We start from the raw sequence: 130,922 nt of genomic DNA, 5'->3' as shown, positions 1-130,922 counted from the left end.
GATGGGATGCCTAGTAATTGGCTCAGGCCTCGGAGAATTGCCTCTGCTGGGAATCCGACTCGCTCCTTCCACCGCAGCGATCGATGGACCGAACGGAGCCAGGAGATCCGGAGGCGCTTGAAGGCAGCGCCTACAGCCGGGTCTCGTCTTTATGTAGCCCTAGCCCTCTTCTCTCCCTACCCCCATCGCATCCCTCTTCTGCCTTCTCCCCCTCTCAACCCCAGCCCTCTTTCTGTCCCTCCTCTCTTCACCTCTCCCATTCCGGAGCCTTTTTCTTGGCTCTCCCTCCCGCGCTCCCCAACCCTAATCCGTCCTCAGTCCCTAGCCCTCCCCTTTCTTCTCCCTCGTGAGCCTAACTTTCTCTCCCAGTGCCTCGAAGCCCTGCATCTCCCGTCTCCTCGCCCTCTGCAGCCCCAGTCTTCTCCTTTCCACCATCCAGGCTCTTTTTTTTTTCTGTATTCATGCCTTCCTTCAGAGCCCCACCGTGTGCAGCGTGGAGCAGAAATGAGCTGCTCCGCCTGTCCTACAAGTTGGTTGTGGCCGGCCTGGGGGTGGGTGGGAGGAAGGATGTGAGTGAGCAACAAGGTGTAGAAAATGAAAAAAAGGAACAAGTTTTTAAACACACACCAGAACGTTAGAAAGGGCAGTTTGTTACCTTGTGAAATTTCACACACATTTGAAAACCAAATGATGCAGCGAGTTCAGTGTTTCAAATCCAATTCTTTCGGTTTTGTCTTTTTTTACTGGAGATTGGCATTGGTGCCATAGTGGATAGAGCTCCTGATCTGGAGGCAGGGACACTCATCTTCCGAGTTCAAATCTGGCCTCAGACACTTGCCAGCCGGATCACCCTGGGCAAATCCCATCACCTCCTTGCCTGAGCCACTGGAGAAGGAGATGGCCAGCCACTTCAGTGTCTTTGCCAAGAAACCCCCAAATGGGGTCACAATCAGTCAGACTCAACTGAATGACATAAAAAAGATGATTTCAGTGCTTTGTCAAATCAACAAACATTAAGCACCTACTGTGTGCTAGACTGGGATACAAAGAAAGTAAAGTCCTGGCTTTCCAGGCATTCACAATCTAATGGAGACAACCTGCAAGCAACTATATACAAATCAGCTACAAACAGAATAAGTGGGAGTTCGTCTCAGAGCAAAAGCTCTAGAAGTGAGGTGGAACGAGGAGAGCGAGGTCTTTGTTAGGACTTGGGGAAGCCAGGAGGCAGAGATGAGGAGGGAAATGCCCAAAGTCTGGAGATGGAGTGGCTTGTGTGAGGAACTTAAGGTACAAGAAGCCTGAAGATGTAAAAGAGGGCCAGATGATGGATTTCCTATAAGATCTGGGAGGCAATAAGGAACCTCAAGTTTATAAATGTAAAATTGAGATTTGAACTCTGGACTTCAATCCCCACAAGTCCTTGCTCCACTTCCCCAAAATGCTTTGTAATCTCACGGAATTCTGAGGTGGGCGAGATCAAGAAGGTACTTAAGCTGATTGCAAAGGCTTTTGAGTGCTCCTCTCTCTCTCTTGGACTTCCGTTTTAGAGCAGACGTGGCTCTTTCCATAATGTAGGTGAGGTCTTGTCTAGGCCTCTGGCCTAGGCACCTGTTTTTTCTTATCCTGTATTTTCTTTATTCCTTAACTTTAATAAACCTCTAAAAATATAATACTCCTTGCAGAGAGAAACTAATTTCTACCTGCCTCAGTCTCCCCTAAGTTTTAGTCTTTACATAACTAGAAGAGTAAGATGGTCAGACTCCATGGGCAACTGAGTAAAAATGAGCCAGGCTGGAAGAAGAATCCTGAAGCAAGGAGACCAAGTAGGAAGCTATTGCTATGGCCCAGGTATGAGGTGAGAAGAGTCTATACCAGGCTGCTGATACTGTCCAAGGAGAGAAAGGAGCATAGATGAGAGATGTTATAAAGGCAGAATTGACAGAACTTGGCAACAGATTGCATCTGGAGGGGATGAGAAAGTGAGGAGTTAAGGTTGTGAGCCTGGGTAATGGGGAGGATGGTGGGACCCACAACCCTAAAGGAAAAATTGGAAAGAAGAGAGTGTTTGTGGGGAGAGGGAAGATAATGGGCTCAGTTTTAGATATGTTGGAGGCAGCCAGGTAGCACAATGGCTAGAGTGCCAGGCTTGGAGTTGGGAGGACCTGTGTTCAAATCTGACCCCAGCACTTCCTAACTATATGGCAAAGATATGGGAGTAGTTTCCCATTTACTTCTCCAGTGGACTTAAGGCAAATGGAGATTGTGACTGTCAGATAATTTTAGGGTTGTGACTTTAAATCTAGATTTAAATGGTCGCCAAATAAAATTCCCAAGTCAGTCTGGAAATTTATGGTAATTTAATTAATATAGAGGGAAGGAATTTAAGGAGGAGGAAAGAGAATGTAGGATTTCTCCTACCTGGCCTGTGCCAGGGGGAGTTTTAAACTCCCCACCTCTAAGTTTCTGAAGAAGATTAGAGGCTTCTGAGAGGAAAAAGTTGGAAAGTAAAGGAGGAAAATTCAGCCAGAAACTCACCACCGAACCGCACCTTTGCTTGTAGCCACACTAAGATGCCGAAAAGCTCAGCATGGTAACTCTCCACCACCAATCAGGGAAAGAGAGAGTGTCCTTGAGGGATGAAAATCTCCTCCTCTAGGTTTTCACATTTACCAATAAAGGCTTTTCTCCAGGACTGCCCATACTTTTAGTTCTCACCTTCTTTGATTTGATTATATCTTTAGAGTTACTTAACACTTCTTTGTTAAGTTCACCTTTTGTGGGTTACTTGACCTTTTTGTGATTAATTTAACCTTTATAGTTACTTAACACCTTTTTGTATTAGATCTAAAAATAGATTTAGCTTAAAGTTCTAGCTGCACTATAAGGTGAGAATTAAGTACCTTCATTGCTCAATCAGGAGATTACAACTTTAACTTCCCCTAAAGTAGGGTCTAAGTAGAGTGGAGTAGTTTTTAAAGTTCACATGACTTGCCCAGAGGCACATAGGAAGTGTCTGAGGCTGTATTTGGACTCTGGTCTTCCTGATTTCAGGTACGGTTCTATCCAAAGAACCATTAAGCTGCTTTCAGGAGAGAAGTCAGGGCTGGATAAAAAGATATGAGAATTATATGCATAGATAGGATAATTTAATCTATGGGAACTGACGGATTCACCAGGCAAAGCGATTTAGAGGGAGAAGAGAAGGGTGCCCCAGACGGAGCCTTTGGGGGACAAGGGTTAGTGGTGTGTGACCTGAAGAAAGATGCAGAAAAGGAGACTAAGAAGTGGTCAGCTAGAGTCATGCCACAAAAACCTGGGAGAAGACAACATCAAAGAGAAAAGAATGATCTGCAATGCCAATGAATGAAGAGAAATAAAGGATAAAGGAGATCACTGATCATTTTAGAGAGCAGTGTCAATTGAATGATAAGGTCAGAAGCTAGACTGCAGAAAGATAAGAGAGTGAGAGGAAATGAAGTGGGGGTGCCTGTTTTACATTGCCTCCTTAAGTTTAGCCAGAAAAGAGAAGAAAGGGGAATAACAGATCAGGTGGAGGGTTTTTGAGGCTAGGAGCCATGGGTATATTTATAGGTAGCATGGAGGCAGAGATTGGAGATTAGGGAGAGAATAGAGATGGTAAAAGGAGCAATCTGTTGGAGGAGAGGATGGAATGGGAGAAGGTCTACCCCATCATATGAGAAGCTATCAAAGGAGAAGGCAAATAAGTGATAGGAGATGAGGAAGAGAGGAGCAGAAGGAGTTCATGGTGAATGACCTAAAAATAAATTTTAAACCCATATCTTCCATCTTAGAATCAATGCTGTGCATTGGTTACAAGGCAGAATAACAATAAGGGCGAAGCAAATGGGGTTAAGTGACTTGGCCAGGATCACACAGCTAGGAAGTATCTGAGGCCAAATTTGAATCCAAGAACTCCTGGCTCTTAATTCAATGAGTCACGAAGCTGTCCCACCCCCCAATAGCTACATTTTCATGGGATTTAACTTGTCAGATTGGGAGTTGGAATAAGGACCACCAGAGTAGGTTTGCTGGGAATGGGGAGGAGAAGGCATTTGAATATGAAGGTGATAGGAAAGGAAAATATATTAATAACAATTTAAAATAAACACTTCTTGGAGAAAAAAAAATTTAGACAAGACCTCTAAGGTTCTTTCTAGCTCCAATCTGTTTCTTCCTTCATGACATCTTTGTGGAATGTCCCCTTCCCCATTCACATGGTCCCCCCTCCTCAGGTCCTCATTACATGTTGCTTAGATGATTACAGCAGCCTTCTAAATGACCTCCCTGCCCCAGGTCTCCCCTCTGACCAGGCCATCCTGCACCCCACTGCCAGAGTGATTTAATGTAAAGTACAGATCTGACCCGGACCCAGTCCTCCTCAATACATTCCAGTAGCTTCCTGTTGCCTCCAGGATCAACAATAAAATCCTCTGTGTGGCTTTTAAAAGTCTTTTACAGCCTGGCCTCTTCCTCCCTTTCCAGGAGTCTTACACTCGCTCCCTTTCATGCACCGGACAGCCCCGTGACATTGGTCTCTGCTGTTCTTAGCACAAATCCTCCACCTCTACTTTCCTTGCCTTGGGGCTGGCTGCCTCCTGGAATGCTCCACCTCCTTACTTCTTCTTCCCACTTTCCCTGTCTTCCTACCAGACTCAGCTTCAGGGGCAGTTAGGTAGCACAGAGATAGAGCACCAGGGCTAGAGTTGGGAGGACCTGAGTTCAAAAGTGACCTCTGGTACTTCCTAATTATGTGACTCTGGGCAGGTCACTTAACCTTGATTGCCTAGAACTGATATTACAAAAGGGAAGGGTTTTAAAAAAAAACCTATGAACAGAAGGATTTCACTGAATCAAATAAATCACAGAATTTAAGAGTTGGATCTCGGTGACCAACTCATACAATAATAGTAGTTAGTTGCATTTATATAGTGCGTTAAGATGTGCAAAGCTCGAGGGGCAGCTGGGTAGCTCACTGGATTGAGAGCCAGGTCTAGAGATGGGAGGTCCTAGGTTCAAATCTGGCCTCAGACACTTCCCAGCCATGTGACCCTGGGTAAGTCACTTAACCTTTTTTGCCTAGCCCTTACCATTCTTCTGCCTTGGAACCAATACACAATATTGATTTCAAGACGGAAGGTAAGGGTTTTTAAAAAAAATTTGCAAAGCTTTTCACACGTAGTAACTCATTTGATCTTCATGATAATCCTGGCAGGTAGGTGCTATTATCTTCACTTTACAGACAAGGCAGCTGAAGCAAAGAGAAGTTAAATGACTTGCCCAGGGTCACACAGCTGGGAAGTATCTAAGGTGGGATTTGAACTGGGGTCTTCTTGACTTCTTTGATCTATCCATAGGGCCACCTATCTGTCATACATAAAGGAATACTCATGATAACATTTGATCACTGGTTGAAGACCTCCATGGAGAGGGCTCCACCATGTTTCCAGGCAATTGGGTAACTAATTTTTAGGAAATAGACAAAGGCACAGAGATGGAAGGAAGGTTGGAGAATGGTCCAGTTAGCCTAGAACCTAGCATAGGAGAAAAGGAGTTATATGAAATAAGAAAGGGCAGATAGTTTGGTGTCAAGTTGTAGGGGGAGTTCAGATGTTATTTAGTGGGTAATGGCCAGCCATTGAGAGTTTTTGAGTAGGAAAATGGCATGATGGTGATAATGTATTAGGGAAAAATATTTTCTTTTTGGCAATGATTTATAAATATTGTTATTCCCAATAGAATGGGAGCTTCTTGAGGGCAGGAACTTTAAAATTTTTGTCTCAGTGACTGGCACATAGTAATGGTTTAATAAATACTGATTGCTTGGTTGGGAAGTGAGGAGGCTGAAGGTGGGAAGACCAATCCAGAGGATAGAACAGCAGATCAATAAAGCAGTATGAGTGGAGATAAGGATGCAGTGAAACATCATAGATGGCAGATTTGACAAATCACTGGATGTGGGGTATAAGAGGGAAGGAATGATGACCCAAAGACCTTACAGTTATGTTTCTAGAAGCCTTGTAGGACACACATAACAGAAATCACTAGGCTGGGCTAGGATGGTTTTCCAAGCGGGGAAGATGAATCCAGTTTTTGCATGAACATGCATTTTGTCCTAGAGGCATTGAGTTCTTGGGGAGACCTCCAAAGTCCGACTCAGGCTGAAAATTTCTTCATAATAGCAGAAATGCTATTCCTCAAATACCCCTGGTCTGATGGTGTTTTGGTAAAGCCCCCTCAGACTACTCTCCACCCATCCAAAATTCATGAATTATCTTTTTAAATTTTAATTTAAAAATGTTTAAGAAGGGGGAAGCTAGTTAACTCAGTGGATAAGGAGCTAGGTCTGGAGATGGGAGGTCTTGGGTTCAAATTTGACCTTAGATACTTCCTACCTGTGTGACCCTGGGCAAGTCACTTCACCCTCATTGCCTGGCCCTTTCTGTTCTGCCTTAGAATGACTACATAGCATTGATTCTGAGGTGGAAGGTGAGGGTTTAAAAAACAAAATAGTCATTTAAGAGCCATCGCCTCGGTTCAAGTCTCACCTCTAATATTGCCTGTGTGACTCTGGGAAATTCATATAACTGTCAGGGCTGCCAGAGAAGGAGCCAGTTTCCTCCTCTGAGAATTCTCCATGCCATCACCGCTCTTATCTGTCCATTTAAATGGATGAAATCACTGCATCTTCAGGCTGGCTCTGGCCAATGAGAGAGCCATGTCACTGGGGATGAGGTTGTTGGAATTGGGCTTTTTGATGGCCGAACCCTGCTTCCAGGAGGCTCAGGGAAGGAGGGGTGCTATGGAAGGGACGTGGGTGGGCTTAGACGCCCCTATTAGCAGTCAGTTCTCCCTCCTCGCTCTATCCTCCAACCTCTCCCTCCCTCTGGGTTTCAGCTTCTCCGTTTGACAGCAGAATGTCCAATGGAGACTGTGGTTTCCCCTTGAGAGTCCAGCCAGCCCCGGGGAGGAGGGGGGCAGATGGAAGCCCAGAGAGCTCAGACACTGAACACATTTTCCAAATGTCACCAGACCCTGAGGCGGCTGGACTGTCAGCTGGCTGGGAGGGAACCATCTGGCCACTGGAGGGTGGTGGGAGTTGGGGGAGATGCCCGGAGTAGCTCAGAGCATGGATGGCCAGTGCCAGCAGAAGCCCGAGGAGGCTCTCTGCTTCACTAATCAGCTCTCGCCTCCCTCTCTCCCCTGGATGATATAGCCAGGCTTCTCTTCCTGCCTGTGCTTGGCGGCGTGACCTTGGGAGGATGTCGCCGGTCCTCTAAGCTGGCCCTCCCAGGGCTAAATTGTTTCTGCTCTCACCAGATGGATGAAAGCTCCCTGACCCAGAGGAGGTGGGGAGAGGACTCCTTAGTGGGGGTCACCCAAGGTTAAGGTTGAGCTATCCTACTCTGGCGAGGGGAGGCAAAGCCAAAAAACCAGACCAAAACAAGAGTTCCTGCCCTCAAGAAGTTTATATTCTTAAACTGGAAGGGACTCCCATTTATTTATTCATTCATTTTTAAAACCCTTACCTTCGCTCTCAGAATCAATACTAAGTGTGGGATGGTATGGGTTAGGCAATTGGGGTTAAGTGACTTGCCCAGGGTCACACAGCTAGGACCATTTGAACCCAGGACCTCCCATTTCCAGTTCTGGCTATGCCCACTGAGCCACCCAGCTGCTCCAGCCAACCACTCCAAAGATAAGGGAACCCAGAAAGGTTAGTGACTTGTCCAGGGTCATATATCTGATAAGTGTCTGAGGCAGGATTCTAACTCACCCCACGTGTAGCCCTCTGTCCAGTTGGTCACCTACAGGGCATGGAGGCATAAGCAAAGGCAGTAAAAGTCAGGAATGTTAGAGGAGGGATAAAACCTCTTCAACTGAAGGGATCTGCAAAGGATGCTCAGAAGATGCTGGGCCTGAGCCTTAAAGGAAGCTGAGGAATCTGAAAGGTAGAGGGGAGGAGAGGTACATCCCAGCCTTCAACTCAAATATCGCCTTGGCCAGGAAGCTTCCGAGGTCTCTCTTAGTCAGTAATCACACTCACACACTCACACACACACACATGCTCCCTGTTTGTGGCTCTCTTCTGTATTTAGACCATTGTGCATTAGAACTCATTCCTTGGGTGTGTTCAGTGAGAGCAGTGAGGTATAGTGGTTAGAGAGCTAGCTAGGAAGGCTTAGGTTTGAGGCTTGGATCTTGACTAAATCATTTCACTGAGGCACCAAGGTCGTCCACAGCATCCCTGGCCATCACCCATCGCCCTGACTTCTGTCTTGCCACTGATCTTCAGTGACTCTGCAAGAGAGAGGGGGCCAGAGTCTTTGTGCAACTCTGCCTCTCCTATATCCAGTTCATGTACAAGTCAAGCCAGCAAGGCATCACCCTGTCCAGTAATGGAGACAGTGCCTGGCCCAGAGTCTTGAGTTCAAATCCGGACTCAGACAACTATCAGCTGTATGACTCTCTCTGGGTACTCAACTCTGCATGCCTCGGTCTCCTCAACTAGAAAATGAGCTGGAGAAGGGATGGCGAACCACTCTGCACAGTCTCCCAGCGACTAAGGGTTTGAGACAAAATGGCAAACACCTCCTAAACTCCAAGTCCCCTCTTGTGCCCATGGTGCTCCCACCTCTCTACTCTCTAAGTTCCTGCTGTCTTTGCCAGATATTAAACCCCATGAATATGGGGGTGTCATCTCATTCAAATCAGGGCTTTTGATTGGTTTGCAAAAGACCCTCCTCTTTTCTGTGACAGTGTCAGGATAGGGATGGGAGGCTGGGTAAGTAAAGGAAGAAACTGATAATTGGAGAGAGACTGACAGAGGCAGAGAATTAGACACAAAGGAACATCATTTGGTTTTTTGAACCAAGAAGGAAGAAACAGGCATTTATTAAGCTCCTACTATGTGCCAGGAACATACACTCAATGCAGATATCTCATTTTATCTTCACAATGACCCTGGAATGTAGGTGCTATCATTATCCCCATTTTACAGTTGAGAAAACAGAGGCAGATGGAGGTTAAGTGGCTTTGCTCGGGCACACAGCTAGACTAGAACTCAGGTCTTCCTGACTCCAGGTCCGGTGCCTTTCAGGTGTCTAGAAAGACCTGTCTCAGACCCAGATGGCCCTAGAAAATGTTTGCGTTTATGGGCAAAAGAAGACCTTTTTTGAAGGACAGAAAGGAGGAGAGGTTCTGGGGAGAGAGATGGCAAAGAGGAAGCAGGGAGGAGAGAAAAGAGGAGGTTATGGCTGCTGGGCTAAGGAGCTCTAAACTCCTCTCCTCTAGCCTCTGTGCCAGCCCTTCCTCGCGCCTTGCCATTGAGGTGGAACCCTTTCTCGGTTAGGAATGCCCCTGCCGCCTCTTCTGCTTTCTGCTTTTTCATTGCGCTCATCCCCTTGCCCGAAAGGCCAGCAGCTGACTCCCCCGGGAGACTCCCTCCCTGATGCCCCGTTGTAGAGGAGAGCGGACTTCCCGCCTGTTCTAAGAACAGAACCCTGGCCGTGCCCAGCTGGCTGGCCGGCCCTGGCCAAATCCCTTCTCCTCTCTGGGTCTCAGTTTCCTTCTCTGTCAAGTGAAGGAGTCGGAGTAGAACCTCTCCAAGCTCCCTTCCTGGCCGAAAGATTTTACAGTGCTTGGCTTTTAGGTCAATTGGCTCCCCAGGCTCCCGGGAGGGAGGCGGATAGACGGGAGGAGGGGCTGCCTGGCTCGCTTGCTGCAGGAGATGGGGCTGGGAAAGGGCGGGGGGAGTAGAGGGCAGCCTCAGGCTCTGGTGACGACATTCCTGACTGCTTCCAGAGCCTGTCTCTTCCACTGACTCACCCAGGAACTTGCCCTTTCCCTTTTAAAGGGAACAACAGATGTAAAGGGCTCCCCAAACCTAAACGCTAGCTATTCTGCCATCACGCCACAACCGACCTTCCGTACGCCCCTATAAAACCCGCTTCCACTTCTCAGGGCCGCCTCCCGTTCCAAATTCAATGCCTGACGCGCCCCTCCTCCGGGAAGCCCCCCGGGATTGCTTGAATGGGGGACAGGGGTGTGTGTGTGTGTGTGTGTGTGTGTGTGTGTGTGTGTGTATGTGTGTGTGTACCTATCTGTGTCTATATACCAAACATGCGGCAAACGTCCATTGCAGAGGGAAGCTCTAATTAAAAGTAAAACAAAGTCACTGAAGTGAAAGACACAAATCTGTCACGTCTCGTTATGGAGGAAGCCCCTCGGAGGCAGGGTTCCGATGACTGACTTCCCACCTCAGGGAGCAGCTGCGGACGTCAGGACCTCTGGCGCCCGAGGCAGAAGCGAGCTGGCTCCGCTCCGCATCCCCCAAGAAGCCTGCTTTCGCCCAGTCCAGCAGTAGGCGGAGGGGGGAGGAGCCCACTTGCCCCGGGGCTAGCCCGGGCGGGGTGGGGGTGGGGCCGAATGCCGGTTTGGGGGGTCTGGACCCGGGAGAAGCTCCGCTGCGGCACGGAGCACGGCGACGCGGACGGAACTCACCGGAACCCTCCTTTCTCTAGAACCTGGGGAATAGCATCGCGTGGGAACAGCTTGGAGTCTGCTTCCGGCCACCTTGGGGGCTCTGCCCTTCCTGGGACGTCCGGGCTTCCTTCAAAGCACAGCTTGGTGCCAGCTTTTCCAGGAGTCCCTTCCTGGAGACCTCGGACCCCCCTCCCCGCCTTCCGGGTTAGGGGGGGCTCTTGCATTTACTCCAGATTACTTTGCATTTATATGAACTTGATGGTTTACCTGCCGGGTCCGAGTCATGGGGGCAGGTGGATCATCTGGTGCCATTCAGTCCTGTACAAGTCTAAGCGCCTAGAGGGCAGGGACTGCTTTGCTTTGTCTTTGAGGCTCCTGTGCCTAGCCTGGGACCTTGAACATTGGAGGATTTTTTTTAAACTCTCACTTTCCATTTGAGAATCAATATTGCGTAGCGGTTCCAAGGCGGAAGAGCGGTAAGGGCTAGGCAATGGGGGTGAAATGACTTGCCCAGGGTCTCACAGCTAGGTAAGATGCCTCTTGTCTTGATAAAAGGGTCCTCAGTTCCCATGCAAGCTCTTAGGCTGACAATACAGAGTACAAAACCGATTTTATTTAACCTGACCTCCACCCTCTCTCCCCTAGAGAACAAAGACTTGCCCTCAAGCCTCTGATAGTCAAAACAAATGGGGGGGAGGCAATGCTCCCTCCGTGAACCCCACCTTCCTGTGACACACACACACACACACACACACACATATATATATATATATATATATATATATATATATATATATATATATATATATACTGTCATCTCCAGACTACTCCTGTTGAGGCCCCTCTGCTAGAGGAAGGTGCTTGCTTGGGTTATTAGAGAATTGATGTGTCTCCCCAAACATGCTTATTTTTACTAGTTCTAGTACAAGCACCAGCAAGGTCCTGGTTTGCTCCTCCATATTGTGGAGCTCTCCCTTGCTGTTTCTTGCTTCATCCGAGAAGCCTGCTACTTGGTCCAGGAGTCCAGCATCCTCCCTCCAGGAGGCTTGGTCCAAGTAGCCAGCATAACTCAGGACCTCCATCACATCACTACCGTCGCTGGCCTTGCACCTGGCAGGTCCTCGATAAATGTTTGCTGACTGGCTGACTGTCCAGAAACTCCTTGCTGTGCCCCTGCTGATGCCATCTCCAAGGTCATAGGATTCCCTTTCCAAAGGAACTCTGAAGATGCCTAGTTTCCCCCTCTAGGGAACCAGGGTCATAGAGCTTCAGGGGCCCTTAGAGGCCATTTCATCCAACTCCCTCATTGGATGAATCAGTTTCTGAGACCCAGAGAATTGAGCAATTTGCTTAAGGTCACCTAGAGAGTGAGTACTAAGTAATGCAGGAATTTGAACCCAGACCCCAGGCCTCCAAGTCTATTGCTTTTTTAAAGTCTCTGTGAGTCTCTGGTTCTGTCTATCTTTTTATTTTTTAAGGCCAAGTCCACGGATATGTCACAGATGTGGAATAACAGGAACTCAATCAGCCACTTGCTAATCTGGTTAATAATGGATGTTTCTACTTTGTATAGAAGACATCCATCCGTGGCAAAACAAAATCTGTTAAGTATAATTCAAGGTAGGGTATGGTAAGGGCAGAGAAGAATCCAGAGCAACCTTTTTTTTTTACCCTCACCTTCTGTCTTGGAGTCAATACTGTGTATTGATTCCAAGGCAGAAGAGCAGAAAGGGCTGGGCAATGGGGGTCAAGCGACTTGCCCAGGGTCACACAGCTGGAAAGTGTCTGAGGGCAGATTTGAACCCAGGACCTCCCATCTCTAGGCCTGGCTCTCCAGCTGCCCCCCAGAGAACACTTTTAACTGGTGGAAAACTTCCTATTCCCATTCACCCTATATTGGGTGGATATTTTGTATCTCGTTATATGTGTCCCCTCCCCAAATATTGCAAATTCCTTAAGGAGAGGGATTGTTTAAGTTGGTCTGCAATTCCCCAGCACCTGGTAGGGGGGCCTGGTACAAAGCAGAGGTTCTTTGGTGCTTTTTGTTTGATCATAGGGGGGCTTCTTCAGGTCTTCACATCTTCCTGGCAACCTCTCCCTCTATATTACAGATAAGGGCACCCAAAGAGGAGAAGCCCAAGATCACACAGCAAATTAGTGATAATCCTAAAACTAGATTATTTTATAGGTAAAAGGGGTGAAGTGGCTTGCTCAGAGACACACAGCTAGGAAGTCCTTGAGGTCAAATTTGAACCCAGGACCTCCCATCTCTAGACCTGGCTCTCTAGCCACTGAACCACCTACCTGCCCTTCTTAGTATCAATTCTGATGGAGGAGGTGGCAATGGCTAGGTATAGGAGGGTAAGTGACTTGCCCAGGTCTTCTTAGTACTGGGCTCTTTACCCTCTAGAAGGCTGCCTTTCCTGGGTCTACTAAAGGGGATGGAGGTGGAATAGTCATTGTAATTGTACTGGGGAAGAAGGGGAGGAAGTAGGACCAAATTAGAATCCAGCACAGTGTTTGGTACATAGTGCTTTAAAATTATTTTATCCATCTCCTCAGAGGAACTACCTTTCCTTAGGAGGACACTTATAAAGGAAGGCTGACTACATCCTCAGCCAGTCCTGTCTTCTGGGAACCCAGGACTGGGATTGGACTGAAATGGACTCCTGGAGTTTTTATGCGGTCACTTCCTCAGAAACATCCTGTGTGTGTCCAGGAAAACTCTTCTGAGGGCAGAACTTTGGGGCTGAATCTACTGAGGAGCAAGTGGGTGGCATGGGGGCAATCTGTTAGAATTCAAGAAAAGAGTCATGTGGTTCAGGCTGAGACTTTATTCTTCACCAAACTAAGATAGCTGAGTTTTAAGTTATAAAATCAAAAAAGTCTCTACTGGAGAAAAGGAAGACAAAAGGATGACACTGTTCAGCCAGGGAGAACAGAACCCAACTCATCTCAATTCAAGACACTCAACATGACCTTGCCCCTATACCCAAGAAACCACACAAAATTTGGTTTTGAGACCCCTGACTGGGGGCTAGAAAAACCTAGATTTTTAGGGTCTTCTGGGAAGAAGTCTGGTCCTAAAGCTTGGTTGGAGAGGGAAATCCTTTCTTTGCTTGCTCTGAAACCCCAGTTGCATCACCTGAAAAGTGGGAAAGATAAGGAATAGTCTTTACCCTCGCCCAGTGGGTTTGGGGAGGCAAGGTGAATTAAGTCTTAGTGTGAATGTGCTTTGAGAGCTCTAGAAGGAAGGGAAGATCCTGGTGAGACTGGACAACATTTGGCAATGTACATGTGTGTATGTGACTCAGAGAAGGCTGAGGACGCCCAGTGAACTTCTGTGATGGGAGTCCTAACACACTTTTATGGGGCTCCCATTAGCTAACCATCCTTCCTGTTCCACAATAACATCAAACAAGAAAAACAGAGAGGCCAGGAAACCCTAGGCCAGTGATGGTGAACCTTTTAGAGACAGAGTTCTGGGCCTCACCCCCACTCCCTGAGACCAAGTGCAATGCCCCCAAGCTGGGTATGCCCCGCCTCCCCTTATTCCTAGGGAGAGGGAGGAAAAGTTCCCATTGGGCTGCTAGGAAGAGGAGGAGGAGGAGGAGGAAGGGTAGGTGAAATGAGGAATATCCTCAGTGAGTGTATAGAGGGGGAGGGGAGTGGCTTGAGCACTCCCCTCTCCTCCAACTCTGCCACCTGTACCCATCCATCTTACCCACTGTGCACTCCCATTGTGCTGCTGGGCAAAGGGGAGAGTGAAGTGAAAAAATGCCATCAGGCATGGTAGAAAGGGGGAGGGGGCCTCTCCATCTGAGTCCCTCTGCCTTTCTAGTAATGAACACTTGGGGTGGAGGGTGGGGAGGGAGGGTTGCCAAGTGTCCACAGAGAGCTCTGTGTGTGCCATCTTTGACACCTGTGCCATAGGCTCACCATCGCTGCCCTAGGCTAAGAAAAAGGAGCACATCAGCCCAGGACTTTCAAAGGGTTCAGACAGTAAACCTATCAAGTATTTCTGGGATTTATAGTGTAAAGTTCTTGACTCATTTGAGTGGTTCCTGTAAGGTGGGATTGGAGGTGGGAAGGAAGGCACACCAGCTGGTATGTGCCCTGAATGAAGGAGAATTTGGGGGACCTTGTTCAGAGAAGGGAGGGATCAGTACAGACTGGGACAGTCAGATCAAGCTTTCTAGAGGAAGGGAGACGTGAATTGGACCTTGAAGAATGGAGTAGAATCCCTCCTATTTTCAAGGCACAGAGCAAGGGGGATGAAATGTGCAGAGATGTGTAGCAATAACAGGGAAAGAACCCAGGGGTCCTGAATCCCAGACCAGGACCACTCCTCCCCCACTGTTCTTTTTGGCTCCATGCCCCAAGGTAGGAGTCTCTGTGCCAATGTTTGTCCTCCTGACGCGTACAGTGGCCTCTGAGTGCTCAGGTCTGTGGGTCAACATGATAATGTATGTCTTAGCCTCTGTGTATTAGGGTGTTGTATTTGGTTTTGTGCTTGGGGTTGTGTATTTAGATATGTGTCTGTATAGGTCAGTGGAGCTCTATGTTTGCAGATGTGCGTGTGTTTGAAGGATGGGTTGGGTGAAGTGCCAAGTATAGAGATACCAACTTCCTGTTCCCGCTCCTCAAATGTCAGCCCCATACCTGTCTGGGGAGGAGGGCTCTGCTGCCAGGGCAGTCCCATGCCCTAGATAAGGGTGGCAGGGGTGAGGGGGGCTGGGGACCAGAAGGCAGGCTCCGAGCTAGGATGGAGGAGGACCCTGGGGAAGTCAGGACTCAGAAACAGAATGTGGGTCACCAGGAGGGGAGCCCTCCCTGCACCCTAGGGGACTGAGACCGTTCTACAGCTACCTTCCCTGCCAGCTGGGTCTCCCATCATCCAGCCATCCCTGCCCTCTGCGCCCCATCCCCACACATCACACTGAGGCAGGGTAGGCCAGGCTGACAGCGCTGGGGGGCTGAGGAAGGGGATGAGGGTCACATGACATGGCACTTTTCAGCTGACTGCTTCAGTTCTCCCAGAGTAGCCTGTGCCTTGTCCTTGATGGAGCTGAGGTCCAGGTTGGGGATGCTGGCCAGCTGCCCAATGACCGAAGCCTTCTCCTCCTCCTCCTCATTGTCCTCTTCAATCATCTTGGCCAGCTCCTTGGGCAACTCCACATCCCCCCCAGCCATCTGGATCTGGTTGTCATCTGTCTCGTTCTGTTGGGAAGAGATGGGTGAGGAGGGGGCAGGGCCAAGGAGAAGGGGTTGGTGATGGAAGCAGGAACTCAAGAGGAGAGTCAATAGAACTCTGTGCCAGGAGCCAGGGGCCAGAGGCTGGGGATATTCTCCTGGTCTTGCCCTGGGTAAGAATTCTCTCCTTCACTCAAAACTCACCTCCAGTCCCACTTCTGAAGGCTCTGCTCACCACTCCAGCTCCTCCCCTCTCACCCCACCTCTGACTGCATTTCTAGAGGGTTTTAAAGTTTGTGAAGCATTTTACAAGTATTATCTTGTAGGCTTCTCACGACAATCTCGCGATAAAGTAAGCGTTTTGATTATTTCCCATTTTACAGACGACGAAACTGAGGAATACAAGAAGTTTTAAGTGACTTGCCCAGGTGCACATACCCCAGGTGTCTGGGGTAGGGCTTGAACTTAGTTCTTCCTGACTCCAGGTCCAACAATCTATCCCTCCTCTCCACTATCCGTCTACATGACAGCTGCCTTTGACACAATAAGTTGTAACCCCCTCCCCCACATTTGGCCCCTCTCATTCTGCTCTCCCAATGACCTTCTTCCCAACTTTGAATCTGATTTTCCAAATGAGATAGTAATTCCTTGAGGGCAGGGACTGTGCCAACTCATCCCATCTCCTCTAAAGAGTCAGTGCAGTGGGCAGCTGGGTGGCTCAGTGGAGTGAGAGCCAGGTCCGGAGATGAGAGGTCCTGGGTTCAAATGTGCCCTCATACACTTCCCAGCTGTGTGACCCTAGGCAAGTCACTTCACCCCCATTGCTTAGCCCTTATAACACTCTTCTGCCTTGGAACCAACACCTAGTATTGATTCTAAGATGGAAGGTAAGGGTTTAAAAGAAAAAGTCAGTGCAGAGCTGGGCACATAGCAGCTGCTAAGCAAATATTTTGCTGATTGATCCTACTTCAGTTTTCCTTTCTAGACAATGGGTATGCCACGATGGACTTACTTAGTACCTACTGACATTATTTTTTGTCTTAGTGCAAAGGGCCAGGCCAGATTAGAAGCAGACTCATTGAAAACTATGTACTGAGCCCTCCATGGAGCCCTTAGAACACACAGATATGTAGATCTCAAAGAACTTCACTTCCTTTTTCATGCTGAGGCTGGAAGGCTCTCAGACTAGTAGGACCAGGTAGAGGGAGCAGCAAGGGGGTGTGTATCCTCGAGGGACACCATGAAAAGAGCTGGGATCAGGATACCCGAGTTTGCTCTTTAAAGCTACAAGACCTTGGACAAATAATTTTCCCTGGCTGAGTTTTTGTTTGCTCACAATCAAGTCCTTTAAGCACTAATATTCTTTAAGATTTTGGGAAGGGCAGGAGATACAATTTCTTCCCCAATGGAAGGGGGGTAGAAGGGAACTGAGCTTCTGAATAATTGGGATCTGGCTTCCTGGGAATGATCTAGAATAAGAGATAGGATGAGGTGGATGAATGAATGGGATAAGCCAGGGAACAATCTCTGTCCATCAGAGGTTTTATTCTCCTTAAAATTCTTCATCCATTCAACAAATGTTAATGATGTCCTGCATGCCCAGCCCTGGACTATGCTGAGGAGGAGACAGGAGAAGGACAACAGGGTTGTTCACAGTCCTGAGAGAACTCATCGTTTCCAACTCCAGCTCTTCATTTTTAATGTGGGCAACCAGAGAATGACTTGGAGGGGAAGCCATCCCAGGAGGTACTCTAGTCAGTCTATGGACCTATGCCCCAACATCTATTCCAGGAGGGAGATTCAGAATAAAGGAGGAAGGGCAAGAAGAAGAGGGGAGGTGGGAGGTAGGCAGCTCACCTTGGGCAGACGGTACTTGTCTCGGAAGTGGCTGCGCAGGGTGGCTCTTTCTGCCTTCCTTTGTGTGAACTGGGCATCCCGTTCCATTCTGTAAATCAGAGGACCAGGAGTCAGATTGGGTGGGATTAATCAGGGGTTAGTTAGCCTCATGTGAAGGGTTGAAAGACTGGAAGATCTCAGAGGAGATTTACTCTGAAGGGCCATGGACTTCCTTTTCTCTACTATGGGGATTCTTGGGGTTTGTGAACATTAAAAAAATCACTTGATAACTATATTCCAATATTATTGGTTTCCTTGATAGTCTTACATAGTTTATTTTACATCTTTAAAACCATTATTCTGAGAAGAGGTCCACAGGTTTCACCAGATTACTCAAAAAGCTTAAAAGTTTCTGCTTTGCCAGATTTTAAGCTCCTTGAGGGCAGGAACTGCTTTATTTCAATTTTGCAGAACTCTTCCTCTGATGCCTTCTTTGGTTGGGAGGGGACCCTAGGCCCTCCAAAGTTATATTTCCAAAAGGAAAGCCTTCTTTGGGAATGGGTCTGGCAACAATACTGAGTCTGCTGTCTCAGGAACATCCTTGCTAACTATATTGTTCTTGTCTGTCATTTTCAGTCATGTTTGACTTTCCATGCCATCATTTGGAGTTTTCTTGGCAGAGATACAGGAAGGGTTTGCCATTTCCTTTTCCAGCTCATTTTACATATGAGGAGACTGAGGCAAATAAGGTTCAGTGGCTTGCCCAGGGTCACACAGCTAATAAGTAACTGAGGCCTCATTGGAACTTGGGAAATCCAGGCCTGGCGCTCTAGGTGCCCTTGCTAACTATGGAGAGGGTCGTTATCAATAGCTGGTCCACATGGTGATGAATTCTTTGGCCCCATAAAATCATGAAATGAAGGAAAATATAAAATGGCCTTTAATCTGGCCCAGATCTCATGGATGAAACAAAGCTAAAGGTTGCTAAGAATAATCATTTCTTTCTTGTTGTTCAGTCATTGTTCATTGTGTTCAAATCTTTATGACCCTGTTTGGGGTTTTCTTGGCAAAGATGCTAGAGTAGTTTGCCAGTTCCTTTCTCCAGCTCTTTTGACAGATGAGGAAACTGTGGCAAACAGGTTATGTTACTTGTTCAGGGTCACATAGCTAGTAAATGTCTGACACCACATTTGAACTCAGGAAGATGAGTCTTCCTGACTCCAGGCCTGGCACACCACCCACTGCACCACCTAATCATCTATAAATTGCTATTTAATTAGTAGTAGTTTTAATGTAGAGATTCTTAACCTAAGATGGGTGAATAAAAAAAAATTCTTTGACAACTATATTTCTATATTGTAGTTGATTTCCTTAATCCCTTGTGTTTTATTGTATATATTTCAAAATACTATGAGAAGAGGTTGATAGGCTTCACCAGATTGTAAAGGGGGTCGATGACATGATAAAGATTAAAAAAAACTTAGCCTAATGCAAGATATTGATCCCCAGATCAGCAAGTTGGTATAATGCTGGAGAGATTGAATACAGCCATGTTGATATGAAGAAGCCATAGTTTAAATGGAAGGACCAAAAGGAAGGTCTCCTCAGACTGGCAAATGAAAGGATTGGTTGCATTGTACACAAAAAAGGCAAGAAGAAACTCCATTTGGGCCATCTCTCTTTGTAGTATTCATGATGAACACAAGAAGAAAGACTGCCATGGAGATGATTATAGTTCGTGCACCAAAATCTGTTTTATAATGATGAAAAAGGAGAGGAATTTGTGAGATCTTCCAAACTAAACATATAACTTGATACTTCATGGCTTAAACAGGAAGATAGGGCAAAGGAGAGAATGACAAAAATGTACTGGAAAATATGGTTTGAGATTAAGAAGTGGAAGAGGTCCAAGGTCCATAGGCACAGATTATTCAAAAGCCTTGCAATTGCATCATTATTTCTTCAAGAAGCTTCTTAGGAGGTTCTGGGCATAAGAGGCAGCAAACAACATCACAAAAATGAAATAGACTCTATCTTAATGGGCAGAAAAGAGCTGGTTTCTGTTGTGAGAGTCATTTAATTATCAATTCTCGATGTGCAGTAAAACCAGTGGAACCAGAAAAGGTCAAAATCAACTCCAAATTAGAAGAAAAGCTAAATAGAAGAAGATGTTATGTACCATTATAATAGCTCCAACTAGATCTAGTTAAGCAAGCTGTTGACTCAGAAAATTGGGAAATAGATACAAAATAAAGGCATTGGCTGATTATCATAATTTCTTAGGGAAGTTTAACCAATACAATGTTAATAATGAAGAGGACAAAAGAACCCAGAAACTGCACCAGCCACATAATATTTGCCCTCCTTTAAATGGAGAAACATAGTAACCAACTGCAACACAAGTTTGGAATACAAACTCATTTGTAAAACACAAAAAAGGAGAGGGGTAAGAATGGAGAGAGAATACTGCTTCACAAAACAGCAAAAAAAAATAGTGGAAAAGAAAACAAATTTTCAGAAAATTTAGGAGACTTAACTGAGCTAGATAACACTGAGAATTTATAGATAAAACTAGACAACAAATAGATGTAAAGTGGAACAGATCTGCTGTTTTTACAGTAATATATTCTTATTAATGATAGCAGGACTTTCATATTTGAACTCCCTACACTGTGTGTAGTAAGTGAGGAAATGGAAATGATGAGATTGGGTAGAGCAGGTAGACCTGAACAAGTCTATCAAAAGAAGTCTATGTTGGAGGAGACACAATTTTAAAGATGCTTGAGAATAGGTTTTCAAGATGTCTCCAAGAAGGAAATATTTTTTTAAAAATGGAGAATATCACTCATAGCCATATTATCCCTTTAAAAGGTGATGATCTACTTTCTCATTCTTAGAAAATCTTTATTAGAAAGGTCTACACATGTCAAGGGTATGTTTAATGAAAATATAAGACAGGTTTCATACTTTTATAGAACATTTTGCATAGATTATATTTTCACAGTTACTCAGTTGACTAAGCATTTGACTTTTCAAACCAAGATGTGGTTTTAAAGTTTCTCCTTCCAAGATATGTTTCCCATGTATATGTTAAGGTCATCTAAGAATCCTTGATAGATGCAACTATAACTTTATTCAGTGATTTTCTAGTTATCAATAATATGTGAAGAATGTTAGCCAGAAAGGTACTTGCCAAAATTGTCTGCCATTGGCTTAGAAGATATTCTGTTGAGTCTGAATGGGAAAGGAATTCTCTGGAGATGGAGAGATTCTCTATAGATAGTGAGATCTCCAGATGCTCATGTTTATGGATGACATCTTGCTAATTGCATCAAGCCTCTGAAGACTTTTTTTTTAACCCTTTACCTTCTGTCTTAGAATCAATACTGGGTATTGGTTCTAAGGCAGAAGAGTGGTAAGGGCTGGGCAATGGGGGTTAAGTGACTGGCCCAGGGTCACACAGGTAGGAAGTGTCTGAGGCCAGACTTGAACCCAGGACCTCCCATCTCTAGGCCTGACTCCGAATCCACTGAGCTGCCTAGTTGCCCCCTGAAGGCAACTTTTTTAATGAGATCCATAGCTACTCAAAAGAGATCAACCTAGCAATTCACACAGGAAGAATCAAATGGATGAAGAATGATTATTATTGTCCAAATGATGACATGCAACTGGATGGTGAACCCATTGAGTTAGTCTGTTTGTCTGTCACGTATCTATGTATCTATCTATTTATATTGGAGAGGGACTTCCTTTGGAAAGGAATAATGAGCTGATTTCAAAAGTGAATAGGATTGAATTGGGAAATTACACAGTACTTTCCATGATCCCAAACTGATTTCTTCCAACAAAACTCACCTTTTTTTTTCCCAACATCAATCAATGTTCTCCCTGTGGTGCTACAAATTAGAGTGGAACATTATGATCTGTGATGAATCAAAATTGCAGGGGAACCAAAGGGTAATGGAAAGACATATGATGAGTGTAAATATGCTCTAGCTTATTGCTAATGATGACTCTCATGTAAATCAACAAATTAGAGTAAGGAAAAAACCCACTTGTCTTCAGAATCAAAAGACCTAGGATCAAATTCTGACCATGCCACTTTCTATCTGTGTGATTCTAGGCAAGTCACTTCATTTCGTTAGGCCTTTGCTTCCTCCTCTACAAAATGAACAGGCTGGATTAAATGAATGTCAAAGTCCCTTCCAGTTCTCAATCTAGAATTCTTTTATTCTATAAGTGATCTAAAAGATATGGGCAAGGATGCACATGATCACTAAAGGAGGGTGGCCATTCATGTCTAAGAAGTAAGGGATAACAGATGGGCATCCTGAGTAATGCACCAGCATCCACAAAACATGAAGAGATCTAGAGGAAGGCTCCAGCATTTTGGGGAGATCCTCTGTGGAGGGTGTTTGGAAGGACATGAATAAGAACAGCACAGGATGAGAAGGCTTGGATAGCTTGAAATCTGCACCAGTGCGGTATGTGCCCACACAGATGACATCATAGATCTATAGAAACGTGAAAATAGCCCCACTGGGTAGCACACCACACTTCACATAACAGGTGCTTAATAAATGTTTGTTGAATTCCATTGTGATGGCAGATGGGTGCAGAAGAAAAATTTCAGAATTTGGAGTCAGAGGAGCTGGGTTGTACCCTAGTAATTGGTAGTTTCCTTCCTCTCTGACCTTGGAAAAATCACTTTTTGCCTTCAAGCCTCAGTTTCCACATTTTTAAATGCAAGAACTAGACCAGAGGAGTCTCCTGAAGCCCTTCCAATCCTAAGTCTTGTAGTTCTATGAGTAGGTGAGCAAGAGGCTGGTTTACTAAAGAAGGTGAAAGGCATGTTTTTTAGGGCAAGTGAGAAGAGAGGGCTTACAGGGCAAGATTCTGTTATTTCTAGCCTTCTTCCCTTGGATGTCTCTCTCAGCTTCATCATGGTCATCATTCCCCTTTTCAGGGGAAGAAAGGTAGGTGTGTGTGTGTGTGTGTGTGTGTGTGTGTGTGTGTGTGTGTGTGTGTAACGGAGAAGCAAGGGAATGGTGCTTCTCCAGAAGCTTTTACCTCTCACTCCTCACCTCACTAGAAGCTCATACCACCTTTTCCCTACAAGGTCTTTTAGAGCATTAGCTAGGAACAAAAGTGTCTGTGCAACTCAGTCTTGTCTCTCTTCTGGTCCTTTTTGTGCCTGTCTGTCTAGTCTTTCCATCTCTGCTGGTCTGTGTGTGTGTGTGTGTGTGTGTGTGTGTGTGTGTGTGTGTGTGTGTGTGTGTAGATCTCTATCAGTCTCCATTGTCCCCAGTGCTCACCCAGGTCCTGAGCCCCCAGTTTCAGAGATCCTGCTGGGGCACCCAACCCACTAGGGGTAAGAATCGGATTAAAGGATTATGTGTTTCATCAGAAATACATTAGGGACCTCCTGGTTCCCCCTCCCCTCACATCCTTTGCTGGCTCCAGAGTTTTCCTTGATGCTTCCGCACACGCAAACTCTCAGTAGCCCAAATTCTCCAGTTCTTCCAAGAGGGGCTGAGGTTAGGGACAGGTTGGAACTGACTCCTGGAGTCTTGGGGTGACTCATATTGAGGGGGGGCACATTCCTTTCTGGAAACTCATTCCATCCTAGGGAATGGGGGAAAGGGATATATTCTTCCAATGGTGGTTGGGGTAGGAAGAGGGAGCTGCCCTGAAGGTAGGCAAGCCAGGCGTCCTGGGGAGGGGGAAGTGCTATGGACACACAGAAGGGAATAAAGCCCAGAAGGAGATTCCCCTACTCACTTCTCCTCCACCAGTTGCTTCTGATATTCCTCATACTCCTCCCGGGTCATGCCTTGAGCTTCAGCCGCCGATTTGTCCCCTTCACCCTTTTCATCGCCGCCCCCCAAACCCCCGGCGAGGCTCTTCAGCTGGCCTCCCACCATAGTTTTCACCATGAACGCCATAGCTCTCCCCTATCCAGGAATGGGTGACGGCAGGGAATCTTGGAGGAGAGAAGACTCCGGAGAAAGGAGAGATCGGTTCAACCCTCCAGCCCTCAGAGCGACTTTCTCCCGTTCTTGCTTATCAGGCTGTAGAGAGTTTCAGCACTATGTCCCCTGTGGACAGCTCCAACCCCGGGCTAGACGCGAGCCCCCAAGGTGGAGTTGGGCATCGCCTGCTACCGAGTTTGGCCGGCAGTGTCGGATTCAGCCCCTCCCTTCAGTCCTCAAACCTATCCCTCAGCCTTCTCCAGTTCTTTAAAGAGGGATGAGGGGGCGTTCACTGGACTGACGCGACCAGACCACATGTTCTCTTCCCCCGACACTACCCCTCCTTCATCAAGGGAGTTAAATGACAGCGGATTAAGGGCTGCGATGAGGTTTCGAATGGTCTAGTCGCCTGGAAGGAGAGTCTCTGACCTGAGGAAAGAACCCTAGATTTGGGATCGGGAACTGATTTAGAATCCTGGTTCAGCAACCAATGTGACTTTGGGCAATTATTTCACCTTTAAGGGACTCACATCTCTGCTATTGAGTAGGAGGGTTAATTCCCCCATTGACTATAGGGAGGGGTATGAGGGGAAGCAGAGAGAGGAAGGCAAGTGGAGCTGAGATAAGGGTCCTTTAGTTGAGATTTGCTTAGGTCAAAGTTCAGTCCAGAGCCTAGACTCTAACTCAGCTCAGAGTTTACAGCCCAGCCTAGAGGTCACCATCCAGTGCCCATTCCAGAGTCCAGCCTGAAATCCAGAATCCAAATCACAGAGCTCACAGATCAGACCAAAGGCCAACCTAGAGCTTCCAGCCAAGAACATAAGTTCAACCAATCAAGAGTCCACAGCCCAAATGCCATAAACTTTGAAACGTCAATTCAAATGATGCTAAGTTGTCTTGATTCCCTGGGTGGGTTAATGAGCTTCCCTCTCTTTCCCCAATATTGAAAACACTTTGTCTGCAGCTCTCACTCACTTATCATCCACTATATTGTATCATAGCTGTACATGTGCCATATGACTAGAAGCTTCACAAATGAGGACAAAGACTACATCTTATATAAACTTGAAAGTCTTCCTCCTTCTGCCTAGAACAGTGCTCTGCATACAGTAAATGCTTACTAAGGCTGTATTGAATCAAATGCCCAAGCAAGAGACCAGCCCATGGTCCTTATCCAAAAGCTAAAGCTTCACCCAGCCCAGTCTAGATAGGAGTCTTTCAGAAAATGCAATCAATGGGGGAAGGAACAGAGCTCACAGATCCAACCTAACCCAGCCCAGTGTTTGTTAACTCTGAAACTCTCTTCTCTCATTATCCCTAACCCTTTAGAAAACAGTGGTGATTGGCAGGAACCTCACAGGGTAGCAAAGAGAATATGAAACAGGATCAGTAACAAGAAGCATCATGAAGACCCAGTTGTCATCCTAGTCACCAACATGGTTCCCACCAGTCCACTTCTCCATCAGCTGCTCTACAAAGGGTTATTACTTTTGAGGACTCCACTTCCTCCTGATTATCCCAGATCTGCCCTTCCAGCCCTCTAGAACCCTACCAACATCTGGCTATAGAGATGATGGCATAGCAGGAAATAGGGATTGGACCATAAGGGATTATGGATAAACAGTGAAAAGGACTTTCTTCGAGGTCCCAAACACTAGAACCAGTCAGAGGAAAGTGGTCACTTTTTTATGTTAATATAGATTTAGGCATTTCCCTTTCTTCCTTCCTTCCTCCTCATTTTACAGATGAGGAAATTGAGGAAGTTGTCACTTGCCCAAAGTCAGCAAATAAATAGCAGAGACTGATTTAAATCCAGATCCTCTGGGGACAGACATCATGCTATTGTTACTATATAGTGCTGGGCTTTATTAGAAAGCTTAAGGATAATAAAAATTCTCTTTCTACCAGGATGTTTGTTTGGGATGGTCAATGTTGGTATCACACTGTAGCCTCAGGGTCACAACTCTCTCTTCTATTAACAGTTGATAAACTTTTCAAGAAATGCATTGTAGGAAGGGTTATTCCAGTCTTTCTTGTGAAGTGTTGGTTGTGACAAAACAAAAATGTATCAAGGCAGCTAGGTGGCTCAGTGGGTGGAGTGCCAGGTTTGGAGTCAGGAAACCCTGGGTTCAAATTTGACTTCAGACATCTCTCAGCTGTATGACCCTGGACAAGTCACTTAATGGTATTTGCCACCTTCTTGCCCTTCTGTTTTAGAATTGTTCTTGGGGCTGACAGTAAGGATTTTTTAAAAGTATCACCACACTTTTAAAAAAGCAAAAACGTATCAGATGTGTCTAAGATAATGGCTGTGCACTGATATTAGAAGGTGAATTGATAAAAAGACAAATATATTCCCAAGAGAAACATCCCAGGAATCAGGAAGTTAGGGTTCTAATCAAGTATTTCTATTTAGTCTATGCATGAGCTGGATAACCTTGACTGTGGATAAGTCACTTCTCCCTCTGGATCTCAAATATTCTCCAATAAAATGGGTGAAATAATCCCTTCCCTTTCTGTGTGTTGGGGTACAGTGGAGGTCAATTGAGACAAAAAAGGTTGGTAAGGCAGAAAGACTGTGGGAAAGACTGTTGCCTTGTGACCTTGCTTGTGACTTTGTGCATATTGCTCTTTATTTGAAGAGCTATATGTAGTGGAGAGATCTGGAGTCAGAGGACCTCAGTTCAAATCCCAGCCCTGTCACTTACTATTTATGTGACCATGAGCAAGACATTTATCTTTCGGAACATAGTTACCCAAACTATAAAATGAGAAGGTTGGATTAGATGACCCCAAGCTCCTTTCCAGCTCTCAATGATCTTATGTGATAGTCATATCAATATAGTCTTTGGACTTTGGTTTCCTCATCCATAAAATGGGATTAAAAATCTCTTTCCTGGGGGCAGCTGGGTGGCTCAGTAGATTGAGAGCCCGGCCTAGAGATGGGAGGTTCTGGGTTCAAATTTGGCCTTGGACACTTCCTAGCTGTGTGACCCTGAGCAAGTCACTTGACCCCCATTGCCTAGCCCTTACCATTCTTCTGCCTTAGAACCAGTATACAGTATTGATTCTAAGACAGAAGGTAAGGGTTTTTAAAAAAACCAAACCTCTTTCCTGGATACTGTTCAAGATTCCTTCAAAGATCAACTAAAATAAGGCATGTGAAAGTGTTTTGTAAATTTGAAGCCACAGTGCACAAACTGGCTACTCTTATTTATTATTCTTTAATGGGTTGGAGAAGACTCAGAGGACTGCAGCTCTGGTCTATGTCCTCTCCTGGGTTGGTCATTTCTGTTCATTTGGGAGGGTCATGACTTGCAGGAATTTCCTGGGTCCCCCCCTTAAGCAGAGCTGTCAATCCCGCCATTTCTCCATCCTTCCAAGGGTCTCGGGAGTCAAATGCACAGAACAGACTATTTTTCTGGAAAGTCATTCTCCCCCATCCCTCTCTGCCCATCTTTCTTATGGTTAATGGCCTCAGGGTCACAAATGGCAAGGCAGCAACTGAGAGATAGTGGCAGCCTTCAGGGATAATCAGACCTCAGCAAGGAAGATGTTATAGGAAAGAAGGGTGGTGGATGGAGGAGAGGCAAAGGAAGAAGAAAAAAACCCACCAGATGCTTTTAATGTAGCAGAGGGATCATCCTGAATTAGTCTTCCAAGGAAACATGCCCAGGAAGGAAACAATAAGGAGACAGAACATATTGAAAGGGAAAGCTCGAGTGTACCTAGCCAAATGGGAGACTTTTTTGCATGTTTGGCTAAAGTGGGGAGTTTAGGGGCATGTTCTTGGAGCGAGGTCCTGTCTTGGCACTCTCGTGATGCTCTCGAACAGTTCTTTGGAGCCAAGGGCCAAGGCAAGGGAACTCTTAGAGAAGCAGTCCCTGAGGCTCCTGTTTGCCTCCCACCTGTGAACAAGGAGGACACACAAAATGAGAAGTTACCCAGTGATCTCTAAGCTTTCCTCCGTCTGGATCTATGAAGCCACAGTCCATCCTCCACGTGGCACAGACATCCCTACCCCAGGGGACAATTCCAATTCCATTCCACTCTCCTATTCAGAAAGCTACAGCTACTTCTTATCATCTACCAGGCCAATCCACCCCACCCCCAAGAATGACATTCAAGGCCCTTGCCCAAGCTGACCCATCTTGTTTTTCACCCTAACATGCATTCTAGCATCACACTGTGGAAGGAACAGAGGGGCCTCACTTTCCTTGGTCCACAAAATGCTTAGCTCTTCTTCTGTGTCTTTGATTCTAGAATGCCTGGAATGCTGCCTTTTCTCAACCCTTTCAAATCCTACCCATATCTTTCAAGGCCCAGCTTATGTCCTACCCCCTCCATGATTTCCTCATTTTTATATCAATCTTTACAATTGACAAAAGAGCTTCCTTCACAACAACAGTATAAGGTAGGTAGTACAAATATTATTATTCCCATTGTACAGATGAGGAAACTGAGGTCCAGAGAGGTAAATCACTTACAAACTCATTCTTGCCCAAAGAATGCTCCCCAAATTGGGAGGAAGCCTATTCAGGATCAGCCTCTGAGAAGCTAGGTTCAGAGGAAGGAAATCTGAATGAAATGGAGACTGAAGACTGTGCCACTGGTTTAAGGAACTGGGGATGTTGAGCCTGGGGGCCAGAAGATTTAAGGGCTTCTTGAAGGAACAGATCTTTATCTGGTCTTGGAAGTTAATGAGATCTGGATTTGAATCCTTCCTCAGAGGCTTCCTAGATATACAACCCTTGACAAGCAACAGAACCTCACCAAGTCTGAGTTTTCTCATCATTAAGACGGGAGAAATAGTAGCACGTCCATCAGAGAGGGTGGCGACCACGAAAGAAGATTCTATATATCTCACTTTGCAAACCTTAAGGCACCATTTCCACATTAGCTATTAGTACTGTAGGCTCACTGATTTCAAATATTTGAGGGCTATCCTTCAGAAGAGAATTGTTTTTCCCAGCCCCAGAGGGCAAAGCTAGGTAGTGAGTGAAAGTGGCAGAGAAGCAGATTTCAGCTCTTTAGAAGGTGATCCTTTCAAGTGGTTAGAGCTGTAGCTAGGTCTCACTTCATGGGAATGCTGACATATATTTGTGCTCACATATATTTGAATTCTCGCTATTTGAAGTAAGAAATCTGGAAAATAATGGGCATTAGTCTTGGTCCAGTGGAAATATAGCAGTACTCATTTGAATAATATGAACACTTCTTGGGCATTCCTTATTTGACCTACAAGGGTCGAAGATGTATCCTAAGCCAAAATGGGTGGGTAATAGAGTTCTTTGTTACTAGAATTGTGGTTGGGGTTTTTAAATCCTTACCTTCTGTCTTGGTATCAATTCTAAGTCAGAAGGGAGGCAAGGGCTAGGCAATTGGGGTTAAGTGACCTGTCCAGGGTCACACAGCCAGGAAATGTCTCAGTCACTAGGGTTTTCAAGTGAAGATGTGATGACTGCATGCCTGGGGGATTTAGGAGGGGAGATACCTGCTTCAGTTGTGAGTTGGTGAGAACTCCAAGGTCCTTTTCAATTCTGAGAATCTGGATTCTATGAACCTATTTGCTAAGCAGTGAGCACCCCAAATGGTCAGGTATGCCAAGATCAGGAGGGTGCAGATTCTGGTGTCCACTCACCCTGCGGTCTAACCATAGTGTTACAATCTTCCCCTCTACCTCCCCCCAACCCCATTCGATAAACTTCAATGCCTTCTGGTATATTTTACCTTCAGGATCAAATATAAATCCTCTGTTTAACAATCAAATAGAATATTTGCAAAATGCTAACCACAGTGCCTGGCATGGGGTCAGTGCTTAATAAATGCTTGTTCCTTCCCCTTCACAGCATGACTCAGTCCTATCTTTCCAGTTTTCTTGACTTTATTTCCCCCACATGTTCTGAAATTTAGTGACACTGGCCTCCTTGTTGGCCTCCTTTTATTTTATCTCTGGACTCTGGCATTTTATTGGCTTGTTCCCATGCCTGAAACACTCTCCCTCCTCATTGGTGTCTCTTGGTTTCTCTGGCTTTCTTCAAGTCCCAGCCAAAATCTCACCTTTTACTAGGAGCTTTTCTTGCTCCCCCTTTAATGTCAGGGCTTTCCCCCTCAAACTATCCCCCAATTTATCCTGTCTATAGTTTGTTGGTGCATAATCATCTTCATGTTGTTGCCTCCATTAGACTGTGAGCTTCTGAAGAGCAAGGACTGTCTTTTGCCTTTCTTCTTATCCCTAGGATTAAGAGCCTGGCACATAGTAGGCATTTTATAAATTCCTGCTGACTAACTGTATTGGAAAGTGCATTGAGAGAATTAGGAGAAATATGCCTAAATTGTTCTTGAGCTTGGGTATGTTACTGTCTGGGTCTCAGTATCTCCATCTGTACAATTGATCCTAATTCCTTGCCTGTCTTCAGAAGGATTTTTTTTTGAGGATTCCAGGAACTTTGGCTTCCTGAAGTAGAATGTGCTATATAGAAAGAGGGGCTATTATCACCCACCTGAAGAGCAGACAATAAAAGGCACATCCAGTTTGGATCAGGAGAAAGAGCAGAAAGATGCCCTGGGAGAGGCATAGGACCCTCTGAGGCCCAGCAGGGGGATAGGAGGCCTTGGCTGCATGTTTCTGTAGGGGGAGAATTTGAAGATTTATTCTCAGCTCCTCATTCAAAGTCTGGATGTAGGGCTTGAGAGAGGATCTTATTAGAAGTAGATCTTTGCTGCGGATAGGCCCCAGCATTGCCTGTTCTCTTCTAACCTTAAAACTAAGGCAAGTTCAATCTCTTTCCAAAAACTTTGCCTCTATAGAGTGATAGTGAGTGACAAAAAGCTCCCTGTCAGTCCCCAGTGTCAATGGAAGAAGCAGGGCTTCAAGATCTGAACAGCTGAGAAAAGATTGGGAGTCTCAGGATATGAAGGAGAAGAGAAAGAGAAGAGAAAAGGGAAGCTGGAAAGGAAAGTGGAGAGGAAGGCAACTGAACAGAGACAGAAAGAAATGGAGGGAGGGAGGGAGAGGGGAGGGAGGGAGAGAGAGAGAGAGAGAGAGAGAGAGAGAGAGAGAGAGAGAGAGAGAGAGAGAGAGAGAGAGAGAGAGAGAGAGAGACCTGGAAAGATAGAAAGAGAAAGAGGAGAGAGAGAGAGAGAGAGAAAGAGAGAGAAAGAGAGAGAGAGAGAGAGAGAGAGAGAGAGAGAGAGAGAGAGAGAGAGAGAGAGAGAGAGAGAGAGAGAGAGAGATACCTGGAGAGATAGAAAGAGAAAGAGGAGAGAGAGAAAGAGAAAGAGGGAAGGGGTGGAGGGAGAGGAGGGAGAAAGAGAGAAAGCAGGAGAGCAATGGATAGGGACAGAAAGAAAGAAAGAGGAGGGAGAGAGAGATGGAGAGAGAGAAAAAGAAAGAGGAGAGAGATGGAGAGCAAGAAGGGATGGGGAGGGAGAAAAAGTAGGAGAGCAATGTATAGGAAGACAGAAAGAGAAAGAAAGAAAGAAAGAGGATGAAGAGAGAGAAAGAAGGAGGAGGTAGAGAGAGAAAGAAAGAGGGAGGGAGAGAGGGAGAAGGAGGAAGGGAGACAGGAGAATGAAGAGAGTGGGGAGATAGCTAGATAGAGGATTATGAGAGAGGGAATCAGAGGCATATGGAGAGAGAGGAGGGAGAGGAAAAAATAGGGAGAGGAAGAGATAGACAGACGGAAGAATCTCCTGAGATGAGGAAAGTATCCAAAGATGTGGAAAAGATCCCCAGACTCTACAGAGAAAAGGTTAACAGAGATTGAGGGTGAAAAGCAGAAAAAACACTGTGCATACATTCAAAAATAGGTTAAGACTGGGGAGAAAGAAACACAAGGGCAAATAAATGAAGTCAGAAAGAGATACAGATGCACACGAACACAGGGGACGTAGATAGACAGGAATAAATATATATGCACATGTACATCTAAAAGCAGGAAGAAAGATGGTCCCAGAAAGGAAAGGGGCCAGAGGAGGTTGGATCTAGGCATAAACGAACCCTCCACCTTTCCTCTTGGAGAATTTGAGTGAAGGAATTCTAAGCAAGGAAGTTAGGGAAGGGGAAGTGAAATTCCATCCCAGCCCCCCCCCCCAACACCCCCCACCCCCTACCTGGCCTCACCGGCAGGTGGAGCAAACTTTCCACATCTCTTTGCATCAGGGTTAAGGTCTGATGCAATTCTTGGAAGTGATGTTCTGTGCCCACAGGCAGGTAGAAAGCCTCAGCCTTGGAGGTCATGCGGGCAGCAGCAGCCCTGTATCCCAGTGGAGACAAGAAAGGAAGGGAGGCAGAGCCCATGGCTGTCTTTGCTTACTTACTCCAGCCCCTTGTCTCCCCGGCCACTACCCTCCCAACAGAGCCTCTGCAGAGAATGGGAGCCCCATGGGTGGAGAGAGCTTCAGGGAAGGGGAGGAGGGGGCTTCATCTTTATATCTCAGGTTCTCAGCCTTACTGGTCCCCAGCCCTGGAATTGCAGATGAGCCAGAAGGGGATCATCTTGTAGCCCAACTTCCTCCTTTCACAGAGAAGGAAGCTGACGTCCAGGGAAAGCAAGTTACTTGTCTTTGGTCAATGGTGGAACAGGCCAAATCTCTGACTCCATGGTTTCCATTATTATATTTAGGGTCATAGGATCATAATTGTAGACTTGGGAGGGGCCTTAGAGTTCATCAATCCAAACCTCTTATTTTACAGATTAGGAAACTGAGGCCCAGGGAGAAGTGATTTATCCAAGGTCACAAAGCAATAAGTAGGAGGGCAGAGATTTGTTTCCAAGTCTCCTGACTCAAATCTTGTGCCTTTTCTATTGTCCTGGACCTACAAAAACTAATCTTTCATCCCCTCCAGTTTCCCCTTTGACAACACAATGTGGAACTCTTTTATTATCTGAGAGTATTAGTGATAAAAAAAATTCATCCTCTTCTGGCCACGTTGGTGTTGAGCCCTTTTGAACTCAGCTTGGCTGGTTCTTGAAGCTTCCCTCCCCAGGACCTTCCTCCTCACTACACTGATGCATTATATGGGCTGTGTCCTCCAATGTGACATGTTTGAAGAATCTCCCCAAGAAAACACAACGCTGTGGGATCATGTGCAGCCTGATGTCCCAGTGGGAACAAGCAAAGAAGGGAGGCAGACCCTGTGGCCATCCTCAGCTGGCCTCAAAGAGGAGACTTGGGAGTGTGGCTGGGTTCCTTCTACCAGATCTCCCTAATGTTCAATGCCTGCTTTCAGAGCCCTTCACCCAGGATGTGCTGGAGCCAGCTCAAACCGCCTTCTGGGAGCCCTTTTCAGCTTGAGCATTTCCACCTTGAAAATCACCAGACTACAAAGCAAGGGGATCGGAGTTTACTGTTTTCTTGATAGTTTAGACCCAAGAAAGGGACTGGAGAAAATGTCAGCAATGCAGATGAAGCTTAAAGCTGTGAACTCTGGGCTCTCTCTCTGTCTCTTCCCTTTCAACAGTCAAATGCCAGTTCCTCTGAGCCTCAGCTTTCCTTCCCTGGACTGCCCTCCCCTGGACTGATAGCAGGGTTGCCACAAACCTCGTGAGTGATTCCTGGAGGCCAGGACGCCCAGGGTCATAGTACCAAGGGAAGAGCCTACAGCAGAGGTGCTACATCCTGACTTCTCCGAGTGCCCCCAGGGGGGCTTGGATTTCTGGGAAGGCTTTCTCTAGTGCCCTGGGTGGCATGCCTCCCCATGCCACCCCCCACCTGTGCCAGCATGCCCTTCCCCCAAACCTGACGACTATTCACTCTTCTTCCCCCTCTTTCCTCCTCCCCCTTCCCCAGGCTTCCCCTGTGCCATCTGGCACGTACTGCCCATACACACGCTGTCCCCCTTCCCCCTTGCCTGCCACACATAGGCTAGGAGGAGGCAGAGGGTAACAGAGTCAGGCTGACATCTCCCCTGGAGACCTCCAGGCATCAGAGGCTGGGTCAGGGAATCCCTGCATTCTCTTGTCAGGCTTCTCTCCCTAGATCCCTGGGGAGGAGAGAGTGCCCGCTCGCCCGTCCATGGGATGGAAGAGTGCTGCTTGAGGTTCTGTGCCCTCCTGCCCACTCAGGGGTCTTGGCAGCCAGTGCCTAGTCCAGCTGTAGGGCCTCCCTAGGCTTCTGGGGAAAGGCTGGGAGCAGGAGGGTTACCTGGAAGGAGGCCAAGGCTAGAGGCGGCTTGGGGAGGGGAGATGGGGCGGAGGAAGTACACATGACTGGGCACGAACATCATCTGGGGATCTTTGCCTGGCACACACTCTCCTTGCATTTCATGCTGTTGCCGCACAAAGAGCAAAAGGGAAAGGACACTCACCCCCTCTTCCCTGACACAATGGGAGCAGGGGAGAGACGGGTCCTTTCCCACTAGCAAAGCTGAGGCTCACATAGTAGAGGAAAGGACTGGCAGGAGGCAGAGGGGCAGGGAAACTGGGTCACTGAAAGTCCTGCCTCGGCACCAGGAGAGCCCTTATATTCCCCATCCCCAGCCTCCCAGGACCTCTGTTTGTGCTTCTTTATCAAATCTGCCCTCCTCAGGCAAGTTGCTCATCTCTGGAGTTTCTTAAGCCTGTCAACTTCCATGGAAACTTCCTTGTCTGATGCTGTCAATCATCTCCTACTCCCCTCTAGTTTTCCTAGAAAGACAATTACCTAAGCAGATTGACCAGTTTTAGATCAGAGGCGCCTAGAGGATCATTGGTCCTCCAGCAGGTGCAGGATGGTGCTTGGGACTGGGATTGAGAGTCAGACCATTTAAAACTTTCTTCTGCAACTGAATAGCCTCATCACCTTGGGCAAGTCCTTTCCCTGGCTGGGTAAATTCCTCCAGACAATGAAGACACTAGAGAGCTAGCCAGGAATGGAGATGGGACTGGCCTTAGACCCTTCCTGAGGAAGTATCTTAACCCCATTTGCCTGACTCTTTATCATCCTTGTGCCTTGGAACCACAATATTGATTCTAAGATAGAAGGTGATGGGTTTAAACCAAAAAAATAAAGAAAAGAAAATGAAGACTCCAAACTAGAGGATCTCTAAGTCTCTTCCACCTCTAAAATCAAATCTAACCCTGCAGATCCATTTAGTTTTTCTGAGCTCTGGTTCCCTCCTCCACAATGAAGAGGACCATCAAGCTCACAGTCTACTAGTGGGCCGCCATATTTGTGCCACCCATGCCAGAAGCCCAAGAGAAAGGCTCTTTGGAATGCTGCAAAGTACTATGGCTGCTCCCCTAGTGGCAGAAGTATAGAGGCTGTCCTTGAAGATTGGATGCACCCTATACAAGGAGAGCTTTTTGTTGGGGTAGACACACACACACACACTACATGTATATCTCCATATTTATACAATACATACAATACACATACACATGTGTCAACAAACCCACATATAACACACATATCCATGTGTCATGTACACTCATACATCACATCATACACATATAATAATACATATACATCAATACATGTGTTGATATGTGTTGACATGTGCATATATAAATACACATGCAGAAAAACAGAAGTACTGCTATCTGAATACTTTGCTAGTGCTAGGATAGCTTCCCACAGCTGGGAAGTATCTAAGGTCAAATTTGAACCCAGGACCTCTAGTCTACAGACTTGATGTTCTACCTACTGAGGCAGCTAGCTGCCCCTCCATCAAGTCTTCATAGAGCATCTACCCCCTTGACCTGAAGCCTTCATATAGGTTGTGCCCTATTTTTGATGTATTATCAGCTCACCCCCCTTTTAGGTCTACTTTGCCCTTTGAGTTACTCAGAATCCTGGTTCTTCTGAGTTCTCAGTGCTCGATTATTCCCAGTCATATGCTATCAATAGAAGATGGACTTTGGGGACAGCAAGCATTGACATCATTATGTAGTTTCCCAAGTGCAATCCAACCCATCCTCTTCTTCCCATTTATTTCTGGACCACAGTCCTTGTTTATCTGCCCAGCCTTTCCAGAGTGTATGTGCAGCAGGACTAATCCAAGTTAACTGGCTGCCCATCCAGCTGTGTGTCCAACTCTAGTTACTATGAGCTTTTCATCCACTTTGTTTTCTCAGTGTGAATGGATACCAGACAGTTCTCTGCCTTTTTACTGTGGAGTTCTCTGACCAGCGTTCTGGGGCTCAGTACAATGGATACAACTTTTACCAGCATAGATGAGCACTGGATGACCTGGTCATTGATGATGCCTTCTGGGACAGTGTCAGATGCCTTCAGTGACCACATCATCTTGTTGTCTAGCCTAATACCGATGCTTTGGGTGGGGGGTGGATCATTGAAGAGTTCTTTCCTTGATTCCAGCTGTCATAAAAGCTTGTTTCATTTTAATATACTGGGTGGTGGAGGCATCACCTTGTTCAAGGAGACTGATAGACAAAGTAGGATGTCATGTACTCTATAGCTGCCAGTTACATGGTTGCATATATGTGATCAGCTATAGAAAGCTATCTGAATAAGCCTGCCTGTTCTCTTCTCATATTTTCATCAGTGATGGTTTTGAGTTTGAATTCAGGTGTTACACAAACCAAATCTAGGTATATACATGGAGGAAGTAAACAATATTTCTAGCAGTTCTGTATTGCCAAGGGTTCATCCAATATTCTTTCTTATATTTCTATCTTCACTAGGATCTCTTAGAGCCATGGTGGTGAACCTATGGCACATGGGCCAGAGGTGGCACTCTGAGCCCTCTCTGTGGGCACTCCCACCATTGCTCCAGCACAGAGTTTGTTACTAGAAAGCCAAGAGGATGTGGGGCTAGGCTGCTCCCCCCACCCTTTCCACACATGCCTGAGGATATCACCCTCCCTCCCCCCAAAAAAAAGGTTTGCCATCACTGTCCTAGAGGCATGATGGCTTGGTCCAAAGGAAGGGTTCTGATAGTAAAGAGTTTCTGATGAGGTCCCAGGTGGATGGAGGAGAAATCTGGAGAAGGTCCCTTTCCAATTATGCCCTTGTAAGGAGTGCCTCAAAGTTTTAGTGAAAGTTTAAGTTTTAATAGCTTAAATAGCTGTGAGCTTCAACCGATAACAATTAGCTTGAATAGCCTGCATTTACTCTAAGGCTTTTGGGACACCTGTGTAATGCCACATGTGTAGCTACAAACTCTTTTGTACATGGCCAGCCCTAGCAGTAAGGATAAGTGTGTACAAGCATCTTTCCAGCCCTTTGTCCAATCTTGCCAGGCTGTGTGCCACTCCCTCCTGCATCTGTGAGCACTGCTCCCCATGATGGTTCAAGTGACCTCCCCCTCAGCCAGATGTCCAAATAATCCTGCCAAGAATTCAGTTGGAAAGAAATTCTCCTCAGATCCTGGGGTCTCAGCAGCCAAAGTTATGACTCCCAGGGTCTAGCCCTCTGGCTACAGCACTTTCAATTCTCTTACTCTTTTTTTTTAACCCTTTACCTTCTGTCTTTGAATCAATATAGTGTATAGGTTCCAGGGCTCCAGCCCTCAGGCTAAGCAATGGGGATTAAGTAACTTCCCCAAGAGTCACACAGCTAGGAAGTATCTGAGGCCAGATTTGAACCCAGGACCTTTCATCTCTGGGCCTGGCTCTCAATCAATCAACTGAGCCACCTGATTGCTCCCTTTATTGTCAATTCTGAAAGATGAGTGGCAAGGGCTAGGCACAAGGGGGTTAAGTGATTTACTCAGGGTTACATAGCTAGGAAGTACTTGAGACCAGATTTGAAGGCAGGTCCTCCCCACTCTAGCTCTGACTCTCTCTATCCACTGTGCTATCTAGCTGCCCCCAGTCTTCTCACTTTTCCCAGGATGCTCAGAGAGAGGCAGAAGAAAGATAAAGGGGTCCCAGGAACCTCTTATGATGCTGCTTTTCTCTTCTGTCCTCTTCCCACTCTCCACCTAGCCTGTTCTCCCTCCCCAGGCAGTGCCCTAGGTTCTAAAATTCCCCCTCTCTTTCCAGTCTGTACCAGGATTCCCAGAGTGTCCTGCTGTCAGTCATGCCCTTATCAGCAGAAAGGCTCTGATAGGCTCTGCCACACTGGGGTATTAATAACTGCTAACATTCATGTAGGACTCTTCCCAGGTGGGGGGGAAGGGGAGCCCTCTTAACTCAAAGGAAGGAAGCTCTCCTGGTGGAATGTCAGACAGAAGTGAGTGTTTTAGTCAGGCACCCCCCCCCCCCATCATGCTATGTGGTCAGCAGCTTCCAGCTTCTTCCTCCTTCCTCCTCCTCCTCCTGTCTGTCTGTCTGTCTGTCTGTCTGTCTGTCTCTCTCTTTCTCTTTCACACACACTCTCTCTTTCACACTCTCTGTCTCTCACTCTTACTCTCTCATACTCTCTCTCTCTTTCTCCCTCTCCCTCTCCCTCTCTCCCTCACTCTCTCTGTCTCTGTCTCTTTCTCTTTCACACTCTCTGTCTCTCACTCTTACTCTCTCATACTCTCTCTCTCTTTCTCCCTCTCCCTCTCCCTCACTCTCTCTGTCTCTCTGTCTCTGTCTCTGTCTTTCTCTTTCACACACTCTCTCTCTCTTTCTCCCTCTCCTACTCTCCCTCTCTCTCTCTTTCTCTCTCTCCCTCACTCTCTCTGTCTCTCTCTCTTTCTCTTTCACACTCTCTGTCTCTCTCTTTCACACTCTCTGTCTCTCACTCTTACTCTCTCATACTCTCTCTCTCCTTCTCCCTCTCCCTCTCCCTCTCTCCCTCACTCTCTCTGTGTCTCTCTCTTTCTCTTTCACACTCTCTGTCTCTCTCTCTCTCTTTCTCCCTCTCTCTCTCGCCCTCTCTCCCTCACTCTCTCTCTCTCTCAACCCTTATCTTCTGTCTTTAAAATCAATATTGTGTATTGATTCCCAGGCAGAAGAATAATAAGAGTTTGGCAGTTGGGGTTAAGTGACTTTCTCAGGGTCACAGAGCTAGGATGTGCCTGAGGCCAGATTTGAACCCAAGACCTCCCATCTCTAGGCCTGGCTTTCTATCCACTGAGCCCCTCAGCCTCACCTCTTTATGTAGATGATCAGACCCACAGGAATGGGCTGAGCTTACCTCATCTTCTCCATGTTCTGAAGCAAAGTCTGTTGCCCATGAAGCAGGACCCTCACAGCAGCAGAATTCTGCAAGAGTCCCAGGATGGGGCAGTCGGTGAAATGGTCTGAGGGAGAGGGGGAGGGATGACCACCTCCCTGGGGCTACATCCTGGTCAGTCATAGCCAACTGAACCCTTGGAGTCCCTCCTTTCAAAACCTCTGCTCAAAGCTCACCTCTGGGAAGTCTCCCTAGATTAATCTTGTCCTGGATCAATTTGATCCAGTCACTTGATAGCTCCCTTCCATTTAGAGTTGAATGTGATGGAAAGGCCCCCAGATCTGAGGTCAGGAGACCCAGATTTGAGTCTCAGCTCTGCCACTTACTAGGTGTGCGGCCACGAGCGAGTAAGCCATTTCATCTCTGAGTTCCTCAGTTTCCTCATCTGTGAAATGGGATTTTGTAGGATTGTGGAGAGGCTCAAGTGAGACCTATATAGAGGGAGTAAGGAGGCCAAGCTTCCCTATCCTTCCCTATCCTTCCAGGGGTCCCTTGAGAATGGGGACGGTGCCTTCTCCTTTCTCTGTGCCCTCCCTCTGCTTTGGTCCGTAGGAGGCTTACGCGTCCCTTGTTTAGAAAGCTCACTGCCCAGGGTGACTAGAGAACCTATGACTGTCCGGGCCTTCCTTTGTCTTCACCCGGACAGACCAATGGCCTGCCCCAGGGAGAGGCACCCATCGGGCTTGGCATCAGTGAGCGATTCCAAGGCTCCTGCCCTCCTGTGTGACCTGGACTTCCCCTCTCTGAGCCTCCGTGGCTGGGGGCCTGGAGATGGGCGCTCCAGCTGGGGTGGCCCTCACCCCAGAATGGCCCACAGGCTTCTCTAGCCCCTTCCCCTCCCGCCCAGCCCAAACCTGGCCTCCTCCCTCCTGCTCGCTTCCTTCCACCCCTGGCATAAGCAGCTTTAGCTCAGGGATTATGAAGCTTAAAGTCATTTGCCATCAGAGCTGAGCCAAACTCCCCATCCCAGCTCTCCTCCTGAAGATCAAGCCCAGCTGGGCCCACCTGAGCAGAGCCGTCCTTCCCTCTGCTCGCTTGGGGACGCGGCTGGACTGCCCCGGATTTGTGGGGGTTAATGCCGGCAGATGAAGGGGGGCAGGATTTCTGGGTGTCTGGGCATTATTCAGGTGATACGCCAATCATGTGTGAATTAGCCCCACTTCTATTCCTGGCAGCCTAAGCCCAAGGAATGGGCATTTTTAGTCCCTCATAAATACCGGCAGCCTCTCCCAGCCCTGGTTAAATCCATTCACAAATACATTTTCGAGGCTCTGCAAGAATCTCTCTGTTCCTGCTTTTAATCACTAGCACTATTCCTATTTCCCATTTGACCCTCACAAGAGCCCAGGGAAGTGGGTGCTATTATTATCCCCATTTTACAGCTAAGGCAAACAGAGGTTCATCCAGGGTCCCCCACCTAGTTAAGTGTCTGAGGCTGGACTTGAACTCAGGTCTTCCTAACTCCTGGCCTCTAGCCCTGTGCTCTTCTCATCTGTTAGGACGAGCCTATCCTCTTCCTGCTTGTCGTGATATAGAGAATCACTGAACTAAAATTGGATTCCAGGCTGAGGTCTGTGTGACTTGGAGGAAGCTCCTTTTAAAAAAATATTTAATTTTATTGAATTAATTAATTTAGAACATTTTTCCATGGTTACAAGATTCTTGTTCTTTCCTCTTCCTCAACCCCCTACGGTAGCCAATGCACAATTCTACTGGGTTTTACGTGTGTCATTGAACAAGACGCATTTCCATATTATTGACAATAATTGCACTAGGGTGATTGTTTAGAGTCTATATTTGGGGGAAGCTCCCATTTGGGGTTTTCTTGGCACAGATACTGGACTGGTTTGCCATTTCCTTCTTCAGTGTGTTCCCATTTGACAGAGGAGGAAACGGAGGCAAACAGGGTTAAGTGACTTGCTCAGAGTCATACATCCAGTAGTATCTGAGACTGGATTTGAACCCAGGTCTTTCTGACTCCAGGCCTGGTGCTCTATCCACCTAGCATCTGACATATGAGGAAACCCAAACCCAGAGGGATGTAGTGATTTGCCCCCAAACACACTGGTAGCAGATGGCAGAGCAAGGATTCAGACCTAAGCCTTCTGACTCCTATGCAGTGCTTTGCCCTCTCCTCACTGCTTCATGTTGCCGCCTCAGTTTCCTCATCTGTAAAATAAGGGTAGCAGTGTGCACGTGCCCTAACTCACTAGATTGGCCAGAGGGGAGGGAAGCATTTTGTAGATGGTAGAAGGAGCTCCAACTGGAAGTATTAGGCATTTCTCCATTCCCTGGATCCTTGCTGTCAATAATACTGACTTCTTGATTATTTTCCCCTTCTCGCCTCTTTGTCTGAGATGATTCCCTCAACCCTGCCCTGGAAGGAAGGGAGTGGTGGGCCGTCTCCATCCCCAGGTGGCTTCTTCTCTGAGCTTGGCTAAAGAACCCTCTTGAACCCTCCTGTCTCTCCTCTCCAGGGAAGTTGGGATTCCTGCTAGAGGGAGTCACTCACCCAGCCTCTTGCCTGGGCGCCATCAGTCTCCGGTTTCTCTTTGTCCAGACTCCTCAAGATCTGCATTTGGTTCCACCACTGGCCCATAGTCTGAGCCATCTTCCCCGAGAGGTCCTGGAGCTCCTCCAGGACCTGGCTGTGTCTCCTGAGGGTCAGCTCCAAGTCAAAGAGCCCTTCCCCTGGGGGCAAAGAGCCCAGGAGTTGAGGACTTGGGGAGGGACTTCCAGAGATGGACCGGCTAGCTCCTAGTCCCAAATCACCAGAAGTCAAATTCCCCAGCCTCCCAGTGCGGACCATGGCCGCCTCTCCCAGGAATACTCCTTGCTGCCTTCGGTTCCCTTCTCTGGGTCATGGTCAAGTGGATGGGCTTCATCTAGCCCAAGTTAATGAGACTGGGAGCAGATATGGGAGCAGGACACGGGCAAGTAGAGGAGGGTACAGAAAAGAGACTTTGGCCATCCCAAACTGGGACAAATGGAGGCATCAAGGCGATAGGATCACATGGTTAGAGCTGGAAGGCAACTCAGAAGTTAGCTAGTCCAACTGCCTTATTTTACAGTGGAGGAAACTGAGATTGACAGAGATTAGGTGACTGGCTCAAAGTCACATAAATAGTAAATGGCAGAGCTGGGATTTGAACTTGGGTCCTCTGACTCCAAACCCGGCAGTCCTTCTACCACACATACTAGCATGTTTTCTCTGGCTACCCTATTCTGGTCTGGGGTGGGGATGGGGTCCGGACAATCCTACCCGGGGAAGGGGTGGCTGAGTCTGACTCTGGAGAAGTTTCCTTCCGCCGTTTCAGCTCCTTCTGCAAGTCATGTAGCTGGTTCTTGAGCCGGTGTTGCTCAGACTCAGGAATGATATAGGGGAGAGCCTGGGGAGAGAACTGGGAAGGGGCAGGGTGGAGAAGCAGAACAGAACCATCGTTAGATACAGTGCCAGGCCTAGAGACAAGAGACTTGGGTTCAAATGTGGTCTCAGACACTTCCCATCTGTGTGACCCTGGGCAAGTCACTTAACCCCCATTGCCTAGCCCTTAACTGCCTTGGAACCAACATACAGTATTGATTCAAAGACTAAAGGGTTTTTAAAGAATAAAAAAATTAAAAAAACACAACAGACTGGTGTCACCCTGGGGCTGGGGCAGGGTAGGAAGGGAATATATCATCAACCTTGGGCATGAGGTCCCCAGTCAAAGCCTAAAGGACAAGGGGAAAAGAGGAAACTATAGGAAGAAATCCACAGGGGGATATGCTCAGAGGAGCCTAAGAGGGCTCACCTTCAGGCCCTTTCCCTGGAGCTGGAGGAGTACTGAGTACTTGAACACTCATACCTAGTGACAGATCTCCCTGAGTTCAGACTAGACTCCAGAGATTAATCATTCCCATCAACCTAGTTTTTCTATTCAGCATAAATTTGTATTCCCTAGCTCAGGTGATATGCATTTTAATTTCTCTCCGATGGGCCATCAGATCCTTCAGGTTAAGCTTGCTGGGGGCCAGAAGCCAGAAGAAAAGTCTAACTACTCAGGTTGACTTGGGTTTTAAGAAATTTCATTCTTCCCAACCCCTACAGCAACCGAAGTGGGAACCCAATTCATACTTTACCTCTGGAGCTGGCTTGCTCAGGCTGAAGGTCAAGAAAGACAGGACATCATGGTCATCTAGGAGGGGCAACATTGAAGGTCAGGGACTAAGGCCCCCCTAACACTGCCTCCCCTACACTATCTCCTCTTATTCTCACCCCAACTGGTATTGTGTACCCCAATATCTTAAGTCTCTCCCTCTTGGCAGAAGATTTTCTCATGCTTTGCAAAGAAAATTGTTGCCCATCATGAGCTCTCTCTTCTCCCCATTTCAACAATTCTGATCTTTTCAATATCATACACCTCCCATTCTCTCCTCCTTTGTTATCATGAAGATTCTAAGGCCCTCATGGTTGTAAAAATGGAGGTTTGAACCCCGGACTTCAATTCCCAGAAGTCCTTAGCCACTTCCCAGAATGCTTTGTAACCTCACCTGAATTCCCACCTGGGCTGAGAACAGAAATTGTATTTAGGCTGACTCTCCACCTACTTTGGGTCTCTCACTCCCTGCTTCTGCTTCCAAGCACATGTGTCTCTCAAGATGTAGTATAAGTGAACTGGAATGGGCCTTTCAGCCCTCCTAGGTACATGCTTTCTTATTTTGTATTTTCTTTATTTCTTAATCTTTAATAAACCTCATAAAAATATAATACCTTTAGCATAGAGAAACTACATTTTAATTGTAACAGTTGGCGACCACAAAGGGACAAATAACTCTCAATTAAAAAAAATAGATAGACTAGATAGTGATTTTTTTTTAAACCCTTACCTTCCGTCTTGGAGTCAATACTGTGTATTGGCTCCAAGGCAGAAGAGTGGTAAGGGCTAGGCAATGGGGGTCAAGTGACTTGCCCAGGGTCACACAGCTGGGAAGTGTCTGAGGCTAGATTTGAACCTAGGACCTCCCATCTTTAGGGCTAGCTCTCAATCCACTGAGCTACCCAGCTGCCCCCCTAGATAGTGATTTTTTAAAGCCAAGTTCCTCCAAGAATTTTCAGAAAAGCCTCTTGATCTGGACCTGTTTGATTAAAATCGCTCCTGGCTCCTGGCTCCCAGCCCTGGCCCGCCCAGCTGCTGCCTGCAATCCCACCTGGCCCAGAAATTCTGACTTATAGCCCCAGGACCCAGGCTACTGGTAGCAGACCCAATTTCTTCAGGATCAAAAACCAGCTGGTAAAAAAACGGGGGTAATTTTCCCTTAGGCTATGATTAGCCTCCACGTGGACTAGAGGCAGGGGATCACAGGGAGGGAATAAGAAAGAAAAGAAGGAAGAGACTTTTCCAAACAGGAACTTATAAGCATGGCTACTTTAAGAGGATATCTTTTGACTATATTGATTCTTTTATTTATCTCACCTGTGTGCCAGGGGAAAAATTCAGCTCCCTGTAACTCTTTAGCCAAATTTGAGATTCCTCACTATGGGAAGGCAGCTCAGCGGCTTGTTGAATTGAGAGCCAGGCCTAGAGATGGGAGGTCTTTGGTTGAAATCTGGCCTCAGACACTTCCTGGCAGTGTGGCCCTGGACAGGTCATTTAACCCCCATTGCCTAACCTTTACCAATCTTCTGCCTTCTGACAATAGGCATCTAAATGGATAATTAAAAAAAAACCAAGGAACTTTAAAGTGACTGGAGGTTATATTTTTAAGGCATTTCCAACTCCAATGTCTTATAAAAATTCACTGTATTCTATTGCATTTTGTTGATTGTTTTGTTTAAGGTTTAACTTTGTGATTTTAAGTTCATATATTACTGCATTCAATACTATTCTGTTACACTGAATCATTTTAATGTACTGGGTTTTAACTACTGTTATATTCTGTTGCTTTTCCCCTATAACCATACTGAACAAACATTATTGAGTAGGCCCATATAAAAACAGCTTTTCTATTTTTGACTTTGCAAATTGTTACATAGAGGATAGATGGACTCCATCAGAAAATTGCTGTAACAATCTTTGGAAAATTTAATGAGCTAAATATCTCATATTGATTTTAAGGGTTCTTTAGACACGTTTTTTAGAATTTTTCTTAACAATCTCTGGTCATTTTGCCTGCCCCTACCACAAGGTAATGTGGAGTTTCCCCTGAACCAGCAGGGGCCACACAGAAAAGGGGGTTCACCTTTGTGGTAGGGACCAGAGGAGAAGTAGGAATCGAGGAACCAGGGTGAAGAATGACAGACACGGACAAGTCAGTGTTTGAATAGGGCAGGCAACCCCTATGATTTTCCCCTTGGGAGGAAAATATGAGGATCAATGGAATACGAGGTAGAGGAGAAGATTAAGGTGGAGAATGTAAGCCGACAGGGGCTGGAGCCTCATGGAGGAAGAGATTCAGAAAGGAGAGAGAAAGAGGGAGATAGGATTAAGGAGCCGAATGGAGCTCGACGAAAGGGGAGAGGAAGTCCAAGAGGAAGTTCAAAAGACTTGCCTTTGCTTTTATTGTTGAGGAAACAAGGAGGTGTTTCCAATCACGTAGCAATAACATCACAGAGCATGGACAATTAAAATTGGGTGGCAAGGTAGAGGGAACACCTTTGGGCATGTAGATTACAAACCACGCTTTCCCGGGGAATTGACTCCGATCATGTTAATGGGTTTGTCCTAGGCAAGGGCCACATGGCCAGGTCAAGGTTACGTTCACAAATCTCATTGGTATAACCTTATGCTTGGAGATAAGTAGCCATACAATCATTTATGATTCATAGATGTGAATATGCTTGGAATGCTACAGGTAAGGCCCATTTTAGTAGCTGAAGTGAAATACAATTATAACCCCCACCTCCCGCATTTATAAAAATGTGAATGGAAGCTGGGCAGTTAATCCCAGGGCATGTACCCCTAAAAGCTTCCCAAACAAAAAAAGGGATCATCTCTCATTTATAACTCTTCAGCTCACTCCTTCCACAAGAATGATATCTTGATGATGTTCAAAACCCAAAATAAGTTTTACTTTGTTTAAAAATATGTTTACCAAGGTTGAAAAATTTGCTATGTTTGTAAAAATTGTGACAAATATCCATCAGTTCATAGGCTTTTAAAAATGCCATACAGCAACTCGTGTAAAAATGATATGTGTTTGTTTACTATTGTAATTAACTGGGCTATTGAGAATTTTGGGGATATTGATAACTACATATTTGTACTACTGTTCAATTCATTTGCTTATATTCATGGTGGATCATGGCTAGTTATGAAGAGGAAATGAATCTCATTTTTGGTGATAAAGCCTTGAATTCTATATTTTCTTAGCTGACACAGTGTGTCAATGATTATAAGCTACATTTTTGAATTTTTAAAACTCTTTTATTATATTTTTCTTGCATGTGCAATATACTATTTCAGTTTTCTATTTTTTCTCTCCTTTTTATATTTGAAGCACATGTCACCAGTATTAAGATTTTCTTTAACTTTTTTGATTTTGCAGTAATATAAGTTTAAGATACATTTGCTAATGCATGCCCCAAAAGCTTGAAACAATAAAAATGATGCCACTAATTGTTTAAAAAAATTTATGGGACTTTGCTTAATGATTCTGTCCGATTCCAGGACAAGATATACAAAAGAGCCATTACACAGTGCCAAAGATAAGCCAATCCAGGACGGATTGATGCACTTCTAAGCCAACACAAAGGACTTGAACCTAGTGTGAAGACTCAAGGTTGCGATGCTTAACATATGTTAAGACATAGGCCTTCCTTATATCCACACTCACTCTGAAAATACTTACAGATGAGTATCCCAAACTTGGCTCCTATAATCTGGTCCCTTTTCTGTCTTTCATAGTGTGGCAAACTTTCTGTAGTCCTGGCTAGTGACTGGGTAAATGCATCATTGCTTAGATCATTTTAATTGGGCCCTGATTCAAGGACCTATTATAGATTTACTTTTCCTTTACTTGGAATTTTTACACATAAGACTTTGATAGTCTATATTTTCATACAGAATTTTTTTTAATTTGGATTTTTCTGATGTCTTTTTAATATCTCTTGCCAATTGATTCATATACCTCATAACTCAGCCATGCATCCGTAAGTGATCCTGTGTTTCTCAATCACCCTCTTCACGGGGAAATGTAAAAAATATTATTATTTTAAATTGCAAAGTTTAAATTCCTTTTAAGAAAAATTTTAGGTTAAGAAACATGTTACCTCTCTGAATCCAGAAACTGAACTGTTTGGAGAAGACACCATGGAGATGCCTCCAGACCACAAGCTGCACGAGAAGATCAAGAATGAACTTTGGGTGTGGTTGATTGAACATTTATTTGTATGTATACTTTCATGCCAAAGGGGACTGCCCCCTAACTGGCTTTTTGTCAATGCGTTCAGCAATTATTGGTTTTGTTCTTTTTTCCTCTTATCCTCAAATTGGTGTAATGTTTAAGTTGATTATGTTTTCATGATCCTTTTTGGGGAAAATTCTTTCCCCAATAACGATCAAATGGAGGAATGTAAAAATGGAGATTTGAACCCCGGACTTCAATTCTCAGAAGTCCTTGGCCACTTCCTAGAATGCTTTGTAACCTCACCTGAATTCCCACCTGGGCCAAGAACAGAAATTGTATTTAGGCTGACTTTCCACCTACTTTGGGTCTCTCTCTCCCTGCTTCCACTTCCAAGCACATGCCTCAAGATGTAGTGTAAATGAAACGGAATGGGCCTTTCAGCCCTCCTAGGTACATGCTTTCTTGTTTTGTATTTTCTTTATTTCTTAATCTTTAATAAACCTCATAAAAATATAATACCTTTAGCATAGAGAAACTAAATTTTAATTGTAACATGATTCAACTCACTCCCTAGACTTCATTCTCACAAGCCCCCTTGACCATATTCAGCTACTCTCTCCTCCTGTCTTCCTCCATTACAATGTGAGCAAGTTGAGGGTAGTGACTGTCGTGTATCCTCAGAACTCAGTACAGTGGCTAGTATATAGTAAACATTTAATAAATGCTATCTATCCATCTGTCTATCTAACCATCATCAATCTATCTGTCTATCTACCTATCCATCCATCCTTCCATCTTTCTATACATCCATCATCTGTCTGTCTTGTCTATCCAACTATCTATCTATCATGAGTCAGCAGCCTTTCATGATAAGATCATTCCCATTATTTGTGCCCTTGATCCTTATTCCTCCTGGATCCTTCAGGAACTTGTTCCTTTGTTCAGTTCCCTCCCCATTCTAAATTTCCATCTCTCTCTCCCCATGGGTTCCTTCCCAGGTGCCTACAAACATCACCAAGATTTCTCATTCTTCAAAATTCTTCATTTGACTCTGCCATCCCTTCAAGCTAGTGTCCTCTAGTTCTCTTCCCTTTTATAGTCTAACTCCTTTAAAAAACTGTCTACACTCATTGTTACCACTTCTTCACTCACTTGCTCCTCAGCTCCTGGAAGTCTGAATTCTGATGCATCGACTCAACTAAAACTATTGTCTCCAAGGTACAGTCTCCCAGGTTACATCAATGATCTCTTAATTTCTAAATTCAGTGATATTTTTTCTATTCTTACCCTTCTTGACCTCTGTATCATACTCATCACTGACTCCTTCTTCCTTAATATTCTCTTCTCCTTAACACTACTCACCCTTGACTCTCTTGCTTCTTGTCTGACTAATCTTTCAATCTCCTTTGTTGAATCAGCCATGCCCCACCTCCTACATGTGGGTATATGCCAACATTTTCCTGGCCCTTTTCTCTTTATACCCTCCTCAGCCTCCTTTAGTTTAATTATCTTCTGTAGAATACTCCCAAACTCCATATCCAGCCTTTATTTCTATCCTGAGCTCTTATGTTCTGTCACTAATTGCTTTCTGGACAGCTCCAGCCTTGTTTCATTGGTTGTTGTTCAGTTCTTTCAACCATATCTGACTCCATGACCCCATTTGGGGTTTTCTTGGCAAAGGGCATTGGAGTGATTTGCTATTTTTTTATGGGCATCTCAAATTCAACACATCCAAATGGAATTCATTTCTTGCCTTCTAAACCCACTCCTCTCCCTAACTTTCCTATTTTCATGGTATACAAAACCATGCCACTAATCCCATTTAAAACCTCTGAGTCATCCTTCCCTCTTCCCTCTCCCTCACCACTTGTAGCTGATCAGTTGCCAAGTCTTGTCAATTGATATCTTTTTATTCTCTCTCTCTCTCTCTCTCTCTCTCTCTCTCTCTCTCTCTCTCTCTCTCTGTCTCCTCTCTTTCTCTGATTCTCTCTGTCTCTGTCTTTCTCTCTGTCTCTGTCTTTCTCTCTCTCTCTCTCTCTCTCTCTCTCTCTCTCTCTCTCTCTCTCTCTCTCTCTCTCTCTCTCACCCTTACCATCTGTCTTAGTATCAATTAATTCTAAGACAGAGGAGTGACAAAGGCTAAACATTCAGAGTTAAGTGACTTTCCCAGGATCACAGAGTTAGGAAATATCTGAGGGTAGGTTTGAACCCAGATCCTCCTGACTCCAGCCCCTCTTCCTTCCTCTTTTAACAGAGACCCTATCATCATTTAGCCCCTCATTTGGATTATAGCAAGAGCCTTCTAATTGGTTTCCCTACCTTTAAACTCTCCTCTCTCCAATCCACACTCCACTTTGCTGAAGTGACATTCTTAAAGTACAGACCTGACCCTGTCACTCTGGTTCTAAAAGCTTCAGTGGCTCCCACTGCTTCTAGACAAAAGTATAAACTTCTCTCTTTGGTGTTTAAAACCCAGCACAATGGGACTCCAGGTTGCCTTTCTAGGTTTACAGTACATTACTCCACATTCCAGCCCATTTGGCCCACTTTGCCTTCTCTGTTCCATCCCCCAACTTTGTGCCTTTGCCTAGACTGTCCCCAGGGCCAAAAAGTTCTCTGTGCCTGCTTCTACATCCCAAGACACCTACCTCCATTCAAGGATTAGTTCACATTTGACTTCCTACACAGAGTCTTTCCCATCCTCCTTCAGTTATTAGCCCACAATAGCCCCCACCCCATTACATGGTATTTCATTTATATGTATCTCACATTTCTATATTGGTGAACCTATGGCAGGAGTATCAGAGGGGGCTGCTCCCTTCCTCCTCTCCATGCACACCTGAGGACATTTCTCCCATCCCTGGCCCCTCTGCCCAGCAGCCAAATGGGACTGCTTCCTCCCTCCCCTGTCTAGGGTAAGGCAGGGGGCTCATATGCCACATGAGGGTTGCACTTTGGGCACACTGTCTCTAAAAGGTTTGCCATCACTGTGATATTTACTCATCTGGGTCCATATTGTTTCTCTCTTAGAATGAAGTCTGCTGCTGCTTCTTTTTAAAAATTCTCATCTTCTGTCTTATAATTGATAATAAGTACTAGTTCCAAGATAGAAGAGCAGGAAGGGCTAGGCAATTGAGGTTAAGTGACTTGCCCAGGACCACACAGCTAGGAGGTATCTGAGGCCAAATTTGAACCCAGGACTTCTTGCCTCCAGGCCTGACTCTATCCACTGAGTCACCTAGTTGCCCCTGGAATGATGGCTTTTTGAAGGTAAGGGCTGTTTCCTTTTCATCTTTATATTCCCTAAGCCTAGCACTGGAAAATTATATCCTAACTAGTCCTATGATGTCATTAGGGAAGCAATACTTCTCCTACCAGAGGAATTCCTTCTACCAGTGTGGATAGGCACCTACTCTGTGATTTACAGTCTTAGAGAGTTGCCTGGAGCATTGAGAAGTTATGTTACTTGCCTGGAGTCACTTAGCCAGTGTAAGTCTTAGTCAGGACCTGAACCCAGGTCTTCCTGACTCTGCGGCCAGCCCTTTCTCCATTATGCGCTGCTGCCTCTCATCTGGCATACAGTAGGCACTTAATAAATGCTTGTTGAAATGAATTGAACTGAATTCTCAAGTTAGTAGCATCTGGAGGACCTTAGCCTCTGCTAGGAATCCACTTTCCATTTGTAACCTGCACTGGACCTATTCTATGACAGCGTTGGGTTATCTTATCTCTAGAGTTGCCAGAGTTGTGACTAGTACAGAATGAATGAGATCTTGGCCAAGGATACCAACATGGCAACAGCTAGGTGGTCAGGGGATACCGAGTCAGATCTGGAGGCAGGAAGATGCATCTTGCCGAATTAAATCTAGCCTCAGACCCTTACTGGCTGTTGGGCAAATCACTTGAAGCCTGCTTGCCTCAGTTTCCTCATCTGTCAAACATATTGGGAGAAGGAAAAGCAAACCATTCTGGTATCTTTGCCTAGAAAACCCCATGTAGAGACATGGAGAATTGGACAGGATTGAAAAAAAAACTGAACTGAACCAATATGGGAGGCAGTGGAGGAAGCATTAGAAGGGAGGGCTTGCTGCCATATTTTCCCCTCAAGCATCTTGCCCCTTGGGCCTCTGAACTCTTAGGGGATATTATGTCCCCTCCTCTCCTTGCCACCGAATCTGACGGACCCATTGTCCACAGAGCCACCCCTACCACCAGCCACTGGACTCTTGTCCAGGCTCACTTTGGTCTAGCGTGGCTCCAGGGGTTGCATTTCTCAAGGAATCTCAAATGATCTGCACATCCCCTTGAGAGGCTGCTTGTTGGAGGCCAGCGTTGAAAGCTATCTCTTGTTCTACGGAGTCAGACGATCGAGTTAACACAGGGGGATCCTGGCTTTTCTGGACCTTTCGGTCATTTGGGAATTTGTAGAGTACTTTTAAAGAATCCTAGCAGCTCCCCAGTGCAACATCTCATCTTTTAACCCAAATATTCTCCTGGAATTCTGCTGGACTGTCAATCTTGGGATATTGCAGCCTCTGAATTTGCGGGTTCTACCCTCTGATAGCATGTAAGCTCCTTGTGACAAGGGATTATTTTGTTCTTTTTTTCTTCCTTTTCTTAGTTCCTAGCTTAGTGCTCAGGACATAGCAAACACTTAATACCTGTGGACTGAGAGGGGCAGCTAAGGGGCTCAGTGGATTGAGAGGCAGGCCTAGAGATGGGAGGTCCTGGGTTCAAATCTGACCTCAGACACTTCCTAGCTGTGTGACCCTGGGCAAGTCACTTGACCCCCATTTCCTAGCCCTTACCACTCTTCTGCCTTGGAATCAACACACAATATTATTTCTAAGTCAGAGGAAAGAGTTTAAAAAATATGCTTGTGGATTGATTGACTAGATGACCCAAAGAATAAGGAAAGCTATAAGGTAGGTGCAAAGAGCCTGCACCATAATTCCAAAGATGATTTACACACAAGACATGGAGTGCCACATAAGACACGTGATCATCCAAGGAGGTGAACTAGTCACATAATTCAAGGGAGAGATAATAGACTGACAGCTCAAGTATTGCAGTGGTATGTAAAAAGGACCCAAAGGAAGGCTATCAGCACTTTGGGCTGACTTCTGGGAAGGATCTGGTGGAGGAACTGGATAAGAATCACAAAGGATGAAATGGCAAGGATAAATTGAGAGTCAAACCAGTAGAGGGAGAAGTCCTGTGGAGCAGTGGAAAGAATCTTGTTTTTGGAGTCTGCGGTCCTGGGTTCAAATCCTTGCTCTGATACTTTCTGGCTATGCCACCTTGGGTAAGTCACTTCATGTCTGTAGGAGTCAGTTTACTCATCCATAAAATGAGAGGTCTGGACTAGCTAGCCTTCCAGCTATAAATCAAAGAATGCTCACATCACTGAAGTTACTAAGCTACTTCAAAGGGACTAAGATAGATTTCTAAGAGTGGGTGGAACATCCAGACCAAAAGGGCAGACATCCTGCTGGACTCATCCATCTGTCTGTCTTGCTGAGATAGCTGGGGCTCTGGCCAAGGTGATGTGGCAATTGTGGAAGCCGCTGATGATTCAGGAAGCGCTTATCTTTGTTCTCGGTTAGAGGCAGCATGGGAAGCGTGGCCTTGGAGTCAGGAATCAGAGGTCAGTGTTCTAGAAGCCAACTTGTCCTCATTTCACAGAGGGAAAAAGTGAGGCCCAGAGAAATGAAAAAACTTGTCTGTGACCACACAGCTAGCAAGGAGCAGAGCTGGGAAGTGAATCCGGGTCCTCCTATTTTAAAGCCAGTACTCCTTCCATTGGACCACGAGCTCTAGTTGTTACTTTTAAAAAAATTCTTATCTTCTGTCTTAGAATCAATAATGTATTGGTTCTAAGGCAGAAGAGCGGTAAGGGCTAGGTAGTGAGGGTGAAGTGACTTGGCCAGGGTCACATAGTTAGGAAGTATCTGAGGCCAGATTTGAACCCAGAACCGTCTATCTCTAACCCTGGCTCTCCATCCATTGAACCACCTGGTTGCCCCCCACAAGCCCTAGTTTTAAGTCTTAGTTCTGACAGTTAGCTATGTGATGCTGGCTAAGCTGATGAACTTCTTACCTCATTTTATCATTGATTCTCTCACACACACACAGTAGGTGCTTAATAAATGCTGGTTGACTCACTGATTAATAACATTTGAACTACCTACCTCACAAAAAATACTAGGAGGGCTTTATAAACATAAAAACACTGGAAAAATGTGAGTTGTTAGAACCAACAATGTGTCTTATTAAAATTTTCTTCCTGGGGCAGCTAGGTGACTCAGCGGATTAAGGGCCAAGCTTAGGAATAGGAGGTTTTAGGGTCAGACACGTCCTAGTTGTGTGACCCTGGGCAAGTCACTTAACTCCCATTGCCTAGCCCTTACTGCTCTTCTGTTGTGGAACCCATACGCAGTATTGATTCTAAGATGGAAGGTAAGGAGTTAATAATAATAATAAAAAAGCATTTACCTTCTGGGACAGCTAAGTGACTCAGTGGCTAGAGAGCCAGACCTGGAGATGAGAGGTTTGGGGTTCAAATGGGACCTCAGACACTTCCTAGCTGTATGACTCTGGGAAGTCACTTAACTCCAAATCTTAGCCCTTACTGCTAAGGAGTAGCAGTAATTGCTACTAATTGGAACAGATAATTCGTATCGATCCTAAGATGGAAAGTAACAGCTTAAAAAAATTCTCTTCTCTATATTAAGTGGCTACTGTGTATTGCACTGTATTAGGTGCTAGGGATACAGAGACAGATGAAAGTGGGACAATCCTGTCCTCAAGGAGCTTACAGTCTACCGGGAGGATACAACAGGTTCCTAGATCAGTAAAGCCAAGGTAGTTCGAGGAAGGAAAGAGCTCTAATATGGGCAATGAGGAAAGGCTTCCTGGATGAAGTGAAGCCAGAGCTGAGCTCTGAAGGAAGCGAAGTCTTCTAAAAGATTCCATTGGATCCAGTGGAGAGGGAAAGAGCAAACCACTCCAGAGTCCTTACCAAGAAAACCCAGTGGACGGCTATGGCCCGTCCATGGGGTCGTGAAGAGTCAGACATGACGGAACAACAATAGCCGAGGCCTCGAAGAGGCAGAGGGGAGGAAGGGGCACAGCCTACGAGAAGATGGGCGAATGCCAAATTCGGGGAATGGCTAGGAAGTGGGCTTGGCTGGAATTTGGAATGTGCGAAGGGAAGTCTTAGAAAATAAGGCGAGAAGTGAGACTGCCGTGCTTGGATGGGGAGTCTGTATTTTACCCTTGTAGTAGTGGGGAATCACTGAAGATTTCTGAGCCGGGGAGTGACATGGCCAGCCACGCGTGTTAGGGAGATTATTTCGGCAGCTGTGCCGAGGAGATGAATGGCGTGTGGAAGGAAGAGATTTAGGATGAACGAGAGTTTGCTGATGCCAGAAGAGGAATATAATAATATAAGGAGAGAACAGAGGGAGTGGGGAAGGGCTGAGTTGGAGAAGAATGATAAGATAGGGAGTGTTGGCAACATAAGGAGGTTTTCCCCTTGGCAGATGGTGTCTCTGAATTATAGGGATTAGGGCAGGAAGAGGCAGGAGTTTGTTAGCCGCAGAAGAGCGAAATATCGGTTGACTGGGGTCCCTTATTGTACCCCCTGCACCCTTCCTGTGATGAGAGAAGACGGCATCCAAACCCCAGCCTCGTCTCTCTCTGCGCCTGCTCAGTGCCCAGTGATGAGGACTGCCAGGAGTCATATTCCTACCATTACCCAGAATGCAGAGCTGGCGCCCAGTGACTCCTGCCTCAAATGGGGAGGGGGAAAGGGAAGGTTTCGGACCTCCACTGGAATGACAGACGGGGTCTCTGGGCATTCTGATGCTGCAGCTTTGCTTGTTTCCAGTTCTACTCATAATCGTTCATTCAAATGTACATCTTTGGGTAACTCGCAGTTAGGAAGGAGGTTATCCTATGAGATAACTTTGATCAGTACATGAAATATTGCATGAAAATCTTCTCTAAACTTCGATCTGTAAACAAGGTGATCTAGAACCAGAGCAGGCACCAAGAATCTGGCTGCTATTGGTGATTTCTTTCCTTTTTTTCAAACCCTTACCTTCTATCATTTAAAATTAATACTGTGTATTGGTATAGAGGCCGAAGATGAGTAAGGGCTAGGCAATGGGGGTTAAGTGACTTGCCCAGGATCATACAGCTAGGAATTTTCTGAAGCCACATTTGAACCCAGGACCTCCTGTCTCTAGGCCTGGCTCTCTATCCACTGAGCCACCTAGCAGCCTTGCCGAACAATAATAGACTCTTCCATGGTTTCCCTCCACTTTGGCCCCCTTTCCTTGCCAACCTCTTGGGCTCAGCTGTGGGCTCTTACCTGCTAAAGTGCCAGTGGCTGCTGAGACCCCAAAGAAGCCTCCTGGGGGCAGAAGAAGGGGCCCCACTTCGGTGCAGACCTCATCTGTAGCACCTTGGGTGGTGAGACCACTGTTCACAGATACCTGTGAGGGGTAGATACAGAACTGAGGTTAAGCTGGAACCTTCCTCGGTCTGTTCTGGGACTTGGTACCTCACTGGTCTGGTGGCAGGCGGGAAGCCTCACCGAGGTCCCTGTGCACATGTATGACTTACTTGGCCAATATGCCCCTGCCAGTGTTCAGGAGCATAAGCATGAATGCAAGGTATGCTGGGAGTGTCCAGGCACACCCCAATCTTGGCGCTTTGTGTTTTATTTTGAAAGCTGTGGATTCTAAAAGTTAAGTTTAATTGTTGCTAACAAAATGAAGTTTTAGCTATGTTTCTGTTTGAAGTTTTGCTGTTTGTTCTTTAATTTACTCAAGAAATAAAAATACGGCTTATAGGTTTGAGTTTTCAATAAGTGTTCTTCTGGGGGAAATAAGTCCCTTAATGAAATGTGTCGTGCCCACATGTAAGAGAGTCACGCAATGCTGGGCTTGACGTCTGACGTCCTGGCGTCTGTCCTGGCTCGGCCACTCACTTGTGACCTTGGCAAAGGGTCTCGCCTTTTTGGAGGTTTTTATTTCCCATCTTGCACCCAATCTCCAATAAAAGAGCTGTCCTGGGGAGCCACAGAGAACATGTACACGCACCACGACTACGAATTTACGTTAACATGTCTTTAATGCTCATGAAGTGCCTTAGGCTTCAAGGATCCGTGATTTGGTTGGTGCAAGATCCTTCCTCCACGGACGCAGATTAGATGGTCTTCAGGAGTTGCTATGACTGCTATGAGGCTGAGGCTTGGCTCTGCCATTCACACCTGGGTGAGTTTCGGCAAGTCACTAACCTGGACTTCAGATTCCTAATCTATAAAATGAGGGGGCAGGACTAGATGACGTCTACGGCCTTTCTGGCTCAATACCAAAGATCTTATAAAAGGAGATGAGCTACTAGGTGGATTGAGAGCCAGGCTGAGAGATGGGAGGTCCTGGGTTCAAATTTGCCCTCAGATACTTCCTAGTTTGTCATTTAACTCCTGTTGCCTATACACTATTGATTCTAAGATGGAAGGTGAGGGTTTAAAAAAGACCCCAGAGTCCACTGGGTCATTCTAGCTTGGTAGGTTTGGGGTGAACCTTTCAGACAGAGAGGCCCCCAGAGCTGTGCCCCAAGGAGAACTGGGTTGAAACTTCTATTTAGGGGAGGGGGGGAGAGAGACAGACAGACAGACAGACAGACAGACAGACAGAGACAGAGAGAGAGAGAGAGAGAGAGAGAGAGAGAGAGAGAGAGAGAGAGAGAGAGAGAGAGAGAGAGCTCTGCCTCCGAGTGTTGGATGCTCAGATGTCAGCCATGCTCACACATGCCTCTCACCCTCGTCTAAGGAGCCTGATTTATCTTAATTGGTGCATGAGGGTGGAAGCCCAGGTGCTAAAAGGAGTGGCAAAACCACCCAGGACAGGCCATGCTCCAGGTTACTTACCTGAAGCTTCTCCTCCCAGTAGGTGATTCTGGCTCGGAATGGGTACAGCCGGTTTCTGAAATCCCGAAGACATGAGCCCAGCACTTGGCCCCCTCCATCCCTGGAAGACATTCACTCCTGCACAGTCTGATCCTGTTACTCACCTCCTTAAACCCTCTGGGTTTCTCTCCCTTAATTAAGCTCAATTAGCAATCAATTAAGCACTTCCTTCTGAGCTGTGTGACCCTGGGTAAGTCACTTAACCCCCAATTGCCTAGCTCTTATCACTCTTCTGTTTGGAACGAATACCCAGTATTGATTGATGGAAGGTAAAGGTTTAAAAAAATTTTTTTTAATCCATTAAACTCCATACTATTTAGTTTGGCATTTAAGGCCCACATACTCTAACTCCTACCTCCCTTTCTAGGCTTATTTTCAAGCACTCTCTACATCCTATGTTCCAACCAAACTGGACTACTCAACATTCTTTGGGTTCATCTTTCCCTCTCCCAACTCTGTTCATCTCCACACAGTCTCCCTTATGCCCAGAACATCTCTGCCTATTTGAAATCTTTCCCTTTCTTCAAGGTCTGCCTCAAAGGAATCACCTCCTCCTTGAAGCCTTCCCAGATTTTCCTATGCAGAAGTGACCTTTCTCAAATCCTGTAGGAGTCTCTCCTTGGCCTCTCCTATGCTCTCAGACTGATCCCAACTCATGTCCCATTTATCTGAGTCCATGGATGGGTATTGGCCCTAGACACGTTTCCAGCCCACATGGAGTTTAGGCTGCATTAGACCCAGACAGATCCTCTGGGAAGACTTTATCAAAAGATGTGGGCAGTGATAGTCCAGAATAAGAAGGCACAGAAGGGCTGCTATCTGTATAAGTGGAGGGCAGATTCTCCCTGAAAATCCCAAATCCACCAGGGCATCAAAGGGGGTCTGATCTTACCACCCCCTCATTCCCAGGCAGGAGGACAGGAGCCATATCGGATTCATCTCTCCAGTACTGACACCTTATTCTAGACAGTTATTATTCAGCATCTTTGTGATGGTGTGGACCATCCTGTCCATGGGGTTTTCTTGGCAAAGATCATTTGGAGTGGTTTGCCATTTCCTTCTCCAGTGGAGTAAGGCAAACAGAAGTGAAGTGACATCCCCAAGGTCACACAGTGTCTGAGGCTAGATTTAAACTCAGGTCTTTCTGACTCCAGGTCCAGTGCTCTATCCACTGACCATCATGCTATAGAGAGTGGCAGTTCAATAAATATTTCTTGAGTTGAATTGACAACTTAAATTCCTTCCTTCCTTCCCTCCCTCTCTTCTTCCTTCCATAAACAATAATTGAGTAAGCAGTCTATGATCATAGATCACAGAAAAACAAGGAAGGACCACAGAAGTCAGCTTGTCCAATGCCCTCTTTTTATAGGTGAGGAAACTGTGTCACAAAGACATCTCCCTTGGGGTCATATAGGCAGTGTCAGAGGTAGGATTTGAACCTAGAACCCTGGTGCTCGAGTACAACATTGATGAGGAAGAGAGGGCTCAGCCAGAGAGCATCACCCTGTTCATTATCAGGAATTGGGGTGAGATGAAAGGGCAGACCCTTACCTGTGGTGGTCATATGGGATTTGTCCATCACTTGCCAAAACTTGGATGACAGGGTTGTTTTTCTGTGGGAGGAACCAGTGAGGTGATTGGCCTGGGTTGGTCCTCCAGTGCTCCGGGGGCTTTGGATGGACTGGGGCAGAGGTCATGGTGCAACTTACCTGGTCATCATTGTCAAAGGAGTCGAAGAAGATCCCGATGCCCTTCCAGAAAGCAGGACCACCTAGGGCTGGACCAATCTGGCCTCTGTCCTGGGTATACCACACTGCCTAGAGGTACCAGTAGCCCCATCAGCCCTCCCTGGCACCTGGCAGCCTCAAGTAGCTAGCCTTGAGCCATGGTGGCTAGTCTTGTTACAGTTAGCTACGTGGAGGGGTCTGTCTTGCGTTCAGTGTTCCTGGGTGCTTCCCCCCTGGGGATCCCTCCCTACGTGGACGCCATGTCCCTCTTGGGTACTCCACTATTCCCACAGCTACTCCTGGTCTTCTTTTATATCCCATAGCTACTTCTAGGGCAAACAGGAGCCTGTCAGACAGGAGAGGGGGCCCCTGGGATATGGGATGGGGCAGGGGCTTGGTGGCTTACCATCCCTTCGGCTCCCAGGCGCGCCAGTCCAGATACATGGAAGGCCACCTCCACCTCCCAATTGGGAAAAGGGATGGCAGCCTGGGTCCACAGGGCTCCACTCTTGTTTCTCATGGATGGGGCCAGCCTCACCTCCTCTAGCCCCAGAATGGCATCTGTGGGTGTTCAGCGATTAGTCAGAGACACGGGCCATCCCTCTTTCCCAGGACAGCTGCCTCCAGGGACTTCTGTATACCGCCTATCATTTGCTCAATAATCCATTACATGAGCCGTTCATTCGCTATTTATTCATTCGCTTCATTCATTCATGTATGTACTCATTCGTTTGCTTAGTAGTTCATATTCTTCATTCATTCATTCACTCACTCCATTCATTAATAGTTGAGGGCTTCCAGTGTGCCCAGCTTTGTGCCAAGTGCTATGGGGGAGACAAGAGAATCACAGAATCATGGGATTTCAGAGCTGAAAGCATCCTCATGAGTCATCCAAACCAATTCCCATGTGAACAAGCGTCGCTCCACCACATCCATCAATCATGAGTTCATCTCTCAAGAGTGGGAGGGGGACTCTGAGCACAACTAATTCAGTCCCCTCCTTTTACAGGTGAAGAAACTGAGGCGAATGCCCAAGGCCAAGCAGAAAGCACTTACCTTCCAGTTCTTGCGATGAGGATGAAAGAAGTTAACACATGTAAAGTGTTTTGCAAACCTGAAAGCACTGTAGAAATCCTAGTTACTGTTGCTGCTGTTATGAATTAAATCCCTAATATGTGCTAGGCACTGCAGATACAAAGACAAAAATGAACATTTCCACCCTCAAGTAATCCCTGTGACAAATGGTGCACCAGGCTTTGTTTGGCAATCTCCAATGAAGGAGGTGGCTATTTTCTAAGCCAGCCCAGGACACTTATGGATGAGGTCACTTCAAAGGTGAGAGGTTTTGCCTTCCTTCAAGCTTACACAAACCACTTCAAACTCCCGCCTGTTCAGTCACCCACCCTGCCTCCAGTACTGTCCTTTGGGAAGGAGCAAAATGAGTCCAATCCCTCTATCACATGAGGGCCTCTCAGATCCTCAAAGCCAGCTATCATGTCCCCCTTGAGTCTTCTCTGCTCCCAGATAAATATCTCCATTTCTTTCAACTGATCCCCATAAGGCATGAACTCATTCTTAATCGTTCTCTTCTGGACCCTCTCCAACTCATTAAAGTTCTACCTAAAATATGATATCCCCAACTGAACATAATAATCCAGATGTGATCTGAAGAAGCCAAAGCCCAACAGTATTAATACCCTTTTATTCCTAGATGTTCTATCTCTCTTAATGAAGTTTAAGGTTACATTTACTTTCTTTGCATTTTGGACTCCAAACTCCTTGCAATCCACTAAAACTGCAAGATTCTCTCTTTCTCTCCCTCTCCCCATCCCCTTTCTTAGATTAACTGGTATCCAGCTACTCCTTCCCTATCTTTCGCTTGTGACATTGATTTTTTGAACCTAAGAGTAAGAATTTACATTTATTAGATTTTGCCCAGTGCTGTAGCCTTCTAAGATCTTTCTGGATCCTGGTTCTGTCGCCCAGTGTGCAAGCTATCCCTCCCAGCTTTAGGTTATGTATACATTAGAAATACATAGTGGGGCAGCTAGGTGGCTCAGTGGATAAAGAGCTGGGACTGGAGATAGAAGTTCCTGGGTTCAAATCTGGCCTCAGACACTTCCTAGCTGGGTGACCCTGAGCAAGTCACTTAATCCCAAGTGCCTAGCTCTTATCACTCTTGTTTTGGAACTGATACTTAGTATTGATCCTAAGACAGAAAGTAAGGTTTAAAAAAAGAAATGCATGGGATCTATGCCTTTATTCAAATCACCCCTAACTCTCCTCCACACAGTTATCAAATTGCTATTTGTAAAACTGAAATCTGACCAGGTCATTTCCCTACCCAAAACCTTCAGTGGCTCTAGGATGAAATGAAAAATCATTAGCCCGTCATTCAAAGTCCTTCATCATCTGCCGCCTGGCCCTGCCTTTTCTGCCTTGTTAGGTGTCTTCCCTTCATGCACTCTGTAATCCAGTCCAACTGTCTCATTAGTGTATGACATTTTACTTCTTGTCCCTGTGACTTTGCTCCAGTGGCTGCCCCTATCTGGAAGGCTCTCAGCTTTCTCCAAAGCCTGGCTTAGGTTCCACTTCCTATTCAAGGGCTCTCTAGGTCCCTGCCCTTGCACTCCTCCTAAGTGATTCTTTCTATTGAAGTTACTTTATGTTTACTCATCTGTGCAGATGGGTTATCCTCCTGGCAGAATACACGCTCCTTGAAGGCAGGGGCTGTTTTGTACCTACTGTGTGTCCAGCACAGAGCCTTGCACATAGTAGGTAATTAATACAATTTTCATTGTTGATGTCATTGATTAAAATGCTAAAGAAACGAACAGATTCCTCAGTCACTCCACTGGAGACCTTCTTCCAAGTTGACATTGAACCATTAATGACGGTTCTTTGAGTCCAGTCATTCAACTGGTTCCATATCTATCCAATCATCGTGTTGTTTAGGTTCCATCTCTCCATCTTTTCTTCAAGAATAGCATGAGAGACTTTGGCAAATGTTTTACTAACTGGTCTTACCCAGATCTACCAGTTCAGTAGCCAAACCGCCCCCCCCCCCCCAAAATGAGAGGCATCTGGAATGAGCTGCTCTTGAAATTGTGTTTGTTGGCGCTTTGTAATCACTGCTTCCTTCCCTAGATGCACACTAGCCATCTCTTTAATAACATGTTCTGGGACTTTGCTAAGAATCAAAGTCAAGCTCCCTGCCAAGTTCCAGTTTGCAGATTGTATCTCCTTCCCTTTTTGGAAAATCGTGCCACCGGCTGCCCATATATATACATAAGCCCCTATCTTCCACCCTAGAATCAATACTATGTATTGGTTTTAAGGCAGAAGAGCCAACAGGGGTAGGCAATAGATGTTAAATGACTTGCCCAGGGTCACACAGCTAGAAGTACCTGAGACCAGATCTGAATCCAGAACCTCTGGCTTGGCACTCTATCCACTACATCGCTGCCTCCTCCACAATCTTTCAAAGATCACTAGCAATGGCTCAGTGACTTCAAGGGCAGCCAAATGCTTCCTTAATGTGTCTTTAATTGTTTACACCTGATCAGCCATTTTTATTCCCTGCTTTTCTGTTTGAGGCTCATTCTCCCTAACTCAGAAAACAGAAGGAAGAGAAGCTTTACCATTTCTCCATCTTCGGTCATTGCCGTCCCATAATCCCCAGGCAATCGTTCTCTCTTTTTTGTTCCTCTTCTTTGTCTCAATATAGCCTAAAAAACCTGTTTGGTGGCTATTTGTCAGTTTCCTTGCCAGTTTCCCTCAAATTCTTCCTATGGCATCCCATCCAACTTTTTGCATCTGTAGGGAGTTACCTAGCCTGGCTTCTATTTAAAAACAAACAAACAAACTCCTTAGAATGGATACTGAGTCTTGGTTCCAAGGCAGTAAGGGCTAGGTGGGGCAGGGGAGGGAAGTGATTTGCCCAAGGTGACACAGCTCAGAAATATCTGAGGCAACATTTGAACCCAGAACCTCTCCCACCCCCAGGCCTGGCTGAGCTCCTTGGCTATCCCACCTTCCTTCTATTTTGTGTCCGTACCTTAAAGACTATAAACTGTCTGGTCTCAGACACCTCCTAGCTGGATGACCCTGGATAAGTCACTTAAACCCCCACTGTCTAACCCTTACTAGTCTTCTGCCTGGGAACCAACACACAGTATTGATTCTAAGATACACATAAAAAGCTGGTTAGTGAGTTCCCTGAGCACAGACGTTCTTGGCAGCCAACTTCCTTTTTCTCTCCCCGTGAGGATGGCTTCTGTGTGTGGCTTCCGATTTTCCTTTTTAAGACCTCCTCTCTCTGGCCACGTTGCCCTTCTCTGCAGCCTCTGAAGGCTCTTCCGCGTCTCCGTCCATCCTTCGTCTCTTCTCTCATCGCTGCTAGGACGAAGTAGTCATTTTCCCCTCCAGAGTCCCGTCCGTTTCCAGTCCGGGCTGGCAGCCGTCAGGTCCTCAGTAGAATTCCCCCTTGCTGGTTCTGGGGCCTCTTTTTGAAGGAAGGAAGACATGATGGTGAAGGCAAGGCAAGAACCAATTGGCTGCTGTGCGCTTGGCAGAGAGCGCCCGGCAGATGTCTGGGAAACTGAAGCCCCCCAAAGACACAGTTCCAGCTCCTGGGGAAGCCACAGCATAATGAGGGAGAGGAAACCCACACATGAAATAAGGAGGGCAGAGCAGGGCGAGGAGGGACCTCCCAGACCGGCTACAGAGGAGAAAACGTGAGGCCAAGAGAAGGCAAGTGACCCGACCAAAGTCACACAAGGTGGTGGTTTAGACTAAGGACTTGGGAGGTCGGAGGAGGACAAGAGCATCTCTGGCTGGCTGAGCAGGAGACCCTCGAGGGAAACGTGCCCGAAGAACAGCCTTGAAGGGCGGTGAGCCGAGCCATGCCAGTCTAGCTCTGGGGAAACAGTGTGAGCAAAGGTGTGGGGGGGGGGCTCATAGCATTGGAGCTCTCCTTGTTCTTTGCCAGGCTGGGAAGCAGCAGCAGCAACAATGAAGCAATCTCTTCCCTTGAGGAGTTTACATTCTATTGGAGAAAATGTACACAGATGAGTTTATACACAATAGAGAGAGTGAATACAAAGTGATCTGTGTGTGTGTGTGTGTGTGGTGATGGGGGGGGGGGAATCAGGAAGGTCTCCTTCTAGGAAGAGGCATCCGAGTTATATTCTGAAGGCGCCTAAGGATTCTAGAAGGCAGAGGGAGGAGGAATACAAGACAAAGGTCCAGAGGTGGGAGATTGAATGTAATATATAGAATCAGAATGTAGGCTGGTCAGGGGGCAGTTGGGTGATTCAGTGGATGGAGAGCCAAGCCTAGAGACGGGAGGTCCTGGGTTCAAATCTGGCCTCAGATACTTCCCAGCTGTGTGACCCTGGGCAAGTCACTTGACCAATACACAATATTGATTCCAAGACAGAAGGTCAGGGTCTAAAAAAAATTGAATGTGGGCCGATTGAGGGTAAGAGTATTGTAAGCCCAGTCTGACAATATAGTTTGGAGTCAGATTGTGAAGGGCTTTGGAAGACGGAGATTTGTATTTTGTCCTCAAGGCAATAGGCAACAACTGAAGCTTTTTCTCCCCCTCCAAAAACGCTTACCTTCTGTCTGAGAATCAATACTGTGTTGGCTCCAAGGCAGAAGAGCAGTAAGGGCTAGGCAATGGGAGTTAAGTGACTTGTCCAGGGTCACACAGAAGTGTCTGAGTCTACGACCTTCTGTCTGTGGGCCTGGCTGGGCTATCTAGCTGCCCCCACAAATGAAGCTTCTTGAGCAGAGAAGTATGACTGAGAGCTGCCCTTTAGGAATAAAGAGTCAAGGGGCCAACTGGAAGATCAGGGGATCCCCAGAATAGCTCTAGAGATCTGCCCTGGGGGGTGACGGTGTGAGTGGAGAAGATGGGGATGGGAGAGGAGGTAGGCACAGAAGTCACAGGGCTGGGCATCTGATAAGTTGGGGGCAGAGGCAGAAAGTGGGAGACGATGAGGAAGGACGGAGGGGGCAATTCTGAGGAATGAGGGATCGGAGAAGTGAGTTCAGGGGATTTGGAGAGACTGTGGGGGAAGGAGCATGTTGGGCTGGGATGCCAATTGCCTGGGTTTGGTTTTGGGGGAGTCTAGGGCTAAATCCCTTAGGACTTCTGGACCTTGTTTTCCTCTTTTCCTGGGGACAGGGAAGTGGAGGGGTGGGATCAGCTCTGGAATCTCTGTCACATCAGAATCAGGGGAGAGTTCATCTGATCAAGTCCCCTCATTTTACAACGAAAGAAGGAAAATGAGTTGCTCAGACATCCGACGTCAGTTTAGGGGCCGAGGCGGTCACTCACAGGCTCTGCTATTGAGAACCTGCACCTGCCCCCCAAAGTGCAAACTCCTGACCTTGCTAGTCAGGGGTCCTTCACAATTTGGCTCTCGGCTACGCCCACAGGGTCTTGGCTCCCATGGGTCCTCTTCGAATGTCTGACCTGGGAGCCAACTCTGTCTACTATTTTTCTCATCTCCATTTCTTTGAAGACATCCTCCTGGCCCCCCCATATCCAAGATGCAGGCTGGGTCCTCCACGCTGAAGTTCCATCCCCTTCCTCTGAAGCCCAGCTCTGGCGCCATGTCCTCTGTGAAAGGGATTTCCCTATGGAGCAGCTAAGTAGCTCAGAGGAATGAGGACGGGTAGTTCTAGGTTCAAATCTGGCCTCAGACACTTCCTAGCCGTGTGACCCTGGGGGAGTCACTTCACCCCCATTACCCAGCCCTTACTCTGCTCTTCTGCCATAGAACCAATACACAGAATTGATTCTAAGATTAAAGATAGGAGTTAAAAATAAAAGTCATCTCCCTCTCCTGAGATTCCTTTTGGAACTTTGCTTGGATCTCTCCTTGGTATAATGATGCGGGGCAGCAATTCTCAAAGCGGAGTCTCCAAGCCCCTTTCGGGGAGTCCATAAAGGCAATACGATTTTCATAATAATAGTTGAGGATATTATTTGTCTGTTTCAAATGGATATTGGCGCAAAGCTGGATTTCTTCACATACTCAAACAAAGCACGGATCATAACAAAGGGTACACAGTAACAGGAGCATCCCACAGTTTTCATGAAGGCGGGCATGAAAGAGATTGGCAAAAACACGTAAAGCCGCCTGCGTCACTCTTCTCAGGAGTTGGCAAAAAGGTTATTTATATGAACTTAGGTGTCTCCATTTACAGGAACTTTTAATAGGTTTCTTAGGGTTCTTGCAATGTGTCCCTTATAATGGCTTTTTCCTAAATCCTTACTTTCTATATCAGTTAATAATTAGTTAATAATAGTTCATTCTTCTAAGACAGAAGAGTGGTAAGGGCTAGACAACTGGAGTTAAGTGACTTGCCCAGGGTCTCACAACTAGGAAGTGTCTGAGGCCAGATTTGAACCCAGGTTTCCCCGATTCCAGACCTGGTGTTCTGTCCACTGTGCCTTTAATAATAATTGTTTGTGAAAGGGGATTCAAGAAAAAAAAAAAAAGCAAAGTTCTTGAGGGTAGAGAATTTCCCTTTTTGTATCTGCGGTGCCTGGCACCCAGTAGGTACTTCATGAATGCTTGTCGCCAAATAGGATTTCCTTCTGCTAAAGCTTTGATCCAATACCAACAGCCTCCGGAGGAGTAATACTTGGAGCAGCTCCTTATTTATCGCTCTGAATGGCTTTCGTAGCTGTGTTTCTACTGTTTGTCGCTGAAGGAAGACAGGGATGGGGACAGGCTGGCCAGGAGCAGGGGCTGGGCCACCAAATTAGAACTTGGGCCACTTGCCATTCTAAGGAGGGCCATCCCTAATTGGAAAAGGAGATGTTGCCGGCTGACGGCCAAACCGCAGCCCTCGCTTCCTCCGATCTCTCCTGCCCCCAACCATGTGCCAGCCTGGAGCCTGGCACAAGTCCCAGGTCTCTGTCATTAGGCTCTCCCCCTTCAACTCATCCCTGCCTGCTCTTCCTGGAGACCTTATTAATCCTGGGTGTTTGCCCTTGGGCAAAGCTGCTAAGAAAGAGGGAAGGAATGGGCATGGGGAGGTTCTCAGCCTATCCTACTACAGATCGGTAGAGCTGGGAAGGACCCTGAGATCCTCTGGTCTCTGTCTTCATTTTACAGAGAAGGAAATTAAGGCTGAGAGAGGAAAGGATTTGCCCAAGATCAACCAGCCATAGAACCCAGGGGCTTGATCTCCAGCCCAGTCCACGGTGCCCATCTCAGTGTGGGGGAACAGCTTTGTGGACTTCCCCTGCCCCCAGGGGTAGATGGTCACCAGCCTGCTCCAGCCCCTTCCACCAAAGCCTGGGAATGATTCATTCCTGGGAGGTCAGTGTCAAAGCCAGACCATCCAAAGACAGACCACATCTGGTACTCACTCCAGACCCACCTGAGCATCCCCTACCCTGGTGGGGGGGCAGGCACATAAGGCAGAAGATTCTTTCAATCTGTGGCCTCACTGGGATTGAAGGAAGGAGAAAAGGGGCACTTAAAAGGCATCATGGTAGAGTTGGAACCAAGAGGGACCTGGGTTCAAATCCTGACCGTTCCACCACCTATCTGTGTGACTTTGGGCAAGGCACAATTTCTCTGGGCCTCAGTTTATTCACTTGTAAAATGAAAGGGTTAGATTAAATGAATGACCTCAAAAGTCCCTTCCTACTGTAAATCTAGGCTACCCTTCTCTGCCTTGAGGGTCAGGGGGAGCAGCAAGGTACCACTCAGAGGAGGTTCTGGTCCTACTTTAGGGCCTCTGGGAAGGTCTAAGCCCCAAATTTATTCTCATCCTTATTTACTTGCCACAATGCCTGAAATTCCCTCATTAGGGCACTCTCCTTTGCTCCCTACTCCTTTTTCTCTTAGATTGCAAACCCTGCTGAATGCCTCCCATCCCATGCCAGGGAGGAGCTCTTAGAGCCTGAGCCAGCTTGGGGAGGAAGAAGTGGGGAGACGGCCAGGAAGGGCCAAGCTTAAAGGGCTATCCCATTGCTAGGAGATAAGCTTGCTGAGTCACCCATCCCAGGACTGCAAGGACTGACCTCAGCTTCAGGCCTCTTGAGGCCTCCTTGCTTGTGGAGGACTTTGGGGACACTGAGGAAGGTCTGGACATCAGAGAGGGGGTGGGAGGAAGGGAGGCTGACTCCGGGAGAGGGCCAGGGCCAGACTTCCACAACTGTCACGTGTGGTCATGAGGCAGCCCCAAGAGTTCCCTCTAACAGGGAAGGCCTGAGACTTAACGTCCCCAGAAGCTTCTTACCGGCTGGTCATGATTCTGTCATCACCCCATCATCAAAGCGCATTGCTCCCAAGTACCAGAGCAAAGGAAATTGAGGCAGAGAGGGGGGGGGAAGAGTGGGAAAAGCCTTGGACCTTGAGTGAAAAGGTGGGTTTAAACCACTCTCCCATGTAATAGCTCTGACCTTGGCCAAGTCTCTTGGCTAACTCCCTGGATCTCGGTATCTCTATCTGGAAAACAGATATGCAGTCCCTTCTGGCCTTAATGGTCTACGAGTCTACGGGTGACGTAGGGAAATACTAAGCTGAAAAGGGAGACAAGAGGCAGGGGAAACTGAGGCTGAAGGAAAGAATGAGAATGTGATGTGGTCAGTTAGACCTGTAGCTGGGCCCCAAGCCCTTTGTGAGTCACTGGTACCATCAACCACCCAACCATGACCACTGGCGTGTCCCCTCTGCCATGATTTACTGGCCAGATCACCCAGCTCTTGTAGGAAGCCAAAGTGGGAAGGTCTGGGCCTTGGACATAGACATGGATACCCAGACGGACAATAGTAGTTCCAGGTCCCAAAGTACAGGCTGGCATTGTCAGATGAAAACCAGGGGTCTTGTGGTAGCCCCTGCCTGAGAACGGGCAGCTCAATACCCACCAGCTCCTGTGGCGGTCCATGTTTCCCCCACCCCTAACTTTCCCTAAGGCACAGAATCGGAGTCCCTTGGAGGCAGAAGGCACCTTATTCTTCAGCTACTCCTGTACTTGGGGAGAAGTGGGGCTGGCACCAAGGGGGTGAAGGGCTCTCTGGGAGGGGGTAACCCTTTCAGCATCTTCTCTCGCCCTCTTTGAGGTTCAAGCCTGGCCCCCCTTCACCCCTTCCACACCATTTCCTAACCTCCATGGTGATTCCAGAAGGGGATCTCCTGCCCGAGGATCGCCAGTCTTGGTCCTTTGAAACTGAACTTGTACTCGAACCTTCGGTGCCAAGGAGGTGCCTCTGCTTGGCTCCATGAGGGCAGCAGAAGGAAGAGGAGACAGAAGAGGGAAGAAGGGCCAGACTCCATGGGCCCCAGACTGATGGGACCTGCTCTTACCCTGAAGTGTCTCCAATGGGCTGGTAGAATGGATCCAGGGGACACGTGGAAGATAGGGAGAGAGGGAGGGGCCCCTGGAGCTAGGCCAGGGCCTGGGGAGGAAGAGCTGGAGGGCCAGGAGGAGGCTTTTAGGCTCTGAGGCTGGGGAGGGGCAGCTGATTGGACTGAAACAGATGGGGGCTGAAAGCCAAAACCAGTTTGGCACTGCCCAAGAGTCAGGCTCCTCCTTCCTTACACAAGCTGTTTGCCCAAGTTGGGTGGGATCAGGTTGGAGCTCTCCTGACATTCAGGGTCCTCTTCAGCCCATCCGCCCACCCAGCCAGCCTTCTCTCAACATTACACCATCTGAATGAAGACTCTGGCCAGCCTGGTCTCTTGCTGGGCTGCCAATACATCCCTACCTCCCTATTTGGCTGATCCACCAAGGCCCCTCTCGATGTAGGGCCCCATAGGGCATCCCATCCAGGCAACTAGGAAGCTCGGAGCCTCACTGGGAGAACAGACAAGCCCGTACTAACTGGGGCAGCAAGGCAGTGTGATCTTGACCCAGAGATCTACTAATAGCCATGAGCTGTCTTAGAATTGGAAAGGAGTACCACCAATGGCATAATGGAGGACAAAGGCCAGATGATCAAGGGACTGAGGCCCCCTCATCTTCTTGGGATTCCAAGATAATCGTGGAAAGCTCCACACACTGGATGAGAGTTGCAAAGAATGGGCAGCTGTGAATGGATTTAAATCTGCGTCATTGGGGCAGCTAGGTGGCTCAGTGAATAAAGGCTTAGAGGGGAGGTCCTGGGTAAATATAGCCTCAGACCCTTCCTAGTTTTGTGACCCTGGGCAAGTCACAACCCCCATGGCCTGGCCCTTACTGCTCTTCTGCCTTGGAGCCCATACTTAGTATAGATTCTAAAACAGAAGGTAAGGGTTAAAAAAAGCCTGCATCATTGAAGGGAAGATCTGAATTCAAATCCTGCCTGAAACACTCAATAGCCCTGCAACCTTGGGAAAAGTCAGGAATCCTTCAGCCTGCTTCTTTTCCATAAAATGGGGATAGTAATAGCACCTATTCCACTGAGTTGTTGTAAGCCCAGATAAGACAATATATGCAAAACCCTGTTGTGACTACCACCACCACCACCACCACCACCACCACTACTACTACTACTGGTAAAGCATTTGGATTGTGTTGGGCTTGGAAGACTTCAGTTCTAATCAATCCTCAGTCACTTAACTAGCTGTGTGACCCTGGACAAGCCACAGTGTGTTTGCCTCAGTTTCTCCAACTATAAAATGGGGATAATAATAGCACCTACTTCTCAGGGTTGTTCTGATATTTGTAAAGCACCTAGCACAGTGCCCGGTACATAGTAGCCTTAATTAATGCTACCTTTAGTGCCCATTTCACAGGGCTGAAGGTTAAGTGAATTGAAGCCTCTCGAGCACTTTGCCCAACAAACGCCAGCAGTCATTATGACCAGGACCAGGCGGGAGGTGTCGAGGGAGTAGCGATGGTTCACAAAGACCGCACGAGAGAGGAGGCTTTAAGCGCTGTTGGCCCCATTTCAGAGATGACCAAAGTGAAGCTGCTGGCCCTCGGAAGGGTCCGAGGTGGGATTTGGGGAGGAAGAGACAGAAGGTGGGGATTGATTCCCCTGCAGGGGATAATGTCCCAGCAGACAGGGCTGGGAACAACCCACGCGACCAGCATGGCTGGCGCCAAGGGGCCCTCGCCCTCCTTGGGTGGCTGGGGAAGCCTCTGCCTCCCTTTTATAGGCACACGATTCAAGGAATTACAAAGGAAACGGAGGGTTGGTGAAAACAAGTTCTTTCCCCTGTGAAATCCATGATCTCCAGAAATTGTGTTAGAGGCCCAAGGAGAGAAGACAGGTGGGCACCCAGATTGTGAGAGGCCTGGAGTAGGAGGCTGAGCTTGGATTTTATTCAGTGGGCCAAAGGGAGCCGCGGAAGTATAAAGCTGTCTTGATTAGAAGCAGGTGTCAGAGAAATGATTCTTGCTACTGTGCCTAACCAGAAAGCCCTGATTTCAAGTCCTACCTTTGACATATGTATTCCATACATGGTCCTGGGCAAGTCACTAGATCTCTTGGTAGTCTGGGTGATTCACTGCAGAGGTGGAGGGAATATGCTCACCTGGGAATTCCTCATACCAAAGTTACCAATGGGGGGAGGATAAAATAAAGGCAAGCTGGCCGGGGGGAGGCCATGCCAGGGAAGCAAGGGGGGGCGCAGTGGGGACAATGGCAGGATGGGAGCTTCCCTCCATTCCCAGAAGCTGGACAACCACTTGCTAGAAACGTCCTGGGGGTTGGGGTGGGAGTTCCTGTCCAGACACCGACTTGGCCCAGATGCCCACGGGGCGACTTCCAGTTTCTTTCATGAACTTGGGAGCCAGGCTGAACGTGTCTGGCACCATGACAACCACATATTGAAGCTGGCACTGAGAGGAAGTTGCTGGATGGGTGGGGGAGCCACAAGGAACGCTCCGGGGCCAGCGCAGACAGCACCATTTTCTGGGTGTTGCAGAGTCGAGCAGATCCCCTCCCCCCTGGGAACAAGCCCTAGAAGGCTCGTGGGGTGAAGGTGCTAGGATCGAGGTCTCAAAAGGGAAGGGATTGGGGATTAGGGGTGGTGGACCCCCAAATCCAAGGAGCCAAAGGTGTGTGCAGGAGTTCCGAGATGTTCAGTTCAGAAAGAGCTGGGAGTCCTGGGCTGGCTCCCAAGTGGAGCGGATGTCTAGAAGAGCCAATGCAGCCCGGATCCTTCGGAGGCACGTGAAGAACAAGGGAAGGAGAGGAAGGATGGGCAGGACTGGGTGCCTCCTGGGATGCTCCCTATCCATGGCACCACCCGGCCTCCACTCCTCCAAAGCTTCTCAGTCAGGCCTTGGGCCCCAGTTCAGATCACGCCTCCTCTAGGAATCCCCCCAGCTCGCTACTCCACTACCCATCTCTCCCCACTGTGGGGCGGACGCTCGAGCATGCCTGGCACTTGTGTCCGCACGTAAACACGTTGCTGGCATGTCCCATGAGCCTGGACTTCCTCCCTGGACCACATCTCCTCTTGCCTGGGGCTGGACAGGCAGGAGGACAGGTGGGCTGCCTGTCTCTCCTAGGACTCAGGCCCCCTCCCAGGAAACACTGCGACTCCCTGGCATAGCCCACAAGAGAAGAGAGAACGGCCGGCTCGTTGATCCTTTCTCTCCGTGTCTTCCTCCAGCCTCAAAATAAGAGGCTGAATAGGCCAGGAGCCCCTTTGTCAGTGGCCAGGCCGGACTGCCGATCCCCCTCCCCGGCTGTGTCCATCCTCCCCAGCATCTGCCCGGGGAGCTGGTGGGGTCAGGGCAAAGGGTGGGGGACAGGACCGGGGAGGTAGACAGCGGAAGACACCCCCCAAGCCACAGAGCCAAGAGCACGAGAACTGGGGCACCCATCTGCGACTTCTCCGTCGTCACAAAGTGAGAGGCGGCCTTCCCACTGAAGCGGAGGGAGGTTAGAGCTCGCAGATGGTGATGGACACAAGACACTCATGCAGGTGACAGACGGCAGCGGACATCTCCCCGAGAGGCCCCCGCCCAGTTGCCCCGCCACAACGGGACAAGCGCAGCCCTGCTCGGAGACAGGGGGATGGACAGGACGGGGGGAGGGGGGGTCCTCTCAAGCCTCGGTCGGGGGTGTGGGGGGAGGGCAGGCAGGCCCCCGAGAGAGGACGCAAGGAGGCTGGGGGTGTCGGGTGTCCTCATGGAATGGTTTATTACAGTTTCATCTCACAGGGTGGGCAGCAATACATGAGATTAAGCACCGGACAGAAACGCAAAGGCCTCTGGGATCGGCATGCAACACTGAGACAGGGTCAAGCGCAAACACCAGGCCCGAGGCTGGGAGGTGGGCAGGGAGGGGGCATGGACTGCTTCTGACAGGGGCCGGGGGCGAGAGAACTCGGGGGGAATGGGGAGGGGGCGTTTCTTGCCTTTCCATACCCTTCCCCCTCTGCCCTTAATACATTAAGAATGAGATTCGTACTTCTTGTAAAATGCCCCAAATTGGGTATTTTTTTTCTCCTCAACTTGAAAAAAAAAACAGAAAAAAATCATAAAAAAAGAGGAAGAAAGAAGAAAATGAGAAAGAGAGGCAGGCAGGAGCCGGGAGGATGGGGGAGACGAGGGATCGAGTCTGCCCCTTCCTCCCATTTCAGTGCGGTCCCCCCAAACCCCTTTGGTCCCTGCTCAGCTGACCTGTGAGAGGGACAGGCCAAGATGGGCATCCCATGGTGGAGAGAAGAGGCGGCGAGGGGCTGGTGGGGGGCTGGGAGGGCGGAGCGGGGGGAAGCCAGGACATGTCACTTTGGAATGAAGGACCCCCGACTGCTCCCCACACTCCCAGCGCCCCTCCAGCAGCACCCTGGCTCCGGGGGGAGGCCGGAGGGATGTGCACAGTCTTTCCCAGGGGGGCTTCCGCCCGAGCTGGTCCAGTTCTCAACAGCACCTCAGTCTCTGTGTCGAGGGGATTGAAGAAGGCGGGCCAGGGCGCCCACGGGGTGCCCTCGCTGCCACGCTGGCATTCACAGGTGCAGCTCGTGGGCTTTGATATGTTCTAGCTGTTCCCTAAGCTGCAGGAAGGAGGGCCGGTTGGCAGCGTCCAGATGCCAGCAATTCCTCATCACCTCGTAGACGGCGGCCGGGCAGCCATCCGGCGCGTCCATCTTGTAGCCCTTCTCCACTCTCGGGACCACGTCCTTCAGGGGCTGCGGGGAGAGCGCCGGCGCTGAGCTTCCCCGTCCCGGACCCCCCGGGGCCCCCTCGGCCCGGCTCCCCCCCGCGACTCACGATTCTCGGATAAGGCACTCGGCCGAAGGAGTAGATTTCCCAGAGGAGTATCCCGAAACTCCACACGTCCGACTTGGTGGAGAATTTCTGCCCGAGGAGGGAAGAAGCAGGACCTGAGAGCCGGCCGGGCCCACCGCCCACAGGGAGGAACCCCGAGACCCGCAGGGGGGCCGGGATCGGGGCTGGAGACCCCGAGGCCAGGGGGAGGGGGAGCCCCAGTGGGGGCCCAAGTGCTCCGGGGCAGCCCCTACCTTCTCTCTCAGGGCCTCGGGGGCGGTCCACTTGACGGGCAGCTTCCCCGTGTCCTGGGTGCAGGAGGCCTCCTTGGTGAGGCCGAAGTCGCTGACCTTGGCGATGTTGTCTTCAGACACGAGCACGTTGCGGGCCGCCAGGTCCCGGTGCACAAAGTTGTTGGCCTCCAGGTACTCCATGGCCTCGCACACATCTCTGGGGGAGGGTCGGAGCGTGAGGGCCGCGGCTGGGAACCCCATTTCCTGCCGCCTCCAGCCCAACACCGCGCGGGACCTGCGGCTTCCTCCGAGCCGTCTCCTGGGCGCTTCCACTGGCTCCTCCACGGGCTTCTCCCCTCTCCCCCGCCCGTCCCGGCCTCCCTCCCGGGCTCTGGCCAGACTCACAGGGAGAACTTGAGGAGGCAGTCGCCGCCCAGCACGGAGCGGCCGCGGGACCGGAGGTAGTCCACCAGGCTGCCCTGGAGGGAGAGCGCCCAGTCATCGGCCGCCCGGGCCGGCCTCCCCTCCCCCGCCCAAGGAGCGGCCGCCTCCTCACCTTGGCCATGTACTCGGTGACGATGTAGAGGCCGCCCTTCTCCTCCACGATCACGCCGAGGAGCTGCACCAGGTTGCTGTGCCGCAGCTGCCTGGGGTGAAGGAGACGCGGGGGGCCGCTTGGTCCCGGCTCGGCCTCCCCGCCCCCGCCCCGCCCGCCCCGGCCCCACTCACGTCATGACTGAGGCTTCTGCCAGGAAGGCCTGCGCGGTGGCGTCATTCTTAATGCACTTCACGGCGACTTTGTTGCCCCGATAGTCCCCGAGCATCACGTCTGGGGGGTGAGGGGGGCAACAGGGGCTGAGACCCTGCAGGGCTGCTCACCCCCCCCCCTCGGGGCCCCCCAGCCCATCCCCCTCCTCGGGGCCCCCCAGCCCATCCCCCCCCTCGGGGTCCCCCAGCCCATCCCCCGCCTCGGGGCCCCCCAGCCTCCCAGCGTGTCGCCACTCACCTCCGAACTCGCCCTTGCCGATGGTCTGAAGCAGCTTGAGGTCCTTCATGTTGAGGGCCCAGCCGCCTGCGGGGGAGGGAGCAGAGTGACCCCCGGCTAAGGAGGTGCCGGCGGAGGGATGGGGGGGGGGGGTGAGGCAGGGAGAGTCGGTGGACACAGAGCGGGCCTGAGAGGTCCTGGGTTCCAATCTGACCTCAGACACTTCCTGGCTGGGTGACCCTGGACAAGTCACTTCACCCCCACAGGCTGGTTCTCACCACAGTGTGGATTCTGAGACAAGGAAGCCGGGGGCTGGGGCTGGGGGGGGGGGTACCTGAGGGCAGCTGGGGGGGCTGGGGGGCACTCACTCCGGGAGAACTCGTCCTGGGCTGCCACCGTCCCTTCCATGACTTTGGGCTTGATGAGGCGAGTGCAGAGCCCGTCGGCATCCGTGGTGTAGTGCTGGGGAGACACGGAGGCATGGGGGCCCCTGGCTGACCCCGGGACTGTTCCTGTCCCCCAGGCCCCCCAAATTCCCGACTGGCACATCCATCTGTGTCTCTTTGGGACGGCTCTCGAGGCTCTGCCGGCCAGGGGCCGCCTCGGGATGGGCGGGCCTCCAGCGTCCCCTCACTCGGACCACCTTCATTTCCTGGGTCCCCCCGCACAGCCCTTCTGCTTGGGGCAGCAGCCGGCCAGTCACGAAGCCTTTTTGGAGCCTGTTTTCCCGTAACAGCAGGGCTGTCCGAGCCCTCGTTTTACACGGAGGAGAGGACTGGCCGCCCACCCGGCTCTCCGAGCTGCGGCTCCCCAGGAGGACTCAGAGGCAGACAGAGGAAAGGACGGAGAACAAGGCTACTGAGGGTCACCCCTGCCAGCACCTGGACCTGAATTCGAATCCTGTCTCACCAGCCTAACACTTCCTGAACCCTGCTAAGTTCCGCGTCCTCACCTGTCAGATGGGGACGATCAGGCAGGAACAAAGCCCTGCCCGGCGATCCTTATTAGTACCACAAGAGCCCATCGTCAGAGGCGTCACTTAGGGGGAGTGAGAGGCAGACAGACAGACAGACAGAGAGGTGGGGGAGGCTCTCCCCAGGGCTCAGCACCGGGCTGTGCAGTCAGCAGAGGCAGGGTGGGGGTGGGGGTGGAGGCTCTCGGCCCCCTGGGGCTCCGGGCGCAGTGCCACTGCTGGCCACTAGAGGGCAGCTCAGGCCAGGCTGCGGCAGCTTCTCTCTTTCCAGAGAGCTTCAGGTTGGTCTGGCTTTTTCTCTGCTGGGGGGACGGCAGGGGTTTGGGGGCTGATCCCCAGAAGGTCCGTCTCGGGGCTCCTCTCTGCCAAAAGGTGGCTAAAGGGGGCCCTGGCTCCCTGGGGCGGCCCCTGAGGGGTGGCGCCTCGGCTCTCCTCTCGCCCCCCCCATGGGGTGATAATGGGGTGATAGAATGGGGGGGGGGGAAGCTTCCTGCTTCTGCCGGAAATGCTCAGCCTCTATCAGGTGGAGGCAGCCGCAGGCTGGGGGTGTTGGTGGGTGTCCGTGAAGATCCCAAACAGATGGGACTGTCCCGGTGGGTCTCCCTCTGGGGTCCCTGGGGCCCAGGTTCTGACTGTGGATGGACTCTATGTGGACTCCCTGAGCCTCACTGCACCCCTCAACCAGCCTGGGAAGCAGGAAGTACGGTTATTCCCATTTTACAGACGGGGAAACAGAGGTCTGGAGTAAGCTGACATGTCTCCCAGGCTTGACCCTGGTCAAAAGGGAGACGAATGGCACATCCTACACCTCAGGAGCTCAGACCTGATTGGGGGGGCCTGGGTCACCCCAGTTTTAATCCTGTCCCCCCAATTCCAAATTCCATGTTCACAAGGAGGCCGTGGCGGAGCAGGCACCCACAGACCATTTGGCTTTTTGATAAGGGAATGTGGTTCCCCAAGTCTGAAGGCGGCTGTGGGTAAGTGTACCCCGATGAGGAAGCTCCGAGCCCCCTCTCAGCCTCTATGCTGGCAACCAGGGTGGGAGCTAAGAGGCAGCCTCCTGGGGCCTCCCCTAGTACACACACTCTTAGGGCTCCCCACAGAAAAGTTTTTGGGGGCAAGGCTGGACCTCAGCACACTTGGGGGGGGGCGGCTGGAGGATTTGCCTTTGCTGAAATTTTTTCTGAACCCCCCCCCAACTCCAGGAGGGCCTCTCTCGGACCCGCTAAGATGGAGAAGTGGACTGGCCCGGCGCACGGGGCTCCTGCACTTCTCTGGTCATCTTAAGGGTGCACAGGGGGCCCCGCTGTGTTTTATCTGGACACGTAGGACGGCTGGACCCCCGGGAGAGAGAAGCCCCATGGTGAGACAGGGGTGCCCCCTCCCTCCGGCCGCCCAGTAAGGGAGTGCCTGCCACAGGATTTGAACCTGGGGCCTCAGATTCCATCCCCTCCCAGGCCGGGCTCTCCCTCCCACATGCAAAGATGCTATTGTGCCTCATCACGCCCCAATGTGAGGCTTCCTGAGCGCCGAATCTCCCACACGGCTCGATTCTGCCTCTTCCTCCAGCGACAGCAGCTAAAAGCACAGCCATGCGCCACCCCACCCCAACCCTGTAGCCTGAGGCAACCCCCAAATCCTGGGTCCACACATGGCGGCCCTCCAAATCCCAGGACCCACACATTGCAGCCCCCAAAAGCCCGGGGTCCACACATGGTGGCCCCCAAATCCCAGGACCCACACATTGCAGCCCCCAAAAGCCCGGGGTCCACACATGGTGGCCCCCAAAGTCCCAGGGCCCATACACAGTGGCTCTCCAAGGCCTGGGGCCCACACATGGCGGCCCTCCAAATCCCAGGACCCACACATTGCAGCCCCCAAAAGCCCGGGGTCCACACATGGTGGCCCCCAAAGTCCCAGGGCCCATACACAGTGGCTCTCCAAGGCCTGGGGCCCACACATGGCGGCCCTCCAAATCCCAGGACCCACACATTGCAGCCCCCAAAAGCCCGGGGTCCACACATGGTGGCCCCCAAATCCCAGGACCCACACATTGCAGCCCCCAAAAGCCCGGGGTCCACACATGGTGGCCCCCAAAGTCCCAGGGCCCATACACAGTGGCTCTCCAAGGCCTGGGGCCCACACATGGCGGCCCTCCAAATCCCAGGACCCACACATTGCAGCCCCCAAAAGCCCGGGGTCCACACATGGTGGCCCCCAAAGTCCCAGGGCCCATACACAGTGGCTCTCCAAGGCCTGGGGCCCACACATGGCGGCCCTCCAAATCCCAGGACCCACACATTGCAGCCCCCAAAAGCCCGGGGTCCACACATGGCGGCCCCCAAATCCCAGGGCCCATACACAGTGGCTCTCCAAGGCCTGGGGCCCACACGTGGCGGCCCTCCAAATCCCAGGACCCACACATTGCAGCCCCCAAAAGCCCGGGGTCCACACATGGCGGCCCCCAAATCCCAGGACCCACACACTGCAGCCCCCAAAGCCTGGGCCCACACATGGTGGCCCTCCAAATCCCAGGACCCACACATTGCAGCCCCCAAAAGCCCGGGGTCCACACATGGCGGCCCCCAAATCCCAGGACCCACACACTGCAGCCCCCAAAGCCTGGGCCCACACATGGTGGCCCTCCAAATCCCAGGACCCACACATTGCAGCCCCCAAAAGCCCGGGGTCCACACATGGCGGCCCCCAAATCCCAGGACCCACACACTGCAGCCCCCAAAGCCTGGGCCCACACATGGTGGCCCTCCAAATCCCAGGACCCACACATTGCAGCCCCCAAAAGCCCGGGGTCCACACATGGCGGCCCCCAAATCCCAGGACCCACACACTGCAGCCCCCAAAGCCTGGGCCCACACATGGTGGCCCTCCAAATCCCAGGACCCACACATTGCAGCCCCCAAAAGCCCGGGGTCCACACATGGTGGCCCTCCAAATCCCAGGACCCACACATTGCAGCCCCCAAAAGCCCGGGGTCCACACATGGTGGCCCTCCAAATCCCAGGACCCACACATTGCAGCCCCCAAAAGCCCGGGGTCCACACATGGTGGCCCTCCAAATCCCAGGACCCACACATTGCAGCCCCCAAAAGCCTAGGTCCACACACGGTGGCCCCCCAAAGCCTGGGGCCCACACATAGCAGCAGGGGTCCAGGGCCTCTCTGGAATGTTATCAGGTGCCTTTAGAGCACTTTGTCGGGGCAGCTGGGTCACGCCATGGATAGAAGGGCGGGCCTGGCACAAAGGACCCGGGTTCCAGTCTGGCCTCAGATGCTTCCCCAGGGGTGACCCTGGGCAAGTCCCTTCACCCCAGCTGCCCGGCCCTCACTGATCTTCTGCTTTAGCATCTAGACTAAGACAGAAGGCCGGGGGTTGAAGCAGGGGCTGTGACGACCCCCATTTTACAGAGGAGGAAACCGAGGCAGAGCGGCCCCTGGCCTCCATCTGAGGCCCTGGGTCCGGCCGGACTCACCTCCACCAGCTGCATGAGGTTCTCAAAGAAGACCTCCTCGTCGATGCTGAGCTTGCTCGAGTTGTAGATGATGCGGTAGTGTTCCACCTTGCCCTCGCAGCTCACGCACAGCGTGTAGTCGCCCGGGTAGTTGGTGCTCTCTCGGACCAGGAACAGGCCGGTCTCGGGTGGGTAGAGCAGCCGCTCCGCCTGCTCGCGGGTGATCTTCCCGTGGAACCACCTGGGGGAGGGCGGCTGGCGTCAGCCTGGAGGGGAGCCCTCGGCCCACACGGCCATGGAAAGGGGCCCAACCCGGGCTGGAAACCTCGTGCAGGGCGTCCCTGCTTCCACGCCTTCATGGCGCCCCCCGGTCTGAAGGAGGGAATCCTTAGAGGAGGAGCCTTTGTTCTGGACGGACCTGGGGGTGCCTGGCGGGAGGCGAGGCCCTCCTCTGAGCATCCCCCGGCTGCCGCCTCTCCACTAGGGGGCGTCCTGGGTTCCCATATGGCCTCAGACACTTCCCAAGGCCTAGCCCTAGGGGCTCTCTGGGCCAACACATAGCACTGACTCTACGCGCTAAGATAAGGGTTAAAAAAGAACATGGCTGTGGGGCCACTGGGCATGCGCGATGGCTCACTTCCGACCCCTGGGCGATTCCCGCAACTCCGCTTGCCTCGGTTTCCTCCTCAGTCAAATGAACTGAGAAAGGGAACCACCGACCACACCAGTATCTGCCATCGAAGCCCCGGTGGGGCCACAGAGGGCAGGAGACGACTGATGACCACCATCGAGCGCACCCAGCCGGGCCATCCCCGCCAGCCCGCCCGGCCACTCACGGCATGAGGCTCAGCTTGGTGCCCACTTTCACTCCTTCCCGCTTCTGCACATAGTTGGCTGGGATGATGCCCTCTCGGCCAACCTTGTTTTTGGCTTTGTACCAGTTGGGGTCCTGGGGAGGGAGAGGAGGTGCCGGTGTGAGAGGCCGGCTGCCCGCCCCCACCCCTTCCCACCCCCAGGGGCGGCATGGAGGGTCCCGCCCCGTTACACGTGGGCGGAAGGGCTCCCTAATAGCCCCCCCCCCCCCCACGGAGCACTGGGAAGGAGAAAGGAGTAGGAGGAAAGAGGGAGGGAGGGAGGGGGGAAGGAGGGAAAGGAGTCCTCCGTCTCCCGGGTGACCGTTACCTTGGTGACAGCAACTATGGTGAGAACGTCCCCTTTGCTGAAGGGCAGGTCTTGCTCTGCTGTGCCGTGGAAGTTGTACTTGGCAATACATTCTGTACCGGATGGCCAGACGGCCTGCCAGACAGAGGCAACAGGGGCTCAGGCACCCGCCTCCTGCACAGCCCGGCCCTGCCCTGCCCCGGCCCAAGATCCCCGGGCTATCCCTTCTGCCGGATGTTGGGGAGAGAGCGGGAGCCCGGGTCATCTGACTCAGCTCCAGCCCCGAAGCTGGGTGAAGTAGGAAAGGAACCAGGTGACCCTGAGCTCCTTCCGGGCCCCCAATCCCACCCTCGATGGCTGCCCCTGCCAGGAGGGCTTCCTGTCTCTCCCGGGAATCCCCTCCATGAAGGGGGGACACAGGCAGGAGAGCCGGGCCCGCTCCGAGCTCTCCCTGGAGAGAGGATGGAGTCGGCTCAGGACACAGCAAGGGCAACGTGGAAGCTGGATGCAAGGCAGTTTCTCCGGGGAAGACATTCTCTCAACACAGTCCAGCCGGTGGGCACGGAGGAGGAGCCACGCGGAGGAGGGGCCACCCGGGGGGAGGAGCCACGGCCCCCTCCCTGCACCCCCTCCCCAGGCCGGTACCTGGATTGCCGACATCTTCTCTGGAGTTCTGAGGTCCGACTCTCACAAGAAGGCTCCGTCACTTGGTACCATTAGAGCTGAAAAGAGGGAGGCCACAGGGAGAGGGGCAGCGTGAGGAGGGGGTGGAGGCGGCGCCTTGTCCCGCCTCCCCCAGAGGCAGAGGAGGGAGCCCCAGGGGCCCGCGGAGAACCCCCTCCCCCATTATTGGGGGTGAGGGGGAGTGCAGGGCCAAGGCTGCACCTGGTCTCCAGGAGGGACCCTTGATGGATCTCAGAGTCTGTCCTGAGAACAAGTCCGCTAAGGGGAGAGAGTGAAGAAGGGGATGAAAAAGAGTAGAACAAGGCACTGGATACTGCGGCATCCTACTGGGGCTACCATTGGCCCAGCTGGGAGAGTAATATGGGTAGGTGGGGGCCTCTGGATGACTCCATGGATGGAGAGCCAGGTCCAGAGACAGGAGGTCCTGGGTTCAAATCTGACCTCAGACAGGATGGCCCTGGGCAAGTCCCTTAACCCCCATTGCCCAGTAATAGCAAACCTTTTAGAGACCAAGCACTCAAATGGCAACCCTCAGATGAGCCTTACCCCAGACAGGGGAGGAAGGCATGGCCTCAGGTGCACAAAAAGGGGGAGGGGAGCAGCATACACTCCCATTCCCCCCGGCATGCGGACCGTAGGTTCACCTACACAGGCCAGCCCTGCCACCTTCCTGCCTGGGAACCCACAGTCAACATTCTTGCAAGGTGGAAGGTGAGGGCTTCAAAAACAAGTATGCCAAACTGGTGACTAAAACAGGCCCAGGTGTGGCAGGTAGCTCCGGGGGCAGAGCAGAGGGCCAGGCCTGGAGCAAGAAGGAGCCAAGCCCTGGTCGGACCTCAGACCAGGCCAGGAGAGGATCACCGCCCTTTCTGCCACTGAATAGTCGGAAAGAAGTCCTCGGCCCAGTGGACAGTCGGGGGTCTGAAGTCAGGAAGATTCATTCATGACCTCAAATCCAGTCCCGGATGCATCCTAGCTGTGTGATCCTGGGCAAGTCACCTCACCCTGTCTGCCTCAGTTTCCTCAGCTACAAAACGAGCTGAAGAAGAAAATGGCAAACCACTCCAGCGTCTGCCAAGAAAACCCCCAACGGGATCACGAGGGGCCAGAACAAGTAGGACCTGCCAGCCCTCACCATGTCTCCACCCAGCGCCTTCTTCTTCCACCCCAACATCCCCCTGTTCCTTGGGCCCCTCTCGGCTGGCACAGACGGATGTTCCTCTCTAGTGAAGGGCCCAAAGCCGCAGCCCCTTCTGCTTGGGGAAGCCTTCCTGACTCCGTGCTCTGCTCTCTGCCGTCGGGAACTGACGCCCCCCACCAGAACCCACCCAAGGCAAAGGTCCTTCGCTCCTCCAGCCCCCACTCCCGGGGCTTGGAGCAGGAAACGAGCCCGTCCTGGGTTCTGCCGATGGGGGCCTTTAATCAGCCTTTTTGGGTTGCCACATCCTAGTGTTGAGTCACATCCACCTCGCGGCCCACTGAAAACCCCGGCTCTTTTTCCGCATGACCCGTCACCTCATCGTGCCTCTCGCAGGCTCCACGCGCGCTCTCTCCTACAGCGCCTGCCTGGGAAGACGCCCCCACCCACGTTCACAGGATCCGTGGGGGGAGCACGGACCCTGCAGGCCACTGGGCAGATGGGGCCCAAGGAGCGGCGCGGCTTGCTCAAGGCCCCAGAGTAGTCCGTGGCTCCTGGGAGCCGTCGGCCTCACATCGGTCCTCCCGGGTTCAGCCCTCAGCCCGGTTATGTCCCAGCACGATGACGTCCAGGCAGGACACTTCAGTGTTCAGTGCTACCTTCTCCTTCCGCACGATGGGGCTGGAGCCTACCTACGGCCGTCGACTCGCCCCAAAGGAGTCTTTCGTGTACAGACGAGGGGCAGGTGCGCGCTGACTCAGGGAAGGGACATCTCCACTTAGAGGCAGAGGGACACGGCCGCCCCGAGCAGCCCCATCCACCCACCAGGGGAAGGGAAGTCTAGGCAGGAAGGCCTGGGCTGCGCAGGGCAGGAACGGGAATCCAGGGAGCTCGGAGCCAGGAGAGAGTCCCCGGCCTGGGCCTGGCTTCCCACCTGACCTCAGGCCCTTCCTAGCTGTATGGCCCTGGCCATGTCATTTCACTCTGTTTTCCTCCATTCCTCAACTGTCAGAGGAGCCGGAGAAGGAAGTGGCCCGCCGCGCGCCAGCATCTTTGCCAAGAAAACCCCAATGGGGGCATGAAGAGTCAGACGCGACTAAACACCACCGGCCGGGCCGTCCCTGGCCTCAGGGAGCCTCAGGCTAGCGCCTAGACAGCCCCGACAGACATGGCCAAAGCAAACTATCCCGGAGGGATGGCCCCCGGCCACCCGAGGGGGTGGGGGCTCCCTGAGGGCAGGGACCAGGCCCCACACGGAGCCCCAACATGCTTGCCGACTGACAACTGTCCAGCGTTAGTGGAAAGGAAGTGAAGGTTCCACCATGAGCCTTTAGGCCGTCGCGGCGTGGCCGGAGCCATCTGGGGAGCGCTCCCAGCAGTACCTCCTCCTCCTCCATGCTGTACCTTCTGCGCTGGAGCGGCTATATTTAACTCCTGGAAGCAGCTGGCACACCCCCGGGGACCAACGGGAGGGGATGGGGGAGGAGGTGGGCCCGGCCCCCAAACTACAATTCCCAGCAGGCCCTAGGGGCTGCTGGGGGGGGCCTGCCTCAGAGAAGGGGCCTCTCTGTGCGCCGAGGTCCGGGGGAACAAGCCGGGCATTGTGCCGTCCGCTCTGAGGTCAGCGGCTGCAGCATCAAGCGGCCCTTTCTTAGGAGGTCCAGGCTTCTCGGGAAGAGGATGGGACAGCTGAAAGCGGGGGTGTGGGCACATGGGGTGGGAGGCAGGGGTCCCGGCTGCCCAGAACACTGGGGAGAGGTTCAAGGGGCCCCTGGAGGTTTCTGGCCCAGCTCCCGCCCCCCAAGCTCAGCCCTGTCTGGTGGGGCGTGGGAGCCACTGGGCGGCTGTTTACACGAGTCTAAAAATACTGGCTGAAAAGGGAAGTGAACAGAAGGGGGGTGGGGTGGGCACTTGGTAAACTCAGGCAGAGGCACCTCAAAGCAGAAATTAGATACTAACAGGGTCCCAGAAACAGTTATGGGCGGAGCCACGAAGCTGGGCAGGGAGGGGGGGGGGCCCTCGATGCCCGCACGCAGGCCCTGCCCCCCCCACTACCCTTTAAGGCTGTCCGTTATAGTCCAGCTTGGCACCAGAAGGGAAGGTTTAAACCATTCCTTCCCCAAGAAGCCAGTCTCCCCCCGGGGCCCTGCCTCAGCCCCGTCCAAGGGCATGGAGGCCCGCCATCCCTGGCCAGAACGCACGGAACCCGAGGTTCAAACGGAGCCTGGAGGCCGACTAGTGGTATGATCCCGGCCACGTCCGCTGAAGGCCCCTGCCTCAGGTTCCTCATCTCAAACCGAGGGCCCCAGGAGCTCCCTCCTGGCACTTGTGAGGCTCCCCGGAGAGAGTGCCTCCGTGCCAGGTCCACACACTAGTCACTGCTCTGATGGCACGTCTGTGATGTTTCAGCCTCGGAGTCTAGACACAGAATGGGCAGGTCCAAGTCTCAGTTTCCTCTTCTGAAAAATGAGGTCAAACTTGACGCCATTCAAGGCTTCTCCCAGATCTGACACGTGACCGTCGCAGGTGGCCCAGGCTGGCGTGGAGGCGTGAGCGCGTTTGTTTCACATCTGATAATGGCGACGTCCGTTACCCAGGACCAGGCCAAAGGGCTCCAGGACCCCGGAGGGAAGCACTGCTGTCCCGGGCAGCCCTGGAGCCCAGGGGGAGGGGGGCAGGCAGGAACCGGGGGAGGGAGGACATTCCTGGAAGAAGGAGAGCCAGGAACCAAGGGGCCAACCAGGAGACAGCCTGGATCCTGGGAGAAGGGAGAGTCCAAGGGGGTGGGGTGGGGTGGGGTGTCTTCCCCACAGTAGCCGGCTGCAGGGAGGCCCAAAGCCCCAGGAACTGGAGCGGAGGCCCCAGGGAAGGGCGTACCCCGCTGGGTGGGTTCAGCTAGTTCAGCAGCAATCAAATAATGACGGTATTAAGAGGTGACTCTCCCACTGCTTGGAGGGCTCACCTGGGCTGGAGGGCTGGGTGCCACCCCTCCGGAGCAGAGGCCCGGCTGCCCTTTGGCAGCTCTTGGATCAGACCCGGGGAGTCCTCCGGCTCAGCCCCTCCTTTGACAGCCCTGAGAGCGGGGGGCCTCCAGAGAGGCTCCGGGAAGGCGCCGGGCTGTTCTGGGGCAGCCTGAATACATCTGCTCCTACACTCACAGGGGCCCAAAGAGGCCTGTCGGGAGCGAGCGGAGAAACAGAAAACGGATAATTCGGCCCGAAAAGGTGTCCGAGTAAAGGTGGTCCCAGCCGGCCGCCCCCTGCGTGCAGGGCCCATTTCTAGAAGTGGAAGCTAAGGAGCCTCCAGGGAGCAGACGTCACTGGCCGCAGGCGGAACCCCAGGGAGTTCCTCACTCTTGGTCAGTGTCTGCCTACGGGTGATGCCAATGGGAGGGTTGGCACAGGAAAAGGATGCCAGAGAACTCGTCCTCCTGCAGCCCATTTTACAGCCAGGCAAACTGAGGCCTATAGTCTTCTAGGAGTGGGGAAATCCTGGGCTCAGCTTATCCTGCCAGCCAGCTCCCTGTGGCTTTTTCTCAAAACTGGGCAGCTAGAAAACCGTTTTCTACCGGATGTCCGTCGGGGCACTTCTTTGCATTCACTACAGATAAAACACGAGCGAGGAACTAGTCCCCCCACCACGCGCCAGCACCAGCACCAGCACGCTGGCTCCAGTCTGCCCCCGCCCAGACGAGAGGCCTTTCCTCCATCTCTCTCTTCCTTCCTCCTTCCCCCATCGGGGCTGCGCTGCTCCCAGCTCGGCCCAGAAAGGCATTTAACTACCGCTGCGGCGTCTAATTACCGAGCCGCCCGCTGGCCCTGGGGACGCCCGGCCCGGGACAGAGCATGGCAGCGAGGCATCGGGGCAAGGCCAGACCACCTGCCCAGCTCCAGGCAGCCCAACGGGGAGCCAAAGGGGAGGAGGGCCCCGCATTGCCCAGGAGGGCTCCGGATCCTCCATCCTTGAGGTCCGGCCTGCGTCTAAGGGGCCAAGGGCATCGGCCTGGAAACCAGAGAACCTGGGTTGGATGTCATCCCCCGCCCTGGAGCGGGACCTGCCTGGACACTCCCAGAGCCAACTCTGCCCAGGCGGGTGGCCCTTCTGCGGGGAAGGCACTTTCTCTTTGAGAATTCCTGGATTCTTCCAAAGCTCAGCTCAAATGCCACCTCCTCCAGGAAGCTTCTCCTGACTGCCCCTCTTCCCGGCCAACTCTCATCTACTTTGTAGAGGACAGAGGCAGATGTTGCCTCCCCAACAGATCAAACAGCAGCTCCTGGCAGACGGACTTTTTGTCTTTGCCCCCCATCCCTGCCACACAACTGCTTATTGACCAACCAAGGAAACCACGTGCCCAACGTGTGAGACAATTTATGGTCTCTGCCAATCCTGTGGTTCTAAGATGGGGGCCGGCTGAACCCAGGCCTCTGGCGGGCTTCTTTTCACGAGGACGTTAGAAGTGACGGTCGAGTCCCCTCGCCTTCCGCACCGCTTCCCCCCGCTCCCCGGGAGGCCCTCCTGCTCTCCTTCAGCCTCCCTCTGCGGCTCTTCTGGATCTCCATAGAGCCAGTGCGCGTTCCCAAAGGAAGGGACCCGATTCTCCTGCCCTTCTTTGGTTTTCCAGCTCGGACAGAGCCTGGCACGGGACGGCTTAATGAAGGGTCGCTCCCTGGACCGAGCGCTGCCTTTCTTTCCCCACATTCCCTGAGCTCCAAGAAGGCCACCCAAGTTAGAACTAGCGGCGGCCCCCATTCTAGGGTTGTCCACCTCCAGCAGCCCTGGCTGCCGGGCAGAACCCAGAAGAGATCCCTGGGCCAACAGGCATTCTTTGAGGGCAGAGACTGTGCTATGTATAGAGTAGGTACTCAAATTCCCTTTATGAGATGACACAGTAAGTACTTAATACAGAGTAGGTACTCAAATTCCCTTTAGGAGATGACATAAGTACTTAATACAGAGTAGGTACTCAAATTCCCTTTAGGAGATGACACAGTAAGTACTTAATACAGAGTAGGTACTCAAATTCCCTTTAGGAGATGACATAAGTACTTAATATAGAGTAGGTACTCAAATTCCCTTTAGGAGATGACACAGTAAGTACTTAATACAGAGTAGGTACTCAAATTCCCTTTAGGAGATGACATAAGTACTTAATACAGAGTAGGTACTCAAATTCCTCATATGAGATGACATAGTAGGTACTTAAATTTCCTTGGGGTGGAGTGGATGATAAGCCTGGTGAAAAGAGCCTTGGATGTGGATGTCTTACCCGCACCCAAACCCAGCTCCCCAGCTCTTCCTGCCTTCCTAATGTGCCCAGGGACTCCTGAGGTTACCATCTCAGAGCCTCTATCCACTTGGGTCCCCACGCCAGGCCATCTCCCCCCCCCCCCCCCCACCCGTAGGAAGGCAAAGTGACTTCCGACAGTGCCTCTCTGGCCATGTCCCCTCCCAATTCAGGCCTGTCCTCCCGGATCAAATGTAAAATCCTGTGTGACTCTGAGGGCCTTTCTGAGCCAGCCTTGTCCTCCATGCCCCTGGCAGTCCCTCGCACCCCGAATGCTCCCCTTCCTTCAGGTCTCAGTTTAGAACCCTTTCCCAGGCCTCCTGTGCCTCTGTTGGGCGAGCTTAGGTGAGCCCCAAGATTCTCTCTAGTTTACTGAGCTCTTTCTCCTTTGTACGCGGCATGCTGTCTCCTCCGTTAGGCCGAGCTCTGGGAGAGTGGGGCCTGCTTTGGCTCTTCCAGGGCTCGGCACACAGAAGGTGATTAATAAATACTTGACAAAGACCCTCATTCTGATCCCACGCATCCCCCTAAAGAGCTGTGACTGGGAGCAAGTCACTCCAGCTGGCCTCAGTTTCCCAATCTGTAAAGAAGGTAGTAAAGGATACCCTTCTAACGCCGAGATTCCCTGAGTTATAAAAAGTCTATTCACTTTTCAAAGCCGACCTCGAGGACCACCTCTTCCGGGAAGCCTGGGTAACTCGCAGCCGGTAGGCCTCCCTTCTGGAGAGGGGAAGCACTTACCACAGTGGTTCTATTTTCTGTATGAATCCCAAACAGGCTAAATTCCTCCGGGCCATCTAGCCTTTCCCCCCCTATTTCCCTCTTCAAACCTATCCCGACCCCCTGCCAGGGCCTAACTGGGCCACGTGTAGGGTGAGCGCAACAAGGTCAGAGCAAGTGATCGAGGCAGGACCTGGGGGAAATCTGGGGAATTCACTGAACTGCCTCCACCTGGAGGGGCGGAAGGAGAGAGGCCCCAGGCAGGAGCCTTCTAGCCTTCCTTAGAGGCTAAAAGGTCTAGAAGGTTGGGGTCTGAGTAGAGGGCTTGGCTTAGGCCAGGGCTGGACGGAGGCAGGCTGGGAGCCCCCTCCCTCCCCCCTCACCACTTTCTAGACTGGAACTGGGGGTGGGGGGAAGAGAAGGAAGCTGTGTTCAGTCACCCAACCAGAAGCAGGGCTTCTAAGAGCCTAGGAGGAGATAGAAGCCTCACCTCCCCACCCCCAGGACTTTGTGCCTTAAAACCAGGAAGGGAAACTACAGAAGGGGAGGGAGAGAGAGGTCAGAGGGGAGCTGGGGCAGCAAGCTGGCACCCACCCCGGCCCACGGGCAGTCAGAGCTTCTCTGGGTCCCTGTCCTTTCCCTGGGGAGGTTGCTACTCAGGCCAGTCTTAGGGAGAGAGCCAACTTTCCTACAGGAAGGGACTCTCTCTCCCTCCCTCTGTCTATTTCTCTCTCTCCCTCCCTCCCCCTGTCTTTGTCTCTGTCCGTCTGTCTGTCTTTTTCTCTCTCCCACCTCCCTCTCTCTGTCTGCCCCCTCCTCCAACTGAGAGAGCTGGCAGGAAGATGGTGGACCTTTTAGAACTGAAGGTTATCTAAGAGGGATGTCTACACAGGGGAAAACAAATTCTCAGGAAGAGGGAAATGATTTTGTTCACAGTCCCACAGTTCCAAGTGAGCACATAGACTTGGCCACCCAAGAGGCTCCCAAGGCCAATGGGTCCTCACAGGCCACCCACTCTAACTTTCCCATTTTGCCTTGGATGGACCCAAAGCCTCCACAAGTCCAACATCCAAGGTCTGCGGTAGTGAGCAGCAGAGATGGGGCTCACAACCATTTCCTCCAACTTCAGAACCAGCGCTCTTGTCACTGAACACCCCATTTCCCCTCTATCTGGGGGAGGGGTTCCTTTTTTTTTAACCCTTACTTTCTGCCTTAGTAAGAACTCTACGTCAGAAGGGCAAGGGCTAGGCAAATGGGGTTAAGTGACTGGCCCAGGGTCACACAGCTAGGCAGTTGTCTGAAGTCACTTTTGAACCCAGGACCTCCCAATCTAGATCTGCACTCTGTCCACTGAGACACTGAGCTGCCCCACTAATCAGGAGTTCTTAAGCTAGTGAACTTAACTAAGAAACAAAAAATTCAACTGAATGGGTTGACTTTGTAGCCCTATGCATTTTATGGACTTAAAAAACATTTGGAGAAAGCAACTACAGGGCTTCACCAGATAGTTCAGAAGCCTCGTCTAGTGGGTTAAACCATTTGCCCAGGGTCACCCTGCTAGGAAGTGTCCAAAGCCAGATTGGAACCCAGGACCTTTCCTCTCTAGGCCCAGCTCTCAACCCACCGAGCCCCCTGGCTGCCCCTATACCTGTCTAGTGGGAAGAGCCACTGCCTGTCAGGCTCCACCTGTGGCTCTGCCATGACGTGACCACGAGGCACTCAAGTTTGCTCCCCCGTGAAATGGGGAGAGAATCTTCAGCGCTGGGCTGCTGGGCGGATCACACGAGACGAGGTGCCCCGGCAGGGCCGCCCGGCTCTCCCCAGTGCTGAGGCTTCTGGTTGGTCTCGGTAGGGCCCGAGCCGGGCACACCTTCCCACGTGCTCGCCCTCACTCTTCGTACTTTATTTTTAGGCCCGAATTTGACTTTAATCATTACTTAAGGCAGGCAGGCAGGCAGGCGGGATGGGCGGGAAGCCTGCCCGCCGACAGACTCCCCCAAAGGGGCATCGGCTCTCGGGTCTCGGCCCCGAGCCCCCACGTGAAGCCGGGCTCCTGGCTCTGGGCCTGCAGGGCTCTCTGTCCATGCACTAGCGAGCTGCCCAGATACACGTCCTCATACAGAACTCTGGAGAGTTCTGGGCTGCCGGGCCCGCAACACGGACCAAGGGGGGTTCTGGAGTCTCCTGTGGCCTAGGGGGACAATCACCTACTGGCAATGGCTGAAGCTGTGAGGCCCTGCCTGGAGGCCAGAGTCGATGGTTTGGGGGCTCCCTTCCCACTCTGCTGTTTTGGGGATCCACCCGGGTGTTCTAGTCCAGACGACCTCGACACCCCATTTCCCAGCGCCCATCCCCCCCGTGAATTGGCCCCACACAGGAGCTTCTCCAGCATTTAGGCGAAGGCTGGGCTTGACAGGAGGAAGGAGAGCTGGGAACGAATCATTTCTCAGAGAAGAATCTCCCGGTGCCGTCCAGGGCGCAGGGAGAAAGAGGGATGCTGATCAGGCCCGAGGCTGACACATGGCAGCCGCCGGGAGGCCTACATGGCATCCCATCTCTTCCTCCTGGGACCGAGCTGGCCTCGGGCGCTTCCCAGTGTGGGGCCCTGTTTGCCCAGCACGTCCTGCTCTTCTGCCTGGGAACCCCCACCCAGGAGTGATTCTAACACGGAAGGTCGGGTTTAGGAAAGAGGGAACTGCCGGGAAAGCATCTCTGCTCCTCCGGGCTGCCCAGGTAGGAGGAGGGTGCGTGAGTCACCCTGAAGAGCTTCCCTTCTCTTCCCTCCTCAGAGGATGCCCATCGAAGTGCCCCCCAAATCGAGGAGGGGCTTCCCCCACGTGTTTCCCTGGTGACGGATCCTCCTGGCAAAGCCACCAGCCCATGGAGGGGTCCGCTTAGGTCTCTGCCCTGGCAGCTCTGAGGACGCATCCCCAGGGCCCAACGTCCTCTTCTCAGAGCTGGGCCTTCTAGTGGGAGCTTCCTTTCCAGCGGTTAAGGCGCCCCCTCCCCGACGGCACTCACACCCCATCAGAGACCCCCAGACCGTCAACAAAGCGAGGGTGATTTCCCACGAGGCCAAGCAAGCATGCGGGGGGGGGGGGGGGGGGGGGCTGGAGGGATGGCAGGCCTGGAAGATGCTGATGGCCCAGAATGGAGGGGGGAGGTGGATTTATGGAACGCATTTGTGCCCCAAATCTGATCCCAGGGCCTCTAGCATGGGTTCCAGTGTGGGGCCCACGAGGGAAGCTGGAAAGGCTCCCCCCTTCAGGCTCTCCAGTCTGGGAGGCTCCTCCTGAAGTTCTGACAAAACTGAGCGGCCACTGAGGAAGAAGGTAAGACCCGGTTCTCGGGGCAGATGAGGAGGGAGGCAGCTAGGTGGCTCCGTGGGTGTGGATGGAAAGTCAGGCCTAGAGATGGGAGATTCTGGGTTCCAATCTGGCCTCAGACGCTTCCTAGCTGGGGTAAATCATTTCATCCCATGGCCTAACCCTTCCCACTCTTCTGCCTCAGAACCCTCACCAAGTATGGATTCTAAGAAGTGTTTTAAAAATAAGAAGAAAAGGCAAGAGGAGTCGTATGGACTAGATTCACAAAGAACTGGGAGTGCAGTGGGGGATCTCAACAACTCTCCCCAGAGGGAGAAACTGAGGCAGGGACCAGCGAACGGGTACCCCAGCTCTGGGCTAAAGGTCTCGGGCCTCAACAACTCAAAAAGAGCCAGTCATGGTCTTTCCCCCTCTAACATCCACCGGGGTTGGAGACAAAGAGATCACAAGAGACGAGGGTCCCCTAGCACCACCTCCCCCGCTGCTCCCCCTCCCCAATTTTCCTTAGGGATGGGTTTCCTGCCAGGGAATCTTCAAGTTTTTCTCTGACTGCTAACAGCGACTCCTGTGAAAGCCCTCCGGAGGGCTAGGAGGCGTGCTGAGGTGGTTAGGGCAAGAAGACGAGGGGTCCTTTCCAAGAGAGTCAGTCTGTCTGTCTGTCTGCCTGCCTCCCTCCCTCCTTGGCAGGGTGCTGGGCAGAAGTCACCCTAGCAGTCAGGCATGAAGATATCTGCCTAGAAAGCTGGGATGTTCCCCAGTTTTTTCTCCTGGGGGGAGAAGAGAAAACATGAAAAACTAGCGAGAAAGATGAGGATCCGGTCAAAGGGCTCCCCTCGCTCCATCCCGCCCATGAAGGATTCTCATCCCCATCCCTGGACCTGGGCCTCTCGCTCGCCTCACTCCCCACCCCACAAAGGGGCATCTGGGTCCCCAAGACAGACAAGACTTCAGAGCTGGGGGCTCCAGGAAGAGAAAGCAAGGAGGGGCCGGACTCCCCAAATCTGAGCCATGGAACTGCCAACTGCGCAAAACACCCTTCCAGACCAAGGCCGGGCACAGGGGAGAGCCTTCCCCTTCCCTTCAGGCCTTGGCTGGGGCCGTCCTGGGCAGTGCCAGGCCAAGGCAGAGTTCCGGTTTCTCTCGGTGGCCCTATCTCTCCCAGTGCCAGGAAGTCATTCACTGTGTGACTGTGGCCAAGTCACTTCTGGGCCTCAGTTTCCTCCTCTGTAAAAGGAGGAAGTTGGCCTAGATGACCCCTTAACCCTCTTCCAGGCCCTTTTCTGCTCCATGGCCCAGTCTGCCCAGAAGTACAATAAGGAGGTTGGACTAGATGTCCCTTTCCCCCTAACCCTATGACCCCCAACTCTGATGTCTAACGGGGTCTAGGCTGATGGAAGAAGTCCGGGCAGAAGTGAGGTGGGGAAGGGAAGAGCCCATGTACACGTGCAAGACCAGCTCCCTCTAGGTGCTACAGGGGGCTTTGTTTCCAAGGCTGCTCTCCCGGGCGGGCGCGGGGATGCAGTGGGGCAGCCCTGGGCAGCCCGTGCATCTCCGCCTCCTGGGGGGGTCCATTAAGGAAGGCCCCTCCCCCCTGCCCTGGGGGCCAGCGCGGGAGTCCCGAGGTCTGGGCTGGGCAAGGAGGAGCATTGTCCCCAGGCCAGGGCGAACACCCCGGCTGTCAGGCCTCAGGCTCAGTCAGCAGGTTACACAGCTATGGGGCGGAGGGTGGGGATGGAAGAGGGAGGAGAGCTTTGGGCAGTGCTGGCAAAGCCCCAGGGACTCGGAAATGGCTGCCCGCCCCCCTGGGTCCAGTCTGACCCCACCCCAGGCTGGAGGTTTCATCCCCCCCCCCCCCATCAGCCACATGCCCATCCCGCACAGTCCCGCGGAGGGAAAACTGGCACTGCCCCGGTCTCCGCCCCATCCCTGCCCCTCCAATTCCCAGCTCTTGGCTGGAGGAAGATAAAGCGCTGCCGGCGAGGAGTTTGTCCGAGCCTCCGGGGAAGGGGGGTTCCCGATCCTCACACAAGCCCCCCTCGACCCCTCGGTAGGCCGCGGGGCACTAAGGACACACTAACTTGGCGCTCCGGGGCCCTGCCCAAGGGACCAGGGGCCCATCTCGGAAGCTGGTTTATTCCCCCGGCTAAAAGCCGGTGACAGCAACTCCCGGGAGAATTCAAACCTCTGGGCCCGCGGGTGGGGGAGGGGAGCGGCCGCAGGGCGGGAGGGAGCGGGACCAGGAGCCGTGGGTTCCAAGGCTGGCGATCTCCGCCCAGCCTCGGATCCGCGCTCGCTGGGCACTCACCTCTGTCTGGGCGCAGCGGTCCGGTCCACTTCGCCGCGGGCGACATCAGTGGGCTGCCGGACAGTCCATGCGGCTGGGGAGGGGGGGTCCCAAAAGGAGGGGTACAAAGGAGCTCTGGGGGAGGGGGGTAGTAAGGAGCGGGAAGAAGGCAGGAGAGCGCCTGGACCACGGCTCGGGGACGGCCGCGCGGCCCGGGCCGGGGAGTGAAGAAAAGAGCCGGAGGAGGGGGGGGAGGAGGAGGAGGAGGAGGAGGAAACAATGTAGCCGCGGCGGCAGCGGCGGTGGCCCCAGGAGAGTTCCGCTTCCGAACGCAGCGGCAGCCAAGCTTCGATCTCGGAATGTGGCGCTCGCCGCCCGCCCGGGCAGCCCCGGCAGCCCCACGCCGTTCGATTTGGGAACGCTGAGGCGCCCCGCGCTCCAGCCTCTCCGGGCTTCGGCCGCCCAGGCTGGGAGGGGGCTGCAAGGAAAGGGCAGTGCAGGAGGGAGGGACCGGATCGACGGCTCCCTGACCGGACTAGAGGGCCGGCTGCGGCGGCGGCGGCTGCCCCCACCCCGGGAGCGAGCGCGGCGGGGGGGGGGCTGGGCTGGGGCGGGGCGGGGGGAGGGGGAAGGGTGGCGGCGCGCGCGCGTCCTCTGCAGCGGTGGCCGCCCCCTCCCCAGTCCCTTTCCGACTCAGCTGGAAGGAAGCTCGCAGGCCAGGCCGGAGGAAGCGGAGCCCGGATCCATCCGCCTGCAGCAACGCGCCTGCGCCAAATGGGCTTGACCCGCTCGCGGACCGGGCACGAACAGGGAGGCTCTGCCACCTGCCGGACGCCACAGGCAGTGCGTGGGGGTGTGTCCTGGTCCCGGCGTCCTGAGCCCTTGACGCGGCCCTTTCTGCCCAGCATCACTGCCTGGCCGCGGACCCATTGGCTGTGAGGGGACGCTTGAAATGGAGAGCGGCGGGAGGGATGGCGGCAGCTCAGAGGACAAGAGCTGCCGGCTCGGCAGGCCACGGCTCGGAGGGCACGGAGCTGGAGTCCTGGAACAATGGCCCACCCATCCTTGCCCGTCACCTGTAAAGTGGTAAGTGGGCATCCATCCCGGTGGCTCCCTAAGAGTCCCTGGCAGGGGTCAGCCAGGGTCCTGGGCACAGAAGGGCTCACCCTGTGGCACAGAGCACCCACCTCTGCTTGGTGATGATTTAGAGGAGAATGGCGGGGGAAGGGCTCCCGTTCACCTTTGACTTCAAGCTGAATGGGACTTGCGCAACCTTGTGCGTGTGAGTCAGTGAAGGTTTACTAACTGCCCACCAAGGGCCTGCCACTGGGCTGAGCCTGGGAATAAGAAGGCAGAGGGCAGCGCCTGCTGTCAAGGAGCTCAGGCTTGACCGCCAAACCAAGCTGGCTGGAGGGGGCGGGGGAAGTGGAAGAAGGGTTCCCTGGAAACCAAATTAGGAGCAATGGGGAGATGTAGAGAGAGGAGAAACTTCCCCCAACGATGAGAGCCAGCCAGAATCCGAATGGGCTGTCTGAGAGAAGGCGGTTGATTGCTCCTTATCAGGAGGGTCTTTGAGCAAAGACTGGCTGACCTCTGGTGCAGAATGACCTGGAAAAGATTTGGGTTCGGGTTCGATGATCTCAAGGTTCCTCCCAGTCCCAAGATCCCAGATTTCTCTAAGGGTAGATAAGATTCACACACAGAAGAATTGGGAGGTTCACACATATGGAAGTTTTGAACCAAGCAAGACAGTACAACCAGTGTGCAAAAGTCTGGAAGCAGCTGGAAGGCTTCCTGGAAGAGGTATGATTAAAGCAAGAATCTGGAGGTTAGGTCCATGTAAGGAAGAGAATATTCTAGATGTAGGAAACAGGGTGACTTGGAGGTAGGAATGAACAGCTTGGGTGAAGGGATCAGTCTGACTAGAGGAACGGTTACAGTGGGGTAGATAAGGAAGGATTGATGGCTGAGGGCCATATTGTAGGGGGACTTTGGTCAGCCAGTCAGTCAAAAAGCATTTATTGTGGGCAATGTGCCAGACAGTGGCACCCCCAATGGTGAGCATATAAAGAAACATTAAAAAAAGAACCCATCTCTGCTGTAAAGAGCTCACAGTCTAACGGGGGAGATAATGTACAAACAAACTATATACAGGATAAATTGGACATAATCAACAGACAGAGGGAAGCCCTAAGACGGAAGAGCCATAGGAAAGGTTTCTAACAGAAGGTAGGACTTTAGCAGACTTTCGAAGGAAGCCAGGAGTAGGAAGAAGAACCAGACACACTGGATCCCTAGAAAGGATGGAGTGAAATGAAGAAACAGCTTGTTTGTTGTTCAGTCATGTCTGACTCCTCATGACTCCTGATGGAGTTTTCTTGACAAAGAGACGTTAGTGCTTTGCTATTTCCTTCTCTGGATCATTTTAGAGATGAGGGAACTGAGGCCAATAGGGTTAAATGACTTGCTTGGGGTCACCCAGCTAGGAAGTGTCCAAGGCCAGATTTGAACTCAAGAAGATCAGTTTTTCTGATTCCACATCTGGTGTTTGATTCCCTGAGTCACCTAGCTATAAGAATAGCCTTAATTAGTCAGATTGACAGGAACAGTACAGTGGAGTCAGGGAAGGACCTCTTTATCCCCTGTGTAAATAAACTTCAGGGCTCATGGAGGACTGGGTGCCCTGGCCCTTTAGGAGCTGCAGGGGCACCAGACTTCATAACCCCACCGGCCTCTTCTTGCAGAAGACAACTTCTAGGCTCCAGGAGTCCAGATGGAAATCAACCCTACCAGTCACACATTTGCCATGGCAACCATGCCTTTGTGTAGTTCTGAGGAGTTAGTCCCTTGTTCTTAAATCTTCTTTGGCTCCTTATGGCCTAAAGGAGAATACATCCATCATAAAATACAAACTGCTTAGCCTTGGACAGTCTGTTTCCTTATTTTCTCATTCTTCTTCTTCACACACTCTACAGCTAGCCATACTAGACCATTAGCTCTGATTTTTTGCCCTGTTGTATCCTGATTCAGTGCATTTGTGCAGGCTGTCTCTCCTGATTGGAACCTTACCAAATACTTCTCCTTGCCTCTTTCTTCAAGGCCCATCTCAAGTACCACCTCTACCAGGAAGCTCTTCTAGATTTCTCCCACCTGAAAGTGATCTCAAGCTTCAGATTTTCCTAGAGAACTTGGTCTGAATTTCTCCTTCATTCCATTCACATTATACTTTGTATTATACTCCTCTGCCTACATGGTGTGTTTCCCCTCATAGATTACAGCCTCTTTGAATTTGTGGGGATCATTTACATCTTTATGTTACTGGCACTGAGTTTGAACAGTAAATAAACAGATCGTTATTATAGGCCCCCTATGTGTCAGGCATTGTGTATGGTATTAGGGATAAAAAGGCAAAAATGAAACCATCTTTATCCTCAGAGGCCTCCCACATTCTAATTGAGGAGACAACAAATGTATGTGTTTATACATATGGGCGCAGGATATATATGTAAATATAAAGATAATGAAAACAAAGTTAAATAACCTTAAAGAGTTTTAAAAAATAATAACCTAAGGGCAGGTAGTGAGTCTCTTGACCATTTCTTAGTTTACCCAGCGATATCCAGAATGTTAGAGCCACTATAGGATCCTGAGTGAGCTAGAGCTGGAAGGGGTGGTTGGGGAAGGATTTGGGGGAATCATGTAGAAACTGATGCTTGAGCTGCAGCTCGAAGGAAGAAGGGGATTCTGTAAAGGCAGAAGTACATTCCAAGCATAGGGGTGGCCAGGGCAAAAGATATTGGGACAGAAGTGTGAGAAACAGAAAGAAGACAGACCAGTTTGGCTACATTGAAGAGCCGGGTGGCTGAGGCTGAGAAGATGGGTTGGGGTCAAGTTGTGAAGAGCTTTAAAAAACAACAAACCACACAGAATAGTTTATCCTTGATCTTATTAGTAATAGGGAGCCACTGGAGTTTCTTGAATAGGGGAGTGACCTGGTCAGATCCACTCACAAGGAAAATCACGTGCTGTAAGTATGAAAGATGGATTGGAGTAATGGAGAGATTTGAGGCTGAAAGGCCAATTAGGAAGTTGTGGGGATAATTGAGGCAAGTAGTGATGAATATCTAATCTAAGGTGGTGGCTATGTGAGTACAGAGAAGGGGTTGGAAAGGACAGAGACTGGATAGTGTGGAGATAGAAATGGCAAGCTTTAGCATGATTGGATATATGGGATGTACACACACACACACACACACACACACACACACACAGTCATACCAGGGAACTCATGCACTAGCATAGCAGGAACTTAATGGATTGTTAATGTTACACACCGTACCCCCAAACTGGGCTGCAAGACCCCCAAGAACAGGGCATGAGTCTCTTGACACCTCTTTGGTTCACTCAGCAACATCATACAATGTCAGGTCCAGAATTGGATCATGGTCCTGGAGCTGGAAGGTTCCTTAGAAGCCCAACTCTTTTATTTACAGCCGGGGAAACTGAGGTCCAGGGAGATTTAAGTGATTCTCCCCAGATAGTGACAGAGCCAGGATCTGAGTTCCTCAAATTCAGAACTTTATGCTGTACCCCAATGAACCTCAGTGATCTTTGAATCCTGCCTTTCAGAGAGGAGAAATTCCCAGATGAATTGTCCAGGGTCGCGCACCTAGGAAATAGCCTGCCCTCAGCAGTGGAATTCATATTTTCCTCTTGAAACTAAAGGTGAGGCAGGAAACTGGACCCAGCCTGGAAATTTCCTTGGCAAAGGATTCTGAGTAACGTGAGGAGAAGACTGTTCTCCAAAGCCACCTGTCTCCTGGATTCCTTACTGGTGGCTTAGCACTCAGGCATCCAGGCTGATGGGAGAAGATCCAGTGTAAACTAGACTACCAGCTGATTTTGTGGGAGGGGGTGAGGGGAGAGACAGGCCGAGGTAGAGAAAAGAGACAGAAAGAGACAGGGTGAGGGAGGGAGGGAGAGAGAGAGAGAGAGAGAGAGAGAGAGAGAGAGAGAGAGAGAGAGAGAGAGAGAGAGGGAGAGAGAGAGACTGTGAGAAGGTCATTGTGAGTCCTGGGGTGGGAGGAATAGGTATGGGAGATGATAGACAAAAGTCCTTCTGGGGCACTGAATTCTCCTTCCTTTCCTCGGATCATTTAACCCTTCTCTCTGCCTTGAAACAAAAAGAGCTCTAGCCCGTTGAGGGTCAACTCGTGCCAGGCTCATAGCAGGTGATTAATAAATGTAAACTGACTAACAGACTGGCCCTGGCCTTCTTCCATAAAGTGGTACCTGGACTGACTCATTTACCAGAAAATAATGAGGAACCAGAGCAGTTAAGGTCCTGATTTGAACCCTCACAACCTATACGATCCTGGGTGAGTCATTTTATTTTTCTGTGCCTCGATTTCACTTTCTAGAAGCTGGAAGTAATTTGGCTTGCCTCCTCCTTTTGCTGTTGCCAGGGAAGTGCCTTATAAATATTAACTTTCTGTTCAAAAAAGAGCTATTTTTATTCTCATGCCTTATTATACTGAATAGAAGCACACTGAGAACAGGGACTATTCCATTCTTTGCATTTGTATCCCCAGGGTCTGGCACAGAGGCTTGCTAACTGATTTTGCTCTTATGTGGTCTGTTTTCTTTTTTATGAAATTTTTTTCAAGGAACAAAAATCTACCCCCCCCACTCCCACTGAAAACAGACAAAATTTCTATTACAAATCTGCCAAGTCAAGCAAAACAAATTCTCACCAGGGCTACATCCAAACAAGTATGTCTCCATTTGCATCCTGAATTCATCGCTGGGTCAATCTGAGTTCTTAGGTCCTCCATAGTTTATCTTGATTATGCTGTCATTGTATAAATTGATCTCCTGGTTCTGCTAGCTCTAACTCTGCCTCAGTTCACACAAATAATCTTTGTACTTTCCAGAGACAGTCAATATATGTTTATTAAGTACCTACTAATCGCCAGGCACTGTGCTAAGCATTTGAGGTACAAGGAAAGGCAAAAGACAGCCCTTGCTCTCAAGAATAAATGGGAGATTACCAACAGAGGGAAAGTTAGTGATGGTGGTGGTGGGGTCAGGAAAGGCTTCCTGGAGAAAGTCAGATTTTATCTGGTACTTGAAGGAAGCCAGGAGACATAGATAGTCAGGAGATGGAATGTCTTGGAGGACTGACAAGGAAGCCTCTGTCACTGGATAAGAGACAGACAGAGGGAGAGAGAGGAGTATGTGTGGTGTAAGATGACTAGAAGGGTATTGTTGGCTTGGGGAGAGGGGGCTGGTTAATTTGATGCTTAATCCTGGAGGTGATAAGGAGCCACTGGAGTTTCTTGAGTGAGGAGGGGTGGTGGCACAGTTACTTTGACAGCTGAGTGGAGGATGGACTGGAGTGGGGAGAGGCAAAGGGCTTTTATGGCCCCATTGGATCCTCAGTGAACTCATTTAACTTTTGAGGAAATTGAATCTGAGGGAGATTAAATGATATGCCTGAGATCTCACAGCAAATTAATGATCAATCCAGGACTAGAATCCAGTCCTGTTCACTCTTGGTTTTAGGTTTTTGTTGCACTAGGAGATTTGGGGTGGGGTGAGTGATGTCCTATGTTGGCAAAGAAGACCCTGTGTGAAGAAACTTTCAATTCAACCCACATTTATGCAGTCAGGGCCTGCGGTGGGCTTGACACCCGAGCTGGCATGCTGGTGCTCAGCAGATTTATGCTTGGTGAAGGGGAGGGGATACCCAGCTGGCACACTGATAAGGAAATAACTAAAGTGATTCTGTGTGGTGAGGGGTGGGCACAGGTGGGGGTGGTCTGGGAAAGCCCCCTGGCTCAGCCTCCAAAGAAGCTTGGGATTCCAAGTGGTGGGCCAGCCGGAGGAGGAGGGCGTCCACTGGAGCCTCGGGGAGACAGGCTGGCTGAAGTCCCAGAGGAGGGAGTTGGCGAGCAGCTGCAGGGCCAGTCAAACTGGCCTGGAGAGTGCCAGAAGGGGAGTTTCGGGAAATAAAGCCGGGCAGGTAGGTGAGGAGGCGGGGCAGCGGGATTGTGGGCAGCTCCCAGGGCCAGGATGGGGACTTTGTGCTCAGTGCTGGAACAGGAGCTCTCGCCTGGCCCAAGCCGGTCAAAGGGAGGATCATTTTTCTTTATGAGAAATGACTTCTCCACTTCATCTGGATCCTCACACAGGCCTGCAGAGCTTGCTGGGATAGTGTCTGGCTGAGGTTTACTGAAAGCCAGCCGGCTGGAAAAGTTGCCTAGAAGCAATGATGGCCTCGAAGGACTCTGGAGCCAGGGAGGGCTGTCTGTGGATGGTACCTCCAGGAGCCTGGAGGCAGAGGGCTCAGTCAGGGCTGCTGCAGTAGGGCCCGGCCAGTCTGGGAGAAAAGCCTTGGGAAGAGTATGTCCAGCCCGTTACTGGGAGGGATATGTATGAGACCCGACCTGGAATCCCGTTTTGTTTTTTTAAACCTTACCTGCTAAATTAAAATGAATGAATGAATTAAATAAAATAAATTTAAGTTGAACCCAGTGAAATTGCTTGTCAACTCCAGGAGCAGGGAGGGAAGACGGGAGGGAGACAAGAAGAATCATGTAACCATGGAGGGAAAAAAAATTAAAATTAGGGGAAAAAAATAAATAAACCTTACCTTCTGTCTTAGTAGCAATGCTAAGACAGAAGAGCGGCAAGGGCTAGGCAATTGGGGTTAAGTCACTTGCCCAGGGTCACATAGGTAGGTCACATTTGAACCCAGGTCCTCCTGACTGGTGCTCTATCCACTATACTACCTACCTGTCCCAGAATCCAGTTTTAATAAGCAATCTGGTCAGGAGTTCTTAAACCTTTTAACTTTGTAGACCTTTTTGGCAATCTCAGGCCCATGGACCCATTCTCCAAATAATGTATATTAAAGAAATTTATACTGAAGAGACAGCTAGATGGCTCTCTGGATAGAAAGCCAAGCCTGGAGATGGGAAGTTCTGGGTTCCAATATGACCTCAGACACTTCCTAGCTGTGAGACCCTGGACAAGTCACTTAACCCCCATGGCCTAGCCCTTACTGCTCTTACGGCAGAGGGTAAGGGTTGTTTTGTTTTAAGCATATTGGAAGGAAATGTTCAGTTTTAGTTAGAGGCAAGTGAAAATTAAGTTGTAACTTTTTCCCCTCTTCCCAGGTTCATAGAGACCAGATTAAGACTAGATCTAGGTGGAGGCTGTTTAGGTTTTTCTCCCCTTGGCTGGGCTGAGCCCACTTCATGGATTGGAAGAGTGAGGAAGAGCCCTTCTTGGCCTCCTGACCTTGGGCCTCGGCTTCCTCATCGGGTCAGCAGGGCTGTGAGCGGGCATGGGCTCCCCGAGGTCCCTTCCAGCTCTGGCATTACGGTTGAGAAAAGAGGAAGAACTGGAAAACTTTGGGAGGAGAGGAAAAGGAAGAAGGACCCGCCGGGACTTCTTTATACCAATTCCATGCAAAGCTGATGCAAATAAGGATGAATTTAGCTGTGGTCCGACGCCGGGCACCCTTGACAATAGGCTTGTGGCTGGGCAGAGCCCCGGGTGCCCCACGGGAGGGGAAGGGGGAGCCCCCTCCCTTCTGCCCCGAGCCAGGCGGGCCAGAGATGACAGTTTAAAGAAGCTGGTGTGAAGTGGTTTGGAACTCAGACTGTACAGCGGCCCCCAGGGGCAGAAAACAGGAAGCCGAGATAAAAGATTGATCCGCAGCACAGTCCCCATCGACTTCCTGCAGAGCAGGTGCTCGGAGCTCAGCGAGCCGGGGAGGAAATAAGCTGGGCCCGGTTCTACCCTTATATAGCATTGTTCCTGGGCACGCCGCCCTGCCCCCCTCCCTCCCTCCCTCCCTCCCCCCCTTCCCTCCACCTTCCCCCCAGGCCTTCCAGGCCCCTGGGGAGGATTCTGGGGGGACGAACAGTCCCCTCGCCTTCTGTCCACCCGCTCCATCACCCTTGTCTCCGGAACGAACCCGTCCCTCGTACTCTTCTGCCAATGCCGCCACATTCGGGATCTGCTGGGCATCCCTGCAGCTCCATCGTCTCCTCCATCGCTGTTGGCTGAGCCTTCAGACTCCCCACTGGAGGAGTGGGATGGGGGCAAGACGACACTCCCTGGTGGGCTTGGTGGCAAATCACTAGATTACTTTTCCCCACACTTGTTATAATGGATCCCACCCGTCGTCCCCCAAAGCACCTTGCGCTCCCCAAACGTACCTTGGCAGAAGCTGTTCCTTCTGCCTGGGAGGCTGTTTCTCCTCCTCTCTGCCTCCCAGACTCCCCCAGCTTCCCGGAAAGCAAAGGGCAGGTGCCAGCTTCTCCCGGAGACCTTTCCTAATATTCCCACGGTCAGCACTGCCCCATCACCTTGGCTTTATTCGGCAGCGACTGCTTGGACGCTTAAGATCCTCTTTTCCTTCTCGCTGACAAGCTCCCTGAGAGCAGGACTAACTCCATTCTTCCTCCTGCTATCGCAGGCTGTTTGGCTCATTCCAGCTGCTCTATAACAAGCCTGTTGGAGAAAGCCTTGTGGACTTCCTGGGGCCGATGGATGGGCACTCCACACTCAATGCTGGGAAGAGGAAAATGGAGGACAAGAAGCCGCTGAGGGGAAAGGATTCTGAGCTGCTGGATGAACCAAGGAGAGCGGAGGCCCAAACGCAGGACTTCTGTGCATATTGCTGGCAGCCAAAGCCTTCAGGATCTCCTGTTGGTGTGGAGAGACCAAGGGCCACAATGTGATCATGGCCAGGAAAAAGTTTGTTGGAGAACCTTTAAGTTCAACACACCCATTCAAACGATTTCTTATTCTTATTCTTAGGAATTTTGCAGAGAGGAAACTAAATATGGATGGGAGAGGAGTGAGGGAAGTAGAAATGTACTCATTTGGGCAATAGCCTCCGAGAACATTTATCTCTTTTTTCCTTGTTTTATTTTCTGTTTTAACTAAATGCTTTTGCTGATTGTCTCTCTAGTAAAAGTGAGTTTTCAAACTCAAGTGAGGTTCAGAGCCTTTTTATTTCCTTAGAGCACTCAATTCAAAGGACTGAGGCCATTGGCTAAAGTTCTCCCAGGGATACCTCCTCCCCCCAGGGAGAGGATCATAAGCCACTAAATCTCAGAATCTAAGAATCACAGATTGATTCAGAGCCAGGAGAAGTCTCTGAGGTTGTCAATTCATTTGAGGGATGAAGGAAGTGAGGTCCAGAGAAACTAAAGAGAATTTTTAAAGGGACAACCTTTATTTCTTCTACAAAAGAAATCCTTAACCCATAGCATACACCTTGGAACAGAAAACAACAAATAATGATAATGATGTAATGGGGAAAGGAAAACTGAATGAAGCTTTGGCATTTATGCTGCTGAGGTGGAGGAGACAGCAGTTGAAATGTTGAAGTGAAACTGAAGGTTCTTTGTCTTTTTTTTTAAACCCTTACCTTCAGTCTTAGAATCAATTCTATAGATTGACTCCAAGGCAAAAGACAGGTATGGGCTAGGTAATGGGAGGTTAAGGGACCCACCCAAGGTCACACAGCTTCGAAGTGTCTGAGACCAAATTTGAATCCAGAACCTCCTGTCTCTGGTTCTGGCTTTCCTTCCACTGTGCCACCTAGCTGTCCCCAGAGAAGCTTGGTTTTTTAAATATTCAAATATAGTGCAATTTGTAGGGCTGCTGAATAGGCATAACTAAAGAGAATTTCAACCTCAGCAGAGAAACTTAGCAGAATCTACCCATCACAAGCATGAATCAAGTCATTCAAGTCCACAAAGCCCTCAATGATGAACAGCTCGGGACTGATCATAGAGCCAGAGGCTTTGGCCATTGAGGACCCATCCCAGGCCATCGGCTTCCTTCGGCAGGTTGTCCTTCTGTGACGTGTTCCTCCAAAGGAAGCCTGGGCTGAGAATGGAAGTGGGCTCTAGGAGAGGCATTTGAGGAACCCCTGAGGGACCAATCCTGGTGGACCATTGAGGATGGTGAAGATGAATGCTGCTGGGAGGGGTGTGGGGATAACATTCATAATGTCCTTCTCCTCTTTTACCTACAGGATGTGGATGGATGATGAGGACCAGACAGAGGCGGGCTGCCTCCAGCCCCTGGAAGATGCTCAGATAAACCCTATTGGGCTGGGCCAGTGTCCTGGGCCAGCAGAGTTCTCCAAAACAGAATCCAAGGGTCCAGCCTCTTAAGGTCCCTCCAGGCTTGACCTTAAGGGATGTGAGGTGGGGATGCAGCGCCATCTGGTGTCCCAAGTACAGATGAGCATCGGGCTAGTTAGTGCCCAAGAAGAGGGCAGGGGTCCGTCCCCCTGCCCGAAGGCTTCTCCTGGTGGCCTTGATCTTGTGCCCCAAAGAGTAGAGTTTGGCTGGATAGACTGAGGCCATCCTTGGGAGGCAGTTTCCCCTGATACCAATAAAGAGTTTGCTTGTTCCAAAATCTGTCCCCTATCCCTTGTCCCTGGTACCTGACATCTCCCTCAGTAAAGCATCTTCTGAATTGCTCCTCCTCCTGCCTCCTCCAGGTTCCCCTTTGCACCAGAGTCCCTGGGGAGAGGGAGCCTCTTTTCTCAGGAGATGGAAGAGACCCTCTTGAAGGGCAGTTAGGGGGTTGTTAGCTCAGTCCCTGTCACATAGTAGGTGCTTACTATTTATTGAATGGCTGGGAAGGGGTAGCTAGGTGGCTCGATGGATAGAGAGCCAGATCTAGAGGTGGGAGGTCCTGGGTTCAAAGCTGGCCTCAGACAATTCCTAGCTGTGTGACCCTGGGCAAGTCACTTAATCCTTACTGCTTAGCCTTTACCATTCTTCTGCCTTAGAACCAATACAGAATGCTGATTCTAAGATGGAAGGTAAGGGCTTTTCATTTTAAAAAAAAATTGACTAGAGTAGCAACAACATAGAATTGAACATTAGAGACCTCTCCATTTTCCTACAAGGCAGCTATGAGACCTTGGGTGAGTCCCAGTTTCTTCTATGAAATGAGGTAGTATTAAGGGATCTCAAAGGTCTTCAGAGACTCTAGCCCTCCCAGGACCCCTGATTATTAACAAGTTCTCTTTCCACTCTACTGATCTCTCCCCCTGTGAGCCAGAATAGTTAACGATCCGAACCACACAAACACAAGGATCTGATTATTTCCTATTTCAGACCATTTCATGCATGTATGTATGCGTGTATATGTTTACTTGCAAGCTAGCATGTGAGCCCTCAAAGTTTCTTCCTGCCACTTACAGCTTAGTTCAGGGCTTTGAACACAGGAGGATTAAAGAAAAGAAACTGATTCACACATTGAATAATAAATAAAATAAAACAATAAATAAATAAAAATAAACAATGAAGCTTATAAGATAAACTTATGAGAAAATACTTTCAGAGACCATAATCCTTGGCACTCCATTCCACAAGGAATTATTGTAGGGAGAAAGCAGCCTTTAAAGCACTATACAAATGCAAGCAATTGCTGGTCCCATTTTACAGATGAAGTAACTGAATCCCAGAAGGGTCAAGAGCTTTGCTCAGGGTCACATGGCTAGTGTGTGTCATGAGCTAAGGTCTTCTCCCTCCAAATACAGCGTCCTTTCTGTCAGGTCAGTCTGGGGCTGATTGGTTAGAAAGACCCAGATGCTCTGATTTCAGGCTAACCTGCCCTTTGGGCCGGGGCCCCTCTGGCTGACTTGGGCCCTTTTGGTACTGCCCTCCCACTCATGCCCACCCAGCTAGAGCTCAGTGCTGGAAACTGGCAGGGTTTGGGCTCCGGCTATTGGTTGATGTTTCATTTTGCTTTTGTTGGTGAGACCCAGCTCTCAGAAGGAAATCAGCCGGTGGTTGGCTGGTTTTTCCCCTAAGCTGAGCTAGCACATGTACTTTCTAGGGGGTGGGGGGAGTTGTTGAAGTTGGGCAGTGGGAAGGAAAGTCCTTGGGAGGGTTATAGAAACCCACAGGGTAAGCATGTACATATTTTCCACTGACCTGAAGGTTAGGGTTATAGCCTCTGCCAATTATCCCTCCCACCCCTTCTCACTTTCTCTCTATTTCTCTTTTAACCTGTCTTAGTATCAATTCTAACATAGAAGAGAGCTGTCTTTAGGCAATTAGGGTTCAGTGACTTGCCCAGGGTCATACAGCCAAGAAGTATCTGGGTTCAAATTTGAACCCTAGACCTGGCGCCCCATGCACTTGCTACTTAGCTGCCCCATCCCTGTCCTTGTTGCTGAGATTCTCACACCCCAAACAGTGGCCTACCTTCTGGCCAACCCCACCCCAGGACAGGTGCACAGATGGCCAACAGCTCAGTTAATCCAAGGGAGGGGGCTGGGTTCCCAGCTGCTGGGATAGAGATGGCAGGAGCTATGTTTCTAGGCCAGAAAGGAAAAATGAGGTGAGTCCCCAGGGGCCTTGGAGCAGTGGGTCCATCACTCAATTCAACTCAAGCTCCCTCAGATCCTATAGTTTTGCCTAAGCACCCCCCCAACCCCCAGCCAGAAAGAGAGTCATTAACAGCTAAATCTCAGAAGATCAGGGAGTATCCCAACACCAGAGGATCATAAATTTAGAGCCAGGACAGGTCTCAGAGATCACCAAATCCAACTCCCTCATTTGACAGATGAGGAAACTGAGGCCTAGAGAAATTAAAGTATCTTGCCTATAGTCACAGGCCACATAGGTTACATTAGGTGGCAGGGCTTGTTTTTAAATGCACATTGTCTGATTCTAAACCTAACCCAACCTATACTTGAGCAATAATCCCCTGGAGAACATCTGTCCCCATCATGAACTTCCTCTGGTCCTTGCCCTAGTCATCATCCCTCCTGGAGCACCTTCAAACTCTCCCTCCCTCCTGAAACATTTCTATCTGCCTGCAAACAGCCTCAGATGTTCTCAATCCTAAAAAAGCCTTTTCTCTCCCACCCTTCTACCTCCTCCCCTTCACTCCTTGAAAAAGCTCTCTCCACCAACTGTCTCCACTTCTTCATCCCCCTCTTTCCTCAAGCCCTTGCAGTGTGGCTTCTGCCCCACCTACTGAAACTACCCTCTTAAAGATCAACAAGGACTTTCTAAATGACATATTCAATGGCTTCTTTTCTTTTCTTTTTAATACTTATTTCCCCCAAATTACACGTTGGCACAATTTTCAGTAATCATTTTCTGACATTTTGCACTCTGTGTTCTCTCTCTTTCTCCCAACTTTCCCCAGATAATATGATACATGATACAGTTTTTACATGTGTTATTATACAAGACAATTTTCATATTCATCATGTTGTGAAAGAAGACACATATCATCTACACTAGAGAAAAACTCATGGAGGAAATAAATCTGTATTCAGAATTGGTCAGTTCCTTCTATGGCGGTGGGTTGCCTTTTCCATCATGAGTGCCTTGGAGTGGACCTGGATCCTTGCTTTGCTCATAATAGTTAAGTTGTTCATTGTTGATTGTTGTACTTCATTGCTGTTACTGTGTACAACATTCTCCTGGTTCTGCTCACTTCACTTTGCATCACTTCATAGAAGTCTTTCCAGGTTTCTTGGGAATCATCCTGTTTGTCATTTCTTATGGAATGATAGCATTCCAATTCAATCAGATACCACAGCTTGTTCAAACATTCCCCAATTGCTGGACTCCCCTTCAGTTTCCAATTCTTTATCATCACAAAAAGAGCTGCTCTAAATATTTTTGTACAAGTAGGTCCTTCACCCCATCTTTGATCCCTTTGGGTTACAGACCTAGTAGCAGTATTGTGGGGGTCAAAGGACAGGCACAGTTTTGTGGTCCTTTATGCGTAGTTTCAAATTGCTCTCCAGAATGGTTGGATCATTTCATATATCCACCAACATTGTATGGTCCTATTTAGTGTCCTAATTTTTCCATAACCCCTCCAACATCTATCATTTCCCAATTTTATCATATTAGCCAGTCTGTTATGTGGTACCTCCAAGTTGTTTTCATTTGTATTCTCGAATTAATAATGGTTTAGAACATTTTTTGATATGACAAAAGATAATTTTAACTTCTTTATCTTAGAATTTCCTATTCATATCATTTGACCATTGGTTGATTGGGGAATGCTTTGTATTCTTGGAAATTTGACTCAGTTCTCTGAATAATTGAGAAATGAGGGCTTTGTCAGAGATACTTGCTATACATTTCCCTCCAGATATTTCCCTTCTAATCTTGGCTGCATTGTTTTCATTTGTGCAAACCCTTTTTAATTTAATGTAGTCAAAATGATCTGTTTTACATCTCATAATGTTTTCTATGTTTTCTTTGGACACAAATTCCTTCTGTAGCCATAGATTTGACCAGTAAACTCTTCTGTGCTCCTCTCATTTGTGTATGGTTTCATCCTTTATTTCTAAATCATGTATCCAATTTGACTTTACTCTGTGTGAGGTGGGAGGTGATGATCCATGCCTTATTTCTGCCATGTTGTTTTCCAGGTTTCCTAGCAGTTTTTGTCCAGTAGTGAGTTGTTTTTCCAAAAGCTTGGCTTCTTGGCTTCTTGGCTTTGTCAAACTCTAGGTTACTGTAGTCATTTACTACTGTGTGTTGAGTGCCTAATCTATTCCATTGATCCACTACTCATTTCTTAGCCAGTATCAGATTGTTCGTTTGTTTTAAACCTCAAGAATTGATACTAGGTATCTAAGGCAGAAAAGCAAAATGATTAGGCAATTGGGGTTAAGTGACTTTCCCAAGACCATACAGCTAGGAAGTATCTCAGATCACATTTGAACCTAGGACCAGGATCTCAATACAGTGAGCCATCTCACTGCTCTCAGATTGTTTTGATGGTTAAAATACCGTTTGAGATCTGATACAGCTAAGCCTCCTTTCTTCATATTTTTTTCATCCATTCCCTTTATATTCTTGGCCCTTTGTTCTTTGTTTTTTATTATTGATGAATATTATAATTTTTTTTTAGCTCTGTGAAATCATTTTTTGGTAGTTTGATGGATATGGCACTGGAGAGTTCCAGAAGGCACTAAATAAGTAAATTTAGGTAGAACTGTCATTTTTATTATATTGACTCAGTGTATCCAGGAGCAATAAATGTTTCCCCATTTGTTTAGGTCTGACTTTATTTGTATGAAAAGTGTTTTATAGTTGTGATCATATAGTTCCTGGGTTTGTCTTGGCAGGTGCAGTGGCCTTTTTTCCATTCACAGCCATCACCTCCCTGGAGCCTTTGAGCTCTGATCACATGTAGATACTTCCCATTTCTGGTTCTGCTGCTCCTATTACCATCATCAATGTAAATAAATCCCCACTTCTCATCTCTGTTCTTCTGGGTTCCAGACCCACCTCTCCATCTGGATCTCAGCAGTAGCTCAAACTTCTCCCCCATCCCAACCTCCTCTTCCTTTTTTTACTGTCTCTAGGCCACCGCCATTTATCCCACTCATGTTGGAAACCTTGGGGTTTTTTGGAATCACTCCCTCTCCCTCACTTCTCATATATAGAAATGGGTTCCACCTCCACATTGTGTATCTCTGTTCCCACTGCCATCCCCCTAGTACAAGACTCTACCATGTGCCCTGATTATTACAGCAGCCTTCTAATATCCTCCCTCCAACTCCCTCTTCATACTTGTAGAATCCTCTTCTAAAAAATAATCACTGGCTCCCTAATACCAATTTGAATATTTTTGGCCACATTTCAAAGCTCACCATGATATAATGTCATCCTAAATTTTCACTTTAATCTCAAACCTGTCAAACTAGACTTGTTTTTTACTTTACACTCTGTGCTTTCCCATCTCCACACCTTTACTCAGGCTGGTATCCTATGACCTCCTTCCCCCTCTGCCCACTGAATTACTATCTATTGTTTGAAGAACTATGCAAATACAAATGTCTTCTCCAGTTTTGCTAGGCAGTACTGATTCTTCTGACCTTATATTGTGTTTTATTTAACAATTTTCTGGTGTGCCTGTCACATAATATTGTATAATAATATTTGTAGATATGCATCTTCTCCAACTGTTTAATAAATGTTAAATAAACTTACACTGCCAGACTCAGAGGATGTGATAGAATAGGAGTTCCTTGCAGGCAGGGACTGTTTCAATTTTGTCTGTGTATCCCCAATTCTTAGGACAGGGCCTGATACAAAGTAGGGACTTAAGAAATAGATACTTGATGATTGATCAGTGTTGGTTAGCTTTACTGAACTATTCTCCTTTCCTCTCCCTCTCTCTCCTCCTCTCTCTCTTTCTCACCCTTCTTTCTCTTTCCTTACCCCAAATCTCTCCCTCTTTCCCCCTTCCTCTCTTTCTCTCTCTCTCTCTCTCTCTCTCTCTCTCTCTCTCTCTCTCTCTCTCTCTCTCTCTCTCTCTCTCTCTCTCTCTCTCCCTCCCTCCCTTCCTCCCTCTCTCTCTCTCTCTCTCTCTCTCTCTCTCTCTCTCTCTCTCTCTCTCTCTCTCTCTCTCTCTCTCTCTCTCCCCCTCCTTCCCTCCTCCCTTCCTTCTCTCTCTCTCTCTCTCTCTCTCTCTCTCTCTCTCTCTCTCTCTGTGTCTCTCCTCCCTTCTTTACTATAAGGGATGGCTCGATGGATAGGAGAAAGGAGAAATCAATTTGGAAATTAAAGTTATGGAAAAACAAGAGCTAACTCTAAAAATATATATTGAAAATAATGACTGACTGCAAGGTCATCCAGACTCCAGTGACTGGGGGTTTCAGTTACCATGCAAAGTTGCCCATCTGACTTTGCAAAATCTCTGATTCTTGAGTTTTTTTTTTCTCATGGCAGCCGGAAACTTAGCTCTCTGTACAAACCACCTATTTCTCTGCCTGCTAAGCCCAATCCCTTTCCTTCTCAAATCAAATCCTTCTCTCACATGCTGGTCCTTACAGAGTTTCTGAAGGTCATCATCATGATCCTTTGTTCTCTTTTCAGTTCCTTTAATTATTTCTGGAATGATATCATTGTTCCCCCACTCTTTGTCCCCTTCCCCACGCCACTCTTCTTTGGACTCTCTAGTTGCCAACATTCTTTCTATTGTTTTATCTTTATTTTTTCTTTATTAAAGTTCATTTGATTAATTAATTAATTTAGAATATTTTTCCATGGTTACATGATTCATGTTCTTCCCCTCTCCTCCCCCCCCCCCCCACATAGCCAATGTGCAATTCCACTGGGTTTTACATGAGTCATTGGTCAAGACCTATTTCCATATTATTAATATTTGCACTAGGGTGATCACTTAGAGTCTACATCCCCGATCCTATCCCCATCGACCTATGTGATCAAGCAGTTGTTTTTCTTCTGTGTTTCTGCTCCCACAGTTCTTCCTCTGGATGTGGACAGCATCTTTCTCATAAGTCCCTCAGAATTGTCCTGGATCATTTCATTGCTGCTAGTAGAGAAGTCCATTATATTCAATTGTGCCACAGTGTATCAGTCTCTGTGTACAATGTTCTTCTGGTTCAGCTCCTCTCACTATGCATCAATTCCTGGAGGTCTTTCCAGTTCACATGGAATCCCTCCACTTTATTATTCCTTTTAGCACAATAGTATTCCATCACCAACATATACCACAATTTGCTCAGCCATTCCCCAATCAGAGGACATCCCCTCATTTTATAGATTTTTTGCCACCACAAAGAGCACAGCTATGAATATTTTTGTACAAGTCTTTTTCCTTATTATTTCTTTGGATACAAACCCAGCAGTGCTATGGCTGGATCAAAGGGCAGGCAGTCTTTTAAAGCCCTTTGGGCATATCAGCATTCTCTTAAATAATAATAGCCAACATTTATAGAGTACTTCGAAGTTTGCAACATGTGGTATATGATCTTACTTGATCCCACGACAAACTTGTGTGGTAATTTAAATTGTTATCCCCACTTTACAGATGGGGAAAACTGAGGTGGAGGAATTTGCCCGGAGCCCCACAGCTAGCAAGTATCTAAGGCCATTGTGAACACATGTCCAGCAGTCCATTTGCCTTATCATTTAGTTGTCCAATGTCTAGAATTAGACCCAATACTCCAGATGTCAGTTCTGAGCCCCATCTTTACTCATCACCAGCTTTTTTAATGTAGCTCCCATAGGGACATATAGAGGGGCAAAATGACAAAATTCCCTTCTCTCAGAGAACTAGTGGTGAGGGAGACTTCAATTTGGCCCTGGCCCTTTGGACCCTGGGCTGATAGGGAGAGACTGAACCTCCTCTGAACTTGCTCTTCCTTGAAATCCTCTGAATTTGTACCAGTGGGGGCTGGGTGGGTAGAAGACTTGGCAGAAGGCAAGCGTTGCCCTTCCTACTAAAAGGATTCTTAATATAGGGTGTCTCAAATAATCTAGTTTAGGGACAGTGAAGTGATTCTGTGGACAGAGAACCAGACCTGGGTTCAAATGTATCCTCAGCTACTTCTTAGCTGCATGACCCTGAGCGAGTCACATAACTCCCATCACCTAACCCTAATTGCTCTTCTGTCTTAGAACCAATGCACAGTATTGATTCTAAGATGGAAGGTAAGGGTTTAAAAAAATAGTCTAGCTTAGTATGTCTCAAAATTGGAGCTTAAAACCTCATTAAGACTTTGGAGAGCTGTATAAACAATCCCCAGAGGGTGTGAACAGAAACAAGATCAGGAGTTTGAGTCAACAGGGCACCATCCCTTCCCCTTTTAAGACCCTCCCACTTCCTCCCCCTCAACTTCCCATCACCACAGTTTTTTTTACCCCTCTACACACTCATTCCTTTGCTTATCTCACATCTTACAATTCAGTTCAATTAAACAGGCATCTCTGAAGGACCTACTGTGTGCCAGGTTTAGAAAATACAGACAAAGCAGAAGCAGCTTCCGTTGGAGTGACCCTAGTCATATATTCTCATTCTCCTGCTGTACCCCCATCCCTCCTCCACACTTAGTTGATCACACATCCCTTTAGTGGCTGGTGTCCCTGAGTCACACCTTCCTGATCAGTGTCCTACCTCTATTCTATCGTTCCTGTGCTAGGGAAGCTAAGTGACCCAGTGGATTGAGAGCCAGGTCTTGGGTAACATCTGGCCTCAGGCACTTCCCAGCTGTGTGACCCTGGGTAAGTCCCTTAACCCCCACTGCCTGGCCCTTACTGCCCTTCTGCCTTGGAATCAGTAGACAGTATTGATTCTAAGGCAGAAGATTAAAGTTTTTAAAAACAAAACAAAATTTTAAAATACCCCTCTCTCCCCCACTCACACCACTCCTGCTCTGAGACATCTGAGCGCCCCACCATGTCCCATCGTGGCTCACTGTTCCACGTTAGAGGCAAATAAACCCGCTACACACAATCCACACCCATGACTTCACAAATGCAGCTGTGGATCCGTACTCAGCTATATAACCTTTTCAGGAACCCCCACATGTACACTCAGACATATGGATAAATGTGCACACATATGAGCACTTGAGATCATAGAATCACGATAGCAAAGGGACCCAGACACTGTGTGTCATTGTGCCTGTCTCTGATTTTTCTTCTTCTTCTCTGATAGCTTTCATACATCATCCTAAACTATTTTCCACCTCATCCGGGGCAGAGGCTTTAAATGGGATGGCCAAAGTGTGTGCAATGGTGCCAGGCAGCAGAGAGCAGGACTTTCTCCTTTGATTCAGGATGCTTTCTGGTTATGGCACCACCTCTCCACCCCCCACACCCAGTGCCTGTTCCTTACAGGTAGTACCATTCCACCCCTGTCCCTTCTGCCTTTGGCTAGGGGCCCCTTCTGAGCACCCACTATTTTTATTCTGTGACTTAAGCAGGACCTTAAATAGCACATCCTCCTACATAAAGGACAGAGGTTGTTTTTTAGTTTGCCCAGGAAAGAAGTATAGGCGGGGGGGGGGGGGGGGGGGGGGGGGGGGGGGGGGGGGGGACATGGCAACTGAATTTGTTGGGGAAACACTTCAATCAGACACTCTCACTTCCTGCTTGTGAAATAGAATAAGCGATGAAGTGTTCATGGCACAAAGGAACTGGGTCTACCCTGGAGGATTTTTTCATTCCCCTCTTGTGGACCCCATATGAATGTGTGTATGGTGCTTGGGTACCTAGGCAGCTAGGTGGTGCAGTGGATAGAACTCCAGATCTGGAGTCAGCAAGACTTTATCTTCCTGAGATCAAATCTGGCCTCAGACACTTCCTAGTTGGGTGACCCTGAGCAAGTCACTTAACACTGTTTGCCTCAGTTGCTCATCTGTAAAATGAGCTGGAGAAAGAAATGGCAAATCGCTCCAGTATCTTTGCCAAGAAAACCCAAAATGGGGTCATAAAGAGTCTTGGACATGATTCAACAACAGCCACCAATTTCCCATCTACAAGTAGAAAGTCCACAGTATTACAGAGCAAACAAAAGTTGCTAGGATGCTAAGCGTTAGTCACAAAGATGGGTATAAATCCTCAGGTTCCCTCAGAGCCATGAATAATTCCATGGTGGGGTAGGCTGGGGTGTCTTCATATATCTCTTCATTTGAATGCTATTGGATCTTTGTAATTTTGTTACTCTTACTTTTGACTTTTTTGTTGTTCCTTACTATTTACATTATAGTTGTTTTATTGGCTCTGTTGAGTTCACTCTGCATCAGTTCATATAGATTTTTTTCCATGTTTCTCTGTATTCCTCATATACATCATTCCTTACGTACAAGAATATTCCATTACATTCGTGGGGCACAGTTTGTTTAGCCAGTCCCCAATGGATGGGCATCTACTTTGTTTCCAATTCTTAGCTATCACAAAAAGTGCTGCTATAAATATTTTGCTGACAGGGGTCCAACCTCTCTTTCCAGGTACCTCCACACTGTGATCCTCCCACTTTTTAAATTCCTCTTAATGAGGAGCCTCTTATTAGACTAATTAAACATTAGACTCTAATAACAAGGTAGTATCTATCTACCTTCAAGTTCCTTGATCTGCCTTGTTATCTTTGTATTAGTGTCCTCATCTCTCTCTGTTTGTTTCTATCCCCCTTTCTTTTTTGCTTCAATGGGTTCAGCTACCATCTCTATCAAGATGTCTCCCCCCTCTCTCTGTCTCTCTCTATGTATGTCTCTCTCTTTCTCTGTCTCTGTCTCTGTCTCTTTATCTCTGTCTCTCTCTTTCTCTTTCTCTCTGTCTCTCTGTCTCTCTCCCTCTTTCTCTCTCTCTCTCTCTCTCTCTCTCTCTCTCTCTCTCTCTCTCTCTCTCTCTCTCTCTCTCTTTCTCCCTCCTTCCTTCCTCTCTTTCCTTTTCTCCCTTCCTCTCTCTTTTGCTTCAGAGGGTCCAACTACCATCTCTATCAAGATGTCTCCCCTCTCTCTCTGTCTCTCTCTATGTATGTCTCTCTCTCTCTTTCTTTCTTTCTCTGTCTCTGTCTCTCTTTATCTCTCTCTGTCTCTCTCTCTGTCTCTGTCTGTCTCTGTCTCTGTCTCTGTCTCCCTCTCTCTCTCCCTTTCTCTCTCTCTCTCTCTCCCTCTCTCTCTCTCTCTCTCTCTCTCTCTGTCTGTCTGTCTCTCTGTCTCTGTCTGTCTTTGTCTCTGTCTCTGTCTGTCTCCCTCTCTCTCTCTCCCTCTTTCTCTCTCTCTGTCCGTCTCTCTGTCTCTGTCTGTCTTTGTCTCTGTCTCTTTCTCTCTCTCTCTCTCTCTCTCTCTCTCTCTCTCTCTCTCTCTCTCTCTCTCTCTTTCTCCCTCCTTCCTTCCTCTCTTTCTTTTTCTCCCTTCCTCTCTCTTTTGCTTCAGAGGGTCCAACTACCATCTCTATCAAGATGTCTCTTGTCTGTCTCTTTCTCTCCTTTTCTCTTTCCCTCTCTCTTTGTCTCTATCTTGTCTGTCTGTCTATTTATATATCTACTTATCTGGCTACCTGGCTGCTTGTCCCTGTCCTCAAGGAGCTTACCTCTATGTCGTGCTCACAGCCACTGCCGCAGCAGTGCTGAGCTTTCTTCACTGTGGGAAAAGCAAATTGTAACCCACCTATGGCTTCCCATCAAACACGGCCCCCATTCATGCCTTCCCACAATCTACCACCCGGAGGTCTACCCAACCTGCCGGGGACTTTCTCATACAAATTCAGAGTGAGGAAATGAGAAGTGCATGGAAAAGAAAACTTCCTCACCATAATCCTAGAGGATACTCCTCGAAGCTACAGGGTCTGGCCAGGCTCAGACTCATTTGCTCTAGACAGAAATGGTCCCTGAACACTTCCGGAAGCTGTTTTTAGGATTTTTCACACCTGGATGAATTCTTGGGCCTGCTTCGGTTTCCTCTCAGCCAATCAGGAAGCTCCTGACGGCTCAACCACGGTTTTTTTTGTTTGTTTGTTTCTTGTGTTTCACCTATAGACCCACTAGCTGGCGTCTCTCCAGATACCCACAGGGTCATAAACATCCAGCTGGAAGAGACCTTAGAAATCACCTCCAGGATTTTTAAACCTGGGATTTGGGATTGTTTTTGCTTGTTTTTTTTTTTTAGCATGTCTTGTGAGACCTGTATTCAATATCATTATTTTCCTTAGTAATCCTAGGAATTTTATTCATTTAAAACATGATTCTGAAAAAGGCACATTTTCTTACTCAAGGGCATCCAGACACAAGTAAAGGTCAAGAAGCACTAATCTAGTCCAATCCCGTCATTTTCCAGATGAGACAACTCATACCCTTGGAGGGGAAGTGACTTGGCCAATGGCACACTCAGTTCCTCTGACTTCCAATTCAGCACTCTTTCCACTACATCATTCTTCCTCATTTTGAGCAATATCAGCTTGCCTGGAATTAGGGTATCTTCTCAAGGGTCTTGGGAGAATGTTCTCCTGGGTCCCTCAGCAGAAAGGCCATAGCACAAAGAACCTGAGATTCTGGAGCTCTGTGCTGGAAGAGGGCAAGCCCTGACCCACAGGGAAACTGAGGCCCCCCAAAGTGGAATGATCCAGAAAGTCCCCAGAGGAACCTCAAAGGTTATGTAATTCTGATCCAATTCTAGGCACCAGCCTATAGTCTTTGCCTTTCTTTTTCTGACCCCATCCCAGAACTACCCTTGGTTCTCTCCTATCACCCTCATTCTCCATTCCCCATCACCACCCAGCCTTCTCTGTGAGTCTTGATGGGACCCCAGGGATAGGTGGTGGTCTCATCTTGTAACTGATTCAGAGCAAGACAAATATAACCTGCATTTAGAGGCAAGAGACCTCAGTCTGCCTCTGTTATTTGTACCCTAGCATTGTGACTCAAGGCAATGATGATAGTGATGGTAGTTAGCATTTATATGTCACTTAAGGATTTACAGTGCTTTACAAATGCTGTGTTAACTCACTTGATCCTCAACAATGACTGGGTAAAGAGAGTGCTATTATTATCCCCACTTTATAGATGAAGAAACTGAGGCTGAGTTCTTGGTCACCCTGCCTCAACTCTCCTCACTCCAGTGCATCATCCTCTTGTCTAATTAATCTTTCTAAAGAGCAGATCTAGCATATCACCTCCCTTTCCCCATTCAGTAAACTGCAATGGATCTCTCTTATTTCCAGGATGAAATCTAAAATTTTTTGTTTAGCAATCATAGCTGTTCCAGTCTTCTCACAAGTTACTGTCCCCCCCCCCACACACACACACTTCTATTCCTTTCAGATCCAGTAATAACGACCTCCTGGCTGTTCCTTGAACAAGACCCCTTACCTCCTGCTCTGAGGCCATTTCACTGTGCCCCGTGCCTCAACTAGCCTCCTGGCTTTACTTGCTTCCTTTGAGCCTCTGCTCAAATCCCACATTCTCCCAGAAACCTCTTCGGATCCGCCTTCAGAATGCTAGTGCCTTCTGCCTTTGGATTTTCTCCTATTTCTCCTGATATGTCTTGCTTTTCCATGGCTGTTTGCATATTGCTTTCCCCATTGGACTGTGAGATCCTGAAGAGCAGAGACAGGTTTTCTTTTTTTCTTTTCTCTCTTTAAAATGCTTAACTTCTGTCTTAGTATCCATTCTAAGACAGAAGAGTGACAAGGGCTAGGCAATCAGGATTAAGTGACTTGCCCAGGATTAAGAAGTGTCTGATTCCAAATTTGAACCCAGGACCTCTGCATTTTGTCTTTGTATCACCAGTGCTTAGTATAGCACCCAGCAGGCACTTAAAAAATGCTTGTTAACCAAATGATTGAAATGGCTTGCCCAGAGTCAAACAGCTAGTAAGCATCTGAGGCAGGATTTGAACTCAGGTCTTCCTGATTGCCATGTTCTATACATTGAGCCACATAGCTGCCTCTAGGCCAGTTATTCCATGACATGTAAATTGAGAGGACTGGACTAGATTATCTCCATGGTCCTTTCCATCTCGAAATCTTCTGATGCTCCAAGTGTCTTTCAGTGGAAAGAATTCATGAGTCTATATATAGTCACAAGGGGGCAGCACATGCCTGGTTTATCCCCAAGATCTCCTTCAGATTTTCTCCAGGCTTGTGGAGTGGGCAGGGATGGACTAAAGCCTCATTTGAGAATCATCCCCCTTCCTCAGAGAAGCTCTTTACTAGAACGTTGGCCCTGGGCAATGACATGTGCCAGCCTCTGTGTCATGGAAACCATCTAGGTGTCGTCAGCTAGCAATCTCGGGGGCACATTGGAGGAGGAGGTAATAGCTGGATAGGAGACAGGATTGCAGCCCCCCCCACCCCCCAGCCAATCAATTAACATGCATTCTACTTCAGCACTAAGGATAGGGCCCCCAGGTTGTCCAGGGGAACAACAGGTACATATACAAATGTAGGCACACATTCACAGATAGATAGTACATATCGTAGCTACAAGGGTGTTTGCATGTTACATATATGCCCCCCACCTCCCCATATGTATTTATGTTTATATTATCTATAAAAATTCACTATAAAACATATTCTATTGGGCTAGATTATTATATATAATTATATTACTTCATTTATATTATTTATTAATATATCAATTACATTATAAGAATGTTTTAATAAATAATACTAAATAATATTAATAAGATAAAATGAATTAATATTATTAATATAGTGACCACACAGCAAAAATGTTTATTTTAATTAATATTAATTATGTAAAATATAATTATATAAATTATATTATCTTATTCATTTATATTATATTATCTAGTAAGAATGCTTATTTAAAATTAATATTAATAAATAATATAAAGTATTACTTATGTAAACTATAATATAAATATTATTTTTAATATAACATTAATCATATAGTAAGTGTTTATTTTCATCAACAATATTAATCAATACTATAACATCAATTATATGGTAAGAATGTCCATTTTAATGAATAATATGAAATATAGTTCTATAAAATAAATATTATATATAATATATATATATATAATTTATAAACCTAAGGAGACAAGTGGAACAGTGATGAGAATACGAGAACTTGGAGTTGGGAAAAGCTGAGTTCAAAATCCACCTTTGATGCTTACTTAGTTGGGTGATCTTGGGCAAGTCAGTTACCCTCTGCCTGCCTCAGTTTCCTCATTTGTAAAATGGGGGTAATAACAACATCTTCCTCCTAGGGTTGCTGTAAGGCTAAAAAAGATAATATATACAAAGTATTTTACACAACTGTAGAGTAATGTGCTTTGTTATCCTCATTGTGTAGATGAAGAAACTGTGCAAAGTATTTTGCATAACTTAAAGCAATATTAAAACGTCAGTTATTATTATTACTTCCTGGCAAGAGAAAGCTGGTGGGGATCAGGAAAGAATCCTAGAAATTAGAGGATGTTAGCACTTGAGGAAAGCTCTGAAGAAAGCTAGGGATTCTAAGAAGGGGAAATGGGAAGGAAGTGAATTCTAGGCATGAGAGAATAGCTTGTGTTAAGTCGAGGGAAATAGAGGTGAAATGTGATATCTAAAGAACAGCAAGTGGTCCAGCTTAACTGGCTATGGAGTGTGTCAAGACTGAAAGAGGTAGGTTGTGAAGGGCCTCAAATGCCAAACAGTGGAATTTGTATTTTTATCTTAGAGGCAATAGGGAGCCATTGAATCTTCTTGAGCAAGGAGAAGGACTCTACTTTAGGAATATCCCTTTGGCATTTGAAGCTCCCTAGGGAAGGATGGAGCTCAGTCCTTTCCTTAAAGGGGTCCTTTCAGATACATTCTTCATTGCTCTTCCAGGTAAGGAGAAAGAGTCCCCTCAGATCAGACACACACTTCCAGTGTCCTAGCTCCTGCTCCCTGAGCTCAGGGATGTCCTCTGGTCATGGGCACAGTGTTGGCTCTGGGTGAAGTTTGTTTCTGCATCTTCTGTCCCCCTTTTCAATGGCTTTTATCCCTTCTCTCAGAGAATTTTAGTGTTGAAAGATTTCCTTAAGGCAATCTAGGATTATGGATCTTGAAGGCACCTTAGTCTTTGAGAGCTCTGAACTCCTCATTTTATACAGGAGGGAACGGAAGCCCAGAGACAGATCTGCCCCAAAGCACAGGGGTCTAAGTGGCAAATCCAGGGTTTGTCCTGTGGCCTTCTAACTCAGAGCTCATGGCTCTTTCTTTCTTTCACTTATGTATTTATTTATTTTTCAATTCCAGGGAGAGCCAATTTTTAACAATTGTCTTCTGGCATTTTGCAATCCAGATTTTCTCCCTTCCCTCCTTCCGTGCTTCCCTGAGACAGTAAATAGTCTGATCTAGGTTATACCAGTGCTGTCATGCAATACATATTTCCATATTTCCTAAGCCGTGACAGAATGCACATATCACACGTGCAGTAAAGAATTCATGAATCACCTTCATACTTTCCAAGAATTCCCCTCCTTACTCTCTAGTAAGGGAAAAAATGACTGATTCAAATGCTAGCTCTGCTATTAACCTACCATGTGAGCACGGGCAAGTCTTTCTTTGGGCCTCTGTTTCCCCATCTGTCAAACGAGGGGGATGGACCAGATGGTCTGGATGGCCCCTGCTGGCGCTGACATGCTGAGTCTATAATCAACTCCCTTCCCTTGGGTTGTTGTTGTTCAGTCATTTTCAGTCTTGTCTGACTCTGTATGACTCCATTTAGGGTTTTCCTTGGCAAAGATACTGGAGTGATTTGCCATTTCTTTCTCTGGCTCATTTGACAGACAGGGAAAATAAGGCAAATAGGGTTAAGTGACTTTCCCAGGGTCATACAGGTGGGAAGGGTCTGAGACTGAATTTGAACCCGGACAGAAGAGTCTTCCAAACTCCAGGCTTTGTGCTCTATGCACCACATTCCCTGGCTCCCCCTGTGCTCCCCTTCTAAGGGGATGAGAGGTCAAAGGGAAGAGGATTTCGTAGACATTTTCTGTTCTAGAACAATCTGCTGATCGTTGAGTCATGATGACCTTTGTATCATGCTGTGGGTTGGTGGCTGCTTACTTAGCTGTGCCTTCAAACCCAGGACTCCTCACCTCACCTGTTCTTTTCTGGGAAACTGAGGCATGGGCTGGGAACCAGGTGCTTTGGAGAATTCTTTCCAAAGGAGAGGGCTCTAGTTGTCCACCAGCCTCTTCCCTGTGAAAGAGGAGAGAGCCATTATCTTTGCGAAGGAAGGACTCTTCTTAAGTGTGTGTGAGCATCTCTCTTCTCCCAGCCTCTGTTTTCCCATCTGTAGGATGGAAGAGGGTCCCTTCCAGATCTGACTTAGATCTATCTGGGTTTATGAACATGTAAGAGGGTTAGATTTCCTGGACTGTGTTGGCAGGTATGTGTAGAGGAAGGACTATTTGTCTTTAAGCCACAAGAGAGAGCTGAACTCTGCAGCTAGATCTGGCTTCACATCTCAGCTGTGCCCACTGTGTGATGCTGAAACAGTCACTTCCCTGATCGGAGTCTGGATTTCCTTGTCAATAACATGAGCAGGTTGGACTGAGTGACTCTGAAGTGCCCAGATCAAAATATTATGATCCTCACAATTATTCCCACTCCTAGAAAAAAACAAACAAACGCGGTTTGGGGGCAGTGGATTGAGAATCAGGTCCAGAGATGGGAGGTCCCAGGTTCAAATCTGGCCTCAGATGTGTCCTAGCTGTGTGACCCTGGGCAAGTCACTGAACTCCCATTGCCTAGCCCTTATTGTTTTTCTGCCTTGGAACCAATACACGGTATTGATTCAAAGATGGAAAATGAGTTTGTTTGTTTTTTAAACTCTTACCTTCCATCTTAGAATTAACACCAGATGGCATAGATTGGTTCCAAGGCAGAAGAGCAATAAAGACTAGGCATCTGTGATTAAGTGATTTGCCCAGGGTCACACACATCTGAGGACACATCTGAGGTCAGATTTGAACCTGGGACTTCCCATCTCTGGACCTAGCTCTCAATTTACCAAGCCACCTAGCTCCCCCTTAGATAAGAGTTAAAAAGAATATGTGGAACATGAGAAGCAGGTACAAGGCTCTCACCTCCCCATTCTCCAGCCCCAAGAACATTTATTCTGTGTTTCTTTCCTCAAGGTCTTGTTCCCAACTCCCTGCTGAGAAAGACACTACCCAGGGCTGGCCCTGGAGCAGCAGGTGGGTCAAGTCTATCCCAGGCAGGCTGATCTCCTCACTCTCTAATGTTCCTTCTTCTTCCCCAGGGCCCAACACTCTTTCCTCCTTCCCAATTGGATCCAGGATCAGTCACTGAGTCCTCAGTGTGCTGCCTCAGCTCTTGAGTGCCTTGTCCCAGGGACAGGCAGCTCCTTGGCATCCTCTGTCCTTTGTCCTGCACCCCGTAAAAAAAGGCTCTATAACATGTTGCCCCTGAGGGATCTTGGGCTTAGCCCATGAGAGGCTGGCAAGGTGGATTCCTGGAGGGTCCCAGAGCTCCCCATAATAGTTAGTGGTCCCTACTGGCTGCCAAAATGCATCTCCTTAATTGATCTGGGCAGGTGTGACCCCACAGGGGGAGTAGAGGGGTCCCCTCTGAGATCAGGATAGGGGAAAGTGTTCTATTGTGAGGTCCCCAGCACAGAGCCATGCCTCATCTTTACCTCTCCCCAGGGGGTTCTAGGCTGGTTGGGGCACCTTCTAGGGGGATGGAAGATGCACCTTCCTTCTAGCAGGAAGCTTGATGGATCCCAGAGCCTACAGAGAGGCTCAGGTGGGTGGTGTTAATGCCTCTTATTTGGTCGGGACCTGTTGTTTCATGTTGAAGGGAGCTCCCACTGTGGAAACACACACTAAATGAAGACCATCTCTTGCTTCCAGCACTTAGCACAGTGCCTGGCACATAGGAGATGCTTAATAAATATTTCCTGGGGGCAGCAGGGTAGTACAGTGAATAGAGAGCCAGGCTCTGGGTTCAAATCTGACCTCAGATGTTTCCTAGCTATGTGACCCTGGAAAAGTCACTTAACCCCCATTGCCTGACCCTGATCACTTTTCTGCCTTGGAACTGATCCTAAGTATTAATTCTAAGTCAGAAGTAAGAGTTTAAAAATAATAATAAATAGATAGATAAATAAATAAATGTTTACTGTCTGATTGCTCTGGGACTTAAGAATCTTAGAGAATTGTCTAAGGTCCTGAGAGGTTCTGATTTGTGTAGGACCACACACACACTAGTCTGAGTCAGAGGTGGGATTTGAACTCAAGTCTTCCTAGTTCCAAGGGCAGCTTTTTATCCCTTTATATCATACAGTCTCTCAAAGCTTCTTACCACTTGATAATAACTGACATTTCTAAACACACTAAGATTTAAAAAATGCTTGATCACGTTATCTCATTTATGCCTCACTTGCCTAGTGGAATAGTTTCAATGTAGTTACTAAAGAAATATCCCTGTTTGACAGATGAGAAGACTGAGGCTTGGGAAGCGTACAAATTTGTTCATGGTCGCAGGGTGATCAGTGGTGGGGCAGAACTTGTTTGCAGATATCTCCCAATGCCAAGCACTCTAGCCACTCCTTCTGGCTAAATTGTTATGGCATTGGGTATTAATATAATTATTATATAATAACCTTTATGCAGTCTTTTCTCAAGTGATAATTCAGACATACTGCTTAGTTCCACCATCAAGATCCTCCTCTGAAAGCTCATTGTGTCTCAGAGAAGGTCCTGAGGTCCTTGGAGGCTGTGCTGGAAGATATTCCAGCCTGGAGAGCCTTCGATGGCCTGGCTGGAGTGATGGACACCATACCTGCTCTCTGACAACTGGCCTAAATAAATTCAGAGACACCCTTTATCAATGGACTGGCCACGAGGCAGGTGATGCTTTTTAGGGAAGGCAGTTCCTACAGGTGCCTCTTAAGGCACAACCAACTTGGACATTGGCTCCATGGATTCTTGAACTATTAAAATGCATCAATTTTCATAATCTTGAGCCCTACTTAGAATTAGAATTTAGGAGACTTCTGAGCTGGGCTTGGAGTTGAGCAAGACAAGCATAATGCACCAGCTTGTTTTGGGGAGACTGCGCAATTGTTGTGGTCAATCAACATGCCTTTAGTAAGCACCTGCCATGTAGGAAGCAGGGGATGGTCTTCATTTGACACATTTCTCCACTGGGAGCTCCTTCAACATGAAAGAACATCACCTTCTTGAGCCTCTGCAAAGTTGAGGATCTGTCAAGCCAAGAGGCATTGTGTTGGGGACTAGGGATTCACAGACAAAAATGAAGCAGTCCCTGCCCTCAAGGAGCTTCTGTTCTACTAGGGAACTGCTGTTGTTTATCCTTCGTTTTCAAAGAAGGCCAGTGATATCACAAGGTGATATCTGGACTTGGATGGGAACTGGATTTGGCTGAGGCAGAGTTGCACAAAGGCAGCGGCCTCATTTCCTCTTCCAGAATCTTCCAAGTCCAGTGGCGAGACAAAAGTCAGGATGAAAGGTGATGGCCCAGGATACAGTGGATGGCCTTGCCATCTTTGATGTCCTACCAAACTCAAAGCACCTTCATAATCCTTGGAACAAATTGTTCTCATCCACCCATTTCACCAGGGGAAGTCTTCCCATGCTTGAGGTAGACATCTTTCCAAACTCACTGGTGGGTTGAGGCTTGTCCATTACTCTCCACCTGATTTAGTCCATCTGCAGAGACAGTCTTATCAGGTTCTGGCAGCTGTTCGAACTGTATAGCTTCTTGGAGGTTCGAGTGAGAGGCAGATGAAAGGTGGATGAGCAGCCTTGAAAAGGGCTCGGCAAGCCCTTGCACCAGAGGTACTAGTCCTCCCTGAACACCCCTTCCACTGGGGAGGTCTAACTTCTCCCTGAAACAAATGCTCATTTTTTAAAGTAAATTTTTATTGACTAGTTATCACTCTGCAACTCGGTTTCCTCAGCTTCAGTTTAGAGGGTGGCGAATGGACTTCTCTGAGTCGGGACCTTGGGATCTAGGACTGGAAAGGATCTCGTTGATGGCCTAATCCAACCCCCTCATTTGACACATGAAGTCATGGATGCTGAGAGAGGTTGTGACTTATTGTCCAGAATCACATGGTCCATAAGCAGCAGACCCAGGGTTCAAGCCTAGGTGGGTTTAACTTCAGATGCTAAGTGCTTGACCCCATACTGCAGCTGTGGTAATTGCTGATGAATGGTGAATGGTCAGGCAATCATAGGTCACCCTGAAATGCCACTCCATTCCTTCCAATAAAGGCTCCTTCAGCAATAAAATATCTTAGCTCTACTGGGGGATGCCCCTGTGCTAAGGGCTAAGGAACTTGTTTCTCCCCTCCCAGGAGCTTCCATTCTAGTGAAGTGATAGCAATCAGAATGAGGGATGCAAGAGGGGATGCAGAGGAAGGAGAAGTCACATCTGTTGGGAAGATAATGGAAGGGATAATGGGAAAGGAACAAGTATTATTAAGTGCTAACCATGTGCCAGGCACTATGCTAAGGGCTTTACAAAAATGATCTCATTTGATGATAACGAGGGAGATAACTTCTTTGCTGGACTTCAAATGACATTTAGGACCTTGCCAGACAGAAAGAGAGGGTATTCCAGGCAAGGGAAATAAATACTTTGAACAAAGACACATAGAGAGAAAAGTACAGGAGATGTTGATGAGACAGGAAGCCAACCAGTTTGCCTGGAATATGGCATATGTTTCAGAGAAGAGTCACATATAAAGCTGGCAAAAGTAGATTAAGGCAAGGACATAGACTATCCTGGATGCCAGACCTTGGGGAGTCATGGTAGGTTCTTGAGCAAGAGAGTAGAATCATTAAAAATCAGACATTTATATTTAAGGTTTGCAGGTTTGCAAAGTACTTTATAAATATGTGTGTATGGATATATAAATATATGTGTACATATAAAATCACATTTAATCCTTATCACAATCATGGGAATATAAGAATTTAAATTTAGACTTTATGCTAAATATGAGAACTCTAAAGTAATATTGTGGTTGCCAATTTAAAAATATTACAGCTTAAGTCAAAATGACTTTTAGTGACTTTATTTACAAAGAGGTGGAAAGAGTGAAAGTAGAAAAATGTAGCTAGAGACAGAAAGTATTGCCTAGCTACAAATACCCTAAGTTTAACCCTAATGTCTCCAGACCACAAACGTGAATCTCAACAGAATCTAAAGTCATAATAAGAAGCTGAAATCTGTAGAGCCAGAAGATGCTGAAGAATACACCAAGAATCTTCAGTGAACACAACACACTGCCAAGAATATCACCAGAATTCACGCTGATGCACCAATCAGCAGAGAGGGTCTCCTCACTGAAGAACCAAGGAAGGAATCACTCCACTCACCACTGCAAGCTGACGCCAGATCCAGAGAAAAGGTCTCCTCCTCCAGTATGGCTCACCACTGTAGAGAGAATGTCACTGAATCCTCTAGCTGGCCTTTTTAAAGCAGTTTTCTCCAAGTCACTTCCTGTTGCTCCCCCACTTTACGGGAACCAATCGCAGTCTTTCAATTTGCCTAGCACTGCCTAAGTGGGGGCCAGTGACCTTTGGAGGTGTGAGCTTACTCTAGTAAGTGACTTGCAACTCTCTTAGTATCAAGTAGGGGTATTTTAATTTTTGATTAACTTAAAAGTTGCTGATTGATAAGCAAAGAGACTTTGATTCACTCTTCACAGGAAGTAGGTACCTTAGACATGACATGATCAGACTTGTGCATAAGAAATATTTACCTGAAAGAACTTGAAGATGAGGAGGAGACCAATGAGAAGGTTGTTACACTAAGCAAGAGGTAAGGAGGGCCTGAACTAAGGTGGGGACTGTGGGAATAGAGAGGAGGGAGTGGATTCAAGAGATATGGCAGAGGCAGAATCTGGAGGACTTGGCAGCCCTGGAGGCTAAGGGAGAGGGAAGAGTCAGAAACTAGTATGAGGTTTTGAGTCTGGGTAAATAGGAGGATGGAGAGATCCCTCGACAGAAAGAGGGATGCTGGGAGGCAGGGCTAGTTTGGAGAGGAAAATAATGTTTCAGAGGGATCCATTTTGGGGCACTGGTAAGACATAGAAGAGAAGTTATCAAACAAGCAGCTGGAAATGAAGTTCTTGTGTCCAAGAGAGAGCCATAACTAGCCCTGGGGGAATGGGACTTTGGCCTAGGGAACTGACATCCAAGGGGCAGGTGTTTCACCGGTAGGTACTTCCTTCTCACTGCACCTCTGGTCCATGAACTCTCTTCCAGTATCCTGAGGGTCCCCTCACCCTGTTTCTATGGGGTCAAGGCCAAAAAAAGGCCCTTATATTTGGTGATTAGGAGTTCATTGATTACCATTTTCAGAGTCGTTTCAATGAGCAATGGTGTATTTATGTAATTTCTAGATCTGAGTCATTCCTAAGAAGGAGGAAGGGTGTTCCTTCCTCTGGGCCAATTTTCTCATTTTTGAAACTTGGGTCCAGACAGTTATTAGTCAAAAAACATTTACCATGTGCAGGAACTATGCTAAGCAGCAGAGAAACAAAGAAAAAAAAAGGAAATTTGAATGGGGGAAACAACATGAAATAACTAGGCATGTGCAAGGTCTGTACAGAGTTTTTCTTGTTGTGGTTGTTGTACAGTTGCATCCAACTCTCTATGACCCTATTTGGCCTTTTTTAGCAAAGATTCTGCCATGGTTTGGCATTTCCTTCTCCAGCCCATTTGACAAATGATGAAACTGAGGCAGAGTGAAGTGACTTGGTCAGGGTCATCCAGCTAGAGTCTGAGGCTAGATTTGAACTCAAGTTTTCCTGACTCCAAGCCTGCCATCCTATGTACTATATCACCTAGCTACCCAATATACAGAGTAAGTGGAAGGCAATCTGAAAGGGGAATACATAAGCAGTTGGGGAGACTAGAAACGTCTTGTAGAAGATGGGATTTGAACTGTCTTGAAAAGGGGGCAGAGCAGTCCAGGTATGGGAAACAGCTGGTGGAAAGGCAGGGGTGGGAGATGGAGTTTCACTGTTGGAGGGACTGAATGTAGACCACTGTAATGCTGAGGAGAGGAAGAAGTGAGAATGCTGGAAAAACAGAACTGGTCCAGGTGATAAAGAGCTTCAAATGCCAAACCAACAATTTGGTATTTTGTCTTAGAGGTGGCAGAGAACTTCTAGAGCTCCTTGAATAGGGAGGGTGACAAAATCCGACCTCCGGCTGCGTCTGAGAAGAGACAAATTGGAGTGAGGAGAGACTGGGAGTCTGGTAAGAGGTGATGAGGGTTTGAACCAGGGTCCTAAATGATATGGGTGGAAAGAAATGTTGTGAAGGTAGGAACCAGATTGGCCAAAGTCGGACACTGATATGGGCAAGACTGGAGTCTCGTCCAAAGAATTGATTGATGGCTCAAACTGACTCAACTTTGAGGAAACAAGCTTTATTAGAAGAGAATACAGGAACAGAGGGGCTATGGATGGTTAGCGGGCTAGTATAGTAAGTAAGGTGAGGTAGGGAGGTAAGGTAAGCCAAGAAAAGGTGAAAGTAAGTGAGAGAGAGTGTGTAGGGGTTCTCAGGAAGGCCTTTTATCTTGCTTAGTTACTAAGGAAGGAGTCATTTGTTTGGGCAGTCGTTGCCCTGTGTCTCCATGGAACTGACTTCACTTTACCCATGGTCCACTCTGCCCAAAGTTGGATAAGCAAACTTCAATATAAATGGGATGCTAAAGATAAGTGAAATACCCTGGGGTAATTTTAGGTCAAATATTACTCTTTTCTGTGTAGACTCCAGGAAAGGCAGTGAGTGTGGAAATAGAGTATTGTTTGAACTTAGTCCTGAGTGACTGGGAAACTCTTCTTCCTGGGTTTGCTGTCTGAGACTCCAACCCAGAACCTAGACTGTTGTGAGGAGTTTCCTCATGATTGTGAATCTAAGTAGCCCACATGTCTATTTGTTTTTAGAATATTTTTCCATGGTTCCAGGATTTATGATTACACACACACACACACACACACACACACACACACACACACACACACACACACACACACTTTCTCCTCCCCCTTTCCAAAGCTGACAATCAGTTCCACTGGGTTATACATGCATCATTGTTCAAAACCTATTTCCATGTTATTCATATTGTGAATCTTGAAATTTCTCAGACTCTAGCTTAGAACCTTTGGTTAAGACCATTCCCCATTTTAAACAGTGAAGCTACTCAGATCTAAAATGTGAGAACTCTACTTGGATCAGAAATGGGAGGACCTCTACTCCCCCCTACTTAAGACTGCTTTAGGGGAGAAAACTCCTTGCTAAACAATGAAAGTACTTAAACCCATACTTATAATGAGGCACAAAGTTCTTTAAGCCATGCTTATTTTTAGAATTAATACAATGGGGTGCTAAGTACCTATTAAAAGTCAGGCAACTTGTAAACTTGCCAGGACAAAAAGGTGAAAAACTTACTAAAAGGATTAGTCAACTCAGCTGTGAATTCAGAATGGGCTGTCCTTTGGAAAACGTCTACTGTGATTGGTAGATGGAAGAACTTAGGGGAGGTGACATAGGAGAAAACCCCCTATATAAGAAAAAGGAATCTCTTGAGAAAGGA

General features: G+C 48.9%; 3 protein-coding genes and 1 long non-coding RNA gene across 4 annotated transcripts; 1 reads left to right on the top strand and 3 right to left on the bottom strand.

Annotated features, from left to right (window-relative positions):
* Positions 1-13,322: 13,322 nt before the first annotated feature.
* CPLX3 (complexin 3) lies at positions 13,323-23,770 on the bottom strand. The gene is made up of 3 exons (XM_001365616.3): positions 23,314-23,770; positions 17,554-17,641; positions 13,323-15,723 (listed from the first exon to the last, which is right to left on the bottom strand). Exons 1-3 carry the CDS (start codon positions 23,475-23,477, stop codon positions 15,499-15,501), a joined length of 477 nt encoding a protein of 158 aa, XP_001365653.1. The 5' UTR covers positions 23,478-23,770; the 3' UTR covers positions 13,323-15,498.
* A 3,495-nt stretch (positions 23,771-27,265) lies between these two features.
* LMAN1L (lectin, mannose binding 1 like) lies at positions 27,266-70,019 on the bottom strand. Its single transcript, XM_056815320.1, has 13 exons — positions 68,737-70,019; positions 59,002-59,156; positions 58,578-58,685; positions 58,420-58,481; positions 56,830-56,929; positions 55,264-55,387; positions 42,681-42,736; positions 41,821-41,959; positions 41,071-41,249; positions 38,520-38,587; positions 31,630-31,762; positions 30,008-30,132; positions 27,266-27,341 (listed from the first exon to the last, which is right to left on the bottom strand). The coding sequence occupies exons 1-13, from the start codon at positions 68,903-68,905 to the stop codon at positions 27,266-27,268; spliced, it is 1,494 nt and encodes a 497-aa protein (XP_056671298.1). The 5' UTR covers positions 68,906-70,019.
* Positions 70,020-72,684: 2,665 nt separating this feature from the next.
* Positions 72,685-94,648, bottom strand: CSK (C-terminal Src kinase). Its single transcript, XM_001365553.4, has 13 exons — positions 94,057-94,648; positions 81,245-81,321; positions 80,621-80,734; positions 80,275-80,387; positions 79,460-79,679; positions 75,365-75,458; positions 75,018-75,083; positions 74,741-74,840; positions 74,568-74,658; positions 74,417-74,490; positions 74,033-74,228; positions 73,782-73,868; positions 72,685-73,699 (listed from the first exon to the last, which is right to left on the bottom strand). The coding sequence occupies exons 2-13, from the start codon at positions 81,257-81,259 to the stop codon at positions 73,517-73,519; spliced, it is 1,353 nt and encodes a 450-aa protein (XP_001365590.1). The 5' UTR covers positions 81,260-81,321; positions 94,057-94,648; the 3' UTR covers positions 72,685-73,516.
* Positions 94,649-94,801: 153 nt separating this feature from the next.
* LOC103106712 (uncharacterized) lies at positions 94,802-105,486 on the top strand. The gene is made up of 2 exons (XR_001628061.2): positions 94,802-95,121; positions 105,098-105,486. It is a non-coding gene; the product is annotated as an uncharacterized LOC103106712 (long non-coding RNA).
* The last annotated feature ends 25,436 nt before the right edge of the window (positions 105,487-130,922 follow it).

The sequence above is a fragment of the Monodelphis domestica genome, chromosome 1, assembly GCF_027887165.1.
Source record: "Monodelphis domestica isolate mMonDom1 chromosome 1, mMonDom1.pri, whole genome shotgun sequence".
In the NCBI taxonomy this organism is placed as follows: domain Eukaryota; kingdom Metazoa; phylum Chordata; class Mammalia; order Didelphimorphia; family Didelphidae; genus Monodelphis; species Monodelphis domestica.
Note: the sequence above shows the minus strand (reverse complement) of the source record. Positions and strands in the feature narration are given on the sequence as shown.

Excerpts from the sequence above, each read along its gene's own strand:
- CPLX3 (XM_001365616.3), bottom strand. The coding sequence starts at position 23,477 with ATGGCGTTCATGGTGAAAACTATGGTGGGAGGCCAGCTGAAGAGCCTC. Across the intron at positions 17,642-23,313 it reads AAGCAACTGGTGGAGGAGAA|AATGGAACGGGATGCCCAGT; the intron begins GTGAGTAGGGGA and ends TCTGATTTACAG. Across the intron at positions 15,724-17,553 it reads ACAAGTACCGTCTGCCCAAG|AACGAGACAGATGACAACCA; the intron begins GTGAGCTGCCTA and ends TCTTCCCAACAG.
- LMAN1L (XM_056815320.1), bottom strand. The coding sequence starts at position 68,905 with ATGGAGTCTGGCCCTTCTTCCCTCTTCTGTCTCCTCTTCCTTCTGCTG. Across the intron at positions 58,482-58,577 it reads CCTTTGACAATGATGACCAG|AAAAACAACCCTGTCATCCA; the intron begins GTAAGTTGCACC and ends TTCCTCCCACAG. Across the intron at positions 38,588-41,070 it reads GCGCCCAGGCAAGAGGCTGG|AATTCTGCTGCTGTGAGGGT; the intron begins GTGAGTGACTCC and ends GGACTCTTGCAG.
- CSK (XM_001365553.4), bottom strand. Across the intron at positions 79,680-80,274 it reads ACCAAGCTGAGCCTCATGCC|GTGGTTCCACGGGAAGATCA; the intron begins GTGAGTGGCCGG and ends GCCCTCCCCCAG. Across the intron at positions 74,841-75,017 it reads CGGCAAGGGCGAGTTCGGAG|ACGTGATGCTCGGGGACTAT; the intron begins GTGAGTGGCGAC and ends CTCACCCCCCAG.